The following is a 121,896-nucleotide window of genomic DNA, read 5'->3' as shown; positions in this document are numbered from 1 at the left end:
TGCATACACTTTTTTTTTTCTTTAGTATTAATTATATCAGAATATTGATATTAGTAATTTTTCTTTTATTATATCTCAATATGTAATTGGCTAAATAGCTAAGTGCTAAAGCCACAAAAAAAAAAGTAAACAGTTTTGAGAAGTTATTACATATCTTTACTCTAACAGTTCAGTTACTCAGATATTATACAATTTTTTTTAAATTACCTGAGAGTTGCCTAAGTCCACCATGCTAGACTTGATAGAAGTCTCTTTGAACATCAAGGAATGTGGCTACAGCGGTGCTGTTATTGTTTATTGTTTGGGTTATAAAGAAAAAGCAAGTAATCATCCACGAATTTGCTGTTGGGCGTCAAATCTTTGTGACGACCTGTCGATTTGGGTTACAGAATTTTAATGGTTAGTTGCTCATTCTTTATTTTGCCTCTTGCGGGATGAAATATTTATACACAACTTTATACTTTTCTTCACTTATTTATTAAACGGAAGGTGGGGAAGCGTTATCATCATCATATCTGAATGTCAAGGAGAAGTGGCCTTTAACAACATAAGGTATTCGTACATCTAATTTTCCAACAGGTTACTTTGTGATGAAGTCTACTAATGAATAAGTTTTAGAAGGTTGTTCCTTTAAATATGAATAAAGCAAACAATAAATATAAAAAAAACATAGATATTTATTAAAAAATAACAATATTATTTACAAAATGATAGACATATATTTTTAATTAAAAATCGACGTACTCGATTTGTTACTTTTAAAGTGTACCATTTTAATGTATTTCTAATTCATATTAGTATGTATACCAATATTTCAGATTCATCTTTAAAGGAGCATAACTGTTAGGAATCCGTTAAAAGTTGATGCTGCGCTTACTAGAGATAATGTTAAAGTAACTATTTTTAAGCCAACTTCCGTCTTACCTTCTGCCAACCTAAAATTATATATAAATTAGGTATTAGTATAGGAATATAACTGAATTTATTTGCTCTAATTTTGGTAAAAGTATAATAATTTTTTAAATGGATTTTATTTATATGTTTCACCGTTTGGTAAATTAAGCAACATATTTAAAAACAAAAGTTATGCTTTGTATCTAAAAACGAAATTGGCTAACAAGTGTAACGTTCAGATCCTTACATAGGGATCTCAAACATGAATATTCAAGAGTACATGGACATAATCGTGACTCAAACATATGACTTAAGGTAAGTACATAGTGGAGCACCGCTTCAAGAGTAAAGCGGGGAGTCTAGCTGATATAAGATAGAAAAGTGAGAATAGTCCATTCTTGTGCGATGTTCTTGGTAGATCAGACTAGTCTAATAGAAGTACTTCACTGTTATAACAAAATAAACTAATAAAACTCCGAAATCATGAAAACAAGCATTCCAGTAAAAAAAATAGAAAGATTTGATTCGACAAAAAAATGATACTATTTAAGATAGTGACAGTCTTCATTTTGAAGAAGGTTGAGGTCTAAATTAACCACGAATTGATTTTTTCCCAATAACTTTTTTGAATAAAACCGTTATCTTAAAAACATAACAGGAATGTTATACTTACGTTCTGATACTCATAAAGCCTACATGCATCAAAAATCCCATGGACATACTAAATAGTATATGTCCTGTAATAAACTCCCAATCATGACCGAAGATTACTGGTAAGTGTGATCTTGGCTGTGCATTACAGAACAAGTAAAAGGGTGTGCAAATCAGTCTTACAGTCAAGGCGAGTATATACCACCATTTATTGGAATGCTAAAAAATAGGATAAAAAATAAAATATTAATTATTTAATAGACCTAGTTCTTAACATTAACTAATTGTTGTCTGGTTCTGGACCTTGTCTTTTTTAAAAGACCTATAAATGGACCTAGAACTAATTGCTGTTAATGATAGGGCAATTTTAGAATGTTTTTTTATTTAAAACTAGAAAAAAAACTCACCTTTCCCCTTTAAAATACGTAAAAAGACATTATTATTCCTTTTTATAAAAAAATTATCTCCTTTTTATCTCATTCTATCAATTATCGCTTATTAATTATGTGATTTTTTAAGTTTTATCACATGTTTACGAGATACCATGTACTAACTGTAAACACTGTAAAGGTGTTTATATTGGGCTAACCAGTCAGCTGCCGAAGAATCAATGTTAGATGAGAAGAACATCGAAATACCATCGACAGGAGAAAAAAACGTATCTCAAACCCAGAACATACAATAAACCTGAACCAAAATACAATGCTAGCTACCATTGAAATTAAAACAAAACGCGAAATCAGAGAATCAATAGAAATAGAAAAAAGTCCCAACACTATAAATCAAAGAGATTATGCTCAAAGGCATCAAAAACATGGGAAACGGTATTAAAGATAAAGTAAAAATACATCGAACCACAAGACCGACTAGTAGAACCGCTCCTAGCCATACTCGGACAGAATAATCACTAGAAGCTTTGCCAAGAACCGTTTAATAAAAGCGCGCCTCGATAGGCTATATAAGTAACCACATCGACTAGGAGAGTCAGGTGATCACGAGAGAGACTACAAAAACAATAAATAGAGAATAAATAAATAAATCAGTTAAGGATACTTTGTAGCTCTAAATAGTTGACAAACACTGCAAATCGCCGCACTGTGTGGGCACCAAGTGATAACGACCAACGAAACCACAATAGGACCTTTTCTATAGACATCCTACAAAAAAAATGACAAAAAACATAAAAAGCGGCCAACAAAAAAAAAAATAAAAAAACAAAAACTCGGGCACTTTGGGCCCAAACACTTGAGCACTAAGTCTCCGAACCGGACGTAGTCCGGAGCGCAGGCTGGAGGCCTAAGCAAGCAATTTTAAAGCTGTCCTGAATTTGAATCGGTTAGGGAACCGTGTTGAAGTTCTATTACCCAGGACTCCCACATGAAGGGCATTTGGCAGATAGTTGTGCCCCTATTACGCATCAGAGTGCTATAGGGGGGAAAGGGATGGCCTGGAACATTGAATCGGAGTGGAGTGACTCCTGTTTTACTCGAGTTAACACACCCCTCTCCAATGAATTGTTACATCCGAACGTAATTCCTAGGGTTGTTTACTTGCTTGAAGAGTCAGTGTACTTCAAGCACCAGCAAGAAGCGGTACAACCTGACTTGACAATGGCAAGTGCGACCTTAAAGAAACATTGTCAAAATAATGGTTTTTCTCAAAAACAAAATTATTAAACGCAGAGTCAACATCCAGACTACATACAGTATTGCCCAAAATAAACAGTACTGAAACTAAAACATAAATGTCTCTTTGTGCGCGCTCTCATATTCAAATTAACTAATATAGACCTGTCAAGTAATCCTCAAACAATTAATTATTAAGGCCTAATTGTTAAAAATGGTGTTAAGTACAGAGGAGAAAGTATTTCTTGTTGAGCATTATTTTCGCTCATACGGAATCGGCCGACGTAACAGTGCAAGTATGCAATACGTGTGTGATCAATTCACACAACGGTTTAATAAACATTCTCCAAGTAATGCTGTAATTTTGAAGGTTGTTAAAAAGTTTAGAAATACAGGTAATGTATTGTGCCAACGAAAAGGAAACTCAGGGCGTCCCAGGATAGTTAACAACAACGATAACCATGAACGTGTTTAGAGCGAATCTTGGAAAATCCGAAAGCCAGCCAGACGAGAACAGCGTTGCATCTTGGCTTAAAATGAACTTGCTTGCAAAGAATTCTGAGAGGGCTGGGTGCATTTTCGTATGTGATTCAGGTACATCAACAATTATAACCCAGGGATTATCACAGTAGAGTGGAATATTATATATTATATTATAGACGAAGCACATTTTCGTTTGTTAGGCCATGTAAATAATCTCACAAATCGATTTCTGGGCTTGGCCAGACCAGATGAAGTTCAATAAGTTTCTTTACATAGCGCAAAAGTGAGTGTCTGGTGTGCAGTTTCGGGGCACAGAATCATTGGTCCATAGCTTATCGAAGAAAATGGTAGGCAAGTCACACTTAATCAACAGAGGTACATACAAATTTGAACACGTTTTATCCCTGATCTACGTCAATTTTGTCGTACACGTAATTTGGCATTTCGTGACCAGTTTTTCCAGTAGCATGGGGGTACTTGCCATACTGCTGTCGCAGTTCGTCAATTTCTTCAGGGACATTTTCCAAACAAATTCATTTCACGATTTACTGACTTCCCCTTGCACATTCTCCAGACTTACATCTCCAAACGCATATATTTGGGGCATGGCTAAAACTGTCGTTTTTAAACGAACACCACAAACTATCAATGAGTTAAAGAATGCCATTGGAGTCTTCTTCGCGGACTTGAGATAACCTTTATTTCATAACGTTACGAGAAATCTAGAATATCGGTATAAAGTCTGTCTTGAGAGAGGAGAAGCTCATTTAGAACATGTTATAAAGTGTCTTTAATATGTATTTTTTTAAACAATAAAATAATTACAAGTTTAGTACTGTTTATTTTTTGCTATACTGTATAATAAATTATTAAAAACTTTAAAAAACGAGAATAAGCTTACCGAACAACAAGCCAAAGAACTAAAAATCTATAATTCTGACATATCCAAATTATATGGCCTACCAAATATACATCAAGCGAATATACCATTACGTCCAATTGTTAGTAAAATAAACTCCACAACTTACTACCTATCAAAATTGTTGAGAAATATACTTACACAGACATTTGAAAATGAGCCAAGTTTCAATACAAAAGGTACATTTTCTTTTATAAATGCTGTAAATGGGATTCAACTACCAGATAACTATGTTTTAATCTCATTAGATGTGGTGTCATTGTTTACTAACATCCTAATAAAGTTAATCATTGAAATCATACAAGAAAAATGGTCTAAAATAGGATTCACATCCTTATCAAGAAAATACTTTCTATCATTATTAACATTCTTATTTGACAGCACATTTTTTTTGTTTTTGTGATAAATTCTCTAAACAAATATTTGGAACACCAACTAGCCCTATTTCAGCAACAATTATCCTAGACCATTTAAAAGACCTTGGAATTTCAAAATTGAAGTTCTCACTAGCATTTATTTATAAATTTGTTGTTAACATTTTGTGTACCATAACATAATATTATGTGTATTAACATATGTATTGTATTAACATAATACGCAGTGTACCATTTAACCATATCCAGACAGTACAAACAATCTTTAATTCACTTCATCAAAATATTCAATTCACTGTCGAGTATGAAAATGATAATAGTATACTTTTTTTTTGGTACTTTTGGTTTACCTTTTTTCAACTTTTGAATTCGTTATATTACGTCATTTATTTTCATTTTACTTTCATACGGATCTTATTGTCTTTGTAGTTTAGGAAAAAAGCATCGACGTCGTTGCGGGTTATAAAGCCAGACAAGATTACCTACTTCAAATTTTTCATGCTTGTATTAAGAATCATACTGATCTTTCTTCTGTCACTGGCTCTCTGGATGTGTTGTCAGGCAAGTTCATGAGTGTTGTCTATTCTTAACTTCAGGTTGTCGACATATTCTCCACTTGCGACATGTTCTTTGGAAGGTCTGCAGCCAAACTCTAGTTAGTAGGGTAAACGAACTTCACGACCCAATCACGGCTGACTAGAAATAAATGAATGGGCAGGTCCCAATCTCTTTGATGTTTAGTTATATCTTTGGACAGGTGTTTACCCATCGTTCGGTTGGCCATTAGGAATAAATGAATGTGCTGGTCCCAATCTCTTTGATGTTCAAATACAATTTTTTACAGGTGTTTACCCATTGTTCGGTTCATCCCCTTGACCATTATATCTAATAGAGAATGTAGGAGTGCCGTTCTGGTCTTCTTGACACCAATATAAACGTTTTGGAATAGGGTTGACATAAGGTTTCGGACTTGAACGGAGTGGATCTTTAAAGAAACACCAAATCGGCTAAAGAATTATTTAACAAGTACTTCTACAACAGTAACAGTTTCTGAATTTGGTATTGCAAAGGCCTCTAATAGGTCTCAGTCCATTTCGTAAAATAATCAATGGCTACCAGGAAAATAAAGCCAGACAAGATTACCTACTTCAAATTTTTCATGCTTGTATCAAGAATCATACGGATCTTTCTTCTGTCACTGGCTCTCTGGATGTGTTGTCAGGCAAGTTCATGAGTGTTGTTTATTCTTAACTTCAGGTTGTCGACATATTCTTCACTTGCGACATGCTCTTCGGAAGGTCTGCAGCCACTTCAAGACAAGATTACTTACTTCAAATTTTTCATGCTTGTATCAAGAATCATACTGATCTTTCTTCTGTCACTGGCTCTCTGGATGTGTTGTCAGGCAAGTTCATGAGTGTTGTTTATTCTTATCTTTAGGTTTCGACATATTCTTCACTTGCGATATGCTCTTCGGAAGGTCTGCAGCCAAACTCTAGTTAGTAGGGTAAACGAACTTCACGACCCAATCACGGCTGACTAGAAATAAATGAATGGGCAGGTCCCAATCTCTTTGATGTTTAATTATATTTTTGGACAGGTGTTTACCCATCGTTCGGTTGGCCATTAGGAATAAATGAATGTGCTGGTCCCAATCTCTTTGATGTTCAAATACAACTTTGGACAGGTGTTTACCCATTGTTCGGTTCATCCCCTTGACCATTATATCTAATAGAGAATGTAGGAGTGCCGTTCTGGTCTTCTTGACACCAATATAAACGTTTTGGAAGAGGGTTGACATAAGGTTTCGGCCTTGAACGGAGTGGATCTTTAAAGAAACACCAAATCGGCTAAAGAATTATTTAACAAGTACTTCTACAACAGTAACAGTTTCTGAATTTGGTATTGCAAAGGCCTCTAATAGGTCTCAGTCCATTTCGTAAAATAATCAATGGCTACCAGGAAAATAAAGCCAGACAAGATTACCTAATTCAAATTTTTCATGCTTGTATCAAGAATCATACGGATCTTTCTTATGTCACTGGCTCTCTGGATGTGTTGTCAGGCAAGTTTATGAGTGTTGTTTATTCTTAACTTCAGGTTGTCGACATATTCTTCACTTGCGACATGCTCTTCGGAAGGTCTGCAGCCACTTCAAGACAAGATTACTTACTTCAAATTTTTCATGCTTGTATCAAGAATCATACTGATCTTTCTTCTGTCACTGGCTCTCTGGATGTGTTATCAGGCAAGTTCATGAATGTTGTTCATTCTTAACTTCAGGCTGTCGACATATTCTTTACTTACGACATGCTCTTCGGAAGGTCTGCAGCCAAACTCTAGGTAGTAGGGCAAACGAACTTCACGAACCAATCACGGCCGATCTTTAGGCCACTAGGAATAAATGAATGTGCAGGTCCCAATTTCTTTGATGTTTAATTATATCTTTGGACAGGTGTTTACCCATCGTTCAGTTGGCCATTACGAATAAGTGAATGTGCTGGTCCCAAACCCTTCTTTCAGTGCGTCACTAATTTTGACGTCATATAGGATTTTAAGAATGTCGAACATTATTGCATGACATTTTAGTTAAATTTGACAGTTGCAGGATGGTAATCTGTCTTTTTATAATTAAAAATAATTTAATAATTTTAATATTAGTCTTTGTTCTTTCTCGATATATCTCGGCATATTTATTTAAAATATTTTTATGACAATAAATACAAAATTAAATTTTCACTGTAAAATGTCTGATAATACTAATCTGGAATGACATTTATCAGTTGACATTGTGAAAGTACTGTCACAATCGAGACAATCTGCGTCAAATTATATTTATGCGCATCATTGATTGGATATCTATTTAGCGTATTCTAAACTCCAACCAATTATACATACGTAAGTAGAATTAGCTTTACGATAAATAATTTTCTAAGTTCTATGTATAATAATCACAGACTCACGTTTTTTTCTGTTACTTCTAGCTTAATGTGTTAGAGAGAATTCGATCAACTATGACGCACTGAAAGAAGGGTTTGGGACGAACTATAGGGGTGCCGTTCTGGTCTTCTTGACACCAATATAAACGTTTTGGAAGAGGGTTGACTTAAGATTTCGGCCTTGAACGGAGTGGATCTTTAAAGAAACACAAATCGGCTGAAGAATTTTTTAACGAGTACTTCTACAACAGTAACAGTTTCTGAATTTGGTATTGCATAGGCCTCTAATAGGTCTCAGTCCGTTTTGTAAAATAATCAATGGCTACCAGGAAAATGAAGCCAGACAAGATTACCTACTTCAAATTTTTCATGCTTGTATCAAGAATCATACGGATCTTTCTTCTGTCACTGGCTCTCTGGATGTGTTGTCAGGCAAGTTCATGAGTGTTGTTAATTCTTAACTTCAGGTTGTCGACATATTCTTCACTTGCGACATGCTCTTCGGAAGGTCTGCAGTCAAACTCTAGGTAGTAGGGCAAACGAACTTCACGACCCAATCAGGGCCGATCTTTAGGCCACTAGGAATAAATGAATGTGCAGGTCCCAATCTCTTTGATGTTTAATTATATCTTTGGACAGGTGTTTACCCATCGTTCGGTTCGCCATTAGGAATAAATGAATGTGCTGGTCCCAATCTCTTTGATGTTCAAATACAACTTTGGACAGGTGTGTACCCATAGTTCGGTTCATCCCCTTGACCATTACATCTAATAGAGAATGCATCTGGTCTCCTTGACACCAATACAAACGTTTTGGAAGGGGATTGACTTGAGGTTTCGCCGTTGAACGGAGTGGATCTTTAAAGGAACACCAAATCGGCTGAAGAATTATTTAACAAGTACCTCTACAATAGTATCAGCTTCGTAATTTGGTATTACATAGGCCTCTAATAGGTCTCAGTCCATTTCGTAAAATAATCAATGGCTACCAGGATATACTTTTTTCCGTCATCCGTTTCTGCAAATGGACTTTACCAACTGGACCGTTACTGGATGCACACAGTTTCCATTTCCGGTACCATCTTCTTATAATATCATGTTTACAGTTCACCCAATAGAAGCGTTCTCATACCTTTTACAGTCTTCGTAATACCAAAGTACGCAATACTTTTGACACTTTACTTTACGCAAAATCAACTAAAGTTTAAATTCTGTACCATCATAGTTCTTAAAATATGCCTATTTTCCTACAAGATCGTGGCCAAATAAGTCAACCGTCAAGTTGGTACTATCACCCAGCGCCAATTTATAAAAAAATATAGGTTAAATTGAATAATTTGGTAATTATCTTTGGTACCTAAAGATACCAAAGTCATAAGAACAAATAACAACAGAATCATATTAGATTGGTATCAAAAAGATACTGCATCTGGCAGATTTATAAATTATTATTCTAATCATCCTAGAAGTAAAAAATTCAACACAATTATATCTATGAAAAATCGAGTAATGACAATCTGTGATCGGAGTCTCCTAAATGTAAATTTAAAGAAACTTTTTGAGTTTTTCAACAATGGCGACCCAAAACATGTATTAAAAAAACTCATGTATAACACTCACTTTTATAATAAAGCTTTAATAAATAATTCACAACCAAATACATAAAAAAAAATACCTTACATACAAACTTTAACAGACCAAATTGTCCCACTTTTCACAATATTTCCGAACATTAAATTAATTAAATACAATGCACTTCTAAATTCAAAGTTATTCTCAAAAATAAAAGTTAAAACTACAAATTGACTAATGATTAACATAATTTACCGAATAAACTCCAGTCAATGTTAAAGTTGTTATATTGGTCAAAGTCAACAGTGGCTTAACCAACGTGTCACTCAACACAAAAGTGACTATAACGTAAGAAAAAACTCCAAAAAAAAATTTCAAAACATATGCTAACCTATTGTTTAGCTTATATATTTTTCAAAATGGGTATTGCGTTATTAATCAGTAATAGCAAAAAGTAAAAAAATATATACTGTAGATATTATGCATTACGACTTTATACATTTTTTATTTAAATTAAAATACGTACCGTAACTAAAAATTTACGAGATAGTACCCTCCCTACGATGGATGAAATTTCTGCTAGCAGGAAAACAATCGTTGGTGTAAAATATTTTTCTGAAATTGAAAGAAAAAAATTATTTATGAAAAGTACACTTCGAAAGTTAAAAACGAAAAAAAAAAACAGAAACATTAAAATTAAGAATGTGGGAATGGTTTAATAGTCGTAGATACTATATTACTTACTAAATTTTCTCATAAAAAGATATCTCTCCCAATATTATTCAGTTAATTAGAACAGATAGACAAGATATTAGATTTTTTTGCATAATCACTCTCATGAGATACCCGAAAATAGGTACAAGAGGTTACCCAGGCAAAAAAGTTAAATTTTTTTTAAACAAATTTTAACAATAAATTTTATCGGCCCGGACAATTTTTTTTAATTGTTTGGATCATTTTGAGTAAAATAAGTCTCCTGTAGCTTTTCTGTAAACTTAATAGTTTTCGAGTTATAAATAGTTTAAAACTGAGAAAAGAACAAAACTACGATGTTCAAGGCTCAAAAACAAAAGTAAAACACAATAATTTTTGCATTTACCAAGAACCTAGATTCAAGTTCAAACCTTGTTTTATCATTCCTTGAAAAGTATTTGCGGAATATTTCATTTGGAAATATTTTTTAAACTTTTTAAAGTTATAAATTATCGCAGAAAAAAATTTCAAAATAAAATAGTCTGTCCAAGCTCGCTTAAATCAAACGATTTCAATAATTACTTTACTTTAGTAGCTAAATAATATTAGAAGTTCTTTTAATTCCACAAATGACAATGTAGACATAGACTTTTTGAAAAATGTACACTCTCCTTGCTACTATTTTTATTACCTATCAGTGATACTAAAATCAGGAATATCTTGCATAAATTGAAAAATTCACACTGCACGGATTTTTATTTCTTAAACAAAAAAATAATTGTGGAAACAATCGATATAATTATTGACAAATTAATTAAACTTTAGAATAATTCTATTACTGAAGGGAGTTTCCCAGGCGTATTAAAAGTAACAAAATTGCTACCAGTGTCCACAAAGGGAGCTTTAGACGAAAATGGAAATTATCGTCCCATCTCAATCATTCCTATATTCGGCAAAATTTTTCTGAGAGTATTCTAAATGTTCGTTTGATAGAATATCTAGAAAAACACAAAATACTTCACTGTAATCAATAGGGCTTTAGAAAAAAGTGTAGCACTACACTAGCTATACAGAAAATTGTGATTGATGGCTTGGAGGAAGGTCACTTCGTGCCTTTGACAGTGTGAGACTTATCCAAAGCTTTTGACTGTAATTCGCATGAACTACTGTTGAAAAAAATGCATAAATACGGCATTAGAAGAAACACTCTTAATTTATTTAGATCATACTTAACAAATAGAAAGTAGGCAGTTTTTCTTAATAACAGCTATTCTGAGTTTAACAACGTCGAATATGGGGTTCGTCAAGGTTAGATATTAGGACCCACTTTGTTTCTTATTTATCTGAACGATTTATTTCACTATACAACTGATACAACTCTCATTAATACTGATACTAATCAGCATAATTTAAAAATTAAAATAGATAGTGATACCCAGAAAGCAAAAAACTGTTTTACATAACTGGGTGAAGCTAAATGAAGAGAAAAATCAGAATTTAATTTTTAGTTCCGATTGGAAGTACATCTCAAGAAATAGTGTTAAACCATGAGGAATTTTTCATTACGTAACCATTACGGAATAACTGTTACGGAATACCGGGGTAATTCTTGTCACGCAGATCGAATTTTTAAATTACAAAAAAGAGTAGTAAGCATACTTGCAAGAGCGGAGTATAGGGGACACTGTAGACCTTTATTTCTGGATTTAGGTATTATATATATATATATATATATATATATATATATATATATATATATATATATATATATATATATATATATATATATATGTAATATAAAATTAGTTTTTCTTAGGTTTAGGTTCAATAAATTATATTACATTGAAGCATGTTTAAAATTTCTTTAAATTATCCCCCTTAGGAAATTACTTTCACGCCGCCTATGTCTATAAAGTTTGTTAAAAGTCTTAAAAATAACCCAACAGCAACGAGCGATTTGTCACGCTTTTTTTTAACAATGAAATATTTCGCCAAATGTTTGCTGCTCTTTTTAACTTTTATTTGTTAAATAGAAACCCTTCCATAGTAACGAAGAGATCAGTCTCTATTGTCGAATAACCAGTTTACCTTCTAAGAAAAGCAGAGGAGTTGGTTTTCGATGAAATTATAATTCCTATCAAGAGAAAGTGGTTAGGTCACAAAAATGACCACACTAGGCTTGCCATTTAAATATCATTTTTGCATGGCAATCTTCGGCCAATACCCCACTCGTTTTTTATCCGTAGCTGGTCTAAGAACAGAATTCGAATTCATTTTCGAGTTGGTTCCTGTGGCAAGCGGTTTGTCTCCATCAAACGGCGGTAGTGTATTTTCAATTCACCCTTATCTATATATCTTCACCCAGTGATTCCTATATTAACTATTTTCTCTTTTGTCAAACAGACGTCTTCCAATTTGACGAAACGAAGTCACTTCTGTTTGCCGTTCTTTCGTCTTTTCATTCGTCTCTACGATCTTTCGTCTCTACATCTTTCGTCTCTTCATTCGTTTCTTCATTTATCTCTACTACTTACTACTACCTGTGTTGTTCCTGTCCGGCTGCTTCTCTTTTCGTCTGCCTAAATCAATTTGAGAGATTACGGATTGAAGATCGTAATTCGTTATCGTACCTGCAGTCCCAAGTACCTGTTGCGAGGACAACGTGTCAAGTGCTTTTATTGAGAGCGTTCTATAAACGAACGTCACTACCCGTGCCTACCTGTTGCCTGTTGTATTGTGAGTACCTATATTTTTATTGACTAAAGCTCATCTTCGCTACCTAAATCGTAAGAAGTTGATTTACGATTTTGCTATTTACGGTTAACTCTAACCGAATGAACTATTACGAGTAAAAAATTGTTATAATGCATTTACTTTAACTACTATACCTCAATATAACTTTGTTGACGAACTATTTGCCTTTTATTTTTTGTTTGTTATGATATTATCTACAAGATTAAGGACAAACAGTTATTGTAAAATATGTATATATACAACTTACCAAAACGTAAAACGGGACACTGACATTAATCGAGTGACAAATAAAAGTTAATATCTGATATCTTATGGTTTACTGTCATTAGTGTATAATTATTTTTATATGGGCGTATCATTGATGTTTTCGAAAAAGGTAAAGTGGAGATATGTTATGACTTTAAGAGCTTTTTATGGTGTTATATTTATTATTATTTAAATCAGATTGAAATATATTTTATTTAAGTTTTGTGTATCTTTTTTGTCATTTATTGCGATGGAATTTCTTTTTATTTCTATTAATTCGTATATCGCCCTCTTCTTTTGTTTGGTTCGGTTTTTAAAATTTTGAGGTTTTCGAAGTCAAATTTATGCTTCTTCTCATTTTCATGTTTTGTGAGCGCAGTGACGTTGTTCTTGTCATATTTGTGAGAACGAATTCTGGATTGAAGCAGTTGACTGGTTTGCCCGATATAGACACCTTCACAGTTAATACATAACAACATGTGATTTTTTGAGTTTTGGAGTTAGTGTTTTTAGTTTAGTGAAATATTTATTTAAAAGGTTGTTGCTTTTGTAGGCCACTGTTATGTTATGTTTGGCTAAAAGATTTGTCAATTGTTCGGATAAACCTTTTATATATGAAAGAGTTGTACAAATAGTTTTGATACTGTTGGGTTTATTGTTATTTGTATTGTTGTAAAATTTATTAAGTTTTGATTTGAAAATAGTTTCAATTAGATGTTCGGGATATGCATTCTTTAGAAGGGCATTTTTTGCTTTGTTTTATTGCAGTTGGTCTGTATTCTGGATCTGTTAGTTGTCTGCTCTACCTTTTTCGAAAACATCAATGATACGCCCATATAAAAATAACTACTAATGACAGTAAACCATGAGATACCAGATATCAACTTTTATTTGTCACTTTATTATTGCCAGTGTCCTGTTTTACGTTTTGGTAAGTTATACATATACATATTTTACAATAACTGTTTGTTCTTAATCTTGTACATTTTAGAATCTTGACAAAGGCAAGGGTTTCCTGCCGACACGTTGATTTCAATGGAAAATAAAATCTAGTTCCACATGTAATATAATTTATTAAACCTAAACCCATGAAAAACTAATTTTGTATTAAGTATAATACGATTCAAGAAACTCAAAACTATAATATATAATAATATATATATATATATATATATATATATATATATATATATATATATTATATATATATATATATATATATATATATATATATATATATATATATATATATATATATATATATATATATGAGACGCTGATTGAAATTCATGTCAACAAATCTAAGTTTAACATAAACTCCAACTTTCATGATCACGATACAAGATCTAGAGATGCTATTAGAGGACAACGTTTTAGATTAACAAACAGTATAAAAAATTCGACTGATGTTGGTTTGTATAACTTTTTGCCAGATGAAGTAAAAAGTCTTCACTTATTATCGTTTAGGTTTAAAATTAAATCACCCTTTTTGAAATATTGTTTCTATTCAAAAGCGGAGTACCTAAGTACAGCTTTTACACAATAGTACTAGATTGGTCAGGGTATTTGCCTATTATGACGATATTTCATGTTTTTATATTTTTATGTAGTGTTTTTGACGTTTATTAAATTGTTAATATTAAATATCTCTTTGTAATGTATTCGCAAAAATTTTATATGATGTATGTAAAAATTGTCACTATTCTTTTGACTTGTCAAAAACAAAGCTATTTTTATATATTGACTTAATAAATTCTGTAATTCTATTTTATTTATATAAGCATACTATTACCAGTTAAGAAATAAAAACTTACGTGTCCATGCAGTCTTTTCGTCAGCATATTCAGATTCCACCAACGTTGTGACCGACGGATGGATGAAACTAAACGTGAAGAAAAGGACTCCCACAACTACTAGAGTAGGCCAAATTTGTATTAGCAGCTTTTTCATTTCGCCAAAATTGATGTGTTCAGCATGTTGGTCTTTTATATTTTCAACCTCGTAATATTTAAAAATTTGTGATTTTCTAGCGATCATAACAAAAGTCAGCGCGATTGTTATAAGCGTGGTTCCTGCAGTAAAATAAATTAATCCGGATGTGATGCTACTGTCGGTGACAGCCACCGAAATGACTTGTAAGCTGGTAGTCAGAAGAGTTCCATTTTGACCAAGAAGGTACCAGAACATATAGCTAGGAGGTAATTTAGCAATTAGTATAACTGATGACATTTGAAATGTTGCTACACCAGCTGTAACAAATAATCACTATATTTAGTATAAAAAGAGATACATACACGTGAGTACTAAGTTAAAAGGTATACATGTCTAGATAACTCTCTTTTCAATTATATTATACATTATCGAGAAGGCTTTCGAATCTATATATCACAAGGCAGTAATAGAAGCTTTGACCAACCATGGCATTGATTAACCGTACATAGAAACTTTAGCAAATGCAGACAAGCAAAAGCTAAGGTGAAAATATATGAAAAGATTTCCGAATTTCTCAAGAAATCTTCAGAAATTCAAAATGAACTGAACTGAACTGAACTGAACACGATGCCACTCCACCTAAAGAAAAAAGCATTCGATACGAGTATACTGCCAGTCATTACATACGGCTGCGAAACTGCGGACATTAAAGAAAAAAATTATAGCGAAACTCAAAATTACACAAAGGTCAATGAAGGGATATATGCTAGGCATAACAAAGAAAAATTGCAGAAGAATAGAATGGATCACAGAGTAAACCGAGGTCACTGATGTAATTCACAGAAGTAAATCTTGGACAAAATAGCAGTGGAGGGAATATTTAGCGATGGTCCACTAGAATTACACTGCGGTATCCAAGAGGCATAAAGAGACTAAGACGACGTCTAAACTTAAGATGGGACTATGATAAAAAAACAGGCAGGTACAACATGGCACAGAGAAGCAAATATTAGACAATCGTGGACAGAACTGAAGAATGACTATGTAATGGAGGCACCACGATAATCGGTAGAATAAGCTGAGAATGATGATGATTATGATGATATACAGTGTGACCCATTTAGATTGGAAACACCTGCATAAAATTTGAAGTTGTTAACCGATTTTAACCAAACTTTTTTTTAATGTCATGTAATAAAATGTCTATTGCGGGACAAAATATGAAATATTTAGTTAAATTTTCAGAGCATTCTACCATACTTTTCTTCGTCGAAAATGGAGAATTTGTATTAGCGATTATTTTATTAAAAAAATTTCTACGCCACTTGATTTAGAGTGGCTTCAAATAGCTATGACAAAAATTTCATTAAGATATATTTATTAATAACAAACTTATGACAACTTAAAATTTAAAAACTCACTAAGGAAAAAAAAAACACTCTGTATTAACGTTAAAAAACACTCTGTATTAACAGAAACATGGAAATATAATTTTAGTTTAAATCCTAGTTGCCTCTACCAATCCACCATCTAATTGGATACATTTGTCGTAGCGTTTATGAATATTCCAATATTCCTAATTACATTTCTTAGTTGTTGGGGAGTAATTACTGCACATGCCTGTCGAATTCTTGCACGAAGTTCGTTTAAGTCTCTTGCACGGGTTTAGTAAACTTTTTGTTTGATAACTTCCCAGAGAAAGAAGTCTAAAATTGTGAGATCTGGAGATCTGGGTGGCCAATCTATCAACGGACTACCCCAGCCTATCCAACGGTTCGGATAATTTGCATTTAGCCATTGCTTCACGGTTCTGGCGTAATGAACTTAACACCCATCTAAAATCAGTATACCACACCAGACATTGATTTTTTGAGAATACTGGCTTTTACAGTTTATTACCCAATGGGGATTATCTGCTGTCCAATAGCGACAATTCTGTGATGATACTACTCCATTTGTAGTGAAAGTGGCTTCGTCGGTAAACAACACGTTTTTAAGACATCGCCGAATACTCTCTCGAGGCACATTTAAATATAAACTGGCGTTCCTCAAACTGGCATTAGGAATATTTCTGAAATGATCTAAAATGATTTGATCATTTCCTCTTCTTCTTTGTAACGGGTTATTTTTTAAAATTAGTTTTGATACTGCACCATATTCATTAAATATTCTATTAATTTTGTTTACCGTACCGCAGCTAATATTAGGACGATCCACATGTCTGTCATTAAATATTGTACAAACTTCCCTGGCACTTCTATCGTTATCTCCCAAAAGACGTATAATTTCAATTTTTTCTCTCAAACTTAATCTTGCAACCATGACACAAAATATTATTAAAAGAATTTGAAGTAAATATTGTTGCATATATTATGCATAAATTTATGATAGCACTAAAATTTGTATGCACAAATAATGTCAAACAGTAATATCGTTGTCATGGCAACTGAGGTTTAAGTTGTAGCATGTAAAGTTAATAATAATGTAAGTGCGTTACTTGCATTAAATTTTTATGCTATTTTAAACATTTTTTTGTCTAGTAGTGGTTTATAATTAAAATTATTTGAAAAATAATTAGTTTTATGGTTATCTGTTGATACAGGGTGTTCTTTTTGACTCGTAGCTTAGTGAGTTTTAAAATAATTTTAAGTTGTCATAACTTCGTTATTAATAAATATATTTTAATGAAATTTTTGTCATAGCTATTTAAAGCCACTCTAAATCCAGTGGCGTAGAAATTTTTTTAATAAAAAAATCGCTAATACAAATTCTCCATTTTCGACGAAGAAAAAGTATCGTAGACTGCCCTGAAAATTTAACTAAATATTTCATATTTTGTCCCGCCATAGACCTTTTATTACATGACATTAAAAAAAATGGTTAAAATCGGTTAACAAATTTTATAGAGGTGTTTCCAATCTAAATGGGTCACACTGTATATTATATGTCAGATCGTTACTTAATAATGGGCCCCTAATGAATTTAGAACTAACAAGTACATATAAGCGACAATATATTTTTATAACTATAAAAAAATTACCAATGTCAATTTCAAAAGTTCGTTTTATTATCATATTTTAGTCACGTGCCTTTCATTTATTTTAAGAACGAAAACTCACCAATTTCATAATATATATATATATATATATATATATATATATATATATATATATATATATATACGACTCTTAAATCGAATTTTGTAGAAAATTGAGCAGTATATTTTGAAGGATAAATACTTATTATTTAGAACATGGTTGGTCACTATTTGCCGTAGCGAACCATTTTAACAAAATCAGTGCAACAGTTTTTTATTATATTATTAAAAGATGGAGAGACCAAGCAACTCTAGGAAAAAAGCAAGGTTCTGGAAGACCAAAAATATCTCCTGCTCATGAAGATCGTATGCTTTTGGAGAGATTAGAAGAAAATCCTTTTAAAGATGCGAAAACTGCAAGAATTATGTCACAGTTTCCGGGAAGAAAGGCAACAACTTAGCGCAGAATTAAAGCATCGCGACTTAGGTACCGAACTGCAGCAAAAAACAAGATCTTACACAACAACAGAAGCAAGATTTTTGGGACAGGGTAATATTTAAAGATGAGAAAATTTTTCGATCTTCTAAAAAGAACAAAATTGGGATATATAGACCAGATAATAATAGATTTAATCTTCTATATATGTTGATAGATATCAAGCAGCTGGTCTTTAGCGCCAATGAATGGGGATGGGGAACAAGATAATTATCCTGTTCAGACTGCAAATATAATAAAACAAGGGGCTCCAAAATAACAACCTTCCAGGCCCTCACTTTCTTTTAAGAGTTTCTTGGTCCCTCCATTTTTTATTAATAGAAAAACTGTGGTTCTGCTTATGTCAAAATGTTTTGCTGCCTCTGATAGTGCCGAGTTATCTTTTAATTTGGTTATAATTCTTGCTTTAATATATTGTTGAGTTAAGTCTTATTTTATATAAAAACTGTCATTTATATACTCTTTATAAAATGCAGGAATTCATTATAATATCACAATTTAGACCTTAATCATTACTACAATTTATGAAATATCATATGTAATCAATTGTTTGTTGTTTGTTTGTTTATTTTATTATTTATCTGTCAGAAATAATCAAATATACTGCTCAAAATCATCAAATCTTCAAAACCAGCTGTATATATATATATATATATATATATATATATATATATATATATATATATATATTGTTATGATGTGTTTTTTGTTTGAATGATGAGCAATGAGTATTTTTAATAATATAGGGTTTTTATCGCGGTTCTCAAAGAATTAGCTTGTAAGTACTTTTTTAAATTATCTTTATTATAACTATTATGAAACACACATATATATCTAACTTAGCCAATGTAAATTTAAAATAAACTATCTTTAAATTGATATTCTTATAAAACTAATTAAATTCTATAGACAATGTTAAATTTAAACAAACTATCTTCAAAATTGAAATTGTTATGACACTAACTAAATTATATTAACAAAATTTTGTACCTTTCTTTCACTGAATGCCTAAATGAACTGTTTTCCACTATATATATTCTAATCACCACTGAATGTCTTCGTACTTCGGTTATCCTTGTTTTTGTGAAATTACTTTTTCCAATTATCAGCTTCTACCAATTTAAGATATAGTTTTCTTCACCAGCATTTATACACCACCAGCAAACACCATTTATTTTTATTCTTCTTTTCAATATACCAATATCCAATTATTATAAGTTGATTTATACTAATCTCCAATCATAATATAATTTTAATTCCTTCCAATGTCCATCCAATATTCTTCTAATATACTTTTATAATCTTCAATAATTATTTGTGTATAATTATAAATGTGCATTAAATATATGCATAATTTTTAATCTTCTTTTAACTCACTATATTAAACAATTGGACTATCTCCAACTAACTTTCATATTTCTTATTAAACTGCTTGACTGACTTACTAAAACTGTGAACAATTGACTTCACTAATTAATTGTGTCTATCTTCTACTAACTTTTATAATAAACTGCTTGACTTCTGACTAAAAACTTCCATCTTGAATCCAAATCACGGGTATTTATATCTTTTTTGGATATTCCAGAACCATCTGGTAAGAAATCATGTTCTATTTAGTTCTATTAAATACTTGTCTGAATTTTCTGGAACAAACCATTTCGCAAACATGGCCATCTCCGGAGATCCAGAGAATTCCATTCTTTTCTATTAATAATTTTGTTTACATTTAGGCTTTTCAGATCAGAATATATAATTAAATTAGTAACTTAACATTCTAATTTAATAAAATACACATTTCAAACAATATATTATTATAACCCCACTTTATATTCCTAAAAATTTCCTAAAATGTCACTGGGAGACAGAGTTTGTATAGTTGGTTGCCTAGTCACATGGCTCACTCAAACATATCTACCACATTACAATTACTAAAATACAACTTCTTACAATTATTATATGCTAATTTATTAAAAATGCCCTCACATAAATATATTTTTATTAAATTCTCTAGTATATAACTTCTTAAAATAATCAAATACTTTTTTATATCTAATATTATGTAGTATATAACTTATAAATTATTTTCTATAAACCCCAATCGTCACAATATATATATATATATATATATATATATATATATATATATATATATATATATATATATGTATATATATATATATATATATATATATATATATATATATATATATATATATATATATATATATATATATATATGTAGCAGGATCTGGTTGCCAAAAAGAAGTCACCAACAAGAATATATGCATTAATAGGAAGTCGGAGATATATCACCTATAATTGTACACAGTACATATGCAACACACAATACACAGAATATAAACTACGTTAGACAACCTACGTTACACAACCACAACTATGATACACAGTACACAAAACTATAATACAAAAAACACACAAAACAGTTAGAATTTGATATTCAGAGGGTAAAAACACAAGCCTAAGATTTATTTAATCATAGGTATGTTTATTACAAGATCGAGGCCAAGTCAGTTATCATCATTTTGAAAAACATAACCTACTAACAACAACAACTTGTTGGATAAATTTTCCCAGAATTCTTATAGTACCCTTTTTAAAAAAATAAATAAATTTTTATTACGATCAATTATGGCTTGATCTCATATAAACATATTATTAAAAACAAGCAAGCAAAAGGGACGACTACGAACTTCACCACGCTACCTAGATTTTAATGGGTTCAGTTTTATAGTAGGATTAAAAGCGACTACGAACTACCCCACGCTACCTAGGTACTTAGAAAATATTTTTGTGAACATACATAGTTTTTATTTTACTTTATTGTATTCAAAAGGGAACCCAATTCCCAAAGCACGAGCGAAAATTTTAAATGATTAAATAATGAATAATGAATTAAATATTAAATAATAAATAATAATAATGAATGTTTATTTATGAATCTACATTAACTTATATAAAATAACAAAAACTATAGTACAATAACAATGCTTAATTCTAATGTCTGATTAGTGATTAAAATAAGTAAGAGTGAACACTATATTTTAGATTTTAAAAGTTAGCTGCATAATAACAAACTGACTTAATGAAGTCAGAATGTGATTTATAAAAACATTCGTTAAATTTCGAGTGAAATGATTCACATGCGTTTGTAGTAAATATAAGAGATGATGGATTTGAAGCCCACATATAAGGTGGAAATGTTGAATTTTGCGTTAAATAATTATCAACTAGGTAATCACAAAATTGCAAAATTCTGTCATCTTCTGGCATAATATTATAAAGTTAATCAGAAAAAAGTCACCAACATCACCGAAAAACAATTTTAAATATTTTTCAATAACAGTTTGATTTTTATATTCCGAGGACAAACCTAAATTTTGAATTGTTCGGTAACAATTTTGTGTTAAATGAAATTTGCACAAAAAATAATAATGTCGGACCACACTAACTTGGCTGCACTTTGAATTGCTATTTCAAAATTAGAAATTATTCGCTTCGGTTTGAAATTTAATTTCAAATCTGTACATATTGTTATTAATGTATCAAAAGTACTTTTGTACGATTGCTGTGATTTATTTGTTAACAAACAAAATACTAGAGGAACATACAAATCATTTTTGTAGCCATGTATAGTAAACATCTGGCAAAAATATTTAGAACAGTAGTGAAAAGTTCCATCTACATACAACATAGATAATAAAAAGTTTTCACCTGTATTTGTTTTTAAATTTAAGTTCACTAACACTTATAGAACTTCTTCCTGTGACTTGGGCAATGATGGTGTGGATTTTCGTCTTGCAGCATAGATATTTCTTCGAACGCAAGAAATGTCTTTCGTCGTCAGCGGTAAATTGCTGAAATTTTTCTTCCTCAATTCCTTGTGGACAATCTTTAAAGGTCTTTCACATATATCTTCTACAGCTTTCCTCTTTGTAGAATAACTAAAAATTTGCCGGTCAACGTGGATATCTGGAGCACGGTTATGCTCCACCGATGCTTTTTCAAGAATAACGTACTTTTCATCACCTTCCTTTGTGTACACTTTTTGTTTACACCCTTTTTTGATGCATCGCCATCTAACTTTTCCATCTTTGGAGACATGGGCCTTTGAATCTTTATGTTCATTAATTATTAATAAAAGTTCTCCCCTTTGAGTAAATATAGTCGTTGGATTCGCCATTTAAAAGTTAAACACTAACGGAAAACACTATACCGTAATACTTGCAACTGAAGTGAATTCTTCTTCATGTGCCGAGCTCGATTATCGAGCGTTGGCTATCAAATTGGCTATAGTAATTTTGTTGACGGCAGCTCGGAAAAGAGATGCAGAGGATCTGTTAAACTAATCTCTCAGGTTTGTAAGCCATGACGTTCTTCTTTGACCTGTCCCTCTTCTTCCGTCGAGCTTGCCTTGTATTATTAAATGGAGTATATTATATCTCTCTGGGTGGCGCATAACATGGCCAAAATATTCAAGTTTGCGATTTTTAACTGTTTTGACGACTTCCGTAACTTTTCCCATCCGATGCAAAACAGCTTCGTTACGAACTCTATCCACCCAACTTATTCGTAGGATTCTCCGATACACCCAGATATCAAAGGCTTCCAGTTTCTTGAGAAGTGTATCCGTCAAAGTCCAACCTTCGACACCATACAAAAGAGTAGAGAACACACAACACACATAACATCTAACATCTTATAGTGAATAACTGAAAATATTTATATTCTGACTTTCAACTATAATCAAATTTGGAATTTCTGGTCATTAAGGCTTCATCCGCAACTTTCTCGGCGATGAGACAGCAGGTACTTGGGATTAATAGTAGTTCGTGGGTAGTAGTAATAGGTAGTTCGTGGGGCAGTTAGATAACGCCAAGCAAAAGTTTAACCCAGCCTGAGAGACTTTGCACTTAGACACCCCACAACAAAGCAGTTTCAGATCAGAACCTTCTTAATAGCAAAGTATGTAGTTTACCGAATATAAGTGAAAATACAAATTTATAAAATTTATAGTACTTAAAAATTGTATTATATTTTTAAAAATAAATTTAAAAAAAATAACGTTTAAAAAAATATTTATTACAGATTACTTACCACTGTTCATCATTAACAAAATTACAGTTAACGCGAAAAATCCAGTTTGCCCTAAAATAAAAGAATTTGATTGCAGATTATGCATGTAATTATACAAAGATTAGTTTATAAAATATTAGTACAATAGCTGTATCATTAAGATGTAATTGAGGATAAATGGTTAATATCGTCTTCCACGGATGTCTTAATTTGTTGAAGGGGAAATGGAATCCACAATTTTAGAACCTCTCATCTTTATGTACACGCTGACCTTACTCTAATGCAGCAGAATACTAGTCTGTGAGAATAGGAAGTTCTCGTTGGTGCTTCCTGGATAATGCCAACTACGAGTTTACATCCTCATAAAACTGGAACTTGACTTATGCATGATAACCTCGAAAAATGTGTACCGGTTTGGAGTTTGGCATTGTGCTAACAATCCATTATTAGAAAATGTTTTATAAAGAAAAGAGCCGAAGTATCTTCGGAAAAATCTGGATTACGAATTAAAGACATGCCATTAAGTACATGGAATCCACAAACTGGACATAGTGGGTTAACAAGAAACTCGATCGCTGGGATAATAGAAAAAATGATACATATAGTACATTACATCTATCATTAGTGCAGCTACATTAATATTAGTTGCAAATACAAAAATAAATTGATGTTTTTAATCTTTTTTGATATTTTGTCGATTATTGTACCAACTTGGATGGTAATGCTGATAAGAATGGCTATACAAAAGTTAACAAAACTTCAATATTCATTTTTTATTTATCACATAAAAAGTAGTATTTCTTTATTGGTACTTGATTTTCGATATTAATGTGGATTTTTAATTAGTTTTGCAATTGCCAATAGTGGAGAGACATCATTTAAATCGCCAACCCCAATATTGGTCAAAGTCAAAGAGACGTTGTTGAGGTCTTCCACACGAACAGAAGTGTCATTAATCGTTTGTGGTTAAGGTGTCAAGTAACTGGTGATGTTGTTGAACGTCATACAGGCCGTAAAATGATAACTAGACTTCGGCAAATATACAAATAAAAATGTAGAAAGTATGCGCATAAATATGCACGTGTTTACCCGAAAATATGCAAATATTTTACAAAACATGCATACAAATAAATAAAAAAATCGTAAAATAGTAACAATTTTATTTAAAAAAAAAGTGTACATAACTAAATATTTCCTACTATTCATTAAGATTTACATTTATTTTAAGTAACTACATCATTTTTAAGTATGAATAAACTTATTTAGAATTATGCTAACAATAAATGACCAAGTGGTGTTCAAAATTTTCTAACAAAAACTTGTGGCTTCTGTCTGAGTACATATATTTATATATGGAAAAACTTCGTTCAACATCAACTGATGTAACGGGAGCATTTTTCAAACTAACCAAAACATTTGGTTCTAAATTAATTGTTTCCGAAATATTTCCAGCTAGAACACTGACTACTTCAGAAAGAATATGGTAACCTTTATTTTTTTCCATAGTAGCTTCAAATTTTTTTAAAATATCTTTTCCAATATTACCTCTAACGTTCCGACAACATGACGCAAATTCTTTTATTAATGCTGTACTTTCGAACAATGACAGTTTTGGTGATTCTAATTGAGTAATTGTTTTTGAACAAAACTAAAATTTGATTTTATAAATGAAAGTTCTTGTTGAAGCAAGTTACTCTGAAAAGTTTGTTTAGAATCCAAAAGAGATTGGGAACTTTCATCTGTTAACGTATCAATTATGTTCTTTATTTTAACAAAATGATCTGCATAAAAATTAGCTGCTTCTAACCATGTTTCCCATCGCGTTAAAATAGGTTGTGGTGGAAGAGGAATGTTAGGAAGCATTTCTTTATAAAGTTGAATTCTTATAGGAGATTTAAGAAATACTTTTTTGGCACTGGATATCATGGTATTTACAAGAGGAAACTTTTTTCGTATTTCCTCTGCAACTCTGTTTAATACATGCGCTACACAAGTAACATGTATTAAATCTGGGAAAAATATTTTTAAATTTTGTCCTGCTTTCACCATATAAGGAGCAGCATCCGATAAAATAAGCAGTAATTTATTAGAAGGAATAGTTGTCGGAAGAAAAAAAGTTGCTAATGTTTCTTGTATAAAACGCGAAATTGTTAAAGCATTTGTTTTCTCAAGTTGCTGGCATGAAATAAGATGAGATTTTGGTAAGGTATCTTCTTTAAGAACACCAATCAATAAATGAGCAATATACTTTCCTGAGGAATCAGTGGTTTCGTCTACAGATATGTAAAAATAATTATCTGCAATTTCTTCCTTAATATTAATTAACACCGACGAGTATAGCCCGTTCACATTATTTCTTCTTAGAGACCGATCACTTGGAACATTAAGTTTGCAATATTTTTTTTAGAAACGAACTAAAATTTACATTTGCTAATTTTGAAAGCGGTATGTTTGCAGACACTAATGCGCGACACAAGTCTTCATTAAAAGTTTCTTGCTCATCTAATTTTTTTGAAGTAGATTGGAAACATTTAGCCATTGAAGTTTGATGTTTTCCTCCTATTTTTCCTTTTTTTGCAATGTGTGAAGCAGTTCTCACATGTTGGTCTATCTGAAATTTCTTCTCACATGCTATCTATAAATAAAAATAAAAAGCTTTATTTTAACCCAATCTTTAAAATATAAAAATATACAAGGTGTTTTTGGTTAATCAAATAACTGGTTTGGAAAAAAAAAACACTCGCTAAGTGTTTTAAATGCAGTATTAATCCACAAATTAGTTTTTGTTACTAACCATTAGTACATCATATAACTTATTTTAAAATTCAACAAAAGTTTTTTTTTTTTGTTAATTCAATTACAATAAAAATAATTTTGTTTTAGAATAGCTGACTTCATAAAAAAAAGTAAAGGTGAAAAATTTTTCTAAATACACACCATTGTATTGTACCATGGACAATTTTTTCTCACTAAAGGAAGCTATTTTTCATTTAAAAACAACCTACGAGTACTAAATTTCAAGTAAATACGTTTATTGGTTTTAAAGTTATTGTTGTTATTAACTAAAAGAAATTAATTTTTTTTAATTTTAACACCCTGTATCTCGAAAGGTAAATAAGTTTGACCCCTCATTAACTATATCGTTTTGTTCAATTTTTCGAGAAGTATCTACAGTCAAACGTTGTAAGTGTCATTTGGAAACACCCTGTATGTATGAAATATTAGATATTTAATAGAAAATATTAGATACTTACAATTTTGCCATAGACTGAACAGTAGATTTTTCCCATATCCATAGACAGCTCTTTATAAGGTTTAATCCAAGTTGAAACACTGGTTGTTTTAGGCATTATAAAATCACAATCTTCCTTTTTGTTACGCACAACGAGTGTTTACGCTTTGAATATCAAAACAAAAATGATTTACAAATCTGAGCATCAAATTAGAAATGTTTAGGTACCTAATTCAATAAACTGGGAGATTTTGGAAAATCCCTAAATTAGGAACAAAACTATTAGCCGTTTACCTGCTGTTAAGATACAATAAATTGTAGATAGATTTGGGGATTAGATCATAAAATGCAAATGAGCGAACCTTTAGCGATTATCCAGTAACTGAATGCCCCAGTGACCGAGACTTTCTAAGAATGTTGAGGGCTACTTAAATTGATCTTCTTTGAAATTGTAAATGTTTTGTACCTGTAGAGATTACGTATTTAGATCATTTCTTGATTAAAATGACTACAAAATTTTATACAAGAATTGAAATAAATTGGTATGTTTAAAAATTTTCAAATACAGTATAAAAATCTGAACTTTTATGCACTTTATGCAAACTTTTATACAAATATGCCAAAATATGAAATATTTGCATAAAATATGCACAATATGCAAAATATGCAATATGCATATTTGCCGAAGTCTAATGATAACCAACCAGATTGAAGACCGTTTTATTAGGTTGCAGGCTTTGCGAGATCGCACTGTAACTGCATTACAATTACAAATGAGGGTGCAAGAGACCCATCAGGTGTTTGTAAGTGTTCAAATCATTAGAAATATACTGTATCAAGTAGGGTTAAATGCTCAATAACCTGTGAGAGTGCCTGTGTTATCAAGAGTAAGTCGCGCTCATCGCCTTCAAACAAAAACACGCAAATTGGGTTAGACATGAGTGAGCCTTTACTTTGTTCACAGATGAGCCCCGATTTGGATTTGCGCCAGATACAAGACGGGCACGAATTTGGAGACGGTCTGGCAACGTTGAACGATTGGCCATCGTGCAGGAGGTTCATAGACACCAAGGTGGCAGGATAATGGATTGGGGTGACATCACTCATGGTGGAAGATCCAATCTCGTTTGTCTGAAACTATTTCTAAATACACCAGACTACCGCGATATTATTCTAAAACCTATTATTTTACCCTTTGCACAACAAGCTGTTTTCCAATTTTAATTAATGCATGACAATGCGCGTTCGCATACTGCCAGGGTGATGTGAACATTCCTGGCAGTATGCCAGGTTGTGAACTCCAAAATTGAGGTTTTGCCATATTCTGCACAATCGCCAGATTTAAACCCAATTGAGCATGTATAGGACATATTGGGTAGACTCATTTTACAACGAAATACTGTTTAAGGGCCTTTCAATGGAGCTAAATAGAATACCGCAGCAAGACATTGATTATATGATCATGAGTTTTCCTTACAGATGCAGGACAGTAACCAACAACCAAGGAGGTCATACACTATACTAACTTTACCTAAAGACTACTTTTTTGGGAGTTAAGGGGCAACAAATTAGTTTTTTATTTTTTTTTGTTACCATTCTTTAACTTATGGAGTTCTCTTTTAATTTTCTTAAGAGCTATTACAATAATTGTTTTTTGATAGAAAAATGTTTATTTTATATTCGGGACACTTGTTTATAACTTTTTATTAAAAATATTTTTAAAAAATTATTTGAAATCCTTCTGTAATTTCGCATTTTGTTTTTGTCTAACAGATTATTTTGATGTATTAATTATAATTTGCTATATTAGAATAAGAGAGAAATTCTTCAATTTTAGCATAACTGATACATGGCTTAAATGCGCTAAATAGTATGTGTTATAGAGAATACAATATAGATTTCGACCATTATTTTATAATCGTAAACATCGTATAGTAAGCCAAAAGAGAAAGAAAATAGTATGGAACGGTTCCGCATCATAGTTTGGGAAACTGGGAGAGCATTTATGCGACCTAAACTAACCTATCCTTGTAGCGTTTTAAATTTTTTTAACAACGAAATATTTATATGCTAAAAATTTCTAAAGACGCCCCTGTTTGTCTGTTTGCAACGACGTTAAAATAATCAATAAAATGCGTTTGTTTATCTCGTAGTAAAGACGTATTAGCGTTGGGAGTGTTTTTTTTTATTTACATTCAAAATTCCCCATTTCGTACATGTTATTTCTAACTATAATATTTCAAGGTTTTTTTGTCGTTGAAAACGATTTGTTTATATTCGAGTCCCCTAATATAATATTGCAAGTTAGGTATACGGTTTTTCTAAGACGTAGTAAAACTGGGAATATTTCAAGGTTGTTACAAACGATTGTCGAGGGTATTATGTTTGTTTTAAGTTTGTAGGCACAACTGGTTCCGGAGACGTGAAGAAAAATGATTTGGCGTTCAATTTTGTAAAATGTAAGGCATTGAAGAGTCAAGCAAGAGATCTGAGAAAGAAAAGATGTTTGGGTGATTAGGAATCGCGAGTCGATTCAATTTTTTTTGTGTTATGTCTTAAGACCGGTGAAAGGTGATAATACTCTTTGCATAATAGCAGTTTAGAACAAAGTAATCATCGTAAGATTTGTGCAGAACACCGGAACTGAAGAAATTTTGGAAAATGATTATATAGGATGTCCCACCAGTTTTGTTGTCGTTTGCCTGCTTGATCCAGCCCCATCTGCGTCAGATCTTCGTCCCTGCGTATGGAAATGGTTTACTTTTGTTCAAGTTGAGAGTTTTGTCCTTGCAGCTCCAATCCCAGAGATAGCAAGTTTTCCAAAGTTAAGTGTCAAAGTTAGTGAATCAAGGTAACATTTAACACATTAGTTTAATTAGGTTAATCTCTGTGCGGTAACATTTGTAAGTTTTTGTAGTATCTCCAACCCCTGGAGTTTTAAACAGGCAACACAAGTTTTTTTGTAATTTTGTATTTTGCAACTTTTAATAATTTTTGTGCAATCTGTATGTTTGATAACTGTTTGTATAAGACAAAAATAAACGTTTTGATTTGTTTCTCTGATCCATTTTTTTATTTATTTTAGAAAAATCTCCTAACCTGTTTGTGTTTCTTTATTTTAGGGAAGAAGAAATTTTCTTTCTTTTTCCAGCAGGAAGTTTCCTTCGAAGCGGCGTCCGAATTAAAATAGCTAGAGGTAACCTTGTCTGCCATATCTTGTTTCATTTTGTCCAGGAGATTTATGTAAGTACCCCTTTATTTCATTTTTTTTGTAGCTGCCCCAATCTCAACCCGCTTGCAATTTATTTCATCTTATCCACGACCCCAGCTCTCCAGCTAACCCCTGAGTGCCGTTCGCACATATAACGATTGTTTTGCTTGCCCTATCTTCGCCCCCATAGTTTCAGTCCCCAATTTTCTATCCCCATAATCTTACCCCGAGGTAGGCAAAATATATCGGTACATCCTAACCCACAGAATCGATACAAAATAATTAGCAGAATATAACGACTATTAGTAAGAAGGGGAAAACTGAACACATCTTCAGTCAACATTAATACCATCCTTGGAAAAAATATATCAAGCAATAAATAGGTTCTCTAAGAAAAAGTAACCGGAAGTAAAATACACCAGCAGAACAACTATACAAAACAGTAGAGAGTAGAGAGGAGTATTGGTATATACGCTTAAAATTATTATTACAATCTTCTCCTTCTTTGTGTTCCTCATCGTTTAAGGACATTGGCGTTCATCACGGTCCATTTTACTCTGTCTGCAGTAGTTCTGAAGAGTTCTATTGTTCTTTTTCCACTCAACTGCTTTAAATTGTTCAACCAGGACAACGTCTCCCCGGTCCTCTTTTTCCTTCCACTTTTCCTTGTATAACCAATCGCATCAACACATATTTTTCCTCTCTTAGTATGTGACCAAAGTAGCTCATTTTTCTTTCCTTTATAGTGTTATTTTTTTTTTCATATTTCTTAATGTGTTTGTCACTTGTTGTGTCCATGATACCACATTCTTCGATAACATAACATCTTAAACATGGTATGTCTTTTTTCAGTTGCATCCGTAACTGTCGACACTTTAACTCCATATAAAAGGGTAGAGATTACGTAACATCTTAATACTCTAGTTTTAATTTATATTCCCAGTTTTCTATTGCATTCATATTGAAAGCGCTTCTACCCATCTCAATGCTCGTTTTATTTCAAGGCTGCGGTCCTATTGTTGATTTAACTCACATCGCAAGTCATTGTACCAGGGAGAGGGGAGAAAGCTGTAACGTAGATATTGACAATTTATTATATTTGCATATCAGTCAATTGATACGCCTTCATTGACGTCTTCTAGTGCTTCTTTAAAGATTTCTTCTGTGCACATATTAAAAATTAGTGGGGATAGTACACATCTTTGTCCTACTCGTCTTCTTATAGGTATTTCTTTAGATATTTATTGGTCTGCTCGTATTATGGCTTTTTGACATGGGTATAAATTTGAAATGATTCTCCCATCCTGATCATCTATTTCTGTGTCCTGAATAATACCTCTCTAGTGCCAAAGCCTTTTCTAAATCCCAGTTGGTTTCCTGTTATTCTATCGTCTAGTTATTTGTAGGGACGATCATGTATCACTCGCAAGAAGACTTTTAAAACATGGTTCATCAATCTAATTGTTCTATATTCTTTACATTTCATTGCATTAAGTTTTTTAGGTATTGGGATATACTCAGGTATTAGCCATTCTTTTGGAATTTCCACGGTATAGTAAATTTCATTGAATAATTCTACTAGTATATCAATATTCATCCGGTTTCATGGCTTTATCATTTTTTATACGCTTTAGTGGTTTTCCTCTAAATTAAAATTTCCTCTTTGGTAATTGTGGGTCTACCTCTTCGTTTTATTGCCTCCTTTCTTTCATCGCCTTCAAACAACTCTTTTATATATTCTTACCATCTATTTATTTTTTATCTATTTATTGAACTTTTAATTATTATTTTGTTGTTTTTGTCCATTATGTTTCCAATCCCTCTTTTTTTGTATATGCCATCTATTTGTCTAATATTCGTATTGATGTTAAAGTTGTCCTGTTGTTTCTCTAATTTTTTTTTTTTTTTAATTTTTTGTTTGGTTGTTTTATTTACGTTTTTGTATTGTTGTTTGTTTTTATTCTTTTATTTCCTCCTTTCAGACATAAATAACTTTATTTCTTGTGTCATCCATTGCTTGCTTTTAGGGGATGTATTGTGTATCGCCCTCCAGTTGTTGTTGTATGATTTTAATCAGGATCTTCTTTAATTTTCTCCATTTTTCTGTAGTGTTAAGTTGCCCTAGTCTTTCTACTTTCTGAACTTCCTTGTGTATTTGTTCTTTGATTTGTTGTCAAAGATCAACTTTTTTTAGTCTTCTTAGATTAATTCTTAGATTAATTCTTCGTAATTTGGAGGATGTTTTATTTTATTTAGTTTGAGTTTCATACCTGCTAAAACAAGGTTATGGACACCTGCTATATCTGTCCCTGAGTAAGCTTTAGTCGATACTATGGCATTACGGAATCTTTGTTTTATGATTAGGAAATCATTACAATTTGGATTCAAAATCTCACCTTAAAACTCAATCTATAAAAAGGCAGATATTTTGGACTGTTGGACTATAAAAGGATCAATATACAAATCTAATTTTTAGTAAGTTTTATGCAATATTGTCCGTAGGCAATCCCTCTGGGTACATTATAAAACTAAACTCAAATACTATCTTACTTCGTCGAACTCATAGTAGATATCTATTAAACTGGAATCCGCGCCTGATTAGTCCACAATATAGACCAAATCACCAGTCTGAGACAAATTAAAAAAAAAACATTAGAATATGGTAAAGACAATATGGAATATGGTATTAACAATTATAATATTTCATAAAACTTGCTCTCCACGATGCAAACGCAGACGACAGAGTTCTGTTAGCAAAAAATGTAGATGTGTCTGGAATGATAAAATAATTAAACGAAACATCTAAAAATATAGAGCTTCAAATGAATATGAAAAAAATACTGAGCTGTAAAGATACTGACACTCACATCTTTATCTATAACCATCCCATTGAAAAAGTCAGTAAGTACATAAATCTAGTTAAGACTGTCAAATGGGACAGAAATATCCCTAAAACAGGAAATTCAAGACGTGTAATGCTAACATAGACGTCATTCGTCTCCAGGAAGCAAGTGGTAAATATAATCAAAGGTAAACTGTTTTATCATTTATACCCTTCTTAACACAATCTTAAAATCTATTTTTTAAAACGATTTCCGGAATAGAAATCGAAACTTAAAACTTTTAGTTAAAAATCAATTGGAGCTAATGGACTGATGGACTATCCATAAAAATGGTCTCACTAATTAATGATTTTTTTAAAAAAGGTATGCTTCCAGAGTGCCTATAGACAGCCATTATTATTCCTCTTCATAAGAGTGGTCAAAAATTGAATGTCTGCAACTATAGACCTATTTCCTTACTACCGGTCCTATCGAAAATTATTGAGAGACTTATAAAAGCCTGACTTATGTCCTTTCTCGTTGAAAACATTTTATCACAAAGTCAGTTCGGCTTTTTATCTAATAAATGTACAGTGATGCAATGTTTTCTGTACTACATAAGGTCTATCAAGCACTAAACATTGATGTTTACACTGCCACTATTTTTTGTGAATGTGCCAAAGCTTTTGATTTTGTAGATCATGACATTTTGATAAAAAAAAATAAATTTCTACGGAATTTGAGGTAATTCTTTAAATTAGTTCCATTCTTACTTGAGAAATAGGAAACAATTAGTTAGAGCAAATGATACTGACTCTAGTTATAAAAGCATTTTATGTGGAGTGCCACATGGGTCCTCTACTATTGTTTAAGTTCTGTAAAATGACAAAAGCCTATCTATCTGAAATACCGTAATATTCAGTGGAAGAATTTTGCAATGTATTGTGTATTTTATTATCTTTTATTTTGTGATATTGACGATTTATGTAGTTTCAGTAAATTTTAAATTGTAATAATTGTAATATAAATATATGGATATAGCAAAGCAGATTTTATTATGTCAGTAATATTATTTGTATCGGACAATATACTTACATGAATCTGTGTTAATTTGAGTGAATATTGCAAATATGGCAAACACCAAACCAAGTAACACTAACGAAGCAAGACTCCTAAACATGGATGGTATTTTGTGACCATAAAATGTCAACAGTATGGTACAAATTACACTTGGTACTGTACCACCAGCCATGAGTGCAGGCTGGAAATATACCTGCAATCTAGTTCGATCTTGACCTTCTGTTATTGCATCTCCTAGTGTTACGTTTCTAAATTTGTACATCCAATACTAAAACAAACAACTTTATTACCAACACAGCACAAAATTCGTTTTTATAAGTAAAAAAGGGTGTTAGAGATGACATAGCAAGGTGTATAAAGCTATATAATAAACATATCAGAAATGAAAACGGGGAGCTTGTTACATTTGCTCTGTATATTATAAAAATGTTCTAGGGTTCCATATAATAAACACTTAAAGAATAGCGTCTCAAAAATTTTGAACCAGAATAAACATAGTCTAAATGTTTATTTATATAGCCGCTTTAACCCTTTTAGTAATGTTGGATATAATTGTACCCATTAATTTGAATACAGCATATATAATTCTACAGGAATATGTAACTTAAACCAGTTTAAAGAAATTTACATTCTATAAGTATTATATTTCTCCATTTTGTACCAAGATGACACATAGATGGTTTTATTCTAAAAATAAATTAATATCAAAAGGAATATGGCGGCAATCGCATTGTTCGTAAGAGGTAACTGTACTTGTTTCTTCAAATATCAGTTTAAATACAAGTCAATCGCGGTTTATATTTCAGTGCAATGTTGAAAGTAGTGTTACTTCTTTGATTTGACTTTTTCTCTGAAAAATTTGACTTTTTTCCAATATGGAAGTATACCTCAATTTCAATGGGCACAAGTGTATCCAAAATGACTAAGTGTTATTTTTATTTTCAGAATAAAATATCTAAAATAACATATTTAACAGAGAAGGAACTGTTAGAAGAGCTAGAAAAACTGTCCCACATAGAAGAATGTGTATGTGAAGTAACTGCGAAAAGGAAATACAAGTAAGACAGAGAATTGGCCAAGGATGAGGAAGAGGATAACGAGGAGGAAATGGAGGATGATGATGAACAGGGCGAAAATGATGACAACTATCACTTCATCATTCTAAAAAAAAATATGTAAAATCGTTACAGAATGTTCAATATGTAACATGACAATTACCTAATACAATAACCCGGGTGTCTAATGAAAACTGTTCTGAGGAATATCCAGTTACATATTTTCTGAGAGATTTTCCCGAAAGTTTAGTTGAAAATTTCGTTCAATATACGAATATGTATACTTTTTAAACTGGAATTAAGAAATTTGTACCATGCAATCTGCAAGAAATAAAATCGTTTTTTGACCTTTAGTATTCTAACAGGCTGCCTAAAATTTCCATGACTGTGAATGTATTGGAACAAATCTTTAAATATTGATATTTTTTCAGACACAATGAGATTAAATCGTTTTTTCAAACTTCGGACCCACTTACCTTGTGTTGGAACCCAGACAGAGCAACGACAAACTATGGAAAGTTCGACCAGTTTCTAAATCAGTCCATAGAGATGTAGATAACTGCAGATAGAAACAAATATTTGTATAGACGAACAAATCATGCCCTTCAAAGGGAGATTTTCTATAAAGCAATATATTAAAAATAAATACAATCCATGGGGAGCAAAACTGTATTTATTAGGTGGTGAAAGTGGACTGATTTACAATTTTCTAATCTAGCAAGCTAGTTCCACAGAAACAGAACCTTTTTGAAGTTATACTTCTATATGCACGGTCGGCGTTGGAAATTTGCATGAGAGTGAATCTGTGAAACCATTACATATGTAAGATAATGATTAAGAGAGAGGCAGAAGATATATTTTCTCTCTCTTCCTCTCTCGAGAATAAAAATGTTCCTTTTGTATATAATATATTTAATATTATATATATATATATATATATATATATATATATATATATATATTTATATATATATATATATATATATTTATATATATATATATATATATATATATATATATATATATATATAATATTATATATGTAAAATATACAATATATATTATATATTTTGTATTATTTAAAATTAAACGTTTATAATTATTTTAGGCTTTTGTATTTCAAAATAATCACTGTTTTACCGAGAACTGTCAATTTTGAAATCCGTTAGTGTCATGTCTAATTGGCAAATCCTTTACGTGTTTGGTTCATACGCTGGTGGTTTTGAGTTCGAATCTCAATTATGAATTTCCTTTTTTATTTTCGTAATATTTAAAAACCTCATGTTAATCTTATTAAATATATGTAATATACGCAAAAAACATAAATTTTAAAATAAAATGAAAATTTACAACATAATCCGAGTTGGTGGTTTTTTATTTTTGTCTTCGTAAAGTAAGTTATGTATATTGGCAGTTTTAAATACTTATGAATATTACATATTTTAATTTATATTGTATTATTATATTGAATTATGTTGCAGTGTATTTATAGTATTGTAATTTTTATATTAATAACAAAATAAACAATGAATTTTACTGCAGAGTATGTGTAAAATTTTTTTTTGGATTCAACTTCTTTTATACATATATAAAAATGAAAATATATATTTTCATTAAAATATTGATACAATCCTTCATTTACTATACTCCTATTACAGGTCAAATGTTTATATACAGCAAACGATGCACCATATACCTATATAACTAATTATTTTTCTCTTTCTGCTCTCCCTTACCTATAGCATTACATATGTAATGATTGTGCAGATTGACTCCTATATAAATTTTTAACGGCGAACGCGTGTATAGAAGTATAACTTCTACCGGCACTCCCACTGGACTGCCGCACCCGTTTTTTAATTTGAGATATGGACATGGTATAGCTATCTTATTGCAATTATCAAAAGTACTTGAACCCAACAAACATGCGTTGTACTGTCACAATTATTTTACGAGCTATAACCTTTTACAAACTCTCAACGAAAAATCAATACTTGTAGCTGTTACTGCGAGGATCAATAGACTCTTACTGCTTAGAGGTGGTTTCTAAACCATCTCTAACTGATGTACAAGATTTTCCAAAAAACGAGAGAGGTTCAACGGAACAAATTATCTCTTCTGATGGAATTGTAGTATCCAGATGGTTAGATGACAAGCCAGCGATAATGGTATCCAAATTCGTGGGGGCTGGTACAGAAGACGTTGTGAAACGTGGGAATAAAAAACAAAATGTTTCATTGACGTAAGTCGACGCGAAGTTATACAACAGTATAATAAGTCCATGGGTGGCATAGATAAAACAGACGGTCGAACAACTGTTCGACTAATCTTTCATGCAGTTGACACGGCCCATGTCAACAAACTCTTGGTTAGAGTATAAACGAGACACGCATACTTTAGTAATTCCACAAAAAGATATCATGGACCTTCTACACTTTAGGATAAAAGTTGGTCAAACCCTCATAAAAGTCAACTCTTTCAATAACTGAAAACAAAAACGAAAACTTTTGGTAAAACGCCAAAACATTGAAATTAGACCTCTTACTGAGGTGCAATGTAAGAATAGTGGACATTTTTCAGAGCGCCCACAGCTGCCTATACCTTTAAGATGCAAAAACCCTGGTTGTACAAGGAAATCATGATGGAAATATCAGAAGTGCAATGTCCACTTGTGCCTTCAAAGGGAAAGAATTTTTTATGTTTCATATGCGCTAGTTTTTCAGATTTGTTAAGTACTTTTTGAGTACAAATTAACCCATAATAATTATTTTTATATATATACATTTTATATTTTTTTATACAAAAAGTGTTATATGAACTGTATTAAATAAATTTTAGGAAAAAAATATTTTTTCGTTACTTAGTTAAAAAAGCAGTACTGAAAGGGTTAAGATCCAACGTCGAAGAACATTGTATGGGAATCGAAATCTATTGCACGCGAATCCAACTTACGAGGATAGATTGATATTAAACTAGCCTTTAATAGATGGCGCTACTTGATACCGAATTGGTTTCGGTGTTGACATTGGGCATTCATGAAATGACGTCTGTCGAAATTTTAAGTTTTAAAAACAATTAGTTTGGTTTTTAAAGCCGTCAAAAGCAGGCAAATGTTTTATTTTCGGAGAAATCGAAAAAGTAGAGTATCGTTCGGTGATTAAGTTCCTCCACAAAAAGGGTAAAATGAATGTGCAAATCAAAGCCGACCTGAACGAAGTTTATGATGAGGTTGCACCTTCGTTAGCAACAGTAAAATTTTGAAAAGCTAAATTTGTTCGTGGTCGTACGAGTGTTTTTGATGATGAGCATCCCAGGAGGCCAAATGAAGTCACCACGCCGGAAATGATCAACAAAGTCCATGACATGATTATGGCAGATCGTCGAATTAAGCTCCGCGAGTTAATAGAGGTCCTAAACATTTCCTACGAACGCGTACACAAAATCATTCACCATCATTTGGACATGAAAAAGCTATCCGCGCGATGGGTGCCGCGTTTGCTGACATTCGATCAAATGCAAAAACGTGTGATCACTTAGGAGACGCTTTTGGCGATAGTACGGCGCGATCCGAAGGATTTTTTTTGCCGATTTATCACCGTTTATGAAACCTGGATGCATTATTACACACCGGAAATCAAAGAACAGTCGAAACAGTCGAAAGGCAAAGAGTGCATATTCGGCCGGCAAAGTGATGGCGACTGATGGCGAAAAACAATCAATGGTGAATACTACGCAGCATTATTGGATCGATTTGATGCCAAATTGCATCGAAAACGCCCCGGTTTGGAACGCAAAAAAGTGCTCTTTCACCAAAACAATGCACCGGTTCACCGATCGGCCGTCGCCATGGCAAAATTACGCGAATTGGGCTATGAATTGGTTAAAAACCCACCGTATTCAACAGATCTTGCCGCCAGCGATTTTTTCCCGTTTCCAAACCTAAAAAAATGGCTCGGAGGACGCCATTTCGCAACAAATGATGAAGTCGTCGCTGAAACTTCGGCCTATTTTAAAGAGCTCGAGCAAAAGTACTATTCGGATGGGATAAAAAAATTGGAACATCTTACGTCTTACTAAGTGTATTGAGCTAAAAGGGGACTATGTTGAAAAATAAATCGATTTAATTCCAAAAAACTTGTTTTTTCTATCAAAGACTAGTCTTATATCAATCCACCCTCGTAAAGCTGGGGGTAAAACGACTTTTGTTCAGACCGTGTTTGGAGTAGGTCGAGGTTTTTATCCTCTAGAGGGCGAAAATAATGCATTTGCCTGCTATAAATCGGAGGAATGGAATCACAAGTTTTTTGTTTTTATTTTTCAGAAATCTATTTTATAATAGTAATAGTACTAGAAATCACTATACCTGAAGATAATAATTTAAGAGTTAATTGTAGGTTAATGTTGTCGCTTTCGAAGTCTAAATATTTGTCAAACTTTGTAATTGTAATTTGATCTACCACAAAAAGTATCTACACTTTAACTAAAGTAAATTTAAAAATATTTAGTGTACAATCATTAACCTCATTACTGAGGTTTAAAACAGTTTTGATTTTTGGTGAATCGGATGACGTACTGTAATGCAGTCGCAACTGCATTATAAATAGATACCACATCCATCAAAGCAGCTTAAGCAGTAGCATTTTTGAGAAAAGGTCCGAGCCAGAGGGCCGTGGCTAATCGACTGAATTTAAGCCAACCTACTGTGTCCCGAGTTTATCGTCATTAGCAAGATACTACCGACAAGGAGGAGGCCGTAAACGAATAACAACGGAGAGAGATTTCGTATCAAAATTCCTGAGAAATCGATATTTGACTGGTGTTAATCTCAAAAAACAGCTTAGCGAGGTTGAAGGTGTCGTTACAAGCATTTGGACAGTCAGAAGGAGACTAAAGGCAGCCAACCTGATACCAAAAAGGTCACCTACGGGTTTCAAGCTAACTGCAGCTCAGAAGCAACGTCGATTAGAATTTGTTAGCAAATATCAGGATTAGGATGACTATCAAAGAAGTCAGGTATTATTCTCCGACGAAAGTAGGATCTGCCTTCATGGCAACGACAAAAGGGTCGAGTCTAAAAAAGTCCAGAAGAGCGATTTGCTCAATGTTGTATACGAGAAATTGCGTCATAATGGAGGCAGTTCTTATATTTTTGGGCAGGCAGGAATTTTCATGGATGAGAAAACCGAGTTCGTTTTCGTGCCTGTTGGAGGACGTGGATGAGGTTTAACGGCTAATCGTTACATCAGAGACATTTTGGAGAAACATGTGGTTCCATACGCGGGATTTATTGGTGATGGCTTTATTTTAATGCACGATGCCATACAGCACGAGTCACCACCACCTATCTGACTGAGATTGGTATAACCAGTGGGAGTTTTGGGGGTTAACCCCCCCCAGGACCCTATTCCGACACTGTTACTCTCACATTTTAAGGACTCAAAATGGAGGTACCAACATAAAAAAAATTTCGGTGACCAACCAGAACCCCCCCAGAGGCAAATTCTAGGTGCGCTATTGGGTATAACTATAATAAAGTGGCCTGCGTTGAGCCCAGACATAAATTCAATAGAGCATATTTGGGATGAGCTTCTGGGATGAACAGAAATCATTCACTAAGGAGCATAATGAAATTGAGAGCTGCGCTTAATAATGAATGGGAAGCAATGCCTTAAGAATTTATTAGAAAAGTCCTCCGATTAGGGGTAGGGGTGGTAATATCATTTGTTGAAAAATAAAGAAATTCATTTTGTAATTGATGATTTCTCTGTTCATAACGTCTTTCTTGCGTTAGGTCCAATGATAAATATTTAGGAAACTCTGTTCGTATTACATAGTTTTTATAATGCGTCTTCCAAATAATGCAATAGCAGTTTTTTTTAAGTTCAGTGATAAATTTATTGTTTGCACATTACATCTTTTTATTTCCATACTTTTTACATTGAAACAGGTGTAGTTTCAAATATTGCTTTTGAGTGCATAACAGTAACAAAATCATTGACCAAACCATTCCTTTTCTCAGAGATTTAAACAGACATTTCTTATTTTTTAGACATTTTTAATTTTTCATCTAAGGAAGGTGTTGTACTGTAAAACATGTTAAGTTAACATTTAACATTTTCTGTGGAAATTAAAAAAAAAACATTGTTTATAAATTTCATTGAAGTATCGTGTAATCTAGAGTCCAGTCACACAGATTCCTACGTGTATATTATCTGGTTTCTATGTATACAAACTTTTAAAATATTGTTAGTTATGTAATAAAAAAACGACATTCGGATTTTTATCGAATTATCTAATAATGCATTTATACTAAAAACAATAAACTATCTCAAGTTTAAAACTCCTTCAAAATTATTTTTTTATCATTTATAATGACTAGTTGGTGATATATCATGTAAAATATTTGATCAATCTGATCACAAATGCATTAATAATTTGTGTATGTACCGACTGATCTGATACACATGCAAAGTAATGTCTTATCTTCAAAAAAGAACTCTCTAATTGACTAATATTATTTAAGATAACTTACGGCAAATATAAGTTTTTTTTTTAAATTTCCATTCATATCTTCATTGTTTAATCGACAGCTATTGTTTGAGCTGTTTTTGCCATCCACTGTGATAGTATATCCTTTTTATATTATCGTACCTACCAGAAATGATACAGTTGTTTTCTCTAACGAACTAAATTACCTGTTCCCTTGTCCTTAATGATCTTTTCTTCTCTCATTTTCTATTTCTTATAAAAGCGTCGGATCTTGTTGATATCCATCCATCCCTAAGCTATCTTTTCAACGCCGTCCGTTCTTCTTCCATTTTCTTCATCTGTGGCGGTGTTTCCCTTTGTTAATCCCGATGTCCTGGATTTATTTAATCGACCCCTTTCTAAACCTACCCGTACTCATTCTCTCCTGTCTTTTGGCCTCTAATCATTTTCTATCTTTTTTCTATTCGTTCCTGTTTTAACTCGTTTCTGACATTTTTGTTTCTTACCCTAACCAGCTTTTCCCAGTCTCCCAGTCGTTCTATTTTTCTCAGTTGCTTCATTTCTGCTGTAATTATGCTACGTACTTTCGTGTCCTTTATTATTACTGTCTGATTTTTCTTTTTACTAATACTGTCCGTATTATTTAGTACATAGTATATTTGTGACTATTTCACTAGACTATTTTTATCTAAGAAAACGTCATAGCAACGCCACGTTTCCTACTGACAAATTCCTTCCAGACCGTGATTTCTCAGCGACAAAATTATGACAGATCCGTCATGAAGGCGTTTGGTAATATTATTGTTATCAGTTTGACAAACGTCATTGAGGTGTAATCAATTTTGGACAGATATAATAAATCCAGACGAAAAATCAAGATTTGGATGCCAGTCAGGTGAAGAAATCAAAAAATTGGTTTCACAAAATATCCCATTAAACACGCAGCATTTCATAACTTCTATTTGGATCCAATTATCGGAGTTAGAAGAACTATTAAAAATCATCCAAAACTACGAAGACGAAACCCCCGATGGAGCCCAAAAAAAGTTTGCAATGAGGCCGTAAACGGCAAGATTCACTTTTTCCAGAACGAGTTTGATGTTATGGGAGAATTTACGGGCCGAACTGAATCTTCTTCTTCATGTGCGATCTCCTCTAAGAAGGTTGGCAACCATCATGGCAATTCTCACTTTCGATACCGCTGCTCTAAAGAGGTCAGCGGAAGTGCAGTTAAACCAAACTCTCAAATTGTTTAACCAGGAGATGCGTCTTCTTCCGCGACTCCTTCTACCCTGTATTCTTCCTTGTATTATTAATTGCAACAAGTTATAACGCTCGCCTCACATGACCTGTCCCAGATATTGCAGTTTTTTTACTTTAATTGTATTTAAAACCTCTTTATCTTTTCCCATTCTTCTCAACACCTCGACATTCGTGACTCTATCCACTCAACTTGTTCTTAGTATCCTTCTATAGGCTTATAACTCGAAGGCTTCTAATCTGTCCGAAATACCTTTCTTTAATGTCCAAGCCTCCAACCCATAAAATAATACGGAGAACACGTAGCATCTCAGAAGTCTTATCTTTAAAGAAATTGAAATGTCCCTGCTGCAGAGTACTTTTTTCAGTTTGTTGAAAAAATTTTTTACCTGTCCTATTCTTGCCTTAATCTCTTTTGTGTACTCATTATTTTCGTTAATTATTGTACCCAGATAGTTATATTTTTCAACTTTTTTAATTTGTTTTCCATGTATTGTTATGTTTTCTTGGCGCTGTTGGACTTTTGTAACTACCATAAATTGTGTCTTTTTTGTGTTTAGGAACAGTCCGTTTTCTTCACTGACTTTTTCCACTATGTCAACCATTTGTTGTAAATCCTCAAGATATTCCGCTAATAAAATAGTGTCCTCGACAAACCGTATACTATTGATTGGACGGCCATTTACTTTTATTCCGATAGTTAGTTCTTCTAGTGCTTCCTGGATTATTTCCTCTGAATACAAATTGAACAAAGTAGGAGACAGGACACAGCCCTGCATGACGCCCCTCTCAATCTGTATTTCATTTGAAAAGACGTTGTTCTCTTTTACCACAGCGATCTGATTATAATAGATAGCGTTAATGATCTTGATATCTAAGTCTCTCATATCTAAGTTTTTCTTTTCAAGTAATTCGATAAGATGGTTATGTCTGACCTTATCGAAGGCTTTGTTGTAATTCAAAAAACACATATATACTGGCTGATTAACATCCATGCACCTTTGCACAAGTACATTCACAGCGAACTCTCTCGTTCCCAGTGCATTTCTAAATCCAAATTGTGTGTCACTTATGTCCTTTTCAAGTTTGTTGTGTATTCTCCGGTGTATAATTTTTTAAAATATTTTGAGCGTATGACTCATTAAACTTATTATCCGGTGGTCTTGGCATTCTTTTGCATTTGGTTTTTTTGGTAGTGTTATGAATGTTGACATTAGTCAATCTTTGGGAATGATTCCTGTACTGTATATTTTGTTGAATAAGTCGACCAATATTCCAATTTGCTGTTTTTCTATTAACCGTATTATGTCTACAGGTATTTCGTCAGGACCTGTTGCCTCGTTGTGCCGAACTGAATACAACAGCATTTTTCCAAAACAAATCAAGGCGGTTCGAAAAGTTTGGCAAGCAGCAAATGGCTGGTAAGAAATTCATCAAACGAAAATGTATGCTCAGTTGGATTATTTTTGAAATTAATGGAAAAATAGGGCCAATCATTTTATCAAACAGACTCTTTCTTGCCGTTCATCCCAACTGAAAGGAAGAATCTTGGCTCAAAAACTGTTCACTTGGAATCAACACGCACCGTATCTAAGTCGACAGAAATATTAGCTGAAAAAATTGGAATAGACACAAAAAAACATAAAATAACAAACCATTTTCATCGATCTTCAGCTGTGTTAGCCTTGTTCAATCAAGGTGTTTCTGAACAGGAGTTAATTAAATTAACAAGTCACAGTTGATCAAAAATCTCAGAATAATAAATAAAGCTGGATCTTTGAGTTCCCAAATGCTATAGGTTAATAATACACAAAACCATGCTTTGGTAGAAAAGAATGGGCTAAAGGGGGAAAAAGAACTACTATAGTTATAAGAATTGTAAATTGAATATTGTTGACAAATAAATAAAGATTATGTTTCGTTGACATGGTGCGTTAATTGTCTCGTGAAATAGTCTTGTCGAATATCATTCGAGAGAAATTTATTTACCGACAAAATTCAAGTTTGTTGCCTTTTGGCAGTTTTCGCTTATAAAATTTTAACAAAATCGCTCGACTGACGGCTTGTTATATAACTGTCAAAATTTAATTCGCGAAAATTGCCAGGCAACAAACTTTCATACCAGTCGAAAATATTGCCAGCAAAATTTTCTCTCTTATGATATTATATACGATAATATTTGTGATTTCTAAAATTATCTGTTCATCATTTGATATAATCGTACCAAGATTCTCGTAAACTGTAACCATCTCTAATTATTGTCTTAAACACTTGGGTTTCATCTCCAATCTTTCGCTCCCTATAGCATATTTACAGTCTTTCATTTGTTGGATAAGCAACCGCTTATAATAATTAAGTGTTTATTTATAACTTCCTTTTTTTCTATTTCCTTTGTCCATACATTCATTAATCTTTGTGCCTTTCTCTGGTTGTCAGCTATAAGTACTACGACGTCCGCTATGAGTATCATCTATTCCTTGTGCAGTAACCCTTCTATATTAACTGGCAGTGGCGCACCCAGGGGATATTTTGGGGGTTAAACCCCCCCAGGGCCCTATTCCGACACTGTTACTCACACATTTTAATGACTCAAAATGGAGCATCATAAAAAAAAATTCGGTGACCAACCAAAACCCCCCCAGAAGAAAATTCTAGGTGCGCTACTGTTAACTGATATTAGACGTGTATAATTTATAATTGTCTTTAAGTTGTTTGTTCTTCTGTTTATATTTTTAAATAGTTTATCTATAACTAAAATAGAATTGGGCTTAAACGATCTTCTTGTTTATCCTCTTGTTCATCCCAAAATTTCGTAAACTGCTAATTCCTATTGTTACTTTTAACACTATTTTTTTGTACGTTCTTCTGATTTTCTCCTGTAATAATTTTCTCGATATTTCGAGCTTATGTTCTACATTACTTTTCGGTTCACTGAGTGGAATGCAGCTTTAAGGTCTATGGAGGTAATATATATGACACTAATACAGAAGTAAAAAACTTCAAAATTTGTATATTGGTATAAAAACATTGAATTAAAACTTGTTAAAAGTATCATCCAAAAATTATAGATGCATAACGTATAGCTCAGATCATTCTCAGTGCATTCTTTTGGTACTTGTAGCTAACACTAAAATTGCAGTGGAGACATCAGTATATGGTTTACATATTTTAATTTAAATTATAATGTTACCCTAGGTCGATGACAATGGTTGTAAATGTTAATACTTAAAGAGCAACATGCTTCCTTGCTCGACTAGAACATGTGGTTCTTGTCAGTTAAAACAACACAGACCAACTGGAAACCCAGTTATATATTTTATGCACTCTCTGGTGATAAGGAGAAAGAAGAATTTGAAAAATTCTAAACTGATCTTAAAAAGATATAGTATATTAAAAAGATTAAGATAACATTTTTGAGAGGACGCAATTTTTTTAAGTATGGGTGTGGTTAGTTTAAGATTAAGTTCAAGTGGGGGGCCCAAAAGGGGGCCAAGGGTTTTCCCGCTGTATCTAGTAAATTAGGAACCCTTTTAGATAATTTAATTTGCTACAAATAATGTTTAATAAAATTTTCTTCGCGTTTGCTTCGCAGTGCTGTAAAATCCAGAAAAGTTGATGAAATTAAACAATTGTGTAGTGAAAGTATTTTATAAAAGACCCTCTATGATATTGCTTTGATGTCATTTTATTGAAAAATTACCAGAAAAAAGTTAAAAGGCCCAAAAAAAAATTTTTCTAAAATTTTTAGTTATTTTTGTTTATAAAATTTTTGTTTTCAATTTTACCATAAAAAGTAATTTAAATGAAGTTGTAGTCAATTTAATTTGCTACAAATATTGTCTAATTAAATTTTTGTAGGATTGATAGTTTACGAAATATAACTTGAAAACCTTTCCCTCCTTTTTCCAAGATGGCGGCCAAGAGACAAGGGTGGCGATCCCACAAACTTTAACATAATTAACATAAGCTTATAATTACCCTCCCAAGATATCAAAAAATAAAATTGCGTCCTTTAAGAAATGGTCGCTAAGGCATAAAAAATGTAACATTTCAATGGACTAACATTCTCAGCTTGGCTATATGTTCTTTTATATACCTGTTCTTTTGTGCTGTTGTTTTTGTAAGAGTGAGAGTTTCTTCTTCGTATGTTATAATAGGAAGAACGCATTATTGGTCAAATGTCTTCCGTTTCATAGCTATCGCGATGTTGCTCTTAAAGATGTCTCTTAGTGAACCATACGCTGCCCAAACAAATTATGCGTCGTTGAAATTCACAGGTCTGATTATCCTTGGTTATCCTGATATCATGACCGAGATATATGTACTTTTCTGTCAATTCTACCACTTGATTTTGGATAGTCATGTGTTCGCTGGGAACCGAATTTGTCATAAATTTGGTCTTACTGATGTTCATTTTTAGACCTATTGTTGAAGATACGTTTTCTAATTCTTGTAGCATTTGTTGTGCTTCACACAAATCTTCGGTAATAAGTACTATATCGTCGGCAAAACGCAGATGAATGCGCATTTTCCCGTCTATTTTTATTCCTTTACTTTCCCAATTTAGGTAAGAGGGTGTCGCCCTTTCTCACACCTCGCTTTATATGAATTTCTCTGGTGGTATCATGTAGTTTTACACGCATTGTGTTGTTTTGGTACAATGTTTGTACTAACTTTGTATGCCAGTAGTCTATTCTACTATTGTTCAAAGCAGTTATAATGCTGTCTAATTCCACGGTATCGAAGACTTTGTGAAAGTCTACGAAGATAAGTGCCAGTGATCTGTTAGGTATATTCTATTGATTTTTCTATTAAAGTTTTTACTGTTTGTAAAAACAAAAATTTTAGGGGTTTGGTTCAGAATTTAGAGCGGAAGTCAGCTTGTTCTCGGGGCTGGTAGAAATCCAACTTTTTTCCTAGTGTTGTCGTAATTATTCGAGTAAACATTGTATACAAAATTTTTATTTGGTTAAGAAGGACACGTCCGCCCATATTTATAGCTTCTATTACGACTCCATCTTCTCCTGTCGCTTTGTTGTTTTTCATCTTTTTCATTGCGTCTTGCATTTCGCTGAGTGTAATCTCTGACATGAGCTGTGAACCCTGGTTGATGATTTTGCGTGATGCGGCTGCTTCCAAGTTCGTTTGGTTTTCTTTTGACTTGTATAGAGTTCTTGATAGAAGTCTTTAATTATGAGTAGTAGTTCTTCTCTATTTGATATGAGGACCCCTTCTTTGTTCTTTAGTTTGTGTATTTCATATTTTCCATTGTTTAGCCGTCTCCTCAGGGCTTTCAGACTTTTATTCTCTTCTATATTTTGGTGGACCTTTTCATTCTTAAACTTTCTTAAATCTTTCCTTATAGCTTTTGATACTTCTTTATTTATTTTTTGTAGTTTTTCTTCGTCAATTCTTTGGTTTCCTTTGATTTCTTTTCTAGTTTTCGTTAGTTGCTTTGTTTCAATGGTTATGTTTTCGTCTTGGCATCTTTTAGGGCAGCATTTTACTTGAGCCTCTCGAATAGCTTCTACGATATTTTCGTTTAGGGTATTTACATTATTTATGCATTCATTTTGTTGTAGGATTTTATTGATATTGTCTTGGTATTTATTTAAATTCGTTAGGTCGTTCCATATCGGGTTGCCTATCTTCCTAATCATTTTGGATCTTTCTGTTATTAAGTCTATGTTTAGTTTGGCTCTTACCATTCTATGATCGCTGCCTGTGGTAAAGCTATTAAGCACTGGGCCATCGTTGAATATATGTATTTTGTCACTGATTATGTAGTCTATGTCGTTTCTGATCCTGCCATCTGGGCTTTTTCACGTCCATCTTTTGTGGTATTTTTTAAAGAAGAAACTATTCACCTGGTATAGATTTTGTTGTAATAAAAATTTTAGTAGTGTTGGTCCGCGCTCGTTTCTGCCTTTGGATCCAAATTTACCTAGTGCTCTTTCCTGTTCATACTGCTTTAGACTGATCTTTGCGTTAAAGTCGCCACATATAATCGTTTAGTGTGTTGGTGTTTCTTTCAGTGCCGTTGAGATATCATCGTAGACTTCTTCAATCTGCTCATCCGGATGGTCCGTTGTTCGAGCATATACTTAAATAATCTTTATTTTATACCTTCGGTTTAGCTTTACGACTAAATAGGCTACTCTTGTGGATATGCTTCTTGTAATTATGTTATCTGCAAGTCCTTTGTGTATAAAGAAACTGACTCCCCCGATTGATTCAATTTTACTACCTATACTGTAACTGAACTAACATTAAAACTCATAAAATATGGAGACATAAGAGTAATCGTAGGTACTTTTAATTTATGAAATAGTGTTCTAACTAAATTAAACAATTGATACTTACAGACTTTGCTGTACTAAAAAATACCATTGGCATAACATTCATAAATCCAACAAAGAAACAGGCGATATGTACTGCAAACATAAAATCTTTTGGTCCTTTTGAAGTATCATGTTTATTAGATACTTTTCGTTCTTCTGCAAATTTGTCACTAAAAGCTGAGAGTATGGATACTAGAAAAGAAAAAGGATGTAAGAACATTTATTTACTAGAGACAAAACGATTTACAACATTAGTTATATTGATAAATATCATAAATACCGACTGAATTCAATATGAACATCTTATAAAGAACTCTTGTTATGACTTACTACGAACTACCGCATTTCGCGCTAAAAAATATCAATTATTATTATTATTATTATTTTTTTGTTTAATTTACTAAAAAATATCAAAATCCGTTAATCATAAACTTAACTATTCCGAGAATTTGTATTTATCTTATAGTCCAAGATAACATTGCAGGATCACTACATTCAAACTCACATTTTTACATACATTTAACATTAGAAGAATACGTTGATAATAGGGTGCCAGTAAAAAAGTCGCCGCAAATATTTTTAATTCGATTAAAGTCATGGTTACAAAATGGGGAATAAAGAAATCCAAATATTATGTTATGCAGACGACGCCGCCTTAATCGCCGAGACAGAAGACGAACTCCAAAGATTAACACACATCTTTAATACAATAGCCAAGAAATACAATAATCAGCAGAAAAAACCAAATGTATGAAAACATCTAAATACAAATAACGATGTAAAATCGAAATTGATGGGAAAATAATAAAGCATGAAGCAAGTTTTAGATATCTGGGAATAGATATAACTAGTTACGGAGATGTTGAAGAAGAAGTAAGACAACAAAGCTTAAAAGCAAATAAAACGACGGGATCTCTTAATGACACAATCTGGAAAAACAAACACCTAAGACAGGATACAAAAACAAGAATCTATAAAGCAGTAATTAGATCTATATTAACATACACGGCGGAGACAAGACCTGACATCTAAAGCGAGACGATTACTAGAAATAATAGAAATGAAAATACACCGACGAATATCAGAGCAAAGTCTGTTGGATAGGGAGAGAAGCGAAAACATAAGAAGAGCATGCAATATAGAAGACATAAATGGAAGGGTGACAAAACGGAAACAGGAGTGGAACGAACACATTAGTAGAATGGCAGAGGATAGGATAGTACGAATAGCACGAGAGAATTCACCAAATGGACGAAGAAGTATTGGCAGACCAAGAAAAAGATGGTGCGATAATTTAAACAATTTAGGAGGCTAATATTGAAGAAGAAACATGCTTTAAAGCCTACATACAAGAAGGAAGGATGAGGAAGGAAGAAGAAGTATCCAAGCTAAAATAAACAAATAGTAAGTGAAAAATCAATTTACTAACATACATATTATCACTTGTCAAACCAGTGTCGTTGTGCGCTAACTTTATTTTACTTTACCCTTGATACCTCGCGTTTTTAACAGCTGGCAACCCTAATTTGCGCCCATATTTTCTTAGGCAACCTTATATTATATTAGATTTAGTTTATTATGAAAAATATGCAAACACGGCATGGAATCTTGTACTAATACTATTAATTTGAAATATTTTTTGAACAAATGTGTGGACGAGTAGAAGACAATGTTTTTGTAGAAAAAAAACTTTTGTTTGTTAGTGGCTTCACAGTTTCCAAAGACCATAATATAAAACTTTGTAAATTATAATATAATATTGTAACAAGTATGCTTACGTGACGTTGCATACTTTGAATGGAGAAAAAATACATTCTAAATACAAATTTATTGAATTGATAACTTTGAAATAGTTTAAGAAAAGTTGCTGCTCAGCTATTGCGCTTTATTTGGAACAGTTGTAGAGAAAAATTGTTACAGTTTAGATATTTGTGTCAGAATTGGGATGTGAAGTCGTATTCAAAGATCAATAGGAGTTGAAAGAAACACTAGATATTGTAAAACGGCAGTAGTTTGCATTAGTTGGATAATTTTCAACCAGAAATTAAAACGACATTATTGTCAATCTAGCAACCAGTGTCGTTTACATTCTTTTAATCACATTCAGTCAGTTTTAATATTACCAGACTTTTCTCCAATGTACCTTAGGAAAACCTTGATGTAGGTAGGCTAGGAATGATACATTGGCATACAAAACACCTATTTTCAACTAAACAACGATTTTTATAAACAAGATTTTGGACTAGCCAAGAGCTCTTCAGTATATCCATTAGTAGAATATGTATTCGTGAAAAAATTGTAAAAGTGTAAAGTGTAAAAGAATGATCTGAAATCCACAATATAGAGGATATATGTAGATGATGTATTCTTCATTGATTCTCATGAACCAGAAACACTAAATAAATATTTAATTAAAATATTTAATCAACTGTACAGAATAATCAATCAAATTCACCATCGAAAAAGAAAACACTAACTTACTACATTTTCTGGATGTATTGGTCACAAAGGAGGATACAGGATATGTAACCAAAGTTTACTGAAAACACATACCAACAATAATTAAATTATCACTTAAACCACAACAAAACATATGCTTCAACGAAAACTCATTCTAGTAAGAAAAAAAAAACATGATAACAGAAAATCATTATCGATTGTCATTTTTTATAAACACGAAATTTAGCAAGATTGAAGAAAGGCCACAACAAAATACCATAAGTAATCCAGAAACCCTCACAAGAAGGGATATGAAGATGACAACAATACCATATTACGTAAAAGGCTTATAAGAAAAATTAAAAAGGATAATAAATTAATGTATTACAAAATCATTCAAAATAAACAATGCATTGAGATCTATTTTGTTCAAACCCCAGGTAAATAACACACAAAAAAAAATCCAAAAATTGCATTTATAAAATACGTTGGAAATACAACAATTTTTACGTAGGAGAAACGAAAAGACCACTAAGTTTTAGGGTAAATGAACATGAATTGTACAATAAAAACGGAGAATTCGACAGATAACAAATATGTAAACATGATGGGATAAACCCATATAAACTGGGACAATAAGCATATACTACAATGGAAGGATGCAGCAGTAGTCATGAAAGACAGGCAGCAAAAAAAATGAGAGAAGGAGACCTCATCTTACCAAATGAAGAAAAATGTCACCTGTCAAATTATCTGCCACAAAGAGCTAATTGATAAACATTACAAGTTAACTTAATTTGTTAATTTATTATTATTAGTTATTTGTATTATTATAGCATTAAATTTTTATATACACTCATGGACAAAAATATCGAATATTTTGGAATTTTTCAATTTTTTTTGTAGTCACTATTATTTCAAAATAATTTTAAATTACTGATGATACTCATATTTTAGGCTGATTTATTCAACTGTTTTGAAATATTTTGATGTTAATTTTGACTTTTATTCAGCCTTTAGTGTCATTCGTACATTTTATCATAAAAAACCCTCTTCGCGTAAACCAAAAATCATACTAATTCGGTTATTTTTAGTTTAATTTAATAACTTTAGGTAAATATTGTTTTGATTTGATAATCATTTAAGGTAACAGTTAAGTTTAAAACAACTATGCCACCAATTCGACACTGCAATGAAGCCCAAGTGGCACAAATTTTAATTTTGCACAAGGAAGTCAATCTACGGTTTCGAATACTTTAAAAAGGTACCGCGAAAAAGGAAATTTTGTACGAACGCCTGGTCAAGGACGCAACAAGGGGCAAAACTGCAATTGATGACCGATTTTTGGTTTTTAATTCTACACGAAATCGTTCACTGACATCGATGCGCCCAGGCGCAATGTCAAAGTTCCATGTCTTCTCCAAAATCATAAATCCCGTCGTTTAGAATTTGCAAGAACACATTTTCAGTGAAATATCGTCAACTGAAAAAGTTCTTTTCCCTGATGAGACCAGAATTATATTATGGAAGCCTGATGGTCAGAATTAAGCCTACAGCGTAGAGTAGTCTCCAACAGTATTGGAGAACGATTCACCAGCTGCAATCTCGCCCAGACCATTAGTTTTAGAGGTGGTGACATAATTCTTTGGGAAGGTATTAGTTGGGAGGTACGCACCGCATTTGTGGAAGTGATTGGACGGATGACTGGTGACTCTTACGTTTAAAACATCCGGCAAAATCATGTTTTGCTATATGTTGGTTACATTGGATATGAAATATTTATGTTAATGCACGATAATGCTCGACCACATGCCGCTGCCATAGTGAGTAATTATATTGATGAGGTCCAAATTTGAAGATTGGATTGGCCATGGTTTAGCCTGGATTTAAATCCAATAGGGCACATGTGGGATCACCTAAAACGCCGCATACGACAAAGAAATCCCATTCCAAATACAATGGACCAGCTTCGACTTGTTGCACAGGATGAATGGAATGCAATTTGTCAAGGATATGTCCAAAATTTACTTGCAAGCATGCCGAGAAGGATGTAAGCAGTAATAAGAGCTAGAGGGGGAAATACTCGTTACTGATTATGTACTTCTTCTACTTATTAAATCTTATTTAAGCAATTTAAATTAGCATTTAAGTTTGGAGTAAAATAGCCTAATTTATCTAATATTAAGCATTTATTTTTTTTGCAATTTTCTCCGCATTAAAATTTAAAATTGTTCATTAAACATTGTTAAAATAAACTCTGTTTGACAATAAACGACTTGATTGACTAGAATTTATTTTGGAAAAACAAAACTTAGAAAATTCTAAAATATTCGATATTTTTGTCCATGAGTGTATTTTATTTTTTTGAGTAAAAAATTGCGTATACATTTGTATAAATGTTTACACTATAAAAAGGTTTAATATGTGTATTATTTGCTTTTTTTAAAGCATTGTAAAATTTACCAACTATTCTGTAAATTGTATCTACAGATTGTAACAAATTTATATTTCTCCACTTTGGGCGCTACTGTAACAAATATAGTAGGCAGATCCCTTGGGACTATGTCCCTGATGTTATAAGATCTGTAGAGTAGTGTGAAGATAAGTTTGAAACTAAATCAAAATAAGAGTTGAAACTGAATGCAGTTCGGCTAGCTGGGTATGCTTGAGACTGGCCAGTTGATACTCAAGTTAGGGTTAGGCCTATTTGCATGCCCTGAGAAAACAGTAAAGAATAGGAAAGATGTATATTAACTAAGGAAATATAAGAATAACCAAAACGAGCTAAGGGTAAGTACTGACAACAGGAATATATGAGAGAAGAATGATTTGGGCGCCAGGGAAGATGTTTACTGGACTCTTAGTCTAACAAACACTTCACATGTTTTCTGTAACTAGATATAACCTTATTAAAAAAAAAGGTTGTTTAATAAAACAGATTATTACTTTTAACCCAATTTAATAATAATAAAATAGAAAAACCTGTAAACCGTAATGTACAATTTAACTTAAATACCCTATCATACAAAAACCTATTGATCCCTATTTACAATATATTTACACCCTCTAATATGCTAGAAAAGTATGAACTTTTATTATGAAGTTTTATTCATTAATTAAAATAAAATTTACTGACAACCAACCTATTTATATATTCAAACAATTATTACCCCTCCCTATATTTAACACAATGTATCAGTTTGACAATTTCTAAGTTGATTCCAATCAGATAACCTGTAGATATATTTCAATTGGTCTGTTCAGAAAGGAACAGATCCAAGATGAATCAGTGACGTTACCAGTAGGGCTGTAAAAATACAAAATGGACCTTTGTGCACAAATGACCTTACAAAGTGTATTAAAATCCACCCCTACCCTGTTATTACTAATACATATATATATTTAAAATATTTAATGACAAAAAAAAATAAGCAAATGATGTTAAGAAAAAATTGAATGTAATATAGATAATGATACGCAAATATGAATTATGAAAATTGACTAGAATTATTTTTAAGTTTTGGTTCGTTCACTCACTAAAGTTTAAACAATATTTAAGTAACTTATTTTTAAGATATTACAAAAAAACAGTAAAAAAAAAGAACCTGTCTACTCTCAAGCCGAGAAGGTTCTTCTTCCGGACGCCTTACGCCGCTGGGACTCGTTCGGGTGAAAGCTGTAAGCCCACTGTTCTAGCACCAAACTGAACCGCTACTCCAATATCCGGGAAAAACCAAAAAAAAACTTCAAACTAAACTCAACTGAAAGCTATTACCCCAAATCCAAAATAATCTTTATTGTATTGACTTTATATTCCTTCTTCCTCCAACGACCAACGCAACAATATTTCAACAATTAAACCAAAATCTTTTTTTTCCAAAACTTCTAATATTTAAAAAAAAAAACGCCTTCTTTAACTTAAATTCACCTCTGAATAACTTAAATTTTTTTTCTGATAACTTGAACCACGTGTCGTTGGTCGTTGAAGGATCACTCTTCTGACCCGTTCGAAGGTTAGATACAAAGTGAGCTCTTACACTTTTAAAATCGTCGGCTTCCGTCAGTTCCAAGCTAAGCGGAAGCGGCAGGTAAGCAGTTTGACCAATTGATAAACAATTGATAATACGATTACATGTATAGTTGGTTGCATACCTTACAGGCAGAATTAAGTTATTTTAAATTTCTCAGTAACGATAAAGTAATCTTATCGTTACAAGATGTGCCAAAGATACAAACTTGATGGGGAACTACGGAAATACTTGTAAAAGTAAATTATACCATTGCGTCATAAGTATCATCTTTTGATTTTTTACTAATGGAATATAATATTATAATATTTGATTTTAATCATTAAAATTATGCATTATATTGTTTTATCATAAAAACAAAACAAAGTTATCTAAAATTTAATTCATATCTATTAATTGCTATCACTCTCAAAGTAATGATACATATACATATATTTTTTACTGTATTATATAGTGATAGGAACCTTGTTAAATACAACTATATTATATATATATATATATATATATATATATATATATATATATATATATATATATATATATATATGTATGAACAGCTCAAAGCTAAAAGGATGAGGGTCCATTATTTGTTATTGTGTATAATACTAATTTCTTGTACTTTATCTCATGTAAAATATTGTATGGTATCTAACTAAGCAAAAAAGATGAAGGTGTACAAGCCATTCAGCTGTGAAAAATACGTCTTCTAGGCTAAAAGAATGAAGGTGCTACATATTTCGGCTAAAAGGATGACAGTCCACCTAGTTCAGATTGCTGAACAAAGAGGTCTCTGCTATTAGTGGTGTTTGTTAGCCAGATGTTTTGTAAACGTATATACGTATATACCTGTGTTTAGTTACGGCTTTAGGTTATTATGGTGTAGATTGGTGTTATGTTATTAGAAGTACTGTGCTGTTTAAAATGGTTGACAACAAATATTCTGCAGCAATTGAAAACTGGTCAAGGAAAAGAAAAGATTTTGGGCGCATGCAAGATGTAATGAAAAAATTAAGGTTATGTAGTTATAAGTTAGGACCAGACTGTCAGTATTTAAGACTTGAGTATTTTAAAAACAAGTTTAAGTGAAAGACACGCGTTATTTAAAATCACAATAATTTTGTAAAACTATTTTGCAATATTTAAGACGAGCTGTTTAATCTTCTAGCAGGTTATATGGCATTAGGGGAGTCTCCAGAAAGGTATAGAAAGATAGAAAATCCCAAAATTAGTAGACAGTATCACTGGAAATACAAGCTTAAAACTTCTGGTTGTGATGTACCCGTGTGCCGTTCCTTTTTTGTTGACTTGCGTGTAAGAATATTACAGAAAAAAATTGTTGAGAAAACTCGACAATTCAGATGATGTTTATTCTATAGCTTGAGAACAATTAAAATATATTCCATATAAACTAAGTCATTACATTACCTGAAAAAACAAACAGAAGAACATTTTTGAGCAGTTTCAAAAGTTGTTTAAACACACTACTGGGAATAATCTTACCATGAAATACAAAACCTATTTCAAGTTTTTTAGAGAAACTAATTTTCTTCTTCTTAAGGTGCCTTCTCGATTACTGAAGGTTGGCTATAACTACAGCAAATTGCCCTCTATCTTGAGCTGTTCTAGTATCGAATGTGTGTCCATGCCTGTCCAGTCTCTTACATTCTTCAACCAAGAGCATTTTCTTCTTCCTGGACCTCTTCTTCCTTCCACTTTCCCTTCCATTATAAGTCGTAGGAAGTTGTATTTTTCTTCTCTATAAATTTGTATTTCTGTTTTTTACAATATTTAGGAGTTCTCTCTTAGTACCCATTCTTCTTAGCACCTCGTTGTTGGTCACGTGCTCTGTCCAAGAGATCTTCAGCATCCTTCGAAAAACCCACATCTCAAAGGCTTCTATACGCCTCATACTTTTAATTCCGAGTGTCCATGTTTCCACTACGTATAGCAATATGGAATAAATAAACGTTTTTACAAATTGGTATCGGATATCCAACGATAACCTAATTCGTTGAAATGCGGACCTAGCATATTCTATACGAGCACGTATTTCGACCTCGTGGTCAAGGTCGTTTGTTATCCAGCAACCAAGATACTGGAATATTTGTACTGGTTCTATATGTTTGTTATAGATACAAATATTAATGTCGTTATTTGGTGCATGTGTAATAGCCTAATTTTACGTTTAAAAAACCGAAGACTGACACATGTGATGATTGTGGTGAGTGTGAAATCAAACTAGAAAAGAACCGGAATGATGAATGCCGTGTTGATTACAATGTCCATAAAAAGAGACTCGAGGCATATTTCAAGCTAAAAAATGATAACTTAAGAAAGGCAACATGTGATAGTGGCATTCTTGTCCTGGACTTTGATTACGCATAAAATCTACCGTTGCCAAAGATAAGCATAACAAAACAGTTCTATAAAAGACTTCTATGGATGTACATATTCAATATACACGTGCATAATGATGGATCATCATCAACATATGTATATTCCTTCATAGAATCTCAATGAAAAAAGTAGTGTTGCTTCATTGATCTTTGACTGTATTCACAATAAATTAGCAGATTATCCTAATACTAAGCATATTGTTCTTCTATCAGATGCAGCTGGAGGCCAAAATAAAAATCAGACTTTGTTACGATTTTGCTCTTGGATATCAAAACTACAGAGAGTCGAAGTGACACATATTTATCCTGTTCGTGGACACTCCTTTAGTTAGTGCGAAAGAAATTTTGGGGTTAGAAAGGACTTAAAAAGAGTTTAAGATATCGAGGAACCCAAAGTCTACCTAGAAAAAATTGTGCAGTGCAGAAAAACTTCTTCTCTTCTCTGCTTTAAACATAACTTCTCTATATTATATGACTAGGATGCAGCCATTCTTCCTGTTTTTTTGAATAAGCCTGTGAATAAAGATTGTGAGTTTAAAATACAACAGTATCGCTTGCTGAAGTATAAACCTTGTGGGACACTGGCTGCTTCTAAAACCTACTTTGAAATGTGTAAACCTTTTACATATGCAAAAACGTTGCCACTTGAGCTTACTCTAACACTTTTGTCTCGGGTTTCTATTAGTTAGTCTAAAATAAAAGATATGAGGGACTTGTTTTAGTACTTAAGAGAAGAAAGTAGAAACTTCTATAAACTTTTATTTCAAGAAAGCACACCGACTGAAAAGGACAATGAGAGTAGTGCTGATGACTCAGATGGTGAGGAAATTTAGCACAAAATTATATTAAATATAATGTAGTGTAAAAAAAAAGTTTTCTTGTTGTACAAAGACCTTGATTATTATTTGAAACTTTTGTATACTATAATAAATAACTAGTATACTATACAACAGTAAAAAGTTGTATGTCTTTCTTCTGCAGAAGACGTTTTAATCTGCAAAATGTTTCCAGAGGAAAGTCTTATATAAGCTTGTTTTAATACTCTTCATTTAAAAAGAAAAAAATGACATGACTATCTTATAAAGTTGTTCTCGAATATTTATCAATGGATCGAAAATTCTTAAAACTAAAACACTTAAAGAATGCAAGTGTTGGTTCACCTTCGGCATGGGTGTTAAATCTTTGAATGCTTGTTTCTCAAAATACACTTTTAGCAGATATGCCCTTCTTCTAGCTGCCGCCTTAATTTCTCTTGTCTACATTTACACCTACAAAAATTGAAAGTCGAAATGGAAAAAACATCGTATCTAAATCGTTTGTCAATGATTTGAACTTGGCATCAGATAATTATACTGAGCAGATCAGAAAAAAGCACGATGCCGCAATAGGAGACATAACACTTCACGAATGTTAAACAAAAAATTGAAAACTGGGAAAGAAAAACTCTTAGAACGGTAGAAAATTATAAACAAAATAAAAAAAAGCAGGAATGTGCTATATTTTAAGTAATACATTAACCATTGAGGATTGAAATATTGTCTTATTGATAAGTTCTATTGTAATATGATTAACAATTTAGAAGTATGTATTCATAAAAAATTGGAAGATTCGGTGATTTTTGTGTAACAATGTAGATTAACTTTATCTGAAAATGTTTAATTCGTTTACCTAACCTAATTTTTCTAAAGTACATGACACATTTAGTAGGTATTGCTTTAAAATGTAAATCGATGTACTTGATAACAATAAATTATTATGTCGTCAGGATCAATTGTTATTTACACGACGAAATAGCGACTGTTAAAAATGCTTTTATTAAGCTAAAACGTAATCTGAACGGTAAATATATTTCATGTTTATAAAAAAAATTAAAAATCCTTTACAGTAATGGTTATAGTTTTCCATTCAACAAAATTAAGATAAAACTAAAATGATAAAAGATGATAAATAAAAGTAATATGCAGTTTTTACTATCTTTAAATTATTTTGACCTTGATTCGTGCTGTTCTAGACAGTCGACTCAAATTAATCTGTTAAATTACTTAATACAGGAATTCTTCTTTATAATACGCTTCGTTATCATTGGATTATCTTCTACAGGAATTTGTATTCTGATTCTCTACGTTTTTTTTTATTTAATTTAACGTGCTTGTGACAGCTTCGGCCATTAGCACGAGGTACCGTGGATACAATTATATATAAGGTACAATTACATATTACAATATACTATAGTTATATATTATTTAGTAGGTTTTCTAGCTTCAGGAGCTGGATAGCTGTGATGACTTGACTCTGGTTCGATAATATATCTGCGATGTCGCCCTTCATGCCCAGTTCTTGGCGTCGTTTATTGTGATGAGGGCAGTCCACAAGGATGTGTAGAACGCTTAGTGGAGATTGGCAATAGTGACAGATTGGCTTAGGTGTGGAATTCATTAGGTAACTATGTGTAAATCTGGTGTGACCGATACGTAATCTTCTAGCAACAACCATCTCATTTCTAGTTATACCAGGGAAAACGAACCGCTCAATCGTCTTATCTATTTGGTGTAAAAATGTAGTGGATTGTTTCCAATGATTCTGCCAGTAATTTTGTACGAGTTTCTTTATACTAGCTTTTAGGTCATTGGCAATTTGAGTATTATGTGGTGTACAATTGGATACAGCAGTTTCTTTGGCAAAGCGATCGGCGTTGTCGTTACCCATAATACCGATGTGGGAGGGAATCCATATGATAGTGATATGGATGTCGTGGATGATAAGATTTTGGTAAATGTCATGGATTTTTTCTACAAGAGGGTGATTAGTAAATAGATTATTGATGGACTGGATAGAGGCAAGGGAGTCTGTACAAATGGCTATATGTTGATTGGGTGCTGTACAGAGTTTGAAGGCTTGGTAAATAGCATACAGTTCACCAGTGTGAACGCAGCATGTGGCAGGTATTTGACATGAACTAACGACTGTTTCCGTAGTGGTAACCGCACAACCAACCCCCGTTTCGCTCATTGATGCGTCAGTGTAGAGTACCCGGTCGAATTTCTTAAAATTAAGAATTTCTAGTAAGGATTTCTTAATCAAATCCTGGTTGGTTTCTGCCTTACTAAACTTTGTAAGTGACACATTAAATTTCGGTAAAGTTTTGGTCCAAGGAGAAGATTCTCTACGTTTAATCCCAAAAGCATTGAGGCTTTATACTTTTCTTCCATATTATTTTTTGCAACAGAAGCCTAAGGTGTTTTTCTTTTTGAAAAATAAAATTTCTTCAATACTATTCTAGTTTAAATCATAATGTTTTTCTATCAAATTTCTAACATCAACAAACAAACAAGAACAAGTGGAAACCTGTTTATTTTACTAGTATTTTTGTTGAAAGTAAACTAATTATTGATTGTCAGCAGGTGGATTTATTCCAAAGTTGTCTTGTTCTAAAACGTGTTTGAAATAGTACTGGGTGTTTCAAGAAGGTATGTCATAAATTAAATTACGCAATCCGGGGACAAAAATAAATTGATTGAATCCAACTTACCTTAGTACAAAAGTGTACACAAAAAAAAGTTACAGCCCTTTGAAGTTACAAAATAAAAAAAGGTTTTTTTGCATTATCTCCTAAACTACTTGACATTTTGCAATAAAAATGGACACGTTACTTTCTTGTTCTGAAAACATTTTTCATAAAAGAGAAACAACAAAATCTAAGCGCACAGAAAAATTTTAAGGGGGTGTGCAGCCCTAAATCGACCCAAACTTTTGAGTACGTTCAAATCAAATGAAATTTTGTGGCATCATTAGTTTAACACATTATTTTTAAAAATTTTTTGCCTCCTATCACTATTTTCAAAAAACAGTTTTTATTGAGTTACGGCCCTTTTCATTAACCTTTAAAAAATTACGTGCAACTAAATAAATGGCTTAAACGAATTAACAAGTACAAAAAATGTCTATAACCTCTATAAATATGATATTACAATTACATTTTCTTCAATACACATTCGGTATCGTTTTAATAAGGAAAACCGAATGCGCCGAAAAATCATACTTTTCTCACGAAATTGATTTGCAGCTTCAATTATTCTAACCCTTAATTGTTGTTAGTCCTCTACTGTTAGAGAACACGCTTTCTCTTTCATAAACCCCTAAAAGAAAAAATCCATGGAGTTAAGACCTGGACTTCTGGGTAGCCAAGAAATAGGTGCGTCACGATCCCTTCCAATCCACCGACCAGGATACTGCCTGCAAAGGTATTCCGGGACTTCATTACTGTAATGCGTTGGAGCGCCATCTTGTAGAAACCACATATTTTGCCTTATTGCAATATTCACTTCTTCCAAATACTCTTGTAAATCGTTTGCCAAGAACTGCAAATAATTATCACCATTTAAATTGTTGGGAAGAAATACTGGACCTATTAGATTGTTATCCACAATTCCTGCCCAAACATTAACTTTGAAAGTCCTTTGGTGATGAGTCGTTTTTTTTGGCGTTAGGATTTTCGTCGGCCCAAATATGCTCGTTATCATGGTTTGTTATTCCATTTCTACTGAAGGTAGCCTCGTCGGTAAACAAAATATTTCTAATAAAATTAACATTCGGAGTGTTTTTCATTAACAACAAATCGCAAAATTCAATCCTTTTAGGATAATCTTTAACCAATAACTCTTGAACCGTTGTTAAGTGATAGAGTTTAAGCAGCTGATCCTTCAAACGCCTCCAAACCCTTACGTGAGGAACATTTAGTTGAGCAGCTATTACCCTTAAACTGGTTCCGGGGACTGCTTCATTGATTTCTAAAATGTCTTCATCAGTTGCATCCATTATTGGACGACCACTATTGCCAGCAACTTGCGGTTGGAATGTACCCGCTTCCCGTAAACGACGATCAATGGTCAGAAATAATCGTCTATCGGATGTATTTTGATTGGGGTATTTTACTGCATAACGCCTTGCGACTGCTGCACTATTTCCTTGACATTCACCTACAATATTCCCGAAAGTGTATTGAAATCATAATTTAATCTGATCCATCTTACCCAAAGTTAAATGCATATCTGCCATTTCCTGAAATGTGTAGGCCATTGTAATATCAAAATTTTTAATATTAATCTTATTCACACAATAAATGATAGCTTTAAATTATCGACTGTTATTGATGAAACTGTTTGTAATTATTGTATCCGTAGAAACTAATTGTAATTTTATGGCCAACTAGGAAAAAACTAGTTTTTCGAAAAAGGGATAGGAGGCAAAAAAGTTTTAAAAATAATGTGTTAAACTAATGATGCCACAAAATTCATTTGATTTGAACGTACTCAAAAGTTTGGGGGGATTTAGGGCTGCACATCCCCCTTAAAATTTTTCTGTGCGCTTAGATTTTGTTGTTTCTTTTGTATGAAAAATGCTATCAGAACAAGAAAGTAACGTGTCCATTTTTATTACAAAATGTCAAGTAGTTTAGGGGATAATGCAAAAAAACAATTTTTATTTTGTAATTTCAAAGGGCTGTAACTTTTTTTGTGTACACTTTCGTACTAAGGTAAGTTGAATTCCATCAATTTATTTTTGTCCCCGAAATGCGTGATTTAATTTATGACATACCTTTTTGAAACACCCTGTTTAATTCTATAACACTCTTCCGGTTTAAATCATAATGTTTTTCTATCAATTTTCATCAACATCAACTGCTTTTTCTTGTTTTACTTGTAAACTATACTTTGGTATTATATAAGGACAAAACTGGTCCATATTTTTATTTCTTTTTGTTACTATATTATATAGTTATATTTATTCATATCGTGTCAATAAACAGGAAATCAGGGGTATCTGTTTATTTTACTAGTATTAAATAATTATTTTACTGAAAATAAACTAATTATTTTTAAACTTGTCTGCTGGTGGATGTATTCCAAAGTTGTCTCGTTCTAAAACGTTTTTAAAATTATTTATTATTATATATTTATTTTGTTTTTAAAATAGTTCAATTCTTCAATATTCTTCCACTTTAAATCATAATGATTTTCTATCAATTTTCTAACATCGCTAAATTTTCGCTAAAAAATATTCCTTGGTGACGTTTCTTGTTAGATATTATTATACTAACTGAGTCTTGGAGTTTAATAGTTTTAAAAATTCGTTATCGATACTTAAAACTGGTACAACTTACCTTGAATGATGTAAGTAAAATGTATCCCCACTTTTAATATAATACTTGGAATTGGTCGTAACAGAAAAAGGTATTTATTAGGTGCATCAATTTGAGGATTTAAAAAGGGACTATGAAAGTTCTTTTGATAGCAAATGTTGCAATCTCATATAGTTTTATATTACAATACATCCATGATTTCAAATGAAACGGGTGTATGTAACGTGGTAATTGTGCTTATATTAATTTGTATGTAACTATTAGTTACTTACTGTATAAATATTTTTACCGGCTTAGGTGGAAACACTGAAGGAGAACGACTGGACTTAAAGATTAATATAGACAAGACTAAGGTAATGGTGCTTAGCAGAACACGAAATATGCAATTCAATATAAGAGTAAACAATAAGAACATCCAAAAGGTCCCCAAGTTCAGATATCTCGATAGTTGGATAACTGAAGATCTAGATCCAGACATAGAGATACGTAACAGGATTGAGCAACAGCAGCTTTAACTTAATGCTTCGATATCGCTTTGTAAAATGTTACATTTACTCCATACAGCTATATGGTGTAGAAACCTGGAACATAAAAGCCAATGCGATGAACCAATTGGAGGCCTTTGAAATGTGGGTATTTAGAATATTACTTAAAATTCCCTGGACAGGTCATACAACAAATGTCGAAGTATTAAATCGAATGGGTATAGAACGAGAATTGCTGCCAATAATAAAAAGAAGAAAAACTGCTTATCTGGATCATATATTTCGAAATTCTAAGTACCAGTTCTTAAAGCTTATTATGGAAGGAAGGGTAGAAGGAAAACGGGGCATCGGAAGAAAGAAATACTTATGGCTTAAAAGCATAAGGGATCGGACAAACCTCGATGCCCATTCACTCTATAGAGCCACGTAAGACCGAGAGGAGTATGCCAGAATTGTCGCCAACATCCACTAATTGGATAGGGCACCATAAGAAGAAGGTGGAACCTATTGTTTCAAATATTATATCTGCTGGTAATTTAGTTTAAAAAAAAAATAAATAATAAATATTTGTAGGACGAAGGTTGACCGGGTCCAAACTAATACCTCAGAAAGTAGTAATGAGTCTATGCAGTTTGAATAATTAACTAATATAAAAGAAACATGCGACATCTATAATTGTGTTGAGAATAATGATGAGACAATACACCTCTACAGAAGCGTTTCCTCGATGTATAAAAGCTGATCCCCCAAAATGGAGAAAACATATTTAAAAAAAAAATGAGTTTGCTCTATAAAACAAAAAAGTATAAAGCCAGCAATGGTCCCACAACCAGTTAACTATCAATCTTATAAATTTAAATATGACCAAAATTTTTTGGAAATATATAGGATCAGTACTGGTCTCTTTCTAATTATAAAAGACAAAAATATTTAATTTTAAAAATCTTTTAACAAAGAAAACCGCAGGACCTTTGGCAAATGGTTTAATTAATTAAAAGAAAAAGTGCAGCAGAGCATACCAATATATAGTAAATGATAAACAATATCGAGTCAGTCATAACTTTTTTCAAAAATCTCTTAACATTAGTTACAGTCCTATTAATAAAGCCCTTGAAGGTTCGAACTTTGATGTTTTTACTGCAGAATATAGATGAAGTAAAAAATCTCCTCCTAATAAAATTAAACAAGAAGATGTGGCTTTTGTAAAGCAAAACATTGAGATGTTTTCTAGAATAGATTCTCATCTCCATGAAAAATTGTTTTTTTTTTTGTATACTGTCTACTCTTGCAAGAATAATCCAATTCTAGTGAGTCAACCAATGTACCCTCTGTAATATATTTAGGGACGCAAAGCGAATACATTCTGTAACATCTGTTCTCTCTCTCTCTCCCTCTCTCCAATGACGCTACAGCCCAAATCGTGCCTTGGCCTCCTCTACACCACGCTTCTCCAGCTTTTCACTTCTAGTAAATTTTGTCTCTTTGAACAGTTGGCAGTGTTCATGGTTTTACCTGGACCTCCAATAACACACAGTAACACCTGCATTAGAACAAAAATACAACGCCGACTTAGGAAGAAAAACTCAGGCCATAATTGGTAAAGAAGAATGTGACCAATGCTTGACTTACAGAGTGTTCTTTAAAAACCGTCTGGTGAAGAGTCCCTGTTATATTATTTTCGTAAACTCTTCCTTTAAAATTTTACTGTTTATGAACGTTAAAGAGGTTAATAAAATTGTGTGAATGAGTTTAAAAAAGCATTCAATCAACTGTCTATTAGCAACAAAAAAAGGGAGGACATAATGAAGTTATGTCAAAAAGAAATTATACTAGAGGAACTGCATGGATGGTACGCATCTCAACCAATAGTCAATAATATACCAGACACAATAAACGAGCCAGCCGTTGAGGATGACGAAGAAGAGGAACTTTTTTAATATTATTTTTTATTATAATTTATTACGATGTATTATGTAATAAATAATTATTATCAAAACTCATTATTGTTGTTTATGCAAAAAATCACTAACTGACTATTGTACAAAATACACAGCAGTATCTTCAAAGTATTAGTAACTTCAGATTAATAGATCCAAAAGCAGTAAATACACCGTGACAGAAAATTTAAACACTTGAATTTATAGTGAAGATTTTATATTTAAGTTCAAATATTTCCATAACAATAAAATTTTAGTAGTAACTTCTTGCTGGGATATGACAATATCTGATATTTATTAATTTAAATAAAATTAAACCTGGGATAAACACGAAAAATGTACTATTATATTATAATACTGAGAAGATAATAAAAGAATTCGGTTGGTAGATTCTGCTAAAAATCTTAAAATAAAATTTAATTCCTGGTAATTTTTATATATGACAGATCTTAAAATTTAGATTTCAGATTGATTTTTATAGGTAGTTGAGGCAATTACAGAAATTGTATGATAACATTTATTATTCTATTATATTTAAAATGACCAAATAGCTACATCAAAACTTTACCATTTCCTGGACCTTTCCTCCTGCAATATGTGATCTAATTCTTTCTAAATAGAATAAGCTTGAGCAGTTTCAGTATTTACTCTGGAGAACTATACTCAATTCTGCAAGCCCTCAATATACGTACCAAAAAAATTCCAAATTCTGTTATAATTACCGACTCTCTCAGTGTATTACATACGATATACAAGTAATCCCATAGGTATTTTAATAAAACAACAATTACATTTACTAAACAACGCGAGGCAGCAAGTACGCTTGATGTGGGTTCTATCACACACTGCACTTCAAGGAAACGAACAAGCAGATTTTCATGCCAGGGAAGCAATACACAGTGCCTCTTCAGTGTTAGTGAACTAAGTGTCTGTTTCTGACTACAAATCGTTCCTTAAAAAATAAGTGACAAATGAATGGAAAAACGAATGGAATCTTTCACAATCAACTCTACACATCGTAAAGTCCTCAAACGAATCTTGGTGTGAGATAAAATTTAATCGCCAGCTTTTTGTTAACCTAACCCGTTGACGTATAGGTCATAGCAGACTAACTTACAGCTACCTAATCTCCAAATCAAATCGCCTTATTTGTAACTTATGTAAATACAACATGATTGTAACACATATCTTAGTGGAGTGTCGTAAATATATTAGTGAAAGAGAAAAACACTCACTACCTAACAATATAAAAGCAGTCTTAGGAGCACATTGTAAATTTACAAATACGTTACTTGCTTGAAAGATATTAATGTTTTTGGACTGTAACAAACACAACAATATATGAACTAACCATAACCTTGCAACTAACTTCACATATATTTTAAAAGAAGACTGTAATTCGGTAAATCTTATAAACTTTTAGAAGAATGTAGGTCTATTTTATCAGTTGTAATTGTAATGTAAATATATTTGTAGAGCAATGTAATGTAACTTATGTCACAAATAACTCTTAGTAGTTAATGCGAACAAATTAAACAAAAAACAAAATATTAATGTTTTAAACAAACTGTAACTATTAATGTTTTTAAACACTATTTACAAATCGTAAAATATGACATTTTTACCTAATTGCGATCCTAATAATTAATCAAAAATACTGTTTAAATTTAAGTATCTATGTACTATAGTACTACTGTAGTACAGCTAATAACCGAAAGTGGTTGATGCTGTTATCAATAAAATAAAAAAAACTTTACTACTTCGAACAGGACTTTTATAGTTATATAAAAACATGTATTAACTTACATTTCCTAGAAATTTCAATATCCGCTGTAGTAGCCATCGTAAAGCTACTGATTCGAAAATACTTTATACTATTTTGACACTATTAACTTCGTATTATAATCGAGTTTAATTTAAGAATAAAGCTAAATGCGAATAAATGACTCTATATAACAAATTTTTATTTGGATATGCGGTAGATAAAATTTGATAAATAGTTTAAATCGATTTAAGTGGCTATTGTATTATTTTATAATTCGATAATTACAATAGCTAAAAAATATTCAAAGGTGATAGCATGGAGTTCTTCCAGAAATTTTTATTCGGGTATTAGATGGTAGAGAAAACAAAAACACTTGTGCAGTATTTGTTTTTATGTAGGAAGGCCGGGGAGACTTTTGTCACAACAACAGAATGGACATGTTTAAATTTCCCGTGAAAAATATGATAAGCGACTTCACTGAACTGCTAAAAGAATCGTTGTGTATCGAGTGAGAACTCTAGTAAACACTTGGTGTTAAAAATGTTGAATATTTTGTGTTTTTGGTAAGTACATACTATGTAATTTCAGATCGTATATACAGTGTGTAAAAGCCAAATGGAATAAATTCATTATTTAGGTTACTGTACATATTTATAAAAAATCCCGAAACAAGTCAAATTTAAATTATAAGTTGACATTCTTTAACGTGAAAATGCAACCCCTACCTTCAACCCCCTTAGAATGACAGGTACAACCCCCAATTTGTAAAATAGGAAGTATAGGCTTGTGATATATCGTTTGAAAGGCCTTTTCATTCTCCATTCAAAAATGTTGTCGCTTTCAAGTTTATTCAGATTAATTAAGATAAAATAAATTAAAATCATGTGGTTACCGAAATTCGCTAAAATATACTCAAAACTTATTTCCCGTTTAGGTCTTGATAATGAGAAAGTGAACAAAAACAATAGTAAATTGTTTTATTTAAGTTATCAGTATTTTAATTTAAGTAAAAAGTTCGTTCAATTCAATTCTGAAAAATGGTTAGATTAACGGAAATGTACAAAATAACAGTTTTACAAATGATTGGTTACGGAAATAACACCCGAACACAACAGGAAGTAACTCGCCTATTTCATGAGAAATTTCCTAATTTACCGCCTATATCCCAAGGAACAATAAGTAAAATATAGAAGCAGTTTCGCAAGTTTGGTCATGTAAGGCAGATAAAAAAAGCAGCTGCCAATGCACTGAGTGATGAACTCAAATTAGATGTGTTGCTTGAGTTTCAGGAAAATCCACATACATCCAGTAGACAGGCATCCACTACATTCAATGCTAGCCATACATCGATAGTAAACATACTAAAAGAAAATAAATTGCATCCCTATAAAATGATACCTACTCAGGAGCTCAGGAAGACGATTTTGATAGGAGAACTTTTTTTTGTGAGCATATGATGGACATGTTGGATAACAATATTATCCAATTAGAAGACGTTATGTTTTCTGATGAGTGTACTTTTTCACTTAACGGTCATGCTAATCGGCAAAATTGCTGCTACTGGGCCACGGATAATCCTCACTAGATGAGAGAAGAACACACGCAATACCCTCAAAAGGTTAATGTTTGGGCAGCGATTGTAGGAAATAATATCATTGGTCCCTTTTTCATTGAGGGCAACTTGAATGGTAACAATTATTTGGCACTACTTCAAAATGATGTCATTCCAACGTTGGCAAATTTATATCCTGATCCAGGAAACCCTCAAGTTCCAGCGAATACGATATGGTTTCAGCAGGATGGAGCACCACCACATTACCAGCTTAATGTCCGGCAGTACCTCGATACAATATTTCCCAATCGGTGGATAGGGAGGCGAGGATCGATTGAATGGCCAGCGCGATCACCTGATCTTACATTATTAGATTTCTTTTTCAGGGGATATGTGAAGAGCCATGTGTACAAAACTAAACCTTCTGATTTAAATGACTTAAAAGAACGAATAACGCTTGCGATTAGGTCGATCACGCCTGTTATGTTAAATAATGTTAGAAGACAGTTTTATTTGAGATTAGGATGTTACCAAGACGTTCGCGGTGAACATTTTGAACATCTACTTTATTAACATTCATAGTTCTTTCTCGTGTTCTACATTTTATTACGTTTTGCATTACATTTTAGTTTTTGATTGTATTGTAGCGAATTTCGGTAACAACGTGATTTTAATTTATTTTATCTTAATTAGTCTTAATAAACTTGAAAGCGACAACATTTTTGAATGGAGAATGAAAAGACCTTTCAAACGATATATCACAAGCCTATACTTCCTATTTTAAAAATTGGGTGTTGTACCTGTCATTCTAAGGGGGTTGAAGGTAGGGGTTGCATTTTCACGTTAAAGAATGTCAAGTTATAATTTAAATTTGACGTGTTTCGGGATTTTTTTATAAATATGTACAGTAACCTAAACAATGAATTTATTCCATTTGGCTTTTACACACTGTTTGTAAGCTATGCTTCCAATATGAAAAGTATTTATAATCTTGTATTTTGGCGAGAGTTTGATAAACAGATATAGTTTGAGGTTATATTTCAATAAAATCGTCTATTTCTGAACACGTTTAATTCTGAGACGAAAAAATGTTTCTTGTGTATACAGAGTAGACAATGGACAGATGTCCATAGTCTCCTAACTCTGTCCATTGTTTCCCTATGAAATAATAAATATGACTTTTTATTTTGTAGGGTAGTCCGTTAAAAATGCCAAAAATTTACAACAAAAAAACTAATATGGATTTTGACCTCTTAATTATGAGAAACAAGCCGTTGCGGCTGTAATAAAAAATAACGGGTATCCGGAATAGCGCTAAGCACTATGGTGTGACCAAAAGCCTCTTAGCAAATTACGTCAAGAGCGCAAAATTAATTGGAATGGAACAAATGAACTTTAAACCAGATTTTCATAAATTACAAATTTTCACAAATGAGATGGAAACTCAATTAGAAAATGATTTGCTTAAATGTTCTTCAATGTTCTATGGTCTTACACCTAAATTAACTAGAAGTTTAGCCTATAAATATACTGTTAGAAATGAAAAAAAGAATACCAGAAAAATGGGAACTGACAAAATTGGCATCAGAGCGTTGCGTTGGTTTACAAATTTCATGCGACAAAACACACGGCTATCAGTAAGAAAACCAGAAGCAACTAGCTTAGCACGCATAACTAGATTTAACAAAACAAATGTGGGGATATTCCAGAACAAATTGGAAGATGTGCTTACTCGCTATTCCTTTACACCGGCTCAAATTTATAACTTGATATATAGATGAGGTAAGTAGGTACATAAAATTATTCTCATCATATGAAATACGCAATTTTTTCTATTGTCTACTGTCCAGCGTGTTCAAAAGATAGTAGGCGAAACTGGTGAACATTAAATAGGAAAAGTTACATCCAGGGAAAAAAGGGAACTCATGAGCCATGTTGGTATTATTTGTGCAAAATGGGAATGCTTTACCAGCAACTTGACCTTTAGATTTAGCGTATCCTAGCAGTTGGATGACACGTGAAGACTTTATTCAAGTTTTATCCTAATTCTTACGCTTTCCCCGCATACCTAAAATAAACTCAAACCATTCGATCGAACTGTTCTCGGTCCGTTTAAATTTTTTTTATCATGCAGCATATTCATGGAGGGTTTTTCATTCTGGACAAACCCTGATGATATACGATCTACCTTTGATGAGTTTTCAGTCTTGAGACAGAGCCGCTAATCCAGTTAATATAAAATTTGGATTTCGATTTACAGGGATTGTCCCGTTTGATGAAAATATATTTTCTAAAGAGGATTTTCTATCTTCACTTGTCACAGATCGTCCTATACCTGACAATATGGCTTCTGCTTAGCACAAAAAATAGTTCACAATTTTTGTAATAGTTTGATTTATTCTCTTTTTTACTAAACAACACACAATTAATTTAAAATTATAACATAACGTATCAGTCTTCAAGAACTATCATAAACATAAATAAAACATTATTTCACTAAGTCTTATCATAAAAAATATAAGAGATGGCAAAAACACAATAAAATTAAGCTGAAATATTGTTACAGTTATTGCAAGCTGGATTAACATGTTCCAAACATAGATACTTTTTACAAATCGAACAAAGTATTTCGTTTTTCGATTCTTTTTCCATCCATAGTCACCACACCTCCCAATTGCTGCACCCTGAGATCTTTGAAATGGCACGACATCTTCATCCAAATGACAGATCTCCTTTAGTTGAATCCTTATTGTCTTGGGTACATAGACATTTTGGCTTCGATTCTTCTCGTGGTTGTACTTAAGGCTAAATGCTAAATTTGTCAAAACTTCTCGTAGGATCTTTGTGAAACTGGGAAATTGTAGCATCCCCAGAACAATTGTAAATAACAAAGGAATTTATGGTTGTAACATTCAAAAGGCTGTACAAAACAACCATAGGTCATCTTCTACTACAACGTTCCACATCATATTGTGCGCATAATTTATCTACGGTGTCAACACCGCTTTTTTAATATGCTAATATGATTTCCTATATGATCAATATTACCCAGTTTGGATTCCGAAATGGACTTGGAACAAGAGAGGAGTTGTTTGCACTGAAAGTGATGTCTCAAAGATGTCTTGACATAAATCAAGATGTATTCATGTGTTTCATAGGTTACAACAAGGCTTTTGATAAAGTGCGGCATGATCACCTAATCAGACTCCTTACAGAAAAAAATTTAGATAAACGAGACATCCGACTAATAGCAAATATGTACTACAATCAGAAAGCAGTAGTCAGAGTAGAGAATAATACCACTGAAGAAATTGAAATAAAGCGAGGTGTGAGACAAGGGTGTATACTGTCACCAACCCTGTTTAATCTCTATTCCGAAGACGTAATGAATAGAACACTCTCTGAGCAATCCGTAAGTATTAAAATAAATGGTGTTAGATTAAACAATCTGAGATTTACCGACGACACCGTTTTGATTGCAGAAACACTTGAAGAGCTACAGACATTGGTGAATAAGATAGCAGACTGCAGCGAAGAATATGGACTATCTTTGAACATAAAGAAAACTAACTTTATGGTAATATCGAAATCAACACAAAATGTCCAAAATTTATATTTACACAATGAAATTATCGATCGAGTTAGCAAATACAAATATTTAGGCACTTTTATATATTTATATATAATATATATTATATATTTATATATTTAGGCACTTTGAAATGAAACTTCGCCTGATGAGATGTTACGTACTTTCTGTGCTGTTCTACGGAATGGAGTCATGGACGTTGAAAAATATTGATACCAAAAAATTAGAGGCATTTAAACTATGGATGTATCGCAGAATCCTGAGAATATCATGGACCGAGAGAGTCACAAATGTCGAAGTCTTGAGAAGAATGAATAAAGAAAACGAAGTCATATTTACGATCAAAAAACGAAAACTGCAATACTTGGGACATATTATAAGAGGCGAAAGATATGAACTGCTTCGAATAATTATGCAAGGGAAAATAGCAGGAAAAAGATCCATAGGAAGAAGACGAAACTCCTGGCTAAAGAATCTACGGGAATGGTATAGCTGTAGCAGCAACGAATTGTTTCGGTCAGCAGTTTCAAAAATACGTATAGCCCTGATGATCGCCAACCTTCGGAACGAAGATGGCACTTGAAGAAGAAGAATATGATTTCCGGTTTTCCAGTTACAGGATCAACGTCGTCCCCATGGTGCATAGTGGAATATAACAGAACGTTTTTATTTTTTTTTGGTTTATCTGAGACTAGTGTTCCTCTTGAACCAAACTCAAATGTACTAGAGCCAATAGGTTGTCCTTGATTGTTAGAGGAATATGCAGGAATTTCTCTTCTATTTACTTTTATTGTTCCCAAGAGAGTTAAACCATTTTCCTTCAAGCTTATACCAAGATCAACGTTGGTGTACCAATTGTCGGTGGTAACATTTTTCTTAGAACCGTAGAGATATTGACAGGCCCGACTTTTCGTTCACAGTTACGTATTGCGAATGAGAAAAACATTTTTTCTGCTTTTCGTTAAATTTGGTAATAGGATCTCTTGTTGGCGCTAATTTATCCAAACTAACTCTATCATGCTTTGTATTGATATTATCAGTTCGTATGTACCTTAGTAAATTTCTGAATCTCGTGATGTTCATTGTCAGTCGGAAATCCTCTATACCAGTGCTGTCCGTTTTTCGCAAGTCTGTTGTATTAAGGTGACTTGCCTTTCTTACAACTGCAAGATATAAGATACCTAACAAGGCACGAATTTCATCAATGTTTGTTGTGTATATATCTCGATCGCGACTGAACTTCTGCTTTTATGCTTCTATTTTTGTATTGGTCCCATCAACAATTATTTGCAATATATCAGTATCAAATAGATTGTACCAGATATCTAAAATATCGGTTTTCTCTCTGACACATTGTTTTGAACCCGGAAGCTACAGAACAATATTTTCTCTTCAAACTCATTTATTCTAGGGGTAATTGTAGAATTATGTGGAAGCCTTTTTTACAATGCTCTTTAAAAAAATCAACAATTCTGAATACAGTAATACCTCGACTAACGCTACCCCGACTTCCGCAAATTCAGAGCTACGCGATTTTCAAATTTTGTCAATTCGTCATTTGAGTACCAGAAAATCGTTCGATTTTCGATGAAATAGAATTACCGCCCACACATTATTGCTCATTTAATGTATATGACATGACTTTTCGCACAAAATCAGCACATTTGTATTGTGTATTAGATATTTTTTATCTTCAGTTTTGTCTACGAATTGGTTGTTTGTAATTTGAATAGGTATTATAATTGTTGAGACTGTACTACATTTTATAATTTATCTATAATAAATATCAAAGTGATCATTGTTGTTGCATTAGCTCTGTCTGGGGGGGCTGCTGTCAAAAGTATTTGTGAAACTCGTTGGGTTGAAAGGCATGAAGGTCATCTTCAGTTCCAGGGTGAATCAATCATAAAAATATACAACGCTCTTGAAAAAATTTCTACGTAGAAGGATAGTAAAATGTCAGCTGATGCATCTTCATTAATGCAAACTATTCTTCTTCTTCTTCTTAGCCTTATGTCGTCCATGTTTGGACATAGGCCTCTCCCAACTCCTTCCATCGGTCTCTATCCTGAGCAGCATATTTCCAATTTGTTCCGGCTATTCAAACTATTTGGAGCCCAAAATTTCTCATTTCAATAGTTTGTCTTAGTGATGTTTTGGGTACAATTGTATCACTTAGTCGTCTTCTTCAGTCACCAAAATTAGATTTGAAGAAGGCTACTGAGGCCATAGAGGGTACTACATGCATTCTTTCAAATAATATCAAAAGCTGAATCTGTTTTTAGTAAACTTTACTATGAAATAAAGGAAATAGCTGAACAACTAGACATTGAATTGAAGATGCCTCGTATAGTTTCTCATCAAACCTGTCGTCAAAACCAACCTGCTAACTTTTGCAAAGAATATTTCCGAAGATCCATTTATTTACCCCTTTTAGACAATATCTTAACTGATTTAGAAGAACGACTTTACGAATCTATTTAATCTTCGAGTTGTTTTACCTAAAACTGATAACAGACCAGAAGATAAAGTTGTATTAAAAAAATTTCACTGTGGATTCAAAAGTGAAAAAGGGTCGTGCAAAATAATGGGAAACTTTCTGATTCTATTTTAGAAGTATTAGAAAACTGCGATATGCATATGTATCCAAATATCAGAATATTTCTGCAAATATTAATTACATTGCCAGTCAGTGCAGCAACAGCAGAGCGTAGTTTTTCTACGCTTAAGGGTCTAAAGACTTGGCTTAGAAATAGAACTTCAGAGGAAACTGGTTTAGTACTTATCAACGTGCATCCTGAAATTTCTCTAGATATTGATGCAATCATAGAGCGATTTGTTAAATCGGATATGCGAAAAGAATACATTTTATAAAATTATATAATGTTTGCTTATCTTATTCTTATACGAGTAGTTTTTTTAATTACTGAACTTTCAATAAAAGAAAAATTTCAATACTGAGTAAAAAAATATTTCACTCACTTGTAGCCTAATATGCCTAATTATAGAAATAACTATTCTTAAATTATATTATGTTTTTTGTTGAATAAATTAATTTCAATAAAATGCTGTTTACACTTCTTAAGGTTTCTTCTTCATTACGGAAAAGTTACTATAACTACAGCAAATTTCTCTCTATCTTGAGCTGTTTTTAGTATCGAATGTGTGTCCGTGCCTGTCCAGTCTCTTACATTCTTCAGCCAGGAGCATTTTCTTCTTTCTGGACCTCTTTTTCCTTCTACTTTCCTTTTAATTATAAGTCGTAGAAAGATATTTACAATATTTAGTTCTCTGTCAGTCCTCATTCTTCTCAGCACCTCGTTGTTGGTCACGTGCTCTGTCCACGAAATCTTCAGTATCCTTCGAAAAACACATTTCAAAGGCTTCTATACACCTCATACTTGTAATTCGCAGAGTCCATGTTTCCACTTCCGTATGGCAATAAGGAATAAATTAATGTTTTTACAAATTGATATCGGATATCCAACGATAAGATATAGAGTTTATTAGGAATGTTAAATACATTCATTAATGTTTACACTTACATTGAGTTATTGCATTTAAATTACTTAACTTTGGTTTATACTGGTTATTCTTGGTTTCTTCTTGATTTTGTAGCTATAGGATAGGAGGGTTTAAATTAATAGTCTTTAAAATATCTAGTTTAAATTGACAGTCCTTGATTTTTCAGTATTTATATTTTTATAACTTTACTTTGGTTTAATAGTCTTTTACACTTGATTTTACTGTCATAGACTATGTGGGTTTAAATATTTTTTTTTTGGTTTAAGTTTAAGACCCCTTAATATTGTATCCCTCTTTGCACCCGTAGGGTTTTTGGGTTTTAATAACTTCTCATTGGTTTAATATTTAAATCCTATATCAAAATCTTCAAAACCCATAAGACCCCTCCACCGACAAAAATTTCTGGGGATCAGCCACTGACAGGTACAAAAATCTAAATCCTATATCAAAATCACCCTCAAGACCCATGACCTCCCCTGACAAAAATTTCTGGATCCGCCACTGTGTGTTACTACTGCTACAGTAAATCACTTTAAGTGGAGGCTCAGTTCTTGTCCCTACTCTTTTTTTAATATGTGCGTTAACAATTAGCTCATTATACTAGCAGATTCGAGAAAAAGAAGACAACCTAAGCTGTCTTCTGCTAAGTAAAGTACTAACCCTGCTAGTAAAAGTACAGAAGATGAATCATAAAAAAATAACATGAATAAAATGAAAGTATTTATTAAATTTTTATGGTAATGTGTTTTTATTTATTTATATATTGATAGCTTGTTAATTACATAGCGGCTACCGTCGGCATCGGCAGTTCAAAGCTAAGTTATACAAAATATTTTATCACTAGCAACATTTCAATATTATCAACTTATTCGTTTAAGTTAGAGTGAAATAAAACCTAATAATATTAGTTGCTTCTATTATTTTCAAATTTTAAAACATTTTGTATGTAGTGTAGATAAAATTTCATAAAGAAATTGATTCTATTAACGATTGAGAAAGTATTAAATTGTATAGATCCGATAATTTGTAAACGTCTATAAAAATTTTTTCTTTGTTTTATTTAAACATAGAGAACCCACATCAACCACCAAGGGTTATTAGTGGGAGGACATACACAGTAGTACAGTTTGATAAATTAAAGTTTATTATAAATGTTTATGTCTTTTAGAAACTGCAATAAATCCGAGATATTTGTCGTAAGCGCACTTCTCAGGCTTCCACTAATTCCTCGGCATGTTCTCTGAGGTTGGAACTGCGGGCAGTCGATTATCAGATGCTTCACGGTGAGTTGAGTAGAGCAGTAGGTACAAGTCGGAGCTGGTTCTTTATTTAGAAGGTGTTGGTGTGTTAGTATTGTGTGGCCGATTAGAAGACGATTTACGATTACTTGATCTCTTCTTTTTCCTTGTTGTGGTAGGCTGGCGTCTACTCGAGGCTTTATTGTTTTCAATTTAGAATCTGTTGCGTCCCAGGTTCCTTGCCATAAATTTATTATATGATTCATGGACTGTCGTTTATCGTCGGTGTAGGGATATTTAGTAATTTCTGGAACATTTTCATTTCTGATGGATTTTAATGCCAATTGATCAACTTCCTTGTTGCCTTTAATGCCAATATGTGAAGGTATCCAGATAAATGTAACCTTTTTATTTATATGGTGTAGTGCATTAAGTTCATTTCTTATATTTTGTGCAATAGGATGGCTAGGGAAAAGTTGATTAATTCCATGAATTGCGCTGAGTGAATCTGTGATGATTAAAATATTATTTTCGTTGAAGAGGAGTTTTTGATAGCTTCTAATATCGCTGTGGTTTCCCCGGTGTAAATGCTGCAGTGCTGTGGAATTCTAATGGCATATTTGTAATTTTTATTTGTGAAGGCTGCGGCATGGCCATTTTCAGTTTTTGATGCATCTGTGTATGTTATGTGGCGATTTGGATACCTCTCTATAATTTCATTGAATGCATTAATGATGTTAGGATTTGTGGTATTTTTTGGGTACTGTGTTAAAGTTAAATCGGTAATAGGTAAGGGGTAAGCCATGGAGGGAAGTCTAATTTTGTGGTTGTGGATAATTTAAATTCATTGCAATTGAATTCTTTTTGACTGATTCTTTCCCTAAAGGGTTTGTTTTTATATTGTTTGTTTCTATACAAATTGGATGTAGGTGCTTTAATAATCTTAGAATATAATGGGTGCTTTTTATTGGAAGGTATTCTTGCTGTATAATTTAAACTAAGTAGATGTCGTCATAGATGTGTTTCTCTTGATATTACTTGTAAGCTGCTTACACGATTGGTTCTGAAAGCACCGACGGCTAATCTTAGAGCCGTTGTTTGAATTGTGTTAAGGTTTTTAGGAATGTTTTATTTGCTGTATCGTAGCATATTGCACCGTAGTCCAGTTTACTGCGAATAATTGATTTGTAGAGGTCAAGCAGAATACTAGAATCAGCTCCCCATATATTACTGGATAGAATTTTCAGCAAGTTTATTCTATTTTGACAAGTTAGCTGTAAATTCGTAATGTGGGTTTTCCAGTTTAATTTGTAATCAGACGTTAGGCCCAAAAAATTCGATTATGCCTCTGAATGAGATATATTTTGACCTTTAAATATTAACGAAACAGGAATGGTATTCTTACGTTTGCTGAATACTGTGTAATGTGTCTTATTAGTTGAGAAGAGGAAGCCTGTTTTGGAAGACCATTCTTCGATTTTGTATAGAAGGTTCTGTAGTATTTTAGCCCCAGATGAAATATTTTTGCATTTAATATAGACAACTAAATCATTAGCGTACAAGTTTGCTTTTATAGGAGGCTTAATTGTATTTATTACGTCGTTAAATGCAGTTAAAAATAAAGTTGGCCTTAAAATAGAACCTTGTGGAACACCGTTGTCGAGTATTCTAGTGGTAGAGGTGTATCCATTTATTCTTACTTGTATTTCGCTTTTATTCAAAAAGTTTTTTATAAACGCAAGTATATGTCCTTGAACTCCCCATTTATCAAATTTATTTAATATGAGGTATCTCCATGTTGTGTCACAAGCTTTATTCACATCAAAAAAGACTACTATAACTTTCTGATCTAGTAAGAATGCATCATGAATGGTTGACTCAAGTGCCACTAAGTTGTCTTTAGCAGATCTTCTTTTTCGAAAACCACTTTGGACTGTGGTCAGGAGATTTTCATTTTCTAGATACCATGTAAGCTTGTAATTTAAAATCTTCTCGAGAAGTTTACACATGCTACAGGTGAGGAAAATAGGACGGTAAGATGTGGGACAATCTTTTGGATTGTGTTGTTTATAAATTGGGATTATAATAGCTTTGGTCCAATTATCAGGAAAGTAATAATTTAAAAAGATGTGATTAAAGATGTCTAAAAGTATCTTTTTGTCTTTTTGAAGTAGATTTTTTAAAAATATTGATGGAATATCATCAGGACCAGGGGATGTGGTTTTTAAGTTTACAAGAGAAAAATCTAATTTTTGCAAAGTTATGGGTGCATTTATGGGAGAGATCTGGTTGCGAATTTTGATGTCTACAGATTCTGTGATAATCTTGTGTGTAGAAAAGATCGGATCTAGTACAGAATCGCTAGAGTTTTTTTGAAATACGTCTACTAGAATTTCAGGAATTTCGTTTCTACAAGAGATGATTTGGTGGTTATATGAAAGTGCATGTATTGAGTAAGGTAAACTTGATCCATTTTTTTTCTTTATTTTGTTCCAGATTATATTTGCTAGTGTAGATGTGTTAATGCTTCTAACATATTCAATCCAGGTCTCCTTCTTACTCTTTTTTATTAAGAATCGTGTACTAGCTCTCAATCTCTTAAATTTTATTAGGTTTTCCTCTGTTTTGTGTCTCTTAAGAACGTTAAAGGCGTGCTTGCTAGCAGCCAAGGCCTTTCTTGCTTCCACCAAGGTACCGGTTGCCTTTTACACGGTTTAGTTTTCCCTGCAGATGTAGATGCACAATTTAAGATAATGTTGTTAAAGTCCGTAACGGTTTTGTGAATGTCATTTGTTATCTCATAATTTTCCATCTCGTCTTCCAAGTTTTTTTGAAAAAGTTCCCAGTTTGCTGATTTTATTTTCCATCATTGATATGCATTCGGATTAAGAGGTTGGTTTGTCTCAATTGAGATAGGTAAGGGGAAGTGGTCACTGTCGTGCAGAGTTTTTGCTGTGTTCCATTGAAACATGTGTGCTAGAGACGGGCTACACAGGGTCAGGTCAATTTCAGAGAACGATCCGTTATATGAGTTGAATCTTGTTGGCTTTCCAGTGTTTAATAAGATTAAATTTGATTTATTTATCAGACTGTGTAGAAGGTTGCCACATTTATCGATTTTTTGGCTACCCCATGCTGGGTGATGGCAGTCAAAATCGCCTAGAATTACTTTGGGATGGGGTAATTTTTCTATGAGTGCTGTTAGTTCATTTATGTCATCTTAGTTAGGATGTGGTAAGTATATATTGCAAACATTAATGTTTTTACTGTAGGTAATTGAAACAGCCACAGCTTCCAGGTTTGTAGTAAGTGGAATGATTTTTGCTTCAGTGTTATTTCGAATGAAAGTAGTTACTCCACCACTAGCATGCATTCCATTTCTGTTTTTCAGAAATGAAACATAATTTCTAAGTCCATCGTAATAATCTAAATTACGATGGGGGGGAAATTGTTTATAAGTTTGAATTGCTCAAGGTGGGTGTAGAATCCGTTTAGGTTCCGTTGAATTAAAAATGTATCAGACATTATTTATCCTGACTAATTTTGTCGTTGACAGATTCTTCTGTAGATGAATAATAATTTGAGGTTAATTTTTTCTTAATAGTTGTAATTGTTCTTTTTAAAGAGGGATTTTGAATATTTGTGTAAATAAAAGTCAGGATGTCAATAATTTCGGATATTTCATTGGTGTAATCTTTTGCTATAAGTTCAGGGTTTTTAGAATTAGTGGCATTTTATAAAAATAGGCATATTTCTAAATAACCTATAGGAAAGGGCGGATTTTTTTCTGTTAAGTTTTTAATAGAGTCGAGGACAGCAAATGTGTTTTCAGTCGACTTGGCTCTTTTTTTTTTGGTTTAGATGTTTTGGGAACGGAGAAGACGTCTTGTGATGTGGGAATATCAGAAACATCTGGAGAATTGATAATTGTCTTTTGGCCTTATCTTTATTTAAAGGTGGGTTATCGTTGCTAGTTATAGATAGGGTAGGAGCTGAAGGGTTATAGGGAATGTTTACTTCAGAAAGAGTTTTATTGGTGGTTTTAGTTAGCTGTATATTGGTTTGTTTATTTAAATTAGGATTTTCAGGTACTTCTGTTTCCATTTGTTCACTGGGCGAATCCGTTTTATGAATGCAATCAACTTCTCGGTGTCCTATTGTTCGACATTTAGAGCAATTAAATTCATCTATAGAAAGGTGTATTCGATATGTTGTGGAATCAAAAGAAATGTTGAAAGAGTCTGTTATGGATAACAGCCGAGACTATACGCAAGACGTATCAAAAATAATAGGAACAACTAAAACACCAAAAAGAAATTTAACTCACGAAGAAAAAGACGCCTCACATAATTTGAAGAACAACAAAGAAACCAAAGAAATCATCGTGCTCCCAGCTGACAACGCCACCGTAGTAATGTCTACTACTATCTAAAGATCCAACATCATCAATACAAACTTCATTTAATAACTTAATAAAGCGATTAAGCTTACTGGTCAACAGGCAAAAGAACTTACTATCTACAATTCTTCTTTTCCAAAACTATACTATCTATCTATCTATACAAGGATTTTTACAGCTGTCGCCGCCTTCCTTCTTTCAGCCAACGTCTCCAGTCCTTTCTGTTCCTTCTTCATTCTTCCTATCGGGCTCCAATCCGAAATCTTTGCTATCCACCTTGTATGATCTGTTCTTCTCACATGTCCATACCAAATTAAACGTTTTTCTTCGATGTAGCTGAGTATGTCTTGTTCTACTGCCATTCTTCGTTTTATCTCCTCATTTCTGATGCGATCCATTTTTGTCACTATGCAGCTTCTTCTCATGAACTCCATTTCAGTTGCTGTGATTTTGGACCTGTTTCGTTTATTTATTACCCAATTCTCTGTTCCATAGGTCATTATACTGCCTACCAAGGTTTTATAAATTCTCTTTGTATTTCTGGTAATCTGTCTATCCCACAGTACCCCGTTCATTTGTTTAATACATGTTCTTATCTGTGCTAATCTGCTGGTTGTCTCTTGCTCGGTGGTTCCATTTTTGAGAGTATGAATCCTAAATATTTAAATTTGTCAGTGCTGTTAATTTCCCTATTATCGTCCATTTCCAAGTTTCTCACTGGTCCTTGCTCTGTTGTTAAATATTCGGTCTTTTCTAGATTTATTTCTAAAACTATACTAGCTACCAAAAATCCATAAAGAAAGTATCCCTCTACGTCCGATAACTAGTTCAATAAACTGTGTTACTTATAATATATTCAAATTTTTGTGTAACATTTTACCTTTAATTTTACATTTTTCAAATGCCTTTGAAGATATGACAGAATTTGTTAAATGTTAAAGATACGTTCACATTTTGTGAATAAGATCAGAGGTATAAAATTATCCGATAATAATGTAATAATCACTCTAGATGCAGTTTCACTATTCACTAATATTCCGGAAGACTTAGTATATTCAACAATACGTCTAAAATGGGAACTAATAACACCCCACACAATCTTAACTAATGAAAATTTTTTGACATTGCTAAAATTCATTTTTTAAAATACCTCTTATTCATTCAACAACACATTTTATCGTCAAATCTTTGGAACTACCATGGGTAGTCCGATAAGTAATATATTGGCACTTATTGTTTTAGATCATCTAATAAAAAACACCACAATCAATCTCCCATTTATACTAACCTTCCTATACAAATTTGTCGATGACAATATCTGTGCCGTACCAAACGATATAATTTTGTACAAATTAAAATTAAAATTAAAGTATTGTACTTACATAACTATATAATTTTAATAAGTTAAGTTTTAATGTTTTGTAAATTTGAAAATTTAATGGATTAACCTCATGTTGTAAGTTTTTATACCAGTTTTATACAATGCTATTTAATTCTAATTTCATTGTATTGACTGATACCATATTTTAGCATATCCTGAAGAAGCAAATAAATTTTGCGAAAGCTTGATAAAGAACAAAGAGTTTCACTTTCCTGTCCTATTAATGACTGCAACCTCAAAATAAAACTTTATTTTACATAACGTGTCAGTCAATAATACCTAACTACTTTATATATATATATATATATATATATATATATATATATATATATATATATATATATATATATATATACATATAAGTAAAATGTAATGCATGTCTCGCAAACCAGAAAAAAACGGTATATCGATGGAAGGCAACCGTATATACGTATTTCTGACTATTGGTCGTCTTCAGTACGGTGCAGCCAAGTTAGAAAAGGAGCATGTTAACTTGGAAAAGGAGCATAACTACAGGAGCAATGCGACCAATTTGTGGCGTTAGAGTTAAAAGACCCTGGTGGTTTCTAGGGCAACAACTAACAATAACCACGAAGGAAGCTACAGCTACCTGGGGAAAGGAATGCCAAACCTTGAAACGTTTAAAACCAATGGAAAAGGATAATGCAAGTAAATAATAAAAGTAAAATGTAATGATCCTGTAGTGACTCTTTTCCAAGTTAACATGCTCCTTTTCTAACTTGGATGCACCCTACTGAAGACGACCAATAGTCAGACATACGTATATAGGGTTGTCTTCCATCGATATACCTTTTTTGGTTTTCTGTTTAGCGAGACATGCCATTACGTTTTACTTTTAATATTCACTTGCATATCCTTTTCCGTTATATATGAAGCGTATAAAAGCAAAACCAGATATTTGAGATTTTTTAAAAAAATGAGTTATATATGGATTCCATATGTAAACATTGATAGGAATCCGATTTTCTGACATATTTTTATGTTCATAAACAGACATTTAACTGGCATTATTCACAGTTGAAATTTAGCCTTAGATGCAAAAGCAGACATTTGTGACACTTGTTAGGTGTAGAGGCAGACATTTGCGTTTAAACCAATCCGGATGCGACTTCTTAGTCACGTGCTGTCGTGCTTGTTACCACTCGTATTTCGTTAATACTTTGTACTCACATTAAGACCAAACGTGGTAAACATACGTTATGAATTAGTGCTCATGAAAACAAACAATAATTAAACATTGTAAATATGAATATTATTATTATTGAACCAAATCCAGCTGGTAAAGGGCGAAAACCATTGGTCAATAAGAATCAGTGGAAACGAGAAATAGCAAAAAAACAAAGGTATGTTCACATTGAAGTTTTTGTTTACTAACTGATCGGATTATCTCATTTTACTTTTTTAGGTATTCTCGGCGGTGCTTTCCTGAATTTCCCAGGTGTGCTCATAACACTAAAGTTCATCAATGTTCCTCGTTGACAATGACCGATATCAGAAAATTCAACGAAAGATTTTATAGCAAACCATCGAAATCCTATCAAGACATGTTTGTATTGAAGCCCTGCGTGACAAATAATCCAAAAAGACCTGTTACGAAAATTAAAGAAAACGTTCTAAATAAACCAAAAACAGTCAGTGTGAAGTACACCATCAACACGTCAAGAGGATCAATTCCTGTTTTTAAAAACACATTCGTAGAGATACTGGGTATTGGAAAAAGCCGAATTGAAAGGATATTAAAGAAGTATCATAAAATAGGAGTTTTGCCAGCAGAAAGAAGAGGTGGTGACAGAACTTCACAAAAATCAATTTGTAAAAAGCCAGCTATAACACATTTCATTGAATCTATTACTTGCTGCGAAACTCATTATGCCAGGAATAAAACAGTTATTAGACGATATTCGCCTTGTAAACTAAATATATCGAAACTGTGGAAGATGTATTTTTCTACAACGGAGGAACATCTAAAAGTAAGACAGTGCTTCTTCAGAAATATTTTTGTACGACAATACAACATTGGTTTTGGATCATTGGTTTTGGATATCGTGTATTGCCTCCACTTGCTCTAATGATCTCTTGCAGACGACGGGGCATACTCTCAATTTTTCTCCGAATTACATGTTGTGGTATGTTATTCCACTCTCTCACTAACAGATCCTTAAGCTCCTGTCCGTTGTTAGGAGGAGATGTTAGGGGTTGAATACGTTTTTTCAAATCGTCCCAGATATGTTCGATGGGATTCAGGTCCGGAGACCTAGCTGGATAGGGTAACCTCGTAATTCCAGCCTCGTCCAAGTATTGCATACTGATCGTGGCAACGTGCTTTCGCGCGTTGTTCTGCATAAAAACGACGTTTGCTGCAAGCCTTGCCATGGTATGCATAACATGTTCTTCCAGAATCTCCGTAATGTCCCTTTGTGCAGTTAAGGACCCATTTTCGATGAAGGGTAATTCTGTGCGGAAGTCGGAAGATACACCTCCCCCAGCCATAACCGAGCCTCCGCCAAATGGCATTCTTGGAGCAATGCAAGCTTAAGAAAATCATTCACCGGTTCTCCTCCAAACTCTTACACGTCCATCGGATCCAGTTAGGCAGAAACGGAATTCATTTGAGAATAACTCTTTGCTCCAATCGTTAATTCCCCAATGCGCGTATTGTCGAGCAAAAGCTAGTCGTGCAACTCGATGCGCCAGGCGAAGTGGCGGTCCTGTAGCCATTACCCAAGAAGATAGTCCAAAAGAACGAAGTCTTCTCCTGACTGTTACAACGCTAACATTGCCATTTCGTACTTCCTGTAGACGATTTCGATGCATAATCGCAGTTGAGGTCCGGTTTCGTAAAGCCTGAAACACAAGAAAACGGTCATCTCGTACCGTGGTCATTCTTCTTCGTCCAGAGCCAGGTCTTCTGGATAGGAAACCCTTCTACTGAAAGCGGTGAAGCACTCGTTGAACCGTAGAAAGGCTTACGCCAACAGTTCTTGCGACTTGCCGTTGAGTGTGACCGTCTTTCACAAGAGCAACAATTTGTGCCGTTTCAACAACAGTCAAGGGTATTTTTGGCAAAAAATAAACAATAATAAACACTAATAAACACTAATGGTGGCAATAATAAACGTTTGTTCGTTGCGTTTGAACAGAAGGTCGAAGCACAAATGAGACATTTAAAACAAGCGGCAGTTACAGGTACCGTTCATTTTGGGAAGTGTGTGCTTTCCCGCGAAATCGGCACTATTGAAATTCTTTGTTGCAAGGAAACCGCTAAGACCACAACAATTCTCAGAAACATGCATTAGTTTGTATTTGTGTTTATATTGTGTTTGTATTATTATTTACGATAAAGCTCGTTAAAAATGAAATGTCGGTGATTTTCAAGGTGACCCGGATTTTATGCTCGCGAGTGTATATATATATATATATATATATATATATATATATATATATATATATATATATATATATATATATATATATATATATATAATGTAAATTTTTTGCTTTTTTTTATTTCTGAAATAACTTTTGTTTCTTTTTTAAGCAAACCGCATTATATTGTATCTCTTTTAATTACAAATCTAATACTCGTAATAATTCAGAAGATCCGATTGGTCAATTTTTTTCCAGATACGTTTAATTGTTTATAAAAATCCTTAAACATTTATAAATTTTGCTGGGCCGGAACATTTTATTTTTAATCTAGAGATCTAATTCTAAACGGATTTTTTTTTACTATATATTTTTTTAAGTTTTCTGATTACTATTCTTTTATATTAACAATTAATAAACATACCATCCTCAAAAATGTTTATTTTGGTATTAAATGAGGAATGTTAAAAAAAATATGTCTCATTAGTCACATTCAACGAAAACAATTTTTATAAAAGAAGATAAAAGACGGCTTATTCAAATTACATTCAATAAGTTTCCTTATCAATTTTTAGATTAGATTTGTATTGTCAAAAGATAGAAAATAAACTACTGGATTAAAATTTTATTAAAATATCATTATTTTGTTGATTAACCTTGCTCCGTTTCTTTTCAGTATGTGTAATTTTGAGTGATACCTACATCGTGAGTTTATAAACTTAACCCTGAAATCACACAAAACAAGTTTAAGTCACAAATAAGTAATTTTTCAGGGAGAGCGAAAAACTGATAGCTTTGCTCTGAAAAGGGATAATGAGTTGTAATCGATGTTATGCAATAGTATTAATTATTAACATGCGATTAAAATACTCATTTTAGTTATGGTAGCTAAAAAGTAGTTTAAAAAATTGATTTTGGTTTTTCAAGACCTTTTGCACGAATTCAGTGGAAATAAGTTTTTTTTGCATGTAAAATATTGCGCACATAAGCTGATTTACATGTAAAAATAGTAATAAAGCAATAAAGTAAAGGAAGAATAATTTTCTAATTAAATTTTTATTTTTATAAAATAATGCAACAAACATTTTTTTTAATATGTAAGTCACAGCGTTCATCCTCGAGGAATTCACTCATTTATTCCTGCTCCTCACCAGCAGCTACTGTAGTGGGTTCATCACAAATCAAACTATTGTACCAACCAAGGCGTGGATCAGAAGTAGATCAGTTCTCTCGAAACATTTTTTTCAAAAGTTTGTCACCACCTTTGGTCTTTTCTTTGAATAACACATAATAAAGTGGTAGTTTTTCCATCTCACTTGTCTAAGATTCTTTTTTCCTTTCTTTCTCAAAGAAAAAAGACTCTTCTCCTTCATACCTGTAGTTTTCCAAGCCTCTTGTCAACACAATCTTTTTGTAGACAAAAACACACAACATTTTCACTTTTTTAGGAGGTGTCTGGTAACGTATTTCAATTCTCTTCAGTTCACTAATTGATTAGATGTCAATTAATATCAAGTAGTGGCCAATCTTCTTATAGTGCTTTCATCTTGCGTAGACCACTGTAGATGTCATGGTATTCCTGTTTAATTAAAATTATGAGTAATTTTTGCTTTTCTACTCTTCCAAAAACACGGTCAACGGGTAAAAAACGATGTCCGCATACAGGGAAATACAACAAAATCTTTTGGATTAATATTTTGAGTGTTTTCAAAAAATAAATTAATGTTCTCAGAACAATATTATTTTTATTTTGGGAAACACAACCATCGCTAAACAACCTTAGTACAACCTTAGTATAGCCCTGAAAATCAGCTTCTGTCAAATAGTTAAAGAAAGCCGATGATTTTTCCACACTAACTTTTCCTGCTTGCTCTTCTGTCCAATTATAGAAAATGGGGTTTTGAGTTTTTAGGTCAGTAATACAAAAATTATCAAACTCAATTTATCTCGCGTAATAAGCTTCTTGAATTGGACTTTTCGGTTGTGGCTGAATTTATTGAAGATCAAAGCAAAGGCTAACAGAATGAAGAATATCCATTTTTATGTACTCATAACGCCTTTAATCTTCTTGAAGGAATCCGCTTTTCAACCATTAGCTTTCATTTCAGCAGACTGTGCTGGTGCACTTTTAATTTTTCCTTTGAGAAGGCAGCACGTACTGCAAGTATCGGAGGCTGGCGACTTAAAACCTATATTAAACTCGTTTATAAAAATCCTCACAAACATGCTGCATTTCACTTTTGACTCCCCTTTACAGTGATCATTATATATTTTACTTAGTTTACTAATACTTAACTCACTACTCAGGTACAAACTTTCGGACTTATCTCTGCTGTAAAGTGATTCTGTTTCTCTGAGGTTTTTTATGTACTCTCTCACACGCTCTTCTTCAGATGGTTCTTCTCCTCCTTTTCTCTTCAACAGCAAACCCAAAATGCACTTGTTTGGCTATGTTTTTTATTCTAGTTTCTCCAAAACCAACAACAGTGTGAAAAAACATACAGCAATTTTAGCACCAGAGACAGTTGGAAAGAAGTATTGTATTGAGTACTGTTGGTCAGGTCTTTTGATTTGTGTTCTATGAATCAGACTGGCAATTATTATCTTGTCTTTTCTTATCTGGAACTTTATAAAACTCTTCTTTAAAAGATTTGATGTAATTAGGGCTTATTTTTACGCACGTGAAATGTATATTTTTGTGCTTACACAATACAAAAACTAGGACTATTTTAGGAGCTGCATACCTGGTAATTTATTCACTTTTCCTTTTTCCTTCTGTAACTCTTTTCTTACTAGTCCCTTCATTTCGTTCACCATAACTTACACTTCCATCTATACCATTTATTCTCCTTTATCTTCTTCTCATTGCGCCGTCTCCTTTCGAAGGTTGGCGATCCAAATGGCAATTGTAGTTTTGGAAACTGCTGCGCGAAAGATCTCTGCGGATGAGCGGTCAAACCATCTCCTCAGGTCTTTCAGCCACGAGTTCTGGCGTCTTCCTACTGATCTTTTGCCCTGTACTTTTCCTTCCAGTATAACTTGAAGTAATTCATATCTTTCGCCTTTCAACAGATGACCCAAGTATTGCATTTTCCTCTCTTTGATTATTCTTAGTAATTCTTTTTGTTTACACATGCGACGAAGTACCTCAACATTAGTAACTCTTTGTATCCATGGAATCCTCAACATTCGTCTGTATATATACATCTCAAAGGCATCTATTCTTTTTTTTTTTATTTCAGAGTCCATTGTCCAACTTTCACAGCCATACAGTAAGACTGAAAAAACGTAACATCTGATCATTCGGATTCTAAGCTGTAGACTAAGGTCTGATCTTGTAAAAAATATTTTCATGCTCATGAATGTTTTCCTTGCTTGTTCGATTCTTGATAGGATTTCTTTTTTTGGATTACACTGACTATTGATATTTGTTCCCAAATATTTTATGGAATTTACCTGTTCTATTATTTGACCCTTGGCATACACCTGTACGTTTATTGGTGTCTTTGAAAATACTAAACTTTTAGTTTTGGAAACGTTTAGATGTAAACCGAACATTTCGCTGTGGTGAACTACCGCATTTATTATATTTTGTAGTTCTTGTGCGTTGCTTGCTATTAAGACGGTATCATCAGCATATCTGATGTTATCTATGCTGATTCCGTTAATCTTAATTCCGCCTTGGATCTCGTCTAATGCTTCTCTGAATATAGACTCCGAATACAAATTAAAGAGTAGCGGTGATAAGACGCAACCCTGTCTCACTTCTCGTCGGATTTGTATGTCTTCGGATGTTGTGTGCTCTATTTTAATTGTTGCCGTTTGGTGCCAGTATAGGTCTGAGATAATTCGCAAGTCTTGTTAGTTCAACTCCAGTTGTTCTCAGAATTTCGATCATCTTTTGATGGTTAACGCAGTCAAATGCTTTTCGATAGTCAATAAAACATGCATATACATCTACATTCATGTCTCTGCATCGTTGCGTTAACACATTTAAAGCAAAAAGAGCCTCTCGTGTTCCCAATCCGTTTCGAAATCCGAATTAAGTGTCACTCATCTGGAACTCGCACTTCTTGTAAATTCGTGTATGGATAATTCTGAGAAAAGTTTTAAGGACATGAGACATCAAGCTTAATATTCGATAATCATTGCATTGTGAGGAATTCGATTTTTTTGCTAATGCTACGAATGTTGATTTTAGCCAGTCTGTTGGTATTTTACCTGTGTAAAATATTCTCCTTTATATAATAACGTAATTACTAATATTTTCTAAATACGTTAAAAATCTAAACAGTAGTCACAAAAACTTTTAATACAAAACCCTTACATAAACTCAAATTTGCAAGACTCACTAGGTCAGCTGAGTGGCAGTTGCAGCGCTTCTATTGGTTGGTTGGAAATAAGCTTGTTTGCATGGACCAGTAGAGTGAAAATAAGTTGTTTTGCATGTATAATAAAGGTGATTTTTAATATTCTGTTACCATCGTAAATATTTTTTTTGTATCAATCAGATAGAATAAACCAATTTAGATACAATAGAACAATGCATTGGCACATCTAACCAAATTTTGATTTTTTTGTGACTTAAGGCTGTTTGCATGTTACCTCTTCATGTATTGATATGTGAAGTTACGCAATCACTTTGATGGAATATGTCTTTGACTACACAATATGCACTTTAAAATCATTAAAAGGCAGAAGATAAGTTTTTTAACCGAATTTAATTTTGGTGTTGCCTGAAAACAACGCTATGCAATATAGAGTTAACTTCGTTTTTTTCTATTTCGTCTATTTTGTAAGTCACAATTACATTATAGATTAAAAACTGATGATGGGCAAGAGCGTAGGCGCAAAATTTTGGGCCAATGCTTTTTAAATGCATTCATTTTTTTCGAATCCTAAAAAAACTAATAAGTATTTTTGAAAAATTTAAACGCAGAATAAAAGAATACATTATTACTGAGGGCCGAAAGTCCCTGAAAACTTCAATAATGTTTATTTTAATAAGTTACGTTACATTCTGCGTTTAAATTTTTCAAAAATATTTGTTAGTTTTCTCAGGATTCGAAAAAAATGATTGCATTTAAAAAGCATTGGCCCGAAATTTTGCGCCTACGCTCTTGCCCATCATCAGTTTTTAATCTATAATGTAATTGTGACTTACAAAATAGACGAAATAGAAAAAGTAGTAACGTTTTTAAAAGATCAGTAGTGATTTTTTATTTAATGCATCTCCTTTGGTACATTTCTGTGGTAAATTATTTGTTGTATTGATTTGCCAGTATCATTGTATGTGTTTATTGTATTCAAGACTGTCAGTTTTTAATCACCAAAAATAATAAAAGATATCTACGTCATAAATAAGATTCGAAGAATAATAAAAATCAATGTTGCGCAAATAAAAATCTGATTACATAAATAACTTGTTATCAGTAAATATAAGGCTTGATAGATTCTCCCTAGTAGATTGAACCATCTAGTTACTGGTTACCCGACATACACACTCATCCATTATAAATATTGACGGAGAGTGAATTTAATTAAATTTACGTATATAATGTTAATGTAGTCATAAAGGTGTCCCAAGCTGCATATCGCCTGATAAGGGAGCATCGGTCCGGCACACGTTTCTGATTACTGCTCCTTTATCACTGTTACACACTCTTTCATTATTATTAAATTGAGTCATTTAGAGATAGTTTATTAGTGAATACTATGGAAATGGGTCGAAGTTGTGTTGTACTACATTCTAGTATATATGCTTATATTCTTGTATTAAAATTTTTTAATTGATAGAATATAATATATACTTAAAAAAACATTTTTTAGTCGTATCGGATGAACCATTCGTAAGACTTTAAAATAAAATTTGCAGTACAACATAACACATTGCAATTTCTTAACACAAATATGTTTCAGATAATATGAGTGGCGGCTCGTGGCTTGAGAGACAAGGTCGGCAAGGTATTTGTTGTCTCCTCAGATAGGTAGGTATACCGTCTAATAAAGACTTCAATCATCATTGGAGATTTTTTGTTTTTTCCTATAAATTTAGAACCTAAACATGTTTATAAATTAACTCAAGTTTACGTTGTTTGGAAGTAGCAAAATGGGTTATAACGTCATCGTAAAATTTATTAGAGTTTTGGAGCGATTTTAAAAGTTTTTTTTTTCTATTGACATTTGAGACAAGCTTGACATTCTCTCTTGTTTCATGGTGTTTCGACAATACGTTTTGATTCTTTTAAGAAAAGAGAAATCTCGTTCATTTAAGGCAGACGTTGGTGGTAATGAGAGAATTCATGACAATAATTTATTAATTACGGTAATAGTTTGTTGTAATGAATTGCAGTATATAAAATTATATATATATATATATATATATATATATATATATATATATATATATATATATATATATATATATATATATATATATCTTGTAACTTATCGCAGCTTCCGAAAATATTTGGAACATCATATAAAAGTTTTAATTCATTTTCTAATTTTATTTTATTAAAGAATGATGGATAATTTTTAATTAACCTGTCTAATGAATATCTTAGAAATTCTTAGGCGTAACTTTTAAATTTTGAATCGTCAAAGAGGTCAAAAATTTGCAAATCTTCAAAATTCGAAAAACGAGTATCCATTTGCATAATAATAGTAGGGTAGATCGGGGCTAGTTGTGACAGGGGCATGTTGTGACAAATAGTTTTATAGACTAACCATAGGTAGCAGCGTCGCCCGGTTACCCAGAATTCCACGTCCGCATGTCCTCAGTCTGTTTGTGTAGTTTGGTTGTGATGCTATGCGTTTCTGCCGCTTTATAAAATTATATGTCATTTCGTTGTAACGAAGTAAAATTTTGCTGTTGTCTTTGAATTGTTATTTCACTTTCAAACCACAAGGTAAGAAACTTATTCTAGTTGTAGTAGATAGTTTGTTTATTTCTCTCTAGTAAGACACAGTTTGGTTTCTATACGACGTGTCAAGGTCTGTGCAAGTGGCTTTATGTAAAATGGCGTACGGTGGGGCTAGTTGTGACGAAAGGCTTGGGGCAGATTGTGACAGTGTCACAACATGCCCCTACTAATTTTAATGCATGTTTATGGGTTTGTTACAGATAATGGTGAGAAATTATAAAAGGAAAACGGAACGTGGTCGGAGTAATATAAACAGTTACGAGTCGGCTTCGTTAGATGTTAAGTCTGGATCGTGTAGTTTAAGGCAAGCAGCTGAAAAATATGGCGTTAACCGGATGTCCTTACTTAGATATATAAAAAAACAACAAACCAATCCAGATGGAGTGGTAGAAATGGGTTACAAAAGACCTCGAATGATATTTTCACAACAACAAGAAGAAGAGCTCTGTGAATATGTTGTTCAGGCAGCGAAAATATTTTATGGTATTAGCCCAAAAGAAATGAAAAGTTTAGCTTTTGAATTTGCTATAGCGAACAAAGTTCTTGTGCCTGAGAATTGGGTAGCAACAAAACACGCCAGTAATGATTGGTTTACAAAGTTCATGCAACGTAACAATAATGTGTCTATTCGTGTTCCTGAGGCTACCAGCTTAAGTCGGAGTACAAGTTTCAACAAGCACAAGTCAAAACCATTTTACAGCTAATGATATTTGGAATATAGACGAGACAGGGACTGGGACTGTCCAAAAACCGGTAAAAATCATAGCGAAGAAAGGCGAGAAAAGAGTTGGTGGTGTCACTTCAGCTGAGAGGGGGACCAATGTTACTATGGTTCTTGCTATTAACGCAGAGGGTAACTCAGTTCCTCCTATGTTCGTTTTTCCACGTAAGTTTTACAAGGAGCATTTTGTACGTGATGGGCCAGTAGGTTGTTGTGGTACTGCTAACCCAAGTGGCTGGATAACAGGCCCGGACTTTTTGTTTTTTATGAAGCATTTTGTAAAAAAAGTAAGGTGCTCAAAGAAATCACCGGTTTTAGTTCTGTTAGACAACCACAGTGCTCACCTATATATCGAAGTCCTTGACTATTGTACAGAGCACGGTATTACTCTCTTATCGTTCCCTCCCCATACAACAAATAGACTTCAACCACTGGATATTTCCGTTTTTGGTCCATTTAAGAAGTTTTTAAACGACGCCATGTGTGGATGGATGAAATCTCATCCTGGAAACACAGTCTCAATTTATGACATCCCAAGTATAGTGAAAACAGCATTACCTAAAGCTGTAACACCAACAAATGTTCAGGCAGGATTTCGTTCTACAGGAATATGGGAATTCAATAGAAACATTTTTAATGAAGAAGACTTTCTGTATTCTTCGGTGACCGACCGACCTTTGAATAGGCCTATTGACATCGTAGATGGTAATGAGGAAGCCAGTGCTGGGCAGCTTAAAGAGTTTCAGCATGTCGATGAACCTGAACCGTCGTCATATTATGCTAACCAGCCAGGACCCTCCCATACCTATCAACCAGGACCATATCAACAAGGATCATCGCAGGCCAACCTACCAGGATCATTCCATGCCGAAGTTCTGCCTGTCAGCCCTATTGATATAAGACCTCTGCCAAAAGCTGGTCCTCGAAAAAATAAAAAACGCAAGAGCTTAACATCTGCAATTTTGACTAGCACACCTGTCAAGGAGACAATTCGCAGTGAAGAGTTAAAGAGGAAGGAAACAATAAAGTGCAAAGAGGATAAAATAAAGAAAAAATTATTTGACTCAAAACAACTGTTGCCTAAGAAAAAAGCAGCGCCAAAGAAAGAGACCGCAACAAGAAAAAGAGAAGACAGCTCAGAAGAAGAGGAAGAAGATTACTTTTGCTTAGTTTGTATGGGACCATATAAAAAGTCTAGGTTAGGAGAAGACTGGGTGCAATGTATGGAATGCAAGAGGTGGGCTCATGTAAAGTGCACAAAAGATGATCTTTATTATGTTTGTATAAACTGCCACTCTTCAGAACTACAAGTAGAATCAGCACAAATTGACGATAGCGATTAAGTTTTTTATTTTACTTTAAATTCACTAGATGTTTTTCTACACATTTGTTTCTTACATAAACATTTATCAAACATTTATGTATCTATACTTAACTATAAAATAAATTTATTATGGAAACTTTGTTATTATTCTCCAACTAAAGTTTATTATATTTAAAAATATTTACTGTCACAACCTGCCCCAAGTTCGTCACAACTTACCCCATATTGGGGCAAATTGTGACAATATGTGCATTTTGTAAAACTATTTACATACTGTAAGGTATTGCTTAAAAATTGCTGATGTTCCCAAATAATGATTCCCAATTAAAAATAGTACCTCATTAAAGTAATCTAACAGCCCTAAAAATTACGAAAAAAATGTTAAAAATTATTTTGTCCAAAGTGGCACAACTAGCCCCAGTCTACCCTATCCAAAATGTCAAAATATACTCGTTTTTCGAGATCTGTTTCTGTGTCATCCCTTTGTGTTTTTTTGGGTGGTTCGGAAATATCAAGCGAGTTCAAAACGTCACTTCGTTTATACTGGAAATTACTATCATTACGAAAATCTCTGAGATTTTGCACCAGATTCTATTTTTGGAATAAATAATGTCAGTTAACTGATTTTAAACAACATTGAATATTAAATCGGTTTGAGTAAACACTTTCTTAAAAATATTTAATAGTATGTTAAAACCGTAATCATTTAATAAAGTTTTCAAACCGATTGCTTCATGGATCGAGATATCATCACTTTCAAAATCGTCGCATTCAATAATAAAATCAAAAACTTCCAACAGCTGTTTACGAAAATCTGCTACAGTGAAAACTAGCCGAGATTTAAAATTCCATCGCCTCTGACAAACTGTTGGCCTTTTTTTTGGAAACAAACCGTTCTAAAACATTAGTCCGTTTAGGAGAGCTTTCTTTTGCCTAGAGACCATTCAATTCACCAGATATCACGGTAGCGCCGTCATAAGTTTGTCCTACCAATTTATTTTTAATATCAAAAAATTTTAATCTGATCTTTAAAACACCAAAAATATATTCTGCCTTATGGCTTTTACTGACGTCTGTTAAATCTAAAACCTCTCATAAATATTACCACGTAACGCGTATCGAACAACAATTGATAATTGTGAATGACATGATATTTCGGTAGTTTCATCTACTTCTAGTGAAAAGCAAATGGTTTCCTGAATCTCAGATTCAATAACGTTACTCAAAATGTAACTAATTGATTATATTAATTCATTCTGGATTGTTTTAGATACACCGCTAAATGTCTTCGAATCAGAAAGTAAATTAGAAAATTCTAAATCGTATTTCTTAAACATTTTTAGTAGTTCTCTATAATTACCTTGATTTAACGAATGCTCCGATTCATCGTGTCCCCTAAAAGGTAATTCCTGACAACTTAAAAAAAAAAATAACAATATCAATTAAACGACGTAAAATTTCGTGATTATTTTTTACAATTTCGTTGTGTTTAATAGTTTTCCAAATAAATATAATTTAATCTGGCTGTATGTATGATCTTTCGAAATATCATGTTTATGTAAAGCCCTAAATAATTCCTTTAAATTATCGTAACCAGATTCACACCACGGGTTATGATGTTTGCCCCTATTTGTCGAAAATAAAATGCAAGGCCAACAGAAAAGTTTGTTTTTTATTTCACTCCCGGTAAGCCATGAGTACTTTCTGTACCAACTATCTGAAAATGATCTATTACTTCCCTTACCCCCCGCACTAATATTTATAAGCCGGGACATTTTAGGCAAAGGACGCTCCTTAGTTTTACTAACGCTTTGTTCTTCGTATGGTATAGATGAAAACCCATTTTGCAAAATATAATTTACAAAATAAGATTTATCAATACTTACAGTTTCTTCCATAGCTTGCATTTTTTAGGTTAATTGACCTAATTTGTTCACACTTTATTTAAAAAAAAACTTCTAATATATCAAAAACCCTTTAATTTTTAACTATTTACGGCAGACGTAACGTATCACAGTATTACTGTAGAAAATAAAAATAAATCACAGAAAGAAAAGCTAGTTCGTGCACTCAATAATTACTTCACTTCACTACTTAAGTTCTTAGGTACAGTTCGCGAACAATCACCAATCCAAATGAAGCATCGGCAAATTTAAATTTGCCGTACTTGGTAATTAAATTCATATGGAAAGAAATGAGTGTTCGGTTGCTCATCAACTAATATTCCGTTGTTGTTTACATGTAAATCGCGAAGCTTGGAATCGGCTTGCCGAAATCCCGAAACGTGTCTTTTTAAGAATTCATAGGCGGATGGATGTCTCTGATTTCGGATCATTAATTTGAAAAGTGTCTTACACAGGGATCACTTAACGCTCAGGTTGGACGAATTCACTTAAAAATCATGAATAAAATTTAGTCTGGTCGAATTCTTTTAAAAACCATGCATAAAATTTAGTCTTTATTATCTCACAGATATTTTTTTTATTTTACAGAAACAAATGACATCAACTGATTACCTGCCACAATTAATTATTGAAATACTGATTAAATTAAATATAAAAAAAATCTATAATATCTATAAAGGTGTGGGTCGGCACTGCCGACCTTGACCGGCCGCCACTGGATGGGATTAAATTTATAAATTTCTTGTCACATATACATTTAGAAATATACCTGTATATTTCTGTTTTATTTTCAGCACGTGTTAGATTAACAAAAATCATGGGAAGCAGTGCATTCATTTTAAAATTTTTAATATTCCAATAATGTTACACAGGTCTACATTTTTTTTTGTCATGAAAAAGTGTTTTAAGTTTAATAGGTGTCCTATAGTAAGTGGGGTGTACGAATCTGTACACGCTCTGTACACGAATCTGTAACCTCTGTAACAAGAATGGATAGGAGAAGTAATAATGAAATAAAGCAAAGAACATCAATAGAAACAGACATACTAACATATATAGAACAAATACGACAAAACTGGTAGGGACATGTAAGAAGAACTAGCGACAACAGATAGATAAAGAGAATAACCGAATGGAGCCCCATAGGAAGGAGGAAAAGAGGACAACCCCGAAAATCCTGGAGGAACAATGTAGACAACGCCATGAGTAAGAGAGGCCTAAACGATAGAGAATAGGACAACAGAGAGAGATGGAAACGGTTTAGCGAGGGAAGGCAGTGAATACTGTAGAATCCCTGAATATATATATATATATATATATATATATATATATATATATATATATATATATATATTATTTCTTATCTATATTAATGATCTAGTGTACTCTCAAAATGAAACAATTAATACTGTTTTATTTGCTCATACCACTACTTTTTATGTAAGTTATCACCCTTCTGAATTCTACTCCCTTGATTACCAAACATCTGAAAAAAACTTATTTAATTGGTTTTTAACTAACCGTCTCTCTTTGAACAAGTCTTAATCACAAAGTGTTAATTTTACTTTAACAAATAACACTTGTGTTCAAAACGTTGCTCTACCACAATGTGTAACTGGAGCGAAGCTTCTGGGAATATATTTGGATGCAGGATTAACATGGGAACAACTTCCAGGGAAACAATTTTAACAGCTTATCTGGGGCCACTCTTGTCATATTGATAAATTGTTTGCACAACAAAGAAAGTGTGTTCAAATTATCCCTGGACTCTGTTATAGAGCAGACTGTAGAAATTCCTTTAGAGCTTTTAAAATTTTAACTTTACCTTGTGTATATATTATGCAGTGTATGTTGCACATTAAACAAAATCTTAGCCAATACAATGCGTATGTAGATTTTCACAATTATCCCACCAGATTTAACAATAATGGAACAATTCACACATTTTAGCCCATTACTTACTTTTTTAACACAGTGAACGCACAAGCAACTTAACACGTCCTTCTCAGTCGACGCCATCTTGAAAATTCAGGAATATACAGGATATCAGGAATATTCATACATAGGAATGCCAAAGGGTAAAAAGTAACGTGTACCTTTTGTCCATTTTCTCAGTAGTTTGACACACTGAAAGCACACTTTGTGTCGAGCACAAGGTTTGTCCTGATCACCAAGCTTTACACCGAAGTAAGCGTGATAAGCTTTCTTTATAAATTCTGTTATATTTCGTTGATGCTTTCCTATTGTTTAATCACCACATACGTAACAAAATATATATATCAAGACTATTCTTACACTTTCTTTATGAGATGATGGCGCGATAAACACTCATAAAACAAATACAACTCGATGCTACAAACAACTGACGTTTTTTAACTATTTACGCTTTACACAACTGCCGATGCCGTTAATGCAATTTACGAAATATCAATAATGTATTTGTTTGCGCTAGTACATAATATCTCATAAGGTTTTTTTAATTTTGTGAAAAATTTTGACGTGATGGTCTTAAACCGAATTCATATTCAGAATCAGCGTACCCGTATTAGCTAAGTACACATGTCAAACTCAAAACACCAAAAATCATGTCGGCCTGTGTTATTTATTAATAATGCGATCAAGATTTTCTATCAAGATTTTTATAATATTAATTTTTTTTTATAAGTAAGTGCTCATATTTATTGTCCATAATTAAAATTACTAAATATTAGCGAATGTTAAACACTGTCTGTTAATAATCATATTAATGATATTAGCTGATCAAATTTATATTAAATAGTTGATTAAAATATATTAATACTAATTCAGTGCGCAAATATTCACATACAAAAATTCCTATCGATATTATTTTGATTGCAGATGTCATATTTATTAAATTATTTTATTCAGTACAGATAGAAAAGATAACTGTAAATTCAATATAAAATATTATTGATTATGGGGATCAACATATGTCTGATGGAAATTTTAATATGTGATTAATAAAAATAACAGTCGCTATTTTGTTTATTAAATCAATTACAGTTTATTTCATAAAAGTATACATCATGAAATTGTTTACATATATATATATATATATATATATATATATATATATATATATATATATATATATCATAATATATAAGTTAGAAGACAACTGTAAATACGTATTTCTGACTATTTGGTCGTCATCAGTACGGTGCAGCCAAGTTAGAATAGAAGAACATTAACTTGGGAAAGAGTCACTATTGGAGCAATGCGAAAAATTTTTGATAAAAAGTGATAGAAGATTATGATGTTTTTCAGGGCAACTAATAACAATGCCCATCTTTTTATTGTTATGCCGAGCTCTGCAGATATATATTTAACCTTTTATACTTTTTACTCGCATTAACCTTTTACTACTTGTTTTAAACGGTTGATACGTTTGCCATTCCTTTCCTCAGGAACCTGTAGCTTCCTCCTTGGTTATTGTTAGTTGTTGCCCTCAAAGCAGAGTATGTGTCACTTGAGACAGACAAGACGAACATTTAAACTACTCTGACGTCACTGTCGGTAAGCGTTGGATCTGCATTACCGGCCGAGCATGATGTTGTGACGCCAAGTGCAATGCCCCTCGAATGGGAACGAAGCTATGCCAAATGACGCCACAAACGCTTGCCCGCCAAGATGGCCTCCTCGCCTTCTTTTCAGTAAGTCATGTCAACTGTCAATTACTCTCCTTTTCGGTTTGTCAATTCTTTTTATCAGTAACCGTCAGCTGTCATTTCAATTGGTAAATATTCTTCTTTTCGTCGAGCCATCTGTCAAGTCTTTTTCTCCGTAGACGTCAACCAAAGAATATAGACGCTTATATAAGCGTCTATATTCTTTGCGGCAACTGTCAATTTGTTCTTCTTTTCGTCTGTCAGATCTCCTTCTTTTCGTGGAGCCATCTGTAAATTTTTGTTCTTTGCAGACGACAGCTGTCAATTACGTCAATCAAATGAAACGACGTGAGACGCATAATGTATATAGCATGCTATTAAAAATACATTACAGGGTATAATATAAAAAAAATGATAAATAATCAAAAGGATCTAATTTAGTTTGTAACCTTATTAACATAATTCTCGTCACTGTTTAACGATTGTGAGATTGTGATAATGTACGTATATCAAACCTGTACCATCAGTGTCTTTTATCACTTTTTACCACAAATGTTGTCGCATTGCTCGTATAGTGATCCTTTTCCAAGATAACGTTCTCCTATTCTAACTTGCCTATACCGTACTGATGACAACCAAATAGTCAGAAATACTTATTTACGGTTGCCTCCTACCTTATATACAATTTTTTTTGGATAAATTTTTTACCTTTGACTTGCATTACCCATTCACTACTTTACTTTTACAGTTTATTCACTATTGTCTTTAGGTTCGGGTGTATCGAAACTAAGGGTATTGCTGCCCTGTCCTTATCCCACAATTCTGCCAGGGCAGGCAGGCTACTTCTGTTTTTTAATATCAAAACCAACAGTCCGTAGAGAGCCTTTTATCTTGGGACAGCGAGTGCGAATTGGGATTCCGTGCGTCTTTTATTAAGAAAAGGCAATTTCAAATCTTGCACCGTTTAACAATCATTCTCAACTCTAAGACGTGTGAAGACCTATCTCAGATCCAGAATGAACCACAAGGGACTAAATGGTTGTTACTCAACATTCATCGCAACACTAACTTAAATTCAAAAGAAATGGTAGTCCTTCTCATAAGAAAACATCCTAGATGACTCCAACTACATGAAACTGTAAATAAGCTGTGTAATTAATTTTGAGGATTTAAATTTTAATTGCAACTCAAATTATCCTTTATGTTGTCTTTGGTAAAAATTATTTTAATTTACAATAATAATAATAATTAATATTATTATAATCCACAAGAAATATTATTATAATCCACAAGAAACACCATCATTTCTTACACAGGGAACCACTTATCTAATACCCAAGGATAAAAAGAACATCAAAGATCCGGCCAAGTACCGCCCAATTACTTGTCTTTCAACTTTTTACAAATTGGTCATCTGACATTGGTCATTGGACATCTTGTGTAGCCCGGCGTGTCTACCAATACTGTGCTCTAAACAATATTATAGAGCCTCAACAGAAAGGATGCTCTAAGGGTTCCATGGGTTGCAAAGAACACCTTATTATCTACTCAGTCATTTCTAATCAGGCATTTACCAAAAAAAGGAACCTTTTTACTGCCTTCATCTACAAGGAGGCCTTTAATTCAGTGCCGCATAAATGGCTTATATTATATTAAATTATATTATATTATATTATATTAAAAATGTATAAAGTTGATAATAATATAGTGACCTTTTTAAAATACATATATAATGACGAAGTGGAAGATTAAAATTCACCTTCAAATACCTGGTGAAAATAATATCGAAACTGAAGATATAGCAATCAGCCGCGGCCGTTTCCATGGGGAACTCTTTGAGTCCACTTTGGTTCTGTCAAGCAAGGAACCCACTATTTCAGCTACTGAACTCCACTAACTCAGGTTTTGGTATCAAAAATAGCAATGCTGTTGTGGCAAAGCTTAATCATCTGTTGTATATAGATGATTTGAAATGATTGGCTTTCATTCGAAACCACCTAGATCAAATGCTAAAAACTATAGAAACCTTCCCAAATGATGATTAGTATGCAATTTGGACTAGATAAGTGCCGTATACTAAATATAGTCAGAGGAAAGGTTCGGCCCGGAAGTTTTGCTTATCAAAATGACCAAAACATCCAGGCAATGGATGAAAATGATATGTACAAATATCTCGGAGTACAGCAAGCGCGAAAAATTGACCATAAACTAATGAAACCCGAACTTTTAAGTTTGTGTGAAGAGTAAGACAGCTAAATTGGTCATATCTTGTTTTAGGCCTTAAATACGTACGCCTGTTCCGCGCTTAGCTACCCATTTGGTATTATTAATTAGTCAAAAACGGATATAGAAAGTCTTCAGCGAAAAGTAAGAACACTTCTCACAAAGGTGCAGAAACACCATCCACGCAGTACAGTAGAGAGAACAACATTACCGAGATGTAAAGGGGGAAGAGGATTTATGGACTTAGGTGAGCAACTGAATAAACATATTGCTAATTTAAGAACTTATTTTCAGGTGCAGGCTGAGACATCTACTTTACATCGAGCAATTTGCGCAGTAGACGATAAAACGTTGCTTAAACTGAGGGAAGAAGAAATGCGCATAAACCACCTGACTAAGTAAGAAAAAATGCGCACCTGGATGAGAAAATCTCAGCATGGGCGATATCTCAATGAGCTCAGCCAAGAATATATCAACAGTACAGCATCGAACTATTGGTGGACATCAGGAAAGATGTTTCCCGAGACTGAGGGTTTCCTATTTGTCATTCGCGATCAGGTTATTCCAACTAAAAATTCTTCTTCTTAGGGTGCCTGTCCGTTGGCGATCATTCTGGCTATGATTTGTTGGTTGCTATACGAAATAGCTGTGTTGAGGTATTTCTATACCATGCTCTCAGGTTAGCAAGCCAGGATATTCTTCTTTGTCCTGGGGCCTGTTTTTTCTTCTTCGTCTTAGCATGCCATACACCAAAGTGCGTAGGCGACTATCTCATTACTAGAATTCTGTTCTTGGCGGCGTGACACAGCTCGCCTGTATTGTGTATTCCTGTCCATTCTTTAATATTCCTTAACCAGGATAATTGTTTGCGGCCGGCTCCTCTCCTACCTTCGATCTTCCCTTGTAGGATTAACTGTGGTATTTCATATTTTGCTCCTCTCAATATGTGCCCAAGGTAACCAATCTTGCGTTTTTTAATTAATTCAAAGAGTTCTCTTTCCACGCCGGCTCTCTTAAGGACGTCATCGTTTCGAACTCTATCCACCCAAGGTATGCGCATCATTCTTCTCAATGACCACATTTCAAATGCTTCAAGTGTGTTGATAGATGTTTTTTTCAAAGTCCACGTTTCCATGCCATAAAGCAAGATGGACCAAAAACTAACTAAAATAATTAATAATAACTAATAATAACTATTCTACTAAAAACTAACTAAAAATTACCTGAAATATATTGTTTAAGATCCTTAAGTTCAAAATGACAAACCACCTAACATCTTACCTGGGGTGTCAGGCGTTTGTCGGTAGTAATTATAAAGGACGCCATGATTCAGTAGGAAAGATTATCCACCAAGAACTAGCTGATAGACTGCGACTTCTCCAAACCGACCATTTTTTACTATCAATACGTCTCTGACAGAATACTTGAAATTGACAACTACAAACTATACTGGAACTGTGTTCACAGACCAACCAGTGGCACATAATAGACCGAATCTCATGCTAATAAATAAATTTTCTAGGCAAACAACACATGATGTGGAGAAGTATAGAGATCTAAAAATACAAATCTAGAGACAATGGAGAATGGAAAGTATCCAGACAGTACCCATTATTCTATCATCTTCTTCTTCTTCTTCATGTGCCATCTCCTATAAGAAGGTTGGCAACCATCATGGCAATTCGCATTTTCGATACCGCTTCTCTAAACAGGTCAGTAGAAGTACAGTTAAACCAAGCCTATCCTATTCTATCTACTACTGGTGTTATTCGCAAAAAACGTCGTAGCGAACATAAAACAGCTGGGTCTAAATAATCATCTTTATAAGGTCATGCAGAAAGCTGTACTCCTCGCGACGTCCAGATGTGTACGAAAATTTTTGGGATACACTCCAAGTTACCTAGTGCTCGATAACACGGAAAGAGTCCCACCAGAGCTCAATTATTTTGATACCGTAGCTATCTAGGATGAGTGAATTTTTCCCTTGGAGGATGTGTGAGTCGTATGGCTAAATCTGGAAATTATTATTATTATTTTATATGGATGATTTGAAATTAATGGCTTCTACTTCAAATGCTATGGCCATATTATGTATCCCTTTCAAAAAAAAATGCAAACACGATCTGCATATTAATGCCTTCCAGCAATAATTTCTTTAGCTATATCCATACCTAGTCATTTTGGAAGCCTTAATTTGCTACAAAAGGAGTAGCCAAGAGAAATGTGACTTGTAAAATCATAGGCTTATTGAATGCCTTATTAGGCGTAAACCAAATATATCCTACAAATCCAATATTTTGGGCAATAAAAATAAGTTAAATATAATTCAATCGTCTCGAAAAAAAGTAGCATTTCTCTGAATACCTTCGCATCTACGAATAGTTGGAAATGAGAAAGTAGACAACCTTGCAAACACAAGTCGATTAGACTCAAAATATACATTAAAATTTAGAAAGTATCCGTACATCGACCTTAAAAATTTAATTAAAGCTCAATGTATAAATATATGGCAAAATTACTGAAAAAATGCAAGAACCAAACTAAATGAAAGCTCTCCTCATGTGAACATCATTTTAAATAATCGATTAAATAGAAGAAACCAAGTAATAATTAATCGACTAAGAATTGGACTAACCCATAAATTCTTAATCAAAATAGAATCTTCGCCAACCTGCAAAAACTGTACTCTCCCGCTGATGTTGGCACATTCTGGTTGAATGCCGGTATTACGAAGAAAAACGAAGAAGATATGGAATCTCAGATGACATTAAAACTACCTTGTCTACAAACACAAAACATGTACGAGTATTAGATTATTTAAAAATTTGTGTTAATTTACATGTATTTAATGTAACAAAATCGAATCCTTGCGTAGTTTAATCCTTTAGTTATACGAATAACCCTGCGTGGTAGATGTGGATTGTATGTTTTAAAATAAAAAAGGTACTTTTTTATTGGTTGTAAAACCAAATCTTCTTTTCAATTTTTCTCAGTAGTTTGATTACTGCTAGAATTCAAATATGTCATTCAACTTTGATTATGAACGGTCAAATAATAAATAAATTAATTTGACAAAGTTATGGCTAACCAAATTAAAATTGTACATTTTATTGTCAAATTGATTCTAATAAGTACAACGATAAACTCTTTTAAATTAAACGTACCGCGAGTTTTACTACCAATATTCAATGAGTTCGCTATAAATTTTACTATAGAAGCTACAGAAGGAGCCTGTTACAAATGGGGTACAACAAGAAACGATATTATACAAGTCCTTCCTATAGACGAACAACCTGAAACAAAATGTTCAAGTAAAGTTCAAATTAGTGCCGTTACTAAAGAGAAAATAAGAAATATGGCAATTGTGTTAGCCGAAGATGTGAGTACAGGGCAAACGCTCAGATGCGATGTAATTGTAGACGCCATACACGAGTTGCGCATTAAAACAACGACAAAAGAACTATTTATGGAGGAAGCACCTGAAGATTTTGAAGTTAAAGCTTACGATGATCAAGGTAACGAATTTTCGTCTCTTGAAGGAATTGAGTTTGAATGGAGTATACTTTCCTTGGCAGAAAACAAAGAACCGATTTTGCAATATATACCTTTCGAAAATTCTCCATACAAAGCTCCCGCTGCTATAGAATCTTTAGAGAAGATGTTTAAAAAGGGTCATATGGTATTATTAGAAGGAGTAAAAAGTGGAACAGTGAAAGTTTCTGTTCGTTTACCACTTGAGGAATATGAACATCTACCAGCGTGTGAGGTACAACTCATGGTAGTGGCTAATATAATAATAGTCCCATCAGATGTTTATATTATGGTTGGCGACACTATAACTTTTCAATTTTTTTATTTAAAAAATGGTAGAATGGAAGAAATAGATTTATATATATCTCAATACCATCTTAAGGTAGAAAATGAAGCGGTAGCAACTTGTACAGATAAACTTGGGTCCGTTACTGGTGTAAAAGTAGGAGATACCAAGATTCGACTGCAAGACGTCAACTTAAGTGAAGATAATCATTTGTCTAAATTGCCAGAAGCAAATCTGCATGTAGTAAAACCAGATTATATGTTATTAAATATTTTACCTCACAAAAATTGGGCTATTCTAGTTGCAGATCACTACGAAATTTCAGCTGAACTGTATACAGCAGATGATCACAAAATCTATATTGGAGAAGCCGTTCTAATTCAGATAAATCTCTCCCTAGATTTTGCTGTAATTGAAAGATCTTCTAATGGTAGCTGGATTTTAGGTTATGGTATGAAACCAACAATAGCCCCAGTACAAGCATCGCTGGAGTCTATAGTCAATGATAAAATAGGAGTTATTTCATTTGACAAATCCATTACCGCTAAAAGTGATCTAATGATATATCCCCGAATATCTATCAATCCATCAGAGGTTATGCTACCATGGGATTCAGTTATACGACCTACCTACGAGGTAACATTAACTGCCACCGGAGGTGATGGAAGATTTATGTGGACAAGTACTAATAATTCCATTGGTATGGTTAGTCAATCTGGTGTAGTAAGAACTCTATCAAATGGTGTTTTTGAAGTAGCTGCTATTATGTTACGCAATCACTACAATAGGGCCAACACAAAAATTTTTATCTTACCTCCATCTCGTCTTGAAATTATAGAATTTTTAATGGAGACTGAAATTGGTTCTTCGATTCACTTATATATAGCACTTTATGCTGAGCAAGAAAAGAATGGCCAGCTTATAAATGTACCTTTTACACAGTGTCAAGATTTACCATTTCAAGTTAAACTCTCTGATTCAAAATTTCAAATTAACAAAACAGATTCACTATCAACAGTAGGAGTTTCCTGTGGTAACATAGTATTAGATGCTTTGGAAATAGGTACAAGTAAGGTAACAGTAACATATTTTCATAACGGCAGAGCACTAGAAGATTCCGTAAGTGTAACTGCATTTAAAGCTCTAACCATTATGGAACCAAAAGCTGATATTGTCTTAGCTGTAGGTACAAGTACAAATATTATTTACATGGGAGGTCCTCGACCTAGTTTAAAACACTCGAATGGATTTCAACCTCTTGTGGTTAGTGATGATGAAACTATCGCAACTGTTGAAGATATTACAATGTCGCACACAATCGGAGTAGAATATACTGTTGTAAGAGTAGTATGTCTAAAAATTGGGGAAACAAATGCTAAAATGCAGATACAAAACAATCATGTAACTTCAAATTCACAGCTTCAGACACATGTTGTACAAACAAGAATTTCTTGTGCTAACCCAAGAGAAATTATTCTGCAACCTGAAATAAAAGTAGCTGACACAAACATTTGTCCCTTGGATTTAGAATCAAGCTACGTCATTGTACATAGCAACACAACTATCACTATTGATGTTTCAGTTTACGACGAGTCAGGCCTTAAGTTTTTAAATATAACCAGTTTGTCTCTTGTTTGGAACATCTACCCTCCAGGAAACGCCAAAATTAAACAACCAGATGGACTTTTTGAAAATAATTTAGAATTTAGTGGTGTTCCAATCGCATTTAGAATGTATCAAATCCTTGAGACAACAGTGGAGAAAGGCACCATGACTGTTAACGTTTCCATCTCAGGTTACAACAAATCAATGTTAAAGTCTAATGCTATTCAAGTAGAGTATCCTCCATATATAACCTTAGACGATAAAAATTTCCCAATATATTCTCTGCGACTCTACTTGGTACAAGATGCTGTCATTTCACCAAATTATATAAAGATTTTTAACCATCCTGGAAACAAAGTGACTGTTTCTGTTGATCAAGGCTCCGGTTTCTTCGAACTGGCTATGAATACTAATGATATAGTTACTGCTCATTATTCTGAAACTGATAGAACTATAGAAGTTTCACCTATTAAATCAGGTGAAGTAACAGTCCAGGTCATAGATTTATGTTTGGTGTCCAGGCCGACCTATTTGGTAGTAAACGTTATATCTGTAGGAATAATAAGGATTGAAATGGTCGATAAGGTAGAGATACGAAAGTGCATCAACGCAGTTGTTAGATTATATGATGAAAACGACAATCTAATGGATCTTTCAGATAATAACATAATTAACTTGAGACCTTATCTAAAAGATAACATTGCAAACATTTATTTATCAGACAAAAATCCAGACCAACCCTGGGGCTTTGGTGAAACTCATTATACGATTACAGGTGTTGAAGTAGGTGACACAAAGCTATTATTTCTAGCAAAAGGCAACGAAGATATATATAGTGCACCTGTAAATCTACAAGTTTTTGAACCTCTTAGTTTATCGCCTAAAAATGGATCAATTATTATCAACTCAAATGTACAAATTGTTTCCAAAGGAGGACCATCATCAGATGTAAAATTAGTTTTTGAAACGACCTCCAAAGCTTTAAAAGTTTCCGAGCAGGGTGTTATCACCGGAAAATTTCTTGGACCAGCTGTGGTATTTGGCAGAGCAGTAGGAGTACATCCATTTACAGGACAAAGCATTATTTATGCAGAAGATCATGTAGACATACAAGTTGTTAAATTAACTGGTGTAAAGATACTAGCTCCACTCACCAGATTTAAACTTGGGGTAATTGTACCATTTTGGGCGTGGGGCATTCCAAATATCTCACCGATGATATTAGGAGCATTCGAAGATCCACCAATTATGTTTAAATGGGATGTAGATGATAAGCTAATGTTGGACTTAAGTGGTATTTTTCATCCTATTGGAGTTTTCAAGAAAAAACTACATAGGATAGCAATCAAAGTCCAAGGAATTCAAGTAGGAAAAACAAAATTGTTTGTTCATGCTAACGTTCCTGGTATCACTTGTAATGTTAAAAACTTGGACTCTGTGACACTGTCGGCTTGGATCGAAGTAGAAGTAATACCAGAATTTATACTGACAAAACCAAAAAGTTTTCCAGCAACTCCATTACTGATAGCTCCATTTTCTGAGCTACAATTAAACACTAATATACACGAAATATTAGACACTGAAATTTCTTATGTATTACTGGAAGATCGTTTATTATCGACACAATCTGAATTGGATTATTTCTCAAATACAAATGAAGTTTTGGTTTCCATTTCAAAAACAGGTCTTCTAAAGTCCTATGGAATCTTAGGACAAACTTGGTTAGTTGTAACAGGTATTGATAAACTGGGTCTCAAACAACGATTGTCTATAGTTGTTGAAGTTAAAGCTATTCAGTATATGAATCTTGTTGTAAATGCAAATTGGCGCATTCATTCTGATAGTCCACTTCGAACAGTACCGCTAGGAACTGAATTTGTGTTAAGAGCTACATTTCACGATGATATGGGCAATACGTTTAATGCTGGACCGAAAGATCTACACTTAAGAACCAGTCGCTGTGATTTAATTAAGATTGAAAAGAGTAATGAAGATGCTGCTGTAATTATTCAAACCAAACAAGCAGGATCCACTGTAATAAAAGGTTGGGCTGAAGGCATTCAACAAACTGCGGATTATTTAAAAGTACAGGCAGAACAATCAGTACGACCATTCTTCGACAGTCTAACTAGTGGAGATATTATCTGCTTATGGACCCCGGTAGTCAATGAATACAATATGCCTGGTACGTGGAAAAGTAATGATGATTCTTTGATGTACATCAATCCAGCTTTAGATATTGGTTTTGTCGGTAAAAAAGAAGGAGTTGTTGTTTTGACGCATTCTTTACTAAAAGGAGCCCCTATTTACATTCAGATACATGTCGTCAGCGAAATTGAGTTTTTGGAATCTCCACATACAGTCTTAACTAATGCGGAACTTGATACTGTAATAAGGGTTCCGCTAGTGCTTCAAAATGAAAAGACTGTGGGTATCAAAACCAATAATTTAATTCAAGGTTGGAGATGTAGAACAGATGTTCGAAAATTAGTAAGACCAACAGGCTTTAAATGTTTTATTGAGTTTTCTAACTCAACTCTGCCAATTAAGATAAATCAATTGTTCAACGTAACCACCAGTTGGGTTCCAGATACTGGCCAGTATGCATGCAAAATAATTAATCTTGGTGTAATTGGGCCTGATATATCTATGCTCAAAACTGACGTAATTATGTGGGCTACAACTGAAGATAGTGATAAGTCTTCTAAAAAAATTACGATAAAATTTTTACCTGGAGTATATTTGCCACATGAAATCATATTAGATGGTAGTTTAGTAGGTAAATTTTTAATAATTGGATTACCAGAAGTTTTAGACCAAATAGAGGTTCACGCAGCGGATAAAAGTATTTTGTATATTGCTTCTGCCAGTGCCATCAACTCATCAGTCTTAGAATACAAAGTAAATTTAATTGATTATCATTGGAGATTGGAAAATCTCGAAGAAGCCATGGGAATATTTGTCATTTCTCCAATAACTAAACAAGAAATAAAGGTTCTTGTAAAAGTAGCAGGCGATTTGCAGCACAACATATGCGCATCTGGAAGATCTCATATGTGGTCTTTCTTACAAACCTATAAATATGCTCTTGGTATGACCACATTGCTGATATTAATTTTCTATTTAACCTTCTACTTCTACTCTACTTATATGCAACCCATTGTTCACGTTAACGTTCCTGCTAGTTCTATGCTACCTAGCAACCTTCAAGCATCTACGCAGGTGTCCTGTAGAATACCAAGTCCCTGCGCTGCTCTTCGAGCACAATTGGAATCTCGTCAATGTGCAGCCCATCAGCTTGCAATCAACAGAAGAACACCTATAGACCAAGTTAGATTTTCACCAAGATATGGAAATAACGCCCTTACGACATCAACCTGTCATAATGCAAATTGCCCTGGCAGATGGATGTGAAAGAATGGATTAAACAATTAAAAATCTTGTTAAATTTGTTTTAATTAATAATTATATAATTTGTTATAAAAATCACATATTTAGTATCTATTGGTTTTGTAATATACAACCAACATTTTTTGTTGAATATAGCTAGTCCAGAACTTCAATGATTAAAAAATTCAGATGTTTGCTTTAATCTGTGCCTTCTATAAATTGTAAGGCAAAACAGACCATGCTAAATGATATCGGAGAGATATGGAGAATCTCAAAGTTGCCTTCCACAACTCATCTCTCCATCTTAGCAAAAGTCCTTGACGAATTGGTTTCTCGTACTCTTAAAGAGTAAACATACAGAGTTATACATACTTATTTTATCCTACCAGGAATCATTGAAGCGACTGCTTTAATTGGTTTTATATAAAAAATAATGGATAAAGATATTAAAACTAAAACATCTTACAAACTGGGGATCAATACTCGCCCAGATAAATGTAGAGATAAATAGTAAAGAAAATAAATTGATAATAATGCAACAAAAACTTGGTTTTGTATACAAACATGTAGTGACTGTGCAAAAACTTACATCGGTCATACTGGTAGAACATTTAACAAACGTATAGCAGAACATAAAAGGGCTTTTAATAATTTTTTTTATTTATTTAATAAAACTCTAACAGGAATCTTATGATTAGTGCTATCTGACCATTCACTCTGATCAATAAGCAAGTTAGTTCTATATACAAATATTACGAAAAACTTATCTAAGGTTACATTCAGCAATATTCCTTAAGCTCTAATACATTATAGGACTACTAGCTAACGTTAGTACTACTAGCTAGCTTTAGCCGCACTTTGCTCTGCTTCTTCACTTTCACTCACTTATAGCACTAACTCGAACGGCTTCGTTCTCTTAAGTCTTCTTATCTGGTTGGCGTTGTCTAGGAGTTTGATGGTCTCGACATTCACGTGGTTGGAGAGCCTTTGTTCATGACTCTCGGCAAACTTACTTATTGTCTGGATAACCGTATCCATCTGGAGGTCTCGATGAAGATCACAGTTTCTGAAGTACCATGGAGCGTTAACGATGTTCCTTAATAATTTATTCTGATATTGTTGTATAATTTGGATGTTACTTTCTTTTGTACAGCCCCATAGCTATATCCCATATGTCCATATCGGTTTAAGGACTTGCATATACAATAACAATTTGTTATAAGTGGACAGAGTGGATTTTTTTCCCATCAACCAGTGCATCTTTCTGAACTTAATTTCAAATTCCTCTTTTTTTTTCTTAGTATGTGCTTTCCAACGTAACGTGGAATCTAATGTCATACCCAAATATTTTGCAGTATTTGCATAAGGTATTTTGTTTCTATTTATACTAACTGGGATATGTTGTTCGCTTTTGTTAGTAAAATTCACATGAACAGATTTTGTTTCATTCAATTTGATACGCCATCGCCTGGTCCAGATATTAATTTGTTCAACAGAGTTCTGTAGCATAGTTGCTGCATTCTCGTGGATTTGTCCGACTGCTAAAATGCATGTATCGCAAATGTCACAATTGTGTTAGGTTCTAATAATGGAATATCGCTGGCATAGAGCAGGTATGGTCCCAGGACATTTCCTTGTGGAACTCCAGCTTTAACTTCTCTTAATTCTGAGTATGCTTCCTCATATTTAACCCGAAAGTATCTGTCAGATATATATGATTCTAGTAGTTCAGAATATTGTTTTGGTAAGTAGCATCTCATTTTATGATATATAATCCGTCATGCCACACTTTGTCAAAAGCCTGCGCTACATCGAGGAAAATTGCGAAACAGACTTTTCCTTTTTATAGAGCTTTTTCTACTATATATGTTCTATTCTATTCTATTCTATGCACCTGATCTATCGTTGAGTGGCTTGCTCTAAACCCAAACTGATGATTAGGAATTGGATTTTTTTCCTCTATAATCGGTTTTAGTCTCTTCAAGAGTAATTTTTCGTATAATTTAGACATGACAGGTAACAGTCAAATAAGCCTATATGAAGAAGCTTCTTATGGAGGTTTTTCTGGTTTTAGTGTCATAATTTCTGTCACCTTCCATAACTTTGGTACGTACCTCAGCCTAAAGGAAGCGTTTATAAGATGTCTTAATTTTATTATAGCTTTCCTTGGAAGTTGCTTAAATAGTATATAAACAGACTTTAAATACGTACTTCATCTACTACATCAGAATCATTCTTTCAATGACCAATTTCAAATCTCCATATTCAAAATTAAGGCCTTAAGCTATCTTTATTAAGAGTCTATGGAAATTCTTCTTCTATTGGCATCATAACCCTCTCTTTGCCTGTCTGCCTATGTCCTTCCACTCAGATCTCTCTTGGGCCCTTCTCCTTCATTGTCTAATATTCATGGTTTTCAGGTCGTCTTCCACGTCATCCAACCATCTCGTCCTGGGACTTCCTTTTTTCTGCCTTTCTACCGGCTTCCACTGTAACATCTTCTTTGTCGTTTTCATGTCTTCTTGTCGCTGAACATGTCCCAGCTATGACAGTCTTGGGTCATGCTATGACAGTCATGCCATACTCTTCATTCATTTCATTAACCTTGTCGTTTATCCTGATTCTCCATGTGCCGTCTTTCTGTTGCACCGATCCATATACTTTTCTTAGTATCTATCTCTCGAATGTCCTGAGTTAAGCTTCCTCTTTTTTCGTCATTACCCAGGTTTCACAACCATAGGTAACTACGGGTCTAATCAAAGTTCTGTAGATAGTCATTTTCGTTCTTTTGTCTAATAATTTAGATGTCATTAATCTTTTATTAGCATAGTATGTACAAATTCCACTGGGATTACGTGCATTAATTTCGCTACTTACGAAATTCTTCGAATTGATTTCTGTGCCCAGATATGTGAAGGCATCCACACGTATGTAATAGTATAGTTGTCTTTTGCTATATTATTTTCATTCTCAGGTGTTCTATTGATGGTCGTGTACTTAGTTTTTTTTTTTCGTTTATTTTAAGCCCTCTTTTTTATGCTTCAGGATCAATTTTCTTAGTCGTGTCTTGCTTCTACTAATAATGGCGACATCGTCTGCATATTATGCAGTAATTTGTACTGTTTTGGTCTTTATATAGCTCATTGGTTTCATTGGTTTTTCTGATGACTGCTTCAAGAACTAAGTTGAACAGCATGGCTAAAAGTGAGTTTCCCTGTCTCACCCCCATGTTGATATCAAACAAGGGAGACAGTTCTCCATCTACTCTAACTGTGGCTTTTGAACCCTGTAAGGTCAATTATATGAGGCTGATATATTTTTTTGTTATACCTATATTTCGGAGGTCTTCCAGCATTTTGTCTCTTTTCACACTATCAAAAGCTTTTTTAAAGTCTATATACATATTATATAGTTCTGTTTCGTATTCATAAGCTTTCTCTTGTATTGTTCTAAGTATGAATATGTTGTTTGTAGTGGCTCTATTTGGTCTGAATCCATTTTGATAATCACCAATTATATTTTCGAAGTATTCTGACAATCTAGTGTAAATAATGCTAGAAAGGATTTTGTATATTACATTTAGCAATGTAATTGGTCTGTAATTCTGGTATTCCCTCTTATCTCCTTTTTTATATATTGGCTGTATAAGACCAACTGCCCATTCCTCCGACATTTGCTCATTGGTCAATACCAACTTTATCAGGTAATGGATCCTTCCCCAGAGTTCGGGCCTTCATATTTCAACAATTGTGCCGGAACTCCGTCCATTCCTGGCGTTTTACAGTTTTTTAGTTTCTTTATTATTTGAACTATTTCTTCATAACTCGGATTTTCAATGTACTGCTCCGCCGTAAAATATATTGTCTCGTTTTGATCATTTCCATTGTCTGCATTTAGGTTTTCCTCAAAGTATTTTTTCCATCTCATTATAATTTTTTGTTTCTCCGTTAGTGTTTATCCGTCCTTGTCTTTGTATATTGTCAATTTTGGTCTAAATGACTGTGTGCTTTCTTTTATTCTTTTATAGAATTTTCTGCTCTCGTGTTTGTTGTTATGTTCTAGGATTTCTTGTACTTGATTTTTTAAAACCTCTCATTTTTTTCTGCATATTCTAGTAGCTTGTATTTTCTTTTCGTTATATCTTTTTTTGCTATTTCTTGTGTTTCTTTGAAGTTGGTTAAGCCTAGCTTGCCTTTTTTCTCTACTGCAGTTCTGCATTCATCATCATACCATTCCGTATTTCTTTGCCTTTTAGCTTTTCCGACAGTTTCCTTTGTAGATTCCGTTATTATTGTTTTTAATTGTCTCCATTCTTCCTCTGCAGTATCTTCCTCTCTGATTCCGTTGAGTTTTATTTGGAGAGTATTTTGATATGCTTGTGTCTTTGTTGTACTTTTGAAACCTTTAACATTCCATTTTTTAATTTGGTCATTTTCCCTTTTGTCACTGTCGCAATTTTTTACCGCCATTTTGCCCCTACAAGATAGTGATCTGAGTTAGAGTTCGCTCCGCGATAAGTTCTGATATTAGTTGTTATATCTGTAGCTCATCTTTTTGAGATGAGGATGTGGTCAATTTGATTGGCTTCATTGGTTCCTGGTATTTTCCATATTCCTTTATGGATATCTTTTCTCTGGAAGTTAGTGCTGACAACTACATAATTATTTTCGCTTTTGCAAATTGTGCAACCCTAAGTCCATTCTGACTGGTTTCATTATGTAAACTATGTTTCTTAAATATGTTTACCAAAGTTTCTTCTTTCCCCAGCTTAGCATTAAAGTCGCCTAATGTTATACCAACATCGTGTCTTTGGATTGTATCACATACTTCCTGAAGTTCTCCATAGAATCTTTAAACCTCGTCTTCATCAGCCTTTTCCGTCGGTGCATATACATTACCATTGTCACGTTATGGAAATTAATAAATTAAAAAATAGATGTTTAATTATGAACGAATAACTTAAAACAAACATTTCTCTCTCCATAACTTATTCAGCTAAAGACTAAAGCTTATTTCAGCTAAAGTGTAGACGCATAGTAAAAATACATCACTTGACAATGGTTTACCGCTAGGCCGTGAATGAAACTACATACAGCCCAGACTCCAATCTGCCTGATATATTGTGTCGTTTGCGTAACAGGGTATTTTTATTTCTTTGTTTCCTATTCTCTATTTTCTTTCTTTGTTAACGCTTTTGATAATTTTATCCATGATCAAATTAAAGAGCATGCGGCTCAATGAATCTCCTTGTTTTCGATAGTTTTTTTAATATTTGGAGGAACTGCTCTATTATCCAGAAGATGGATTACATCTTTGAGTCTTACTCTGTCAAACGCTTTCTTTAGGTCAACCAGACATAGAAATGCTGGTCTCTTATTTGCTTTATAGTCTTATGCAAACTGCTCTTAACGAAATTAAAAGTTGGTGCTCGAAAGAGGGCTTAAATGGCAACCCCAGTAAAACGACTTTGATACCTTTCACAAGGAGACGTAAATACAATTAATAGGCTCCAACTATGAATGGCATCACATTAGACTATTCCAAGGAAGTAAAATATCTGGGGGTAACCCTAGATCAAAAACTAACCTGGTCAAAATTTTATCCAGAGCTTTGGTGGCAAGTTGGACCTGCCGCAAGACGTTTGGAAAGACTTGGGGCCTACAACCGAAAATGACTCTCTGGTCATCATCATCATCATCAGCGGCGTTACAGCTCTTTATGAGCCAAATCCTTCTTCAGAACAATCCTCCATTCGCCCCTGTCTCTAGCAACTCTTCTCCATGCTCTAATTCCAAAAAACTTCAAATCATTTTCTAGGTTGTCTTGGTACCTAAGTCTCGGTCTTCCTCTTCTTCGTTGTCCGATCGGCCCTCTTCGGTCAAAAACTTTTCTGACTATGGCATCTTCCTCTCGTCTGATTACATGACCTATCCATCTGAGGCGTGCTACCTTAATGAATTTTACAACGTCAGGTTCTCCAAACCTTCTATACAACTCAAAATTTTAACACCTGCGCCACAAACCTTGTTCTTTTATGCCTCCATATATTCGTCTTAGTATTTTTCGCTCAAAACGTTTAAGCAATTCTTGGTCATTCTGTGTTAGTGTCCAAGTTTCTGAACCATATGTTAGCACGGGTCTTATTAGTGTTTTGTATATAGTCAGTTTAATTTTTCTAGGCATTTTTGAGGCCATCTGTCTTCTTAAGCCATAGTAACACTTATTGGCAAACACTATTCTTCTTTCTATTTCTTCACTGACGTTGTTATCTTTGGTTAGCAGCGACCCTAAGTATATGAAGGTGTCAACACCTTCCAGTTCTAGGTCATCAAATATTATTCGTGTAGGTGTCGGGTTGCTTGACCTAGTGCAACACATATATTTGGTCTTTTGAACATTTATATTTAGTCCCATTCTGTGTGCAGATGCTCTTAAGGACCGAAATGCTTCAGTCAGAGATTCTGTGGACCTACCTACGATGTCTATGTCATCTGCGTATCCGACAATTTGTACTGATTTGTTAAAGATAGTACCATTCGTAGTAATCTGCGACTCTCGAATTATTTTTTCTAATGCCAGGTTAAATAAGAGACACGATAGTCCATCACCGTCCATTTTTGCAATGGAAGGGTCTTGAGAGATCGTTTTGGATTTTTACCATGCTCTCTGCACCTGTGAGTGTAAGTTCAGTTAACCGGACAAGATCAAATGGAATGCGAAATTCTACCATAGCAAGTAGAAGTTTATTTCTATTAACGTAGTCGTATGCGGCTTTGAAGTCAACAAATATGTGGTGGGTGTCGACGCCGAACTCTAGGGTTTTGTCAAGGATCTGCCTCACTGTAAATATCTGGTCCGTTGTTGATTTATTAGGACTTTCTGGTCATATAAAACAATAATTAGGCCCATGGTCATATACGTATCATTCGTATGGTGGCTAAAAATACAACAAACAACAGCTAACGCCAAGCTGCAAAAAGTGTAGCGGCTATCTTATCTGGGAATCACAGGAGCAATGTCAACATGTCCCACTGCAGCTCTAGAGGCGATGCTGAACCTTCCTCCCTTGCAGTTCTGCATAAGGAGGGAGGCAGTAACTACCGCCTTAAAACTGCGACAGACACAAATAATGAAACCTGGAGATCTAGTTGGCCACCTGAAAATCTTAGAAGAAATTCCATTGAATTCTAAGGACATGCCGACAGATGCTATGCCAGTCAAATTCGACTTTAAAACACCCTTTGAAGTGGTCATAAAAAACCACCAAATGGGTGAAGAAATTGAACCAAAAGTGGAAGAAGGTTCACTCGTATGGTATACGGATGGATCTAAGATAGATGAAAGGGCAGGAGTGGGAGTTACTAGGCCCAATTTCAGGCTATCTTAATCTCTTGGAAACATTCCAACTATTTTCCAGGCAGAAATACATGCTATAGACATAAGTGCCCAAGAATGTCTCAACCGAGACACCTGTAGGGCAAAAGACTTTATTTTATCAGACAGCCAAGCCCCCTTAAAGGCTCTAAAGTCATTTACATGTGAGTCAAAGTTGGTTTGGGACTGTAAACAATCTCTAAAGAAGCTGGCGGAACGCAACAATGTAACTGTGATGTGGGTGCCAGGTCACAAGGGAATTGCAGGAAATGAGGAAGCTGCCAACCTCGCAAAAGAAGGAGCTAATACCCCATTCCAGGGTCCGGATCCCTTCTGTGGACTATCGAAAAGCCACATCAGAGAGGAACTCCGTACCTGGGAACTCAATCAACTAAGATCATATTGGTCTAAGACACCAGGACAAAGGCAACCAAAAAGGCTCATAAAAGTGTCGCCTACTGCAACAAACCACCTTCTCGAAATGAGTAAAAAAGATATCAAAATGGTCACTGGCCTTCTCACTGGTCACTGCCCTCTGAGATATCATCTCAAGAAGATGGGCAAATCAGATAGTGAGAACTGTCGTTTCTGTCACAGTGAAAAAGAAACGGCAGAATATATACTATGCAACTGCGTGCACTGTTCTGCAAAAGACATAATTTTCCTAGGAGAGGTCAGTCTGGCGTCCTCTGACATAGGAAACAAGTCACCTAGGAAGCTAATCAACTTCATCAGAAGTATTGACATTCTAGAGTTTAACTAGATTAAGGTATGCACAAAAGATCTCTATAGGTCAAAGTGCGGTGAGGCCGCATGGCCTTAACGACCTCACATAATCTAAATCTAAATCTAATTTGCTTTATAACGTCTAAGGCATCTGTACACGACCTTTCACTACGAAAACCCTGTTGTTTATCTGCTAAACTTATCCTCTGATTTACTGGCACTTGTTAAATTTTAGTTGTAAGTTTTAGCGTAATATTTAACAAGTTTATAACTATGTATATTTCTGCTTTTCTGTTCTTCAGGTTTTCAAGTATTTTTATAAATATCTATAATATAGATTCCTATATTATCTATATTTTCCTGTACATTTATAATGAGTTCTTCATTTGTGGTAATTTTTGGTGTTTCCGGTTCTAGCGCCGTTTGCTCTTCCTCTGCATAAAGTTTTTTTTAGATAGTCAATCCACGTATCCCGTTCTATGTGTTTGGTTCTATTAGTTCCTTTATCTCCGTTCTTTGACCTCTTATGAAGCGCCATATTTCCTTTTGCAGACCGTAAAAATTAACTGTATATAAATGGACAAATCCAATCTTATAAAACAATTATACCAATGTATATTCTTCGAAATAATTTGGGCTGTTTATGATCAAGGTAGAATGATATAACACTCACTATATCAAAATCAATTAATATCCAAGTTAATATCGTCGGATTCATCAAATGTTATCCTAATGCGTTCGCAAGTCAACACCTCTCCAACAAATCCAATATATCCAAAGGGGCGGTTACACAGTTTCA

The 121,896-nt window shown here is 33.2% G+C and overlaps 2 protein-coding genes across 3 annotated transcripts; one reads left to right on the top strand and one right to left on the bottom strand.

Moving 5' to 3' along the window:
* Window positions 1–659: 659 nt before the first annotated feature.
* On the bottom strand, window positions 660–68,585 carry LOC140446914 (equilibrative nucleoside transporter 3-like). 2 transcript variants are annotated; one of them, XM_072539501.1, is made up of 8 exons: window positions 68,429–68,585; window positions 49,221–49,390; window positions 34,069–34,321; window positions 23,730–23,780; window positions 14,964–15,398; window positions 9,983–10,071; window positions 1,568–1,764; window positions 660–935 (listed from the first exon to the last, which is right to left on the bottom strand). In XM_072539501.1, exons 1-8 carry the CDS (start codon window positions 68,463–68,465, stop codon window positions 827–829), a joined length of 1,341 nt encoding a protein of 446 aa, XP_072395602.1. In that variant the 5' UTR covers window positions 68,466–68,585; the 3' UTR covers window positions 660–826. The 2 variants fall into 2 exon arrangements, with proteins under 2 accessions (XP_072395602.1, XP_072395604.1); XM_072539503.1 differs by lacking the exon at window positions 14,964–15,398.
* A 38,631-nt stretch (window positions 68,586–107,216) lies between these two features.
* Gp210 (nucleoporin 210) lies at window positions 107,217–113,078 on the top strand. Its single transcript, XM_072537942.1, has one exon. It carries the CDS (start codon window positions 107,265–107,267, stop codon window positions 113,019–113,021), a length of 5,757 nt encoding a protein of 1,918 aa, XP_072394043.1. The 5' UTR covers window positions 107,217–107,264; the 3' UTR covers window positions 113,022–113,078.
* Window positions 113,079–121,896: the final 8,818 nt, after the last annotated feature.

This window comes from Diabrotica undecimpunctata, chromosome 7, assembly GCF_040954645.1.
Source record: "Diabrotica undecimpunctata isolate CICGRU chromosome 7, icDiaUnde3, whole genome shotgun sequence".
In the NCBI taxonomy this organism is placed as follows: domain Eukaryota; kingdom Metazoa; phylum Arthropoda; class Insecta; order Coleoptera; family Chrysomelidae; genus Diabrotica; species Diabrotica undecimpunctata.
Note: the sequence above shows the minus strand (reverse complement) of the source record. Positions and strands in the feature narration are given on the sequence as shown.

Bases quoted from the DNA above. Each gene is read 5' to 3' on its own strand.
- LOC140446914 (XM_072539501.1), bottom strand. From the start codon at position 68,465: ATGGCTACTACAGCGGATATTGAAATTTCTAGGAAAT. The intron at 49,391-68,428 runs GTAAGTTAATAC...TTTCTTTTCTAG, and splicing joins TATTGAAATTTCTAGGAAAT to TATCCATACTCTCAGCTTTT. The intron at 34,322-49,220 runs GTAAGTATCAAT...TGTTTGTTTTAG, and splicing joins TTTTTAGTACAGCAAAGTCT to TATTGGATGTACAAATTTAG.
- Gp210 (XM_072537942.1), top strand. From the start codon at position 107,265: ATGGCTAACCAAATTAAAATTGTACATTTTATTGTCAAATTGATTCTA.